Raw genomic sequence first — 144179 nt, forward strand, 5'->3', positions numbered from 1 at the left:
CAAAGGTACAAAAAGAGGCAAGAGGGGTGCAGAAAAAGGTAGGAGAGGTGCAGAAAGAGGCAAGACAAGTACAGAAAGAGGCAGGAGAGGTGCAGAAAGAAGGAAGAGAAGTGCAGAAAGAAGCAACAGGGGTGCTCAGAGAGTAGCAAAGGGTGCAGAAAGAGCAAGAGAAGTGCAGAAAGAAGCAACATAAGTACATAAAGAGGCAAGAGAGGTGCAGAAACAGGCAGGAAAAGTACAGAAAGAGGGAACAGGGATGCAGAAAGATGCAAGAGAGGTACAGAAAGAGGCAGCAGAGGTGTAGAAAGACACAAGAGAGGTGCAGAAACAAGCAAGAGAAGTGCAGAAAGAGGCAAGAGAACTGCTGATAGAAGCAACAGAGGTGCAGAAAGAATCTAGAGGCAAGTGAGGTGCATAACAAGGCAAGAGAGGTGCAGAAAATGACAACAGAACTGCAAAAAGAAGAATGCAAAAATGGGAAGAAGGGTGCAGAAAGGTACAAAAGAAGTGCAGAGAGAAGGGACAGAGGTGCAAAAAGAGGGAAGAGGGGTGCAGAAAGAGGCATGAGGGATGCAGAAAGAAGCAAAAGGTGAGTAGAAAGAAATATAAGAAGTGAAGAAAGAATGAACAGAGGTGCAGAAAGAGGCAAAAGGAGTTCAGAAAGAGGCAACAGGGGTACAGAAAGAGGGAAGAGGGGTGCAGAAAGAGGCAAGGGGTGTAGAAAGAAGCAAGAGAGCTGTAGAAAGAAACACAAGAAGTACAGACAGAAGAAACAGAGTTACAGTGAGAGGGATGAAAGGTGTAGAAAGAGGTAAAATGGGTACAGAAAGAGGCACAAGGGGTGCAGAAAGTTGCAAGAGAAGTGCAGAAAGAAGCAACAGAGGTACCTAAAGAGGGAAGAGGTGCAAGAGAAGTGCAGAAAGAAGTAAGAAAAGTGCAGAAAGGAACAACAGAGGTGCAGAATGAGGGAAGGGGGTTGAAAAAAGGCAACACAAGTGGAGAAAGAAGCAACAGAGATGCAGAAAGAGGAAAGAGGAGTGCATTAAGTTAGAAGAAGGGTGCAGAAAGAGGCACAAGAGGTGCAGAAAGAGGCATGAGGGGTGCAGAAAGAAGCAACAGAGGTACAGAACGAGGGAAGAGGGGTTGAGAGAAGGCAACATAAGTGTAGAAAGAAGCAACTGAGATGCAGAGAGAGGAAAGAGAAGGGAGAAAGAGGCAAGAGGGAAACAGAGAGAAAGAAACACAAGGGGTGCAGAAAGAGGTACAAGGGGTGCAGAAAAAGGCAAGAGAAGTGCAGAAAGAAGCAACAGAGGTGCAGAAAGAGGCAAGAGGAGTGCAGAAAGAGAGAGGAAGTGTGTAGAAAGAGGCACAAGGGGTGCAAAAAGAGGCACGAGGGGCACAGAAAGAAGTAAGATATGTGCATAACGAAGCAACAGAGGTGCAGAACGAGGGAAGAGGGGTTGAGAAAGAAGCAACAGAAATGCAGAAAGAAGCAACAGAGGTGATGAAAGAGGAAAGAGGGGTGCAGAAAGGGGCAAGAGAAGTGCAGAAAGAAGTAACTGATGCAGAAAGAAGGACGTGGGGTGGAGAAAGAGGTAAAAGGGAAGCAGAGAGAAGCAAGAGAGGTGAAGAAAAAAACAAAAGAAGTGCTGAAACAAGGAACAGGTGTGCAGAAAGAGGAAAGACAAGTGCAGAAAGAGAAGAGCGGTGCAGAAAGATGCACAAGGGGTACAGAAAGAGGCAAAAGAGGTGCAAAATGACACAAAAGTAGTGTAGAAAGATGCAACAGAGGTGCAGAATGAGGCAAGAGTGTGCAAAAAGAGGGAAGAGGGGAGCAGAAATAGGCCCGAGGGGTGCAGAAAGAAGCAACAGAGGTGCAGAAAGAGGGAAGAGCAGTTCAGAAAGAGGAGAGGGGTACAGAAAGAGACACGAGGTACAGAAAGAAGCATGAGAGGTACAGAAAGACGCAAGATAAGTGCAGAAAGAAACAACAGAGATGCAGAAAGAGGGAAGAGGAGTGGAGAAAGAAGTAAGAAAAGTGCAGAAAGAAGCAACAGAGGTGCAGAATGAGGGAAGGGTGTTGAAAAAGGCAACACAAGTGGAGAAAGAAGCAACAGAGATGCAGAAAGAGGAAAGAGGAGTGCAGAAAGAGAGAAGAAGGGTGCAGAAAGAGGCACAAGAGGTGCAGAAAGCGGCACGAGGGGTACAGAAAGAAGTAAGAAAAGTGCAGAAAGAAGCAACAGAGGTACAGAACGAGGGAAGAGGGGTTGAGAGAAGGCAACATAAGTGCAGAAAGAAGCAACTGAGATGCAGAGAGAGGAAAGAGGAGGGAGAAAGAGACAAGAGGGAAATAGAGAGAAATTACACAAGGGGAGCAGAAAGAGGTACAAGGGGTGCAGAAAAAGGCAAGAGAAGTGCAGAAAGAAGCAACAGAGGTGCAGAAAGAGGCAAGAGGAGTGCAGAAAGAGAGAGGAAGTGTGTAGAAAGAGGCACAAGGGGTGCAGAAAGAGGCACGAGTGGCACAGAAAGAAGTAAGATATATGCACAAAGAAGCAACAGAGGTGCAGAACGAGGGAAGAGGGGTTGAGAAAGAAGCAACAGAAATGCAGAAAGAAGCAACAGAGGTGATGAAAGAGGAAAGAGGGGTGCAGAAAGGGGCAAGAGAAGTGCAGAAAGAAGTAACTGATGCAGAAAGAGGGGTGGAGAAAGAGGTAAAAGGGAAGCAGAGAGAAGCAAGAGAGGTGAAGAAAGAAATGAAAGAAGTGCTGAAACAAGGAACAGGTGTGCAGAAAGAGGCAAGACAAGTGCAGCAAGAGAGAAGAGGGGTGCAGAAAGAGGCACAAGGGGTACAGAAAGAGGCAAAGGAGGTGCAAAATGACACAAAAGTAGTGTAGAAAGATGCAACAGAGGTGCAAAAAGAGGCAAGAATGTGCAAAAAGAGGGAAGAGGGGAGCAGAAATAGGCCCGAGGGGTGCAGAAAGAAGCAACTGAAATGCAGTGAGAGGAAAGAGGAGGGAGAAAGAGGCAAGAGGGAAACAGAGAGAAAGAAACACAAGGGGTGCAGAAAGAGGTACAAGGGGTGCAGAAAAAGGCAAGAGAAGTGCAGAAAGAAGCAACAGAGGTGCAGAAATAGGCAAGAGGAGTGCAGAAAGAGAGAGGAAGTGTGTAGAAAGAGGCACAAGGGGTGTAGAAAGAGGCATGAGGGGCACAGAAAGAAGTAAGATATGTGTACAAAGAAGCAACAGAGGTGCAGAACAAGGGAAGAGGGGTTGAGAAAGAAGCAACAGAAATGCAGAAAGAAGCAACAGAGGTGATGAAAGAGGAAAGAGGGGTGCAGAAAGGGGCAAGAGAAGTGCAGAAAGAAGTAACTGATGCAGAAAGAGGGAAGAGGAGTGCAGAAAGAGAGAAGAAGGGTGCAGAAAGAGGCACAAGAGGTGCAGAAAGCGGCACGAGGGGTACAGAAAGAAGTAAGAAAAGTGCAGAAAGAAGCAACAGAGGTACAGAACGAGGGAAGAGGGGTTGAGAGAAGGCAACATAAGTGCAGAAAGAAGCAACTGAGATGCAGAGAGAGGAAAGAGGAGGGAGAAAGAGACAAGAGGGAAATAGAGAGAAATTACACAAGGGGAGCAGAAAGAGGTACAAGGGGTGCAGAAAAAGGCAAGAGAAGTGCAGAAAGAAGCAACAGAGGTGCAGAAAGAGGCAAGAGGAGTGCAGAAAGAGAGAGGAAGTGTGTAGAAAGAGGCACAAGGGGTGCAGAAAGAGGCACGAGTGGCACAGAAAGAAGTAAGATATATGCACAAAGAAGCAACAGAGGTGCAGAACGAGGGAAGAGGGGTTGAGAAAGAAGCAACAGAAATGCAGAAAGAAGCAACAGAGGTGATGAAAGAGGAAAGAGGGGTGCAGAAAGGGGCAAGAGAAGTGCAGAAAGAAGTAACTGATGCAGAAAGAGGGGTGGAGAAAGAGGTAAAAGGGAAGCAGAGAGAAGCAAGAGAGGTGAAGAAAGAAATGAAAGAAGTGCTGAAACAAGGAACAGGTGTGCAGAAAGAGGCAAGACAAGTGCAGCAAGAGAGAAGAGGGGTGCAGAAAGAGGCACAAGGGGTACAGAAAGAGGCAAAGGAGGTGCAAAATGACACAAAAGTAGTGTAGAAAGATGCAACAGAGGTGCAAAAAGAGGCAAGAATGTGCAAAAAGAGGGAAGAGGGGAGCAGAAATAGGCCCGAGGGGTGCAGAAAGAAGCAACTGAAATGCAGTGAGAGGAAAGAGGAGGGAGAAAGAGGCAAGAGGGAAACAGAGAGAAAGAAACACAAGGGGTGCAGAAAGAGGTACAAGGGGTGCAGAAAAAGGCAAGAGAAGTGCAGAAAGAAGCAACAGAGGTGCAGAAATAGGCAAGAGGAGTGCAGAAAGAGAGAGGAAGTGTGTAGAAAGAGGCACAAGGGGTGTAGAAAGAGGCATGAGGGGCACAGAAAGAAGTAAGATATGTGTACAAAGAAGCAACAGAGGTGCAGAACAAGGGAAGAGGGGTTGAGAAAGAAGCAACAGAAATGCAGAAAGAAGCAACATAGGTGATGAAAGAGGAAAGAGGGGTGCAGAAAGGGGCAAGAGAAGTGCAGAAAGAAGTAACTGATGCAGAAAGAGGGAAGAGGAGTGCAGAAAGAGAGAAGAAGGGTGCAGAAAGAGGCACAAGAGGTGCAGAAAGCGGCACGAGGGGTACAGAAAGAAGTAAGAAAAGTGCAGAAAGAAGCAACAGAGGTACAGAACGAGGGAAGAGGGGTTGAGAGAAGGCAACATAAGTGCAGAAAGAAGCAACTGAGATGCAGAGAGAGGAAAGAGGAGGGAGAAAGAGACAAGAGGGAAATAGAGAGAAATTACACAAGGGGAGCAGAAAGAGGTACAAGGGGTGCAGAAAAAGGCAAGAGAAGTGCAGAAAGAAGCAACAGAGGTGCAGAAAGAGGCAAGAGGAGTGCAGAAAGAGAGAGGAAGTGTGTAGAAAGAGGCACAAGGGGTGCAGAAAGAGGCACGAGTGGCACAGAAAGAAGTAAGATATATGCACAAAGAAGCAACAGAGGTGCAGAACGAGGGAAGAGGGGTTGAGAAAGAAGCAACAGAAATGCAGAAAGAAGCAACAGAGGTGATGAAAGAGGAAAGAGGGGTGCAGAAAGGGGCAAGAGAAGTACAGAAAGAAGTAACTGATGCAGAAAGAGGGGTGGAGAAAGAGGTAAAGGGGAAGCAGAGAGAAGCAAGAGAGGTGAAGAAAGAAATGAAAGAAGTGCTGAAACAAGGAACAGGTGTGCAGAAAGAGGCAAGACAAGTGCAGCAAGAGAGAAGAGGGGTGCAGAAAGAGGCACAAGGGGTACAGAAAGAGGCAAAAGAGGTGCAAAATGACACAAAAGTAGTGTAGAAAGATGCAACAGAGGTGCAAAAAGAGGCAAGAATGTGCAAAAAGAGGGAAGAGGGGAGCAGAAATAGGCCCGAGGGGTGCAGAAAGAAGCAACTGAAATGCAGTGAGAGGAAAGAGGAGGGAGAAAGAAGCAAGAGGGAAACAGAGAGAAAGAAACACAAGGGGTGCAGAAAGAGGTACAAGGGGTGCAGAAAAAGGCAAGAGAAGTGCAGAAAGAAGCAACAGAGGTGCAGAAATAGGCAAGAGGAGTGCAGAAAGAGAGAGGAAGTGTGTAGAAAGAGGCACAAGGGGTGTAGAAAGAGGCATGAGGGGCACAGAAAGAAGTAAGATATGTGTACAAAGAAGCAACAGAGGTGCAGAACAAGGGAAGAGGGGTTGAGAAAGAAGCAACAGAAATGCAGAAAGAAGCAACAGAGGTGATGAAAGAGGAAAGAGGGGTGCAGAAAGGGGCAAGAGAAGTGCAGAAAGAAGTAACTGATGCAGAAAGAGGGAAGAGGGGTGGAGAAAGAGGTAAAAGGGAAGCAGAGAGAAGCAAGAGAGGTGAAGAAAGAAATGAAAGAAGTGCTGAAACAAGGAACAGGTGTGCAGAAAGAGGCAAGACAAGTGCAGAAAGAGAGAAGAGGGGTGCAGAAAGAGGTAGGAGAGGTGCACAAAGAGGCAAGGAAGGTAAAGGCAGAAGAGGTACAGAAAGAAGTAAGAGAAGTGCAGAAAGAGTCAAGTGAATTGCTGAAGGAGGCAACATAGGTGCAAAAAGAGGCAAGAGGGGAGCAGAAAAAGTTAGGAGAGGTGCATCAAGAGGCAATAGAGGTACTGAAAGAGGCAGGAGGTTTGCAGAAAGAAGGAAGAGAAGTGCAGAAAGAAGCAGCAGAGGTGATGAAAGAGGTGTGAAGGGTGCAGAAAGAGCAAGAGTAGTGCAGAAAAAAGCAACAGAGGTACAGAAAGAGGCAGGAGAGGCACAGACACAGGCAGGAAAGGTGCAGAAAGAGGGAACAGGAGTGCAGAAAGAGGCATGATAGGTACAGAAAGAGGGGTTAGGGATGTAGAAAGAAGAAAGAAAAGTGCAGAAGGAGGGAAGTGGGTGCAGAAATAAGCAAGAGCAGTGCAGAAAGAACCAACAGATGTGCAAAAAGAAGCAAGAGTGGTAACGAAAAAGGTGCAGAAAGAGGCAAGAGAGGTTCAGAAAGAGGCAGGAGGAGTGCAGAAAGAAGGAAGAGAAGTGCAGAAAGAAGCAACATAGGGGCTGAAAGAGGTGTGAAGGGTACAGAAAGAGCAAGAAAAGTACAGAAACAACCAACGGAGATAGAGAAAGATGCAACAGAGGTGCAGAAAATGCAAGAGAGCTGCAGAAACATGTAAGAGAAGTGCATACAGAAGCAACAGAGATGTAGTAGGGGGGATGTGGGGTGGAGAACAGGGCAATAGAGATACAGAAAGAAACAAGAGACGTATCGAAAGGAAAGAGGGGTGCAGAAAGAGGGAAGAGTGGTATGAAAGAGGCATGAGGGGTGCAGAAACAAGCAAGAGAAGTGCAGAAAGAAGCAACAGAGGTGCTTGAAGGGGCAGGAGGGGTGCAGAAAGAGGCAAGAGAAGTACAGAAAGAAGCAACAGAGGTGCTTAAATAGGCAAGAGATGTGTAGAAACAGGCAAGAAACGTACAGAAAGAGGGAACAGGGGTGCAAAAAGAGGTAAGAGGGATACAGAAATTTACAAGAGATGTGCAGATAGAGAGGTGGAGAAATAGGGAAGAGTGGTGCAGAAAGAGGCATGCAATTATTTGCAAGTGAGGTGCAGAAAGAAGCAAGAGCAGTTTAAAAAGAACCAACAGAGGTGCAAAAAGAGGCAAGAGGTGTACAGAAAGAGGTAGAAGAGATGCACAAATTTGCAAGACAGGTACATAAAGAGGCAGGAGGGGTGCAGAAAGAAGCAACTGAGGTGCTGAAAGAGGCACAAAGGTTGCAGAAAGAGGCAAGAGAGGAGCAGAAAGAAGCAACAGAGGTACTGAAAGAAGCAAGAGAGGTGCAGAAATAGGCAGAAAAGGTACAGGAAGAGGGAACAGGTGTGCAAAAAGAGGCACAAGAGGTGCAGAAAGAGGGCAGAGGTGTGCAGAAAGAGGCAAGAGGGGTACAGAAAGAAGCAAGTGAGGTGTAGAAAGAGGCAACAGAGGTGCAGAAAGACGCAAGAGAATTGCAGAAACAAGCAATAGAAGTGCAGAAAGAGGCAAGTGAATTGCTGAAAGAAGCAACAGTGGTGTAGAAAAAAGCAAGAGAAGTGCAGAAAGAGGCAAGTGAGGTGCAGAAAGAAGCAAGAGCAGTGCAGAAAGAACCAACAGAGATGCAAAATAGGCAAGAGTGGTGCATAAAGAGGTAGGAGAGGTGCACAAAGATGCAAGGAAGATAAAAAAGAGGCAGGAGGGGAACAGAAAGAAGGAAGAGATGTGCAGAAATTTGCACGAGAATTGCTGAAAGAAGCAACAGAGGTATAAAAAGAAGCAGGAGAAGTGCAGAAAAAGGCAAGTGAATTGCTGAAAGAAGCAACAGTGGTGTAGAAAAAAGCAAGAGAAGTGCAGAAAGAGGCAAGTGAGGTGCAGAAAGAAGCAAGAGCAGTGCAGAAAGAACCAACAGAGATGCAAAATAGGCAAGAGTGGTGCATAAAGAGGTAGGAGAGGTGCACAAAGATGCAAGGAAGATAAAAAAGAGGCAGGAGGGGAACAGAAAGAAGGAAGAGATGTGCAGAAATTTGCACGAGAATTGCTGAAAGAAGCAACAGAGGTATAAAAAGAAGCAGGAGAAGTGCATAAAGAGGCAAGTAAGGTGTATACAAAAGCAAGAGCATTGCAGAAAGAACCAACAAAGGTACAAAAAGAAGCAAGAGGGGTGCAGAAAAAGGTAGGAGAGGTGCAGAAAGAGGCAAGACAAGTACAGAAAGAGGCAGGAGAGGTGCAGAAAGAAGGAAGAGAAGTGCAGAAAGAAGCAACAGAGGTGCTCAGAGAGTAGCAAAGGGTGCAGAAAGAGCAAGAGAAGTGCAGAAAGAAGCAACATAAGTACATAAAGAGGCAAGAGAGGTGCAGAAACACGCAGGAAAAGTACCGAAAGAGGGAACAGGGATGCAGAAAGATGCAAGAGAGGTACAGAAAGGGGCAGCAGAGGTGTAGAAAGACACAAGAGAGGTGCAGAAACAAGCAAGAGAAGTGCAGAAAGAGGCAAGAGAACTGCTGATAGAAGCAACAGAGGTGCAGAAAGAATCTAGAGGCAAGTGAGGTGCATAACAAGACAAGAGAGGTGCAGAAAATGACAACAGAACTGCAAAAAGAAGAATGCAAAAATGGGAAGAAGGGTGCAGAAACGTACAAAAGAAGTGCAGAGAGAAGGGACAGAGGTGCAAAAAGAGGGAAGAGGGGTGCAGAAAGAGGCATGAGGGATGCAGAAAGAAGCAAAAGGTGAGTAGAAAGAAACATAAGAAGTGAAGAAAGAATGAACAGAGGTGCAGAAAGAGGCAAAAGGAGTTCAGAAAGAGGCAACAGGGGTACAGAAAGAGGGAAGAGGGGTGCAGAAAGAGGCAAGGGGTGTAGAAAGAAACAAGAGAGCTGTAGAAAGAAACACAAGAAGTACAGACAGAAGAAACAGAGTTACAGTGAGAGGGATGAAAGGTGCAGAAAGAGGTAAAATGGGTACAGAAAGAGGCACAAGGGGTGCAGAAAGTTGCAAGAGAAGTGCTGAAAGAAGCAACAGAGGTACCTAAAGAGGGAAGAGGTGCAAGAGAAGTGCAGAAAGAAGTAAGAAAAGTGCAGAAAGGAACAACAGAGGTGCAGAATGAGGGAAGGGGGTTGAAAAAAGGCAACCCAAGTGGAGAAAGAAGCAACAGAGATGCAGAAAGAGGAAAGAGGAGTGCAGAAAGAGAGAAGAAGGGTGCAGAAAGAGGCACAAGAGGTGCAGAAAGAGGCACGAGGGGTGCAGAAAGAAGCAACAGAGGTACAGAACGAGGGAAGAGGGGTTGAGAGAAGGCAACATAAGTGTAGAAAGAAGCAACTGAGACGCAGAAAGAGGAAAGAGAAGGGAGAAAGAGGCAAGAGGGAAACAGAGAGAAAGAAACACAAGGGGTGCAGAAAGAGGTACAAGGGGTGCAGAAAAAGGCAAGAGAAGTGCAGAAATAAGCAACAGAGGTGCAGAAAGAGGCAAGAGGAGTGCAGAAAGAGAGAGGAAGTGTGTAGAAAGAGGCACAAGGGGTGCAGAAAGAGGCACGAGGGGCACAGAAAGAAGTAAGATATGTGCACAAAGAAGCAACAGAGGTGCAGAACGAGGGAAGAGGGGTTGAGAAAGAAGCAACAGAAATGCAGAAAGAAGCAACAGAGGTGATGAAAGAGGAAAGAGGGGTGCAGAAAGGGGCAAGAGAAGTGCAGAAAGAAGTAACTAATGCAGAAAGAGGGAAGAGGGGTAGAGAAAGAGGTAAAAGGGAAGCAGAGAGAAGCAAGAGAAGTGAAGAAAAAAACAAAAGAAGTTCTGAAACAAGGAACAGGTGTGCAGAAAGAGGAAAGACAAGTGCAGAAAGAGAGAAGAGCGGTGCAGAAAGAGGCTCAAGGGGTACAGAAAGAGGCAAAAGAGGTGCAAAATGACCCAAAGTAGTGTAGAAAGATGCAACAGAGGTGCAGAAAGAGGCAAGAGTGTGCAAAAAGAGGGAAGAGGGGAGCAGAAATAGGCCCGAGGGGTGCAGAAAGAAGCAACAGAGGTGCAGAAAGAGGGAAGAGCAGTTCAGAAAGAGGAGAGGGGTACAGAAAGAGACACGAGGTACAGAAAGAAGCATGAGAGGTACAGAAAGACGCAAGATAAGTGCAGAAAGAAACAACAGAGATGCATAAAGAGGGAAGAGGAGTGGAGAAAGAAGTAAGAAAAGTGCAGAAAGAAGCAACAGAGGTGCAGAATGAGGGAAGGGTGTTGAAAAAAGGCAACACGAGTGGAGAAAGAAGCAACAGAGATGCAGAAAGAGGAAAGAGGAGTGCAGAAGAGAGAAGAAGGGTGCAGAAAGAGGCACAAGAGGTGCAAAAAGAGGCACGAGGGGTGCAGAAAGAAGTAAGAAAAGTGCAGAAAGAAGCAACAGAGGTACAGAACGAGGGAAGAGGGGTTGAGAGAAGGCAACATAAGTGCAGAAAGAAGCAACTGAGATGCAGAGAGGAAAGAGGAGGGAGAAAGAGACAAGAGGGAAAAAGAGAGAAATTACACAAGGGGAGCAGAAAGAGGTATAAGGGGTGCAGAAAAAGGCAAGAGAAGTGCAGAAAGAAGCAACAGAGGTGCAGAAAGAGGCAAGGGGAGTGCAGAAAGAGAGAGGAAGTGTGTAGAAAGAGGCACAAGGGGTACAGAAAGAGGCACGAGGGGCACAGAAAGAAGTAAGATATATGCACAAAGAAGCAACAGAGGTGCAGAACGAGGGAAGAGGGGTTGAGAAAGAAGCAACAGAAATGCAGAAAGAAGCAACAGAGGTGATGAAAGAGGAAAGAGGGGTGCAAAAAGGGGCAAGAGAAGTGCAGAAAGAAGTAACTGATGCAGAAAGAGGGGTGGAGAAAGAGGTAAAAGGGAAGCAGAGAGAAGCAAGAGAGGTGCAAAATGACACAAAAGTAGTGTAGAAAGATGCAACAGAGGTGCAGAAAGAGGCAAGAGTGTGCAAAAAGAGGGAAGAGGGGAGCAGAAATAGGCCCGAGGGGTGCAGAAAGAAGCAACTGAGATGCAGAGAGAGGAAAGAGGAGGGAGAAAGAGGCAAGAGGGAAACAGAGAGAAAGATACACAAGGGGTGCAGAAAGAGGTACAAGGGGTGCAGAAAAAGGCAAGAGAAGTGCAGAAAGAAGCAACAGAGGTGCAGAAATAGGCAAGAGGAGTGCAGAAAGAGAGAGGAAGTGTGTAGAAAGAGGCACAAGGGGTGTAGAAAGAGGCATGAGGGGCACAGAAAGAAGTAAGATATGTGCACAAAGAAGCAACAGAGGTGCAGAACAAGGGAAGAGGGGTTGAGAAAGAAGCAACAGAGGTGATGAAAGAGGAAAGAGGGGTGCAGAAAGGGGCAAGAGAAGTGCAGAAAGAAGTAACTGATGCAGAAAGAGGGAAGAGGGGTGGAGAAAGAGGTAAAAGGGAAGCAGAGAGAAGCAAGAGAGGTGAAGAAAGAAACAAAAGAAGTGCTGAAACAAGGAACATGTGTGCAGAAAGAGGCAAGACAAGTGCAAAAAGAGGGAAGAGGGGTGCAGAAAGAGGCACAAGGGGTACATAAAGAGGCAAAGGAGGTGCAAAATGACACAAAAGTAGTGCTGAAAGAGGCATGAGTGTGCAAAAAGAGGGAAGAGGGGAGCAGAAATAGGCCCGAGGGTTGCAGAAAGAAGCAACAGAGGTACAGAAAGAGGGAAGAGCAGTTCAGAAAGAAGAGAGGGGTACAGAAAGAGATCCGGGGTACAGAAAGAAGCATGAGAGGTACAGAAAGACGCAAGATAAGTGCAGAAAGAAACAACAAAGATGCAGAAAGAGGGAAGAGGAGTGGAGAAAGGGGCAAGAGAAGTGCAGAAGGAAGCAACAGACATGCAGAAAGGGGGAAGAGGCACGGAGAAAGAGGCAAGAGGGGTGCAGAAAGAAGCCAGAGAGGTGCAGAAAAAAACAAAAGAAGTGCAAAAAGAAGTAATAGAGGTGCAGAAAGAGGAAGGAGGGTTGCAGAAAGAGGGAAGAGAGGTTCAGAAAGAGGCAACAGAGGTGCAGAAAGAGGCAAAAGAGGTGCAGAAAGTAGAAGAGATATGCAGAAAGAAGCAAGAGAAGTAGAGAAAATGAAAGAAAGGTGCAGAAAGAAGCAACAGTTGCTTGCACACCATTTGTACCATTTTAACACCCTCATTTTGCAATAAGTAACAGGTGACCATTTTAGGTTTACAAAGGACTTTGTACCACACTGCAATACTTTTTTCTGCATTTTTGGTAATGTTTGAGCCGTTTGAGCTAGAAACAAGGCTTTTTTGTTCAAATCTGCAGATTAGGCAGCAGATGATGGATTATGTGGCTAATGTGGAAAATGTACAATTGTGCGAAAGTTTGTGCAGCCACACAGTCGCATAATTCCAGTGGCTCTGCTCATACCTCTGACTAGGTCCAGAAGTGCTCCTTAGTGATTCCTTCTTTTTTTGTCTCATTAAGTTCATAGTTTAGCTTCTATGGAAACTAGCAAGACTAAACCTGAGGTTACCACTCCACAACACAGACTACCATACCACATAATTGCTCTCCATAACACATAATCCCACTCTACATAATTACTAAAAACTAAATAACACATACTTTCCAGCCACATGATTTCACTGCACAACATACTACATTATTCCACTACACACAATGTACATCCACTCAACTCTATTACAACACCAATTGCTCTAACTCTTGCAAATGTGAGACCTATTAAATTACAAATGCTTCTTTAACTGATAGTCACGTTTGCAGAGTGGTGGAGAAAGAGGGCTGGGCCTCCAACCAACATTCAGGAATTCCGTTGCGTAGGATTTACAGGAGGTACCAGGAGGGCTTCTTGGCCCCCAAAGTCCCTCATGAGTAAAGTGGACTTCATCACCCAATCAATACTGTGCCAGGAGGTGTGTTTGCAGAGTGGTGGAAAAAGTTGGGGTGTGGCCTCTGAAGACCTCTTAGCAATCCCACTATGTGGGACTGAGTGGAGGTAACAGGAGGGATAGTTGGTGCCCAAGGACAGCCTTGGGGGCCAACTACTCCTCTTATTACCTCCAGTAAGTCAAACACAGCAGCATTGCTAAGTTCTTATAGAAGGCCACACCCCATTTCCCGACCACTCTGCAAACGTGCTCCCTGGCACGCTCTTGTATGGGGATTAAAGTTCACTTCGCTGCTGGGGGTCCTTAGGGGCCAACTAGCCTACCTGATACCTCCAGTTTGCCCCAGATAGTGGGATTGCCGATTGGTGGACACAGTCCACGCCCCCTTCCACCACTCTGCAAATGCGCCTCCTGGTTCGCTCTTGGTTGGGGGATCAAGTCCCCTTGCCTCCTGAGGGTCCCTGGGGGCCAACTAGCTCACCAGGTACCTCCAGTAAGCCCACAACGGCTGGATTCCTGAAAGTGGACCGAGGCCACACTCCTTTTTTACACCATTCTGCAAACGCACTGCCTGGCGCACTGCTGCTCAGGTGATGAAGTCCACTTGTGTCCTGAAGTCCTCAGAACACAAGAGGACCTCATCCCCCCACCAGCAGTGCACCAAGAGGCATGTTTGCAGAGTGGTGTAAAAAGGGTTGTGGCCTCAGACCACCTCTCAGCAATCCCACTGTGTGGGGCTTACTGGAGGTACCTAGTGGGCTAGTTGGCCCCCAGGTACCCTCAGGATTCAAGGGCACTTAATCCCCCAACTTAGAACATGCCATGAGCTGCATTTGCAGAGTGGTGCAGGGAGGGGGTGGGGCCTCTGGTGAGATGCCAGCTTTTCTTTTCTTTTTGCATTTTTTAGAATCTTTTAGTATTTTTTGGGCCCTGGGGACCCCATACCCCACACCCTGACATATTTTTTAAAACAGGAAGAGAGCCGCACGGACAACCTCCCAAGGCCATTTTCAGCCCCAGAGACCCCATCCCCCAGGGGCTTGGCCATTTATTTTTTACATTTATTGTTAGAAGAGGGACTGCATGACCACCCTTCCCTGGGCCTCTCTTGGCCCCAGGGACCCCATCACCCAGGCCCTGGCCAGTCTTTCCTTATTTTTAACATTTTGGAGTTGGGGCCCCCTTCCTGAGGCTGATTTTGGCTCCAGGGACCCCTTCCCCTGCCTTTTTTATTGATTTATTATTACAAAAGGGAAGGGGGCATGTGGCGCCCCTGCCGAGCCATTTCTGGCCCCGGGAACCCCATCCCTCGGGGCTTGCAATCACATTGGGGACCATGCGGGTCCCCCCAATGCCCCCACCATCCCAGCCAGCTCCCCGCCTCTTGTGGGAGCCGGCATTGCTTTTGGGCAAGGGAAGCTGCTAACATGCAGCTCCCCTTGCCCAAAAGCAATTATGCTTTGTTTCTTGGAAGCGAGAGCAGGTTTCCTGCTCTCACTTCGAAGAAGCAAAGCAGTGTTTGCTATGGCAGGGCGGGAGCCGTGCTTCTGCCCTGCCATAGCAAACAGCAATGTCCCGGGGATGGGCAACCCGGGACATTGCAGGAGCAGGCCTTGGGGGTGGCGGTTCCCAGGGACATCAAGGGCTCTAGGAGGGGGGGCACGCGGTCCCCCACCCAACATGTAAATAGCCCTGGGGAGGTGGTGGTCCCCGGGGCTGGGGGGCCACTACGGACCCCTTTATTTACATATTCAATGCCCCAGGGAGGTGGTAGTCCCCTGGGCAGTTTGGGGGGGCATTTGGCCCTCCCACATTTAAATCATGTAGCTCCGGGGAGGTGGTGGTCCCTGGGGCTCGGGGGGCCTGCGAGGCCCCCAACCCAAAATAATTTAAAGCCCCAAGGAGGTGGTGGTCCCCGAGGCTTGGGAGGCCCCGCTAGGGCACCATGCACAAAAGTGTAAATGACCTGGGGAGGGGAGGTTATATATTACCCACCCAGTCGCTCTGTTGCCACTGGGTAGTTATAGTGAGGATTGTGTTCCCATAGGAAATGTGTTTATTGTGTTACTAATAATTTTGGCACCGTTTGATGAATTTTCGGAAAACCTAAAAAAATTACACTTGTTTACCTAGTTTGTGCATAGAATGTTTTGGGGTGATCAGACAAACAGGGCTTGAGAAAAAAGTGGAAGTTCCAAAATGCAAAATCCCCATACATTTTCCATGGACTTCTTTATGCAACACTACTGCAAAAACTGCTGAATGGAATTACATCAAATTGGCAGAAGGCTAGATCCTGGTTCACAAATTCTACTTTTTGTGATTTGGTGTAAATACATTCAGTTGTTTGTAAGAAATTAGGGTTAAAAATATGTCAGTCACTGCAGACTGTCAATGCTGTAGAGCGAAGTGCAAATCTTGCATTGTTGATCATTGCTGGTGGTTGCTGTAGAGTGAAGAATTGGGTTCTCCGGAGATTCGCATTTGCAGAAAGATCTAGGTGTGAACAAGACCATTTGCGGTCATGAAGAGTCCAAACTTCAGGATTTCACATTCTTAAGTCAACAGAGTGCACTTTTAGGCCAGCCAAGGGTCCAGAACCTGGGGAGGCACATTGGGGATCTGGGACTCACTCTTGCAGAGGTGAGCAGAGCTCAGGCAGTTCCAGTTGCAGATCCAGTTTCAGGTCCAATCAGTAGGTCAGCAGAAGCAAGGAGGCATCTGGAGCTTGTTATATCCCTGTAGATAAGAACGGAAGGTCTGTGAGCTAACCCTTGGAGTCACTTTAGCTTGGGAAGAAGGGTGTAGGTCCAGTCTTCCTTCTCAGCAAGCATGGCAGCCTTGAAGCAGCAGCAGGGCAACAGGGAGACTTTCTTCTGTAGTATCCATTGGTCCTCGAGGTCCTTGGGACGTGTTTTTTCCTTACGGAGTATAGTGAATATATGCCGGTTCCTCCTTTCCTGGCATAATAATGTTGCCTTGGGCACACTACTCATTCTACAGGTTGAGCCCTGCTCACTGTGATTCTTTGTAAAGAGAATTTCACATGCACGCTGTGAAATAAGTGACACTTGATTAACCACTATTGTTAGTGTACTACATTTTCGTGACAATGGTTAGTGGAGCTTCCTGCATATTGCAGTAAGTCGTGATTTTCATCAGGGCTCTCTGTGAACTGTTTTTAGAATACTGCAGTTGGACAGAGGAAGTAAGAATTGCCACCAGTGACCTGCGATTCAGTGGGGTTATGGATGTTAAAAGTGGATGGATGACATTGAGTATACTTTTGGGATGATTTAAGGCTGCTGAAGTCTGCCAAAGCCTTAGTGCTTGACTCAGCCAGGGTAACAAGCCCATGTTTGGTTATTTCAGGTTAAAGTGGTCAAATCGACGTGAAAGTCTCTTGAATTATGATGGTGTCCTCCAAAGATATGGAAGATAGGTAACAAGATTATGGCTTTAATGTAAGTGAAATGTTTCTACCCATCCAAGTATTTTTAGAGAGATGTATACATGATTTTTTGTTTTTCCTTTCTAGTGGCCTTCAGTTCTGAGTCCTGATGAGACCTTCGAAATATTAAGGGTTCGTAACGCACTGACAAATCTCCAGTGTTGGTAGACGGAATTGAATGACAAACACAGTCACTCCTTTTGCCCCAATTAGCTTGGCAAGGTTGTGTTGAAAATCCATTAGGGAGGTATTCATATGTCATCAGATAGATGGAGACAAATAGCATTTCTTCTTGGGGAGCCACATTCTGAACTGTTCCATTTGTTTATCATAATGTATGTGGTGTTTTGTAATGTTTGTGACTGTAATTTGATTCGTTTTTTTTATGGGTGGGAGACATGTTCTGTAATGCATATTCGTGATTTGTTCATATTTTGTCTTCTAGGTACTGCAACGGTAAATATTGAAATCATTTTGCTATAGCTTATGTGTTGAAGACATAAATGGTGATCACTGCTATTAGGTACATTCGACACAAAAGAAAACAAAGGTGTGTAGTAGCAGAGGAAGTATTGCCAATTTGTGTGGTGTTTGCATTTCTAGTGGCCTAGTCTTACTGACTTATAAGCGCCCACATCCTATTATAGGTGATTAACTTTCTAAAAGTGGCATTTTCATAAATGAGAATTGAAATCCGACTTTACCATTTAAGAGGGTTTCAAATTACAATTCCTTTCTAGGAAAAATTAAATGTGCCAATTGCGTGTAACCAATTTCTCAATTTGTAAAGCAGAGCGCATAGCACTTTAGTAATGTTGAGCGGTTGTAAAGTCCACCGAATCCTAAAAGGCAAAAAAAAAACGGGTTCAGAGCACAAGAGCATTAAGGCAAAAAGTTTGGAGATGACCCTGCACAGATGGTCAAGTTCAACACCTTTGTTCCAAATAAAGCCTGAACGAATTGTGTGCTATTCACCAATCTTTAATTAAAGCAATGCAGTGGATGGAATTTGTATGCCTATTTATGTATTGCCTTCCCGGAGTAAGTGCATTTTTTCAAATATTATTCCTTTATTATAAATAGTTTCATGACAACAATGTCACTAAACTAGTTTTTTTTACAACGTTTAAAAACATAGCTACTCATTTTTCAAGTCACGTTTCACGTGGAATTGCTGATGTTCATTTTTTTTAATTCATGTGGTCTGTCTAATTTTAGCTGTTTCTTAAAATATTTTGGGGATCTAAAAACGCGTCTACTTTTCAAGATTTCTCCTTCGATTATTTTCGAACACCAACAATTTTGAGGAGTGGTCCATAGCCCATTCTTACTTATTCGTTAAGTTAATCTAGGAAGCTATGTAGAGTTTCTATTTTTTTGTAGAATACGACATAGGCTGACGTCCAATCCTGTAAACTGATCAGCAAGCCTTTTATCACAACGAACTCCCTCAATTGTCAAAATCAAAGTGCACAACTGCCTTTTAGTTTGATTAAATATGTAAATGCATGCAGGACAAACCAGGTAAACAAAACTCATTATTCAAAATATAGACAGCAGATACTCTGACCCAAAATGGTGGATGGTAAAGTTTGACGTAAAAAGACATCTGGCGCTGTGTGTGTTCTAAATTGCCATCTTGACAGTTGTGGACCGCTGCAAAGGATAATGAGGCACAATATTTTTGATTATGTCTTTCAAACACTGTATAAATTAACTGAATGCATCACAATCATGTTAAAATTAGTTATACTACATTCAACTGTCCTAAAAATAGAGCGATGGATGATGTGATTTTTTCTTATATAATATTAATTAAAACATTAATGAAATCGTGCGGTGAAGTTGACGAAATTTAAAATGAAGATTAGTGCTGACAATTTAAATGAGAGTAGAGTAGATCTCTAATAGTATTAAGCTGGCCTTTCCGACTTCTTCACATCTCTCCCTATGTCTCCTAATCCATGCTGTTTGTGCTCTGTTTCTCTTTGTCTCCTTTACATTGAAATGGTTCACATGCCATTTAATCCTTCCCACCATGTCTTAATCTACGTATGATCTTATCTTTATTTTGAAACCTATTGTGTACGGATTTTGAATAGGAAGTTTATATGTTTCGGAACATTTTCATGATCACTTTTTGTGCCATGGTGCAAGAGTACCTGAGTTACAGGCTGGATAGTTTTTGTACAGGAAGGCACACATTCTCAAGTCCATGTGAGGAGCTGCCATTCACTTTAGCAGGGGAGACAATTCAAGGTAGGTAGGTCCAATCTGCCTTCTTCAAACAACAGGGCAGGCTTTCTTCTGAATCTTCCCTAAGTCCTGAAATGTTCTGATGAGGGGGTCTAAAGGTGCCACTATCATCCCAAGTGCCAGCCTGTGGGTGGGGGATGCCCCCTTTGTCTAATATTTCACCTTTCTTCAGTTTGTCTCCAAACTGTCTAGGGTAACAAAGGGCAGGCAAGCCTAGATTCGAGCTGTGTTTGTCAATGGTAGGGCTGGCAGACCATAGAAATCAGGATTCAATGGGCATACAGCCCTTAGAAATCAGAGGGGAATGGGCAGGCTTAGAGCCTACACTTTGAAGCTTGGGAAGGCTGAACACAAACCCACCAGGACATCCTGCTCTTGAAAGGAAAATTATGCCCACACTCAAGCCCCTTTTGTCACTATGTCCAGAAGGAATACCTAAAACACCACAGGAGAGCCATTCAGAGCTGTGTAACCCTGGGCACTGGCCAAAAGCCACATTTGGTCTAGACAGAAAAATGTCAAGTTTCTAAAAGGGAAATTTTCAGAATTGTAGCTTACAATATGACTTTACCATTAAAGATGATTTTAAATTACAGTTCTTTTGATTGAAAGAAGCATGTCTTTGTCTGTAGGAAGCTGGCTCTGTATATACTATACCAATGGAAGGTATAGTCCAGTGGAGCCCCAAAGGTAGGCAGATGTAAAAGTAGATAATACCTTACTCTCTATTGGTAGTGTGGGTGACCAGTAAGGCTTTATCAGAGGGTAGTGTTAAGCATTTATAGGTACAAACTCAGGCCAGAAATGATGTCACACACTTAAAGACTGAACTCAAACCACACCAATTGTTTGTATAAAAATATTATTTAGTTATTTTACTTCTAGAACCATGCCAGGCCTGGTGCAGGTAAGTGAAATAGTACTTTGCAAGAATTATGTAGTGAATTACAGTTGAATGTATGTTCAAATGCAGTTGGTTGAGTTCAGGTAAGTCAACAGTTTAAAATTACTTTTCAGTTACTTTATAGACAACTGTACACGTTACTTCTTGGATGACTTATTATGTTACTTTTGCTAATCAGTCTGATATGCCTAGATATCACACTGAGACATTTCCTAGACAAGAGGTAAGTAATTCAATTTTTACACAAATGCAGTTTTTCAAGGTTTCATACAAACCAACTCCACACAAAAGAATTTCCAAAGAAAAGCTCTCAATGCAATCCTATGGGAGTAAATGAAGTTATCGGTTTTTCAGGTAAGTACTTGTTTGTGGGAGTTGAGTTTCTGTGGTTAGAACCAGGGTTCCCCCAGGGTCGAGGATGCACTCTCAAAGCACCCTCAGTGGCACTAGGGCGGCCGTGTGCAGAGTGCTGAAGCCCAATGTTGTCCAATGAGGGATAGGTGGCCTCTGGTTGGTGGCTGCTCACAAGCAGCAAGAGGACAACCAACTAATGGTTGACACTGCGCACTGTGCTGAGGGTAGCTGAGACCCTAAATAGGTAGTCACCTTAACATAAAGAATAATCAAACACAACGGTCCAAATCAAATGAACATATATTAATTCATATATGTACTGGATAGATACACAGGTTGTCAATCCGTTAATGTAAAATCACAATAATAATGTACAGTAATCAACTGCATGTATTTCTAACAAAGCATGAACATAATAAATAGTACATTTGTTTGATCACATGATGACATGATGGTAGGCCCAATGCATTTCGGGACATTGGTGTTCCTTCGTCAGGGGCAATCTGCAAACAAAAATGAACATAAGGATCATGGATATTACTAAAACCTAAGGTTTATATAACAAGATACTCAATGGTAAACATCACTGATCGTGTAAATAACAATAGAGAATCACCCATGATTGTCCTCAGAACAACGTGCCATTAAAAAACGGGCTAAGCAAAACTGTGTGAGATTCTATGTAAAGTGTAGAAGTTACGTCACCCAGTAGTGTAAGGGCACCATAGAAGTGAATGTGTAACGAAGGAAATGCTGCTAGAGGAAGGAAGTAGTGACAAAAAGAAATATAGGAATCTAGAACGCGTGGCGAGAGAGCCTCACCTAATGTACTATGTCAAAGAAACCTCGATGAGGAAGGGGTCGTATATACCGGACAAAGTTATCGGTTTTTCAGGTAAGGACTTGTTTGTGGGAGTTGAGTTTCTGTGGTTAGAACCAGGGTTCCCCCAGGGTCGAGGATGCACTCTCAAAGCACCCTCAGTGGCACTAGGGCGGCCGTGTGCAGAGTGCTGAAGCCCAATGTTGTCCAAAGGGGGATAGGTGGCCTCTGGTTGGTGGCTGCTCACAAGCAGGCCACAAGGTTGCGGGAGCAAAGCTCCTGGAGTTAGGCACAGGACAAAGGGGGATCCATTGTTGCACACAAAATGCACCCACAGCGGCACAGGGGCAGCCGGGTGCAGGGTGCTGGTTTGACATCTGGTGCCCAGTTGATTTCAATGGGGATTCTCTGGTTGAAACCAACACTGCAGGCTTGGGGACGAACATCTTCTCGAGGCAACTACCAGTTAGAGAGGTAAGTTGGCATGCCTGGGGATGCTGGGTCACTTTTTCATAATCAATGGGGAATGGATCACTTGTACCTGCAACCAGGGTCCAATGTGTTCTATCCATCAGTACTCAAAATTGGTACTTGGAGAACCCTCATTCACGTAGGCAGGTCGTGTGGCGGTTTATCTTGATTCTCCGCCTTTCTTTAAATACGTGACAGCATCATCATTGGGTCTCTTTTTTGTGCTTCCTCCACCTGGAGGGAACCACTGGATTTCACAGTAGTGATCAGAGATGTTGGGACACTGCCGGTTGGAAATCAATCCAAATGTGGGAAGACTCACGCACTCACATGTGTTCAAATGTTATCGGGTAATTCAATGATAGGTGCAGATCGGTATATTCTCCTGAGTAAGAGATAAGTGTAAAGAAAAATAAATCAATGCTTTCCTCCTATGAAAAGCATCTCCCGTCTGCACTCAGTTCAATAAAGTTTTAATAACTCAAATTGTAGTACAAAGAGCATTAAGAATGTTATTTTATATATTTTTGTCATAATTCATTTTATTGTGACGTTATTTCCACGTTTACAATTTTTGGAAAATGTAACAATTGTGCCCAATGCATTTCGGGCAACGCCCTTCATCACTGGCCCATTCCTCGATGGTAAATGCGGTTGCTATACAAAATTACTGTTTGTGTCACCATCGGCAGTTCATCCATAGCATCACCTAATTGGCGTCTTCAGAATTACAAGTTGGACCACCCAAGGCCATGGGACGTTGGATGCAAGGGTGTCTTTAGGGGTCGGGATTTTCTTACTGCCTCCTGGTGCGGTCTGGGGGTTCCTCCAGAAAGGGGCTGCAGGCGTCATTTGGAGACTTGTGGCAGGTCAAGGATCACCAGATCCCAGGTCAAGATTGCTGGGGAGACCTCCTTGTGGTATTGCGCCACTCGAACTACGTCCGTGACTGTCGGGTGCAGAGGAGTGCAGACTCATGGCTTTGGCCGGAGCCAGAGTCTGTGGGTGAGCAAATCTGTTGCTCACTGGAGACAAAGTCTTGATTTGGGAAGTCAGGGCAGGTCCTCTGGGTTCTTGGGAGATGTCGGCTGCAGGACACACAGAGATTACCCTGGAGCAGGTTGAGGGCTGGATAGGCCGGTAGGGCTGGGGACAAGGCAGTTGGTGTCCTCCTGTTCTACTTCAGCGTGGCTCTTCAGTCCTTCTTCTTCTTCTTTTTTCTTGTCTGAGGAGACAAGGCTTTGGGTTTGCCCTAAATTATAGATTTAGGGGCGTTACAGGTAGGTACAAGTCGGGATCAATGGGTCCCTTCCTTGGGGCAGGTTCACCCCCTAATATGCCACCCTCCAGTGAGAGGGCAGTATAAGCCTCAGTCTGGTTGGCTAGGTCTCCCAATCAAGCAAGATGGCAGGGGCTGAGAGGTGTGCTTCACCTCACCTCCCTTACCTGAGGGGTCCTGTTGGTAAAGGTGGGCACATCTCTCCTTCTAACTTGGTTTTTCTGTTGATTCTCCTACCCAAAGTGGGGGTCAGAACCGGTGAGGGCCAGTTGCTGGGAGCAGCAAATGGCTGGGGCATCTCACAAAGGCAACAAGCCTTTGAAGTTTTCCCTTCGTGGACCCTGCCCATCCTGGGGGAGGAGGCTTGGCATCTGGTCCCAGGATGTGCACTGTTTCAGGACCATGAGAGCAGCAGGCCCTTGACTCAGGAGTGAAGAAACATGCCTGGTGGTGGCAGCTGGTGAGCAGCCAGTCAGCAGTACACTAAAGTTAAGTTGTTTTTCAGGGGGCATCTCTATTTCTTCCTCTGAGTGCATTTTTATTAAATCCCACACTGGGTTAAATGTGCTAAAAAGTTTGATACCAAACTTCCCAGTTTTCAGTAAAGCCACAATTGTGCGGTGGAGTTTGTAATGACAGGGCAGTGGAGTGTTGGCATGGCACACAGGGTTGAGTGCCATGCCAACTCTTCACTTTTCTCGGCACCAACACATGCAGCCTGCAATGGCAGTTTGTGTGTGTAAAGATACAGAGCCTCTAAAGGTGGCACTGTAAGTGTTGCAGCCCTTAGAGGCCTTACCTGGTCATAGTGCCCTTGGTACCTAGGGTATCTTTTATAAGGGACTGACTTGTGGCCAGAGAGGTGTCAATTGGGTTTTGCATCAGTACAGTTTAGGGAAAGAACATAGGCACTGGGTACCTGGTTGGCAGGAACCCAGGGCACACTCAGTCAAAGTACATCAACAGTTTGGCAAAAAGTGGGGGGCAACCATGGGCACTTTCCTACACAGTTTGCGCCCAAACGGAAGTTTCAATTAATTATGTGTAATAAGGTAATCCAGTGTTAGCCTGTGGGAGAGATAGCCTTTCAAAAGTGAAAAGCGAATTTATGAGTTTTTTCTGTGTTAGAACTTACTTAAGAACATGTTTCCTACTTTTTTAAATTTAAAATATTCATTCCATAACAAATATCCATATAGATCACTTAAAAACATACTTGAGCACAAAACATGAAAATCATGCAAAGACAATACAGAGAGCAATAGCAATCAGTTAACAGTATACCACTACGCGAAAGATATGTAACAAAAACAGCAAGAAGGTACAGGAAACGGGCACCACAGAAAAAAGCGAGACATACTCAGGCCAAGATGTAGTACTGCTTACATGATAGTTTTGTCACTTTATATGCTCGATCAAGGGACCCCATATCTGGGTGCCCAATTTTTGTCTATTGGTTGTTTTAAGATAGTAGAGACTAAACTCAAGATTATAGATATTATAAAATGTAACTCTCCACATCTCAAAGGAAGGAGCCTCTTTCTGTAACCAGACTGATGCAATACATAGCCTTGCCAGTTGCCACTGCAGTGGCCATGAATATTAAATAGCGGAATGGATGCCCAGGTTGTCCCTGCATCAGGCTGTCCCCAACACCTAATAACATACTTTTTTGTTGTTATATGGATGCCTGCTCCAGTAATGTCAGACAGAAACCCCTCAATATGTCTCCTCAATTGTATTAGATAGATACACGCATAAAAGATATGCACAATATCTGAGTTCTCCATCCCACACCGGAAGCATTTCCCATCATTTGAACCATCCCATTTCAGCATCCTCTGAGGTGTATGATACAAACTAAATACTAGTGACTTAAAGTGCTGGGCTTTCAATTTGGCTGATACCAGAATTTTTTTGCCCGTGTCTATTGCTTGTTCCATATATTTCCACCCTAGCCGAATACTCCACTTGCAGTTTTGGGCATCCAAATCATCCTGCTGTGTATCCAACAGGGTACTGTATAATACACCTATCTTAGCTGCCCGTTTTACTGCCCCCACCAGAGGACTAGCTTTTATCCCTCAGACTTGCAAGTATTTAAAGAAATCAGTTTTTTCCAATCTAAATCTATTCAATAAGAATGAGAAAGAGGAGAGTCCTTCTTCATCAAACAAATCCCCAATTTGACTTATGCCCTAAGCCCTCCATCTTTCAATTCTCACGTCCCAAAAGACAGGGGGCAACATTGTCGTACAGTTCATAGGGGTATAGAAGCATATCCCCTTAATCTGTAGTATGCTCTGTACTGCCTTCCAAACCTTGTATGCTGCCATCACCACCTAAAATCAAGTTTTTTTATAATAACTTGGCTCCAAAATCCTGAATAAACAGTTCTTTGCCTCTGAGTCCAACAACAGCTGATATATTGATGGTCTTTCCACTTCTTTTCCCACTTCCTCTCCTGTTAACAAGATCCACATATTTTGGAGGAGATAAGTGTAGTAATAAAATGTGAAGTTAGGGACTACCCAGCCCCCCAGCTTGCGAGGTAACATCAGATAATCAAAGGCTCTACTGGGTTTGCCTTGCCCCCATAAGAACCTAGCACATAAAGATTGTAATTTTTGCAGCTGTGGTTGTGTCAATTCGAGTGGTACTGCTCTAAAATAGTGCATAGCTTTTGGTAAGACATTAATTTTAAGGATATTGCACTTCCCTACCAGTGAGATCCCGGCCAGCATACCTCCCCAGTTCACCTCCACTACTTCCTGTAAAATCATCCTGATTTTAGTACCCAAGTAAGTAGCTTCCCTATTTACCCCGGGCATCTCCTGGACAGTCCGCCTTTGTGCATATAATTTGTGTTTTACTGGGTTAAGCTTGTACCCTGATACCACCCCAAACACATGGACAAGTTGTTCTATCTCAGGAATGGCTGCCGCTGGATCTGAAGTAGGCCTGGGTGGTAAATTCTGTTCCGCTCGCGGAATTTGCAGAATTTGGGTAAGTTCGCGTTCCGCGGAGAACGCGGAATTGGCCAAAATTCTGCCCTCCGCGACTTTGCAGAATTTTTTGCTTGTTCATGTTCTCAAAAGTCAAAATGCGTGATCGCGAGATTTTTTCCCCCCCGAGCATGCAAACAGCGAACAGGAAAAAAGCATCGTGAACAAGCAATTCCGCGTGTTAGGGGAATTTCTGAGTGTTCGCGGACATTTTTAACGTTTCGCGGAGCTTTGCGTAGCGCGACTATGCAAATTCCGCCACCCCTAATCTGAAGTCACCAGCGCAATATCGTCCACATAAGCTAGTACTCGAGCCTGATATTCCTACAAACTGTCGAACTGATCTTATTGCTTTCTTCCAACATTGTTAGAAAGGTATTAATGTACAGGGCGAATAGCAGCGGAGAACATGGGCAACCCTGCCTTGTCCCCCTGGTTATGAAATGAAATGAAAGAGACACTTATATAGCACATGGCTACCCGGGGGCCTCCCAGCGCTGGGCTAGACTAGTAACCAGTGGCAGACATACTTAGGGAAACAATGGTGTTTTCAATTGCTTTCCGAAGGCAGGATGGCAAGGTTCCCTGCGTAGATAAAGTGGTAGTGCGTTTCAGAGTTTGGCTGCATTATGAGAGAAGAGCCGGCCACCGCTTCTGCCCCTCTTATTCTTTGAGACTTCAACCAAGTGAAGTTCATCCGAGCGCAGTTCCCTTTTAGCCTTATAGGGCCAGATCATGGTCGAGTTTATTGATGGCCCGTTCCCTTTCCGGTGACTTGTGGACAACACAGAGGGCCTTAAAGCTGATTCTTTCTTTCACTGGAAGCCAATGAAGGGAACAAAGGGCTGGTTTAGCTGAGAGGCGATTGGACATTCCTAGCAGCAGTCTGGCAGCGCAATTTTGGACCGATTGCAGTTTCGTAATTACTGTGATTGGGAACCCTAAGTGGAGTGCATTTCCATAGTCTATCCTTGAGAGTATCAATGATTGAACTAATATTTTTTGGGCTTGGGAAGGAAGAAGAGGAAGCACTTTACTGGCCATTCTGAGCAAGCCATAACAAGTTGCCACTGTCTTCCTTGCTTGCACCTTAAATGTCAAGTTCTGGTCTGGTTAGATTATTTGCCCATTATGCAAATCCTAGCAGTCGGAGACATATACATTGCTTGAATAGCCTTAACAAAGCCTGGGCCGACCCCATGTTATGCAAAACTGCTGATAACAAGCTCCAGGAGACATGGTCAAACGCCTTTTCGGCATCGAGAAGTATCAAACCCAACCTATTATGTTGTACACTAGCTAGATCTATCAAGGTCACTCCCTTATTTATATGGTTGACCTTGCCCCTGCCTGGAATGAAGCCATGTTGATGCATAGAAACCAAGGGCGTGATTACTCGCGCCCGTTGTGTTGCTAAGATTTTAGTATAAATTTTGCCATCACAGTTAAGGAGGGATATCGATCTATAGGACCCTGGCAAGGCCGGGTGCTTGTCTTATTTTTAGACACGACTATGTTAGCCTTGTCCCAGGATGGTGGAGCCTTCCCAAGCTGTGCATCTTGAAACGTAGCTTGCATGTCCGACTAAAGTTCCTGAAACAAAGCTCCATAGACCTCGAGCTGTAGTTTATCCAGTCCCGCTGCCTTTCCCATAGCTAACAAACCTATTGCCGCCTCGATCTTCACATCTAAGTCTTGAAAAAAGTCTTTAATAGCTTGATCATCTCATTTGCTCTGTATGTATAACTCTGTACAAACCGCATAAAATAACTCCAGAATCACCTCCGTTGTTTCCACTGTAGCGCCTATTCTTTGTGATGCTTCCTTAACTCATACCCTTTGTGCCAAACAGCGTCCTGTAGCTTCCCCATATTCATAGATCTCCTCTCTATATATCTTGTATTTGGTAGCAATTTCCTTGCTCCACACTAAATTAATCTTGGCTCCTCAACAGGCTATCCTGGTTTGAAATGACTTAACATCCCCACCAGTGGTAATCCCTTGGATGATCTTTTCCTCTGCTACTCTGAGATCACCCAGGAGCCCCTGCATGGTAATTTGGAGTTGTTTCTGTCTAAACAGTCTATAGCTAAATGTTTCAACTCTTAGTCCAGCCTTTAGAGCATCCCATAATATAGCCCTAGAGGTTGAACCTCTATTGATGTTAAAAAATTATACCACCCAGACTTTCATGTGGTTAAGAAAGGAGATGTCCAGTAGAAGCTTACTGTAAAAAAAAGGATCTTGCCAGAGTATTTTTGCTAATAGCGTTTGTATCCAACAACAGTGGACCATTGTCTGCTGTAGTCATCAGCCAGATGTAAATGTAAATGTGCAGATATTTATATAGCGCAAATCACCAACCGGTCTCTAAGCGCTTGCTTAGGGAACCCGTACTGGTATTCCCCTGTGAGATAACCCAGCAGGGCATTCACAAGGTGAAAGCCAGGCATCCCGCCGCGAGGGGCCATTGTGGAGATTAAGCAAGCTTTTGCCCACAGTCGCAGAGTGTGAACCCATGAATCGAGTATGCACTGGAGCAAGAATTATCGAGTCCATGGACAATTTATGGACTCAAGACCCAGCCAAGCCGGGAATTGAACCCTGGTCCCGGGCTGACCTCTGCTTCCAGGTCTGCCTACTCTAACCAGTGAGCCACACTTCTCCACAGATCTGCATCTTTGCCCCCGATGTGAGTGCTTTCGACATGAAGACATAGTCAAGCCGGACTAATTTATGGTGGGGGTATTAATAAAAAGTATATCCTGGGTCTGGATAGTTCAGGGTGTGCCACACATTTACTAATCCATGATCAACAACTAACTGCTACTGTGCTTTAAACACCTTAGGTTTTCGGCCCCCTTAATTGTTATAGTTTAGATCCAAATCCTGACAACCCAGGTGAATATTAAAGTCCCCACATAGTAATAAGGGAGTACACCATGATGCCAACTCAACATTCAACCCTTCTAATAGTGCTGCCTCATCAAACTTTGATCCATAGACTGTACGTATTATGACCTTAGCAGCTGCATCGATCCTTCCACAATACCCTACCTACCAAAGTTATCAGCCAGTATCCTCCCCATACCATGAATCTCCTGTCCATATGCGTATCCCTAGCACTGTCGTACTACCCCCTATACCTTGCTCCAGTGTATATGTCTCACCAATTAATTTTAAAACAACTAAAGTAGCCCAACTTGCTTTGCTATGTATTGATGTTTTTCCCCCAACACCACACCACTCCCCTACACCAACCCCATATACCCCTAACCCTGTGCCTGCCTTGTGCCCCCTCCAAAGAACCCACCACCCCTCCCCTCCCTTCTCGAAAGCAAGGCAATAGGACCCACGGTCCTTGCAATTGGAAGCTCCCTTGCTACCCGGTATGCCCCCCCTCTCCCTTAACCCATCCTGTCTACTGGAAAAGAAAAAAATATATTGACAAAGAACAACATCAAAGACAGACATATCAATTAAGATCCTCCTACATCAACCCCAAAGAGAAAATCAAAGGAACAATAGGTACACTGAAGCATTATTATTACGTATCAAGTCTAACAACCATATCTCGCATATCTAGCCGAAACATAAGCAGCTTAACACTCCTGAGGTGCCAAACACCCTGAGTATGGACTGCTCTTAGATCGAATTAAGATATTCCTTAGCTTGCACCTCTGATATGAAAAAGCGCTATTGTTCCTTATATACTATTTTTAGTGTAGCAGGATTCAAGAATAAGGCTTGCGCTCCCTTGCCTTGAAACGGTGTAATTAATTGGCGTAGCTGCCACCTTTTTGCCACTGTTTGATGGCAAAAATCAGGCTTGACCTAAAACTGAGTACCCTTCCCCGCCCTCTTCCTATCTGGCCGTGATTGATCATTTAAGGCCGGATGGTCAAGGAAATTATTCAAGCTTATCAAAATCACCCTAGGCTTAGTGGCAGATTGTCCCGCTTTTACTGGCGGCTGTTTAATTTGAAACCGATGTGCCCTTTGAATGGCCCAGTTCCACATTGAAAGTTCCGGAAAGGCCTCTGTAAACAGCTCTACTACAAATTTCCTAATATCCTGTCCCTCAATTCCCTCAAGGATACCAAGAATTCTCAAATTATTTTGTCGCAATTGGTTCTCTAGGTCAACAAACTTTAGTTGAGTGTCATGCGCGCGAATGGCTTCTGTGGCCAATTTCTGAGTAGCCATTTTATCCTCGAGGGTGGGTATGCGTGCTTCTGCTTCGTTCATCCTTACAGTAAATTCAGTACAGGATTTTGCGATCCACCTGACCATATTCTGGAGTTTCCGACAGGCAGTGTGTGTTTTCTGACTCTCCATCTGAGTCTCCACTCTGTGATCCAATATACTTTGATATATTGCCGCCAGTGAGACCTCTTCATCTGGTTTTCCTAATGAACCACCTGCCGCATGATTGGCAGAGTTTTCTCCTTCCTGTGACCTCTCAAGTGAAGAGGAGTAGTCCCAGAGCCGGGTATTTGCATCTTCTAATTGCAGTGCATTCTCCTCGGGTGTCTGTTTCTGACGCACCATCATTGGACCTATATTATCCTGCTCCAGATGTATACTGCTCAGCTCACTTCCACCACTGCCGATTGACCCATCTCAAGATTGTGCTCTAAGGCCTAACATGCCTTCAACATCCAATGTGTCAGAGGGGTCAGACATAGAAAAATCATTTTTCCCCAGAATCACTTTCCTTTCCCAGCAAATGCCATTACATGGTCCCTCTCCATCGAGATTCCATCTGTACGCACAGCATATTCTACAGACTTGGCTTGAACAACCATCCCGTCCCCCACATGTAGAGATACCACCACCTTGCTACCTTCGCCCCCTCTCATTAGATTTCGGCATAGATTTGGTCTTATTTATATTTGAATATTCCGGGGGATCCAGAGTATCCAACCCCAATTGAGCGCTTTCCAAGGGCATCTTGTGTACTACAGCGGGGTCAGGGTTTCCTAATAAATTTTCCAAGGATTTCCCAGCTCCCAACATTGAGTCCTGCATAGCTGTCGATTTTTTTTTGCTGGCCACCAAAAATAGGTTGGGGACTTTTTTTTTCTCTCCCTGCTCACTTCCATGCAAACTGTCCACATTCCCCACTGCTCCTTCCAGTGCCACGTGATGTGAGCCGAGCCCGACACCACCTCCTCTGGTGCTCATGGCTCCATCTGAGGCTGCCCGGGTGTTAGAAATGGGGGTCTCTAGTTGGCAAGGGCTTGCACCTTTGTCCAAGTAGGGACCCTTCTTCCTAGTCAGGATAAGGGAGTTACACTCCTAAAATAACCCCTGCTCACCCCCTTGGCAGCTTGGCACGAGCAGTCAGGCTTATCTTAGATGCAGTGTGTAAAGCATTTGCACATAACCAACAGTAATACAATGTAAGCACTACAAAAGGACACCACACCAGTTTAGAAAAATATCCAATATTTTTATATACTTAAGACAAGACCGAATACGATAAAAATCCACAATACAATACTTAAAAATCTTCAGTTATCCAAGTATCCTTGAAAAACAGTTCATTGATGTCGATACCTACGTCCGGAGCTATCACGGTGTCATGAACAAACAAATCCAAACAGTTCTGGCTGACCGCGGCGACGCGGGTCAGCTACATTGTCGGGAAGTCTCTCAAACAATACCTTTCAGAAATGCAGGTCGTCGATGACCTCTTGTTGTCCCACACATTGCAGGTCGATCTCCTCTCTGATGGAATCAGGAGCGCTTGCGTCGGCAGGCGTTGGGTGCTGCAGTGCGAAGTGCAGTGGTGCGGCGTGCGGTGCCCTCAGGTCGCGGTGTGAGCAGTGGCTCAGTGGCGGCGTCAGATGGCGTCGTCGGTGAGACAAGGGTCACGATGTGAGATGAGGGCGGTGCTCGTCACGCGCTGGCAGGTCATGGTGCAGCAGCGTCATTGTCGTTGCTGAAGTGCTGTCATCAGCTGGCGAACTGGAGTGGATGGCACCGGTGTCGGTAGGCCAAGGCTGCGGTGCGGGATGAGGGCGGTACATCGTGTAACTTTACGAGCAGTGCCCTCGAACCATGGTGCAAGCAGCGGCGTCAAGTCCGGCATGGAGCGCCGTCGTCGGGGATACGAAGGCGACGTAGTGAAGCAAGGTGGTGCGGAGTGCGGTGCCCACAAGTCCCTGTGTGAGCAGTGGCTCAGTGGTGGCATCAGCAAGCATCGTCGGTGGGACCAGGGTCGCGGTCCAGCGTTGTGGCGGTGCTCTCTGCGGTGCCAAAGCTTTGGTGTGAAGCAAGGCAATGCGGAGTGCGGTGCCCACCGGTTGCGCTGCAAGCAGCAGCTCGGTGGCAGCGTCGACAGGCATCGTCGGTGAGACCAAGGTTGCGGTGCGGTGTTGCGGCAGTGCCCTCTTCGGTGCCTTCAAGTCACGGAGTTGGCAGCGGCGTCGTAGACGGCGTCGTGCTTGAAGTCTTTGCTGTTCCTGAGACTTCTTGAACAGGGGGCAAGCTCTACCTCTAACCCTTGGAGATACTCAGCACAAGTATAGAAAGTTCAGTCCAAGGCAGAAGCAGCAGCTGAAGGCCAACCCAACTAAGCAATAACACAGCAAAGGGGCAGTACTCCTCCTGGCAGTTCTGTCACACTCTTCTGCTTGGCAGGTTCCTTGATTCCAGCGAGTTCTGAAGTTCTGGGGTTTAGGTCACCCTTTTATCATCAATTTATCTTTGTTCTCTGAAGGCAGAGAGGCCTTTGCCTAGTCCAAACCAGTTCTGGTCAGTCCTGGAGCACTTTGTTTGACAAGACTCCTTCTTTCCTTTCACAGTGTAGGCCAGGGACATCAGACGCACCATAGGAGGTGGAGCCAGCATTGTGGAGGGAAGGCACAGCCCTATTCAGGTCCCAGGTGCAACTCCTCCCAACCATCTACATGTAGATGTTGCTATTCAGCCCTGTGCTGACTCACCCTGTCTCCTGGAATTCCCCAGCCCCTGTCACTCAAACTCCAGACAAGGAATACAAAACCTAGCAGAGGCAGGTTTGGATGGTTAGAGAAGAAAATATATACTTTCTAAAAGTGGCATTTTCAAACAAAGAATGTTAAAACCAACTTCACTAAAAAATGCAATTTATAGTTCGGAGTTCAGGCATACTATATTCGACTTTCTACCATGTTCCCTGGGTCAGTTAGATTATAGGATGTAATAATCAAACTGCCCATTCTAGCCTATGGGGAACAGGTAGCCTTGCAATAGTGAAAAATGAAGTAGGCTGTAATTCACTATCAGGACATGCCACACACACCAGGGCATGTTCTACCTTTCACATACAATGCACCCTGCCCTTGGGGGTACCTTGGGCCTACCAGAGGGGCGACTCACATGTAGGAAAGGGAAGGTTTCGGGACTGGCAAGTATGTGCACTTGCCAAGTCAACATGGCAGTCCCAGGCTGCGCACAGGCTCTGTAATGGAAGGCCAGAGTTACACTTTACTGGCTGTTTGCGTGGGTGGCACAATCCAGTGCTGCAGCCCACCAACAGCAATTGATTTATAGGCCCTGGAACTCGCAGTGCAGTTTACTAGGGACTGACACATAAATCAAATAGGCCAATCATGGAAAACACCAATCCATAACACATTTTATACAGGAGCACTTGCACTTTCCCACTGGACAGCAGTGAGGAAAGTGCGCAGAATCATTACACCAGCAAAAACAGAGTCAAAAACGGGAGGTCAGAAAGCAAAAAGTCAGGGAAAACACACCAAAGATGCCAAGTCTAACACAGGGTCTTCTCTCCTCTAGCTGACTAGGGCGGCATATTGGAAGAGGTGTGGCCAAGGACCAAGGGAAGACACACCTCGCACAGAGTTTCTGCTTTGATCTCAGCACTGAAAATCGACCATTGCCGAGGGGGGGGAGGCGGGGGGTGGACCAGGAGCTCACTGCTTACACGTCCAACACGGCGTTCGCCATCCTGCCCAGCTCGTTTCCTACTTTTAAATCCCTTGCACCCTTAGCTGTTAGCCATTAGGTCCTACCTTAGGGATGACTTATAAGTATCAATTTTGGAAGGTTTAGGCCTGGCAAATGGATTATTTTGTCAGGACCTCTCTGAACTGGAACACAAACAACCTGTAACTGGTTTCAGCCTACTTGGGCCTCATCATCTGATGCAGCTTGGTTCCTGTGGCACAGTGAGTATGGGACACAGAATTTGTGTGTTTGATACACCAGCTAGCAGCCAATGCAGCGTAGGAAATATCTTCACATCAGCAGAGGAATGCCTGACAAATTGAAGTACATGTAGCTGTCTTGTTTTAATACAGGGCTCACTTAAGCTTACAGTGGGATAAATTGTCACCACAGCATTGCCATTTATTCATGATAAGAGATTAAACCATAAGACTGCAAGGTGACGCATGACACAAATAAAGGAAGTAGCAAGACAGAAGGACAGAAAGTTAAAAGTTGATGCTCAGGTATCCCTTAACTAAATATCTGATAATTTAAGTTAGATATTTGCATCTGCACTGGTACAGCATTGCTAATCAAATCCACTTTTGGCATATCACAGACATCTAAGTCCTCAGGAAGCAGGACTATTAAGTAGAAGAAATGTTAGGAACTACCATCAAGAGTAAATAAGAAACAGAAGTTCAAATCTACATATTGAAAGGCTTACAAACCAGGTAAATCACCCTAAGCACAATTGCCTCTGAATAACATGTTTACTAAAGCTGGGCTGGTTAAAGTTGATAGAAAAAGGAAAAACAAAGATTTTCACCTTTGGCTTCAAATGCACCTGCCTTCATGCACAACTGGGAAAAAGTATTGTTTTCTGGAGAGGTGCAGTGGGAGAGTTGTGGCGCAGCTGAATCCAGAGCACAGGGCTTATGGTTTGATCCCCGGCGCCGGCAGCAGCTCAGCTCAGTATCATATGACTCTGGTCAATAGCTCACTTAATCTCCCTAACAGCCCCCAATGCCTAGATACTCTTAGGGGTGATACGTTTATGCTTTAAAAATGTGGATTAATTAATTCATTCTCCAAATCAAATAACAGATCCTGCACAGAGAAAGACCAACAAAATTATATATGAAGGCCTCTATTTTTCACCAACTGATTTCAGAAGCATGAACTCAAGACATCTATACAAGTTAAATGAGTGGTTTAAAACTCCACTGCTCTGATTGTACTGAGAAACAGTTTTAAAGTGCTACTTTAGTGGGTAGCACTGTGACTGCTGCAGCCCACGTGAAGATTTACAGGCCTTGCGTACATGTAGTACGAGAGATATCACAAGTGGTATACCACTGATTAGCATGGAAAAATTGCACAGGGTCCTAAAAGCCAACACAAACGAGTTCAGCAAAGGAAGGCAATTATCTGGGGTGACCCTGCAGAGAGGGCCAGGTTCAACATGTACACATGTGTGCATACATGTGCATGCTGAGTGATGAAGACTGCTACCTGGCTCCGTCTGGCATCTGCACACAGGTAGCACACTGGCAGATGGCATCCAGAATAAATTGCCTATGATAAACTAAGGCCTAAAAAATTAGATTAGAGACCATAAAGAAATCTGCCTCTTCTTTTTGCCTGAAGTGCAAAATCTTTACTTTTTAGAAGGCATTTATTTACATTTGGGTACAGCATATCTAAATCATAACTTTTAATTAGCATGCAGTAGGAATACATTTGGTTTGTCCTTTCCAATAATTTATTTGATCCCAAACACACACTGAGTTAGTTCTAATCTTTAACCCTTTGTTTACGTACTTTTAAACTGATGTATTTCCCAGGCATAGTGTTAATGGAATGCAAGATTCATTTACCCTGTTGGGCTAAATTAATTACTCTACTAGTCCTCCGGCAGGTTGCACCGTGTAGTAGTAAATAACTTTATTCCATTACATAAAATAACCATAACAGTGCTCATAAAAATACAATAAAACAATACTGCATAAAACACAATAAAACCGACAGCACCTAAAAGTTGTTGTTTATCAAACATAGGCAGTTAATGCGAATTACAGATAATATGTGTATCCTATTTGTAGTGATCACACAATACCCTAGCTCTGTTGAGCATTATTATACAATAAAAATGATTATGTTCATACCAACCCAACTACTACCCTGGATAAAGAAATCTGAATGGGCTTTCTTAAAAAGCTGTAGTTATTAAGTGGAAATCATACAAATATACATCAAGAAAAAAGAGACATCCCTTAGTCACGTCTGGGCAGCATGGGGTTACCTTGACTTGCTAGGTCATTAGATGAAAAAGTGTTCTGATACAAAAACAAAATTACATGAAAGCCCAAACGAGGTATCATTACCAGACTCTTTGACTTGAAATACACATTTAGACAATTTTCAATAACATACTTGTACTAATGCTATCTCTAGGAGATGACGTAGGCAACAACCATATTTCTAATCATCTAATGCAGGAAATTGAATAAATATACTCCAATTGGTAGATTCCATATAATGAAACCCTTCGCTAGGGTGTGGTGTGTTTCTGCAGAAAAGGAAGATACATATAGGATTATAAAAGGAGAGGAAAAAAAACTTTTGAGTTAAGACAGAGTAGGGAGATCAACCAGCAAATTTGCAGGTAATGCAAGAGAAGGTACTTCTGAGCCTATTGCATTATTATGTCATAGATTACCCACTAAGGAGATATGTTGTTAATGATGGGCTGTCAATTTGAGGCTCTATGTTCTTAGAGACCAAGCACACTTTAAAAATCCAGAGATCGCAAAGACTATTGGTTTATATGTCGCATGGCTAAGAATGTGAAAGGGTTCTAGCCAACAGGCTATGCCTAAGTATCAGCAGATTGGAACAATCCACTTATGGCGCGGTGCAATATACAAAGGGCAGAAGAATATGAAGTGAATCACAGTTTCCTGAACCGCTGGGCAGAAAGTGCATTCCCCTGCCACATCTTCTTTCTTTGACCATATAGCAGTCAGCACATTTAAGAGAAGTGAACCAATCCTCAAATGAGTGATTCTGTCCATGAAGGGTTGATATTGGGGTTAACACTTGAATGTTAAAAATGTTTCAATCACACCCTCAGGCCGGGAGTCATGCCAGACTTCAGCCAGCCTATGCTTCCAATAGAGAGACTTAATATGGGTGGCTACATTTCTAGGCAGATTTTCTGGATTTCCCCATACTTCTGATGGATGTGAGGTAAAGCAGAGTTTCTAAACCATCTTAAGCTAGGGCGTAGAACAGTTCTTGTTGAGCGCAACAAGCTTCTTGATGGTAATTCTGTAGGAAATCAGTTTGGGTTGTCCATAAACGAATCCAATACTTTAAGATTCTGAGTATGACAAAATGGCCCACCCTCTGGATGTTCCAGTCCCATCTTAATGGGATCATAAGTGTACCACAAGGGAAGTTCAAGAGTGATCTTAAAGAAACTATTTTTTGCTGTTAGTAGAGGGCTCATGTCACTATAGCTCCATAGTTCCGTACCGTATAAGGTCCAACCCTTATACGGTACTATACACCTCTAAACACCGGGGACAATGCCCTACTTGATGTTGATGTGTATATCTTCAGAGTGACTGAAGATCTGTGATAGAACAGGGATTTGCTTTTCTCTAGCTGTGTCTTCTAAGATAGTTTGTCTGAATATCTAACACCTAGGAGGTCAAAACACCTGACTTGTTTAATCAGTTTCATATCAAACTCCATTTTGTTTTTAAAAGTACGATGGGGATTCAAAGTCATGAACTTGGTCTTGCTTGCATTACTTCAAGATTACTGTTTACACAGAACTGTGTTTTCCCACGGACAGTTGTCCCATGTTGAGAGATTAGTTTTTACAGAGAGAAGAAAAGGGAAGGGATGGAATCTATAAAGTAATTAACTGACGATCTTTATCAAATGCGGACAGGATTGTTTCAGAGTAAACAAATGGAGAGTAGATAGACCTCTGGCTCTGGTCATCACAGGGTAATTTTATGTTTAAAGGTGGATGGGAGAAAACAGAGCTGCTTGCCACATCTTGCTCCGACAGAGGGATTTTTTGTCATTTTGAAAGTTTCCACAATTCGACGGTGGAGCATTGATATGGAATCTCTGGGTTGATTCGAATTCTCTATGCCTATTGTTTTAACGGTTGCCGGAAAAACACATTTTTTAAGGACAAGGAGCAACAGAAGAGGAATTAGGTAAACCAGCTTGATGCTGAATCCATGATTGGAGTATAATGGATTCACTCTGGACTTGTATGCCTGGTCTTGAGTTGGACTGTGTCACAAGATCTAGTGCCCTTAGCTCTCCACCTCCTTCTTATTGCCATAAGACGTTGAACTTTCTGGGGACAATGAGGTAAGCGCCAAGCTGTGGGTGTTTTAGGAGTAATACTACAGGCAATTACCCTACAAGTGAAGGAATGCCTCCGATGCTTGGGGAGTGCAGTCAGAAGAGTGTGCTTTGAGGAAAGTGGAGTGACAAGGCAGAAAGACCCCAGGGATGAAGACTTTGAAAGGGCAAACAGAAGAGAATTTTCGTAAGGCTCACTTCTGCTAGGAGGAGGGAGCAGAATTCCAAGTGTCCGTGAAAAGCAAAGGAAACAACCAAAGAGAGAATCAGAAATATTTTACTCACTATTCAGACCTACAAAAATATTCATACTTGCTGGATTTTGCCACTAGAAACAAAATAGCACCAATCTGAGTGAGCCCTGAGCTAGTCACATACCTGATAGTCAAATGGAATTAGTGGTACTTGGTTCCAATTTTGAAATACGGGTTCCAGTTAATAGGAAGGAAAATCATGGCAGTTAAAACTGAGGCCCAAAAACTCATGATTGTTCTGGGACCCGCCAACCTAAATTTCTTACAGCCTCTAACAGGTATTGAGTCTAAAAAGGCATACATTTTCTAGCCACAGGTAAGTAAATATATATTTTTCTATGACCAGCACTGTAAAAAATGGGATTTCTGGTTGGCTGAGGTATGAACCCAGGCCGTTCAGGAACCACCACTCTAGTCAGGGTAAGCTAGATACACACTAAAAGATAACCTGTTGTTGCAAAATAAATATTTCAGTTGGAGATTGTTTGATAAAGATTTAATACAAGTGGCACAGCAATGCATCCGCCACAATGCTGACTGCAACTTCAACTGCAGAACATCCAGTATTCCATAATCAACATTATTTGGAATACAGAATGCTGCACAAAAGTAAACATAGCACATGCAAATAATAAAATGTTAGAATGCAACACATCTCCCTCATCAAACAAAATAAAACAAAAAAAATATTTACTATACAGAACTTAAAATGACAGTACTTTTCTAACAATATCAGCATATTTTGCAGGTGTTTCATGAGCTGCTTGTTCTTTTGACCCGGTGCACCGGTGATCACCATCATTACCATCTTGATCAATTTCCAGTCCTGTGCCCTCAAACCTCACTATGAAATCTCCTTTGTTCTCATTTTCATCCATGCTAACATCCTTGCTAACATCTATGCTAACATTGTGATCAACATCTGGATTAGGTCATTTGGCAATCTTTCTTGCATTCCACACCTTGCCATCCTGGGTGATAACACAATTGGAAAAACTTTTTGAACCTTCATGACCTTCCCAAATTTGAAAACACCTTTGTTGATGAAACTTGGCTTCAGCACTCTCACCCAGTCTCCAACTGCAATTTCGTTTGATTTAGTCTTCCTTTTTTTATCATACCAATCCTTGGTCCTGCTCTGCGTCCACTTAGCTCTTTCTGCTATGTCATTAACATAGCACTCCACTTCTACACCTACCCACCTTTCCTTGAACCAGCAAGGGCACGGACTGAATGAAGAATTGTACCTTTCAAAAACTTGAAATGACTAATCTCAATACTTGTGTGCAAAGTTATGCGGTGCAACTACAATCTTTCCCATAACGTGTTTTTCCAATCCACGCCTTAACCATGTGCTTCCACAACATACTCCTGAAGCACACGGTTAAACCTTTCCACTTGACCATTTTAATGATGTTTGTATAGCGCAGTAGTCACATGTTAAGTGTTATAGGGCCTCATGTAGGTAGCTAAATACCGGTCGGTAATGGCCGAAATTCGGTAAATATCCCGTTACCGACCGGTATTTAGGCATTTGAGATGTAGGAGTCCAAAAAGAAGGATTCAGTAAACATGAATCGGTAAATACCGATTCATCTTTACCAAATTCTAAATTACCGATTCTAAATTACCGAATTCATATTTACCGATTCGGTAAATATGAAATGGTAAAATGACACAAGAGATGTAGGTAAGGTGGAAATTACCGAATTCCATGAAATTCGGTATATAAGAGTCGGTAATTAACACTGAGTGTAAGCAGGTGGTAATCAGCCACAGTGCATAAATGCAATCCCAAAATGCAACAGCGTGGACACCATGGCCGCTCTGTATGTGATTGCAAGGCGCCTAGGTCTACAGGCAGCAGGTCTGAGGATTTGGAGACGGGAGGAACGCATTTACAGACAGCGCATCACACTCTTTCAAATGACTGAGGCTGAAATACATGAAAGGTACAGGCTACACCCCCAAACCATCATGGACCTGATAAGGGACCTGAACCCACTCCTGGACCATCCAACAGCAAGGGCGCATGCCATACCACCACATGTGCAGGTGCTCTGTAGCCTACATCTACTTGCATCTGGCAGTTACCAGGGGGTGATAGCTGCGGTAGGCGGAGTATCCCAGAGTTGCCTGTCCCGTCTCTTCAGGAAGTTCCTGGATGCCATGATGCAGAGAATGCAACACTACATCAGCTTCCCAAACACACAGGCTGAACTGCAGAAAACAAAGACCGACTTCTACCAGATGGCACAGTTCCCGCATGTCATAGGCTGTATTGATGGCACACACATTCCAATCTGCCCACCAGCAGCCACTGAGCACATCTACAGGAACAGAAAGTCCACCCACTCAATAAATGTGCAGGTAATCTGCGATGCTGCCAACATAATCACCGATATCGTAGCTAAGTTCCCTGGGAGCACCCACGACTCATTCATCTTCCAGAACAGTGGGATCTACACACGACTGGTTGCCGGCGACTTTGGAGAAGGATACCTGCTAGGTAAATAACTGTGACACTCCCTACTACTAATCGCAAATGAATGTGTTTTGAGGCATGTGACTAATGGTACTCTCTTACTCACCTAGGCGACAGTGCATCTGCTGTGCGGTCATTCATCCTCACTCCCTACCTACACCCATCAACCCTGAGTGAGAGACGATATAATGTGGCACACAAATCAACACCCAACGTGGTGGAGCGCACGTTTGGACTATTGAAAAGCAGGTTCCACTGCCTCCACAAAACTGGAGGCGCACGCCAGTACACACCCATCATCTGCTGCAAGATCATTGCCACTTGTGCAATGCTGCACAACCTTGCCACGAAGAGAGGTACAGAGGTGGAAATAACAGATTTTGAGGACAATGATGATGAGTCTGCACAGCCAGAGGCCAACGCAGCAGGAGTGGCAACAGCAACAGATGGGAGAGAGAGACGGGCAGAGATCACATGCAACTATTCCTAAGTAAGTAAGGGGACACAGCCAGTAGTTGGATGCCATGACGTAGTTTAATCATGCGACACTACGCCACAACACAAAGGAAAAACTGTCCTATCAATTTTGTGCAATCAATAGTTGTAAGTCAAGGGTTACTTCACCCAATTGTCTCCTGCAATTGTGTGCAGCATCAGTGTCTGCGCCCACGCACTACAGTGCGGGATGCCAGTGATTGGCTGTCCTCACTGGCTGTGGGACCAGTGGCAGCCCCATGCCGTCTGCTGCTCCTCCGTGTGTCTGGGACAGGGGGGGTAATGCTGCTCCTACTGGTGGTTTCTTCGCTGTCCCCAGCATCCACAGCACCAGTTGTGGCAGACTGGCTTGTGACCAGCACCTCAAGTGCACTGGTGACCCTCACCATCCCCCTTGACACGTCATTGCTGCAGTGCGCAAGCCCCTCCTGCATTGCCACGGAGCGCCTGCAGAGCAGCGAAGTGGCAGTTGCCAGCCGGTTCACTGCCCTTGTGTGATGATCTTTTTTCTGCCGTTCCCGGCGCCGTGCTGCTCTGTCCTCATCAATCTTTTTGCACAGCAGCATGACGGACTGGGACATGTCCCGCATGCCCACAGCCATCTCCCTCATGCCCTCAGCCATTGCGCTTATGCCCCTGTCAATGTTCCCCATTTTGTCGTTAAGGCCCTTCATTTGGCGCTGTACTGACAAGATTGCCTTGCCTTGTAGGTGCTGTATCTTGACCATGGTGGCCTCCAGCCCTGAGAAAACTCCAGGGCTCTCATCCTGTGGAGGTGGACTTTGCACCCGAGCCCTGCGGCGACGTCTGGCACCTGTGTGTGCTCCCTCAGAGCGGAGGGCACACTGGCATGGCTACCATCCAGTGGGACAGTGGATGTTTCCGCCCCCCTCGAGTCTTCAGATGAGGACTCCGAGACATTTAACCTGGAAGCAGCACGCCTCCTCGACCTGAGCAATGCAGGTAGTGTTGATGACGGTGACTCCAGCAGGAGTGGCGATGCTGGCTGGGGTGGCGATGCTGGCTGTGGTGGTGAGGCTGGCTGTGGTGGTGAGGCTGGCTGTGGTGGTGAGGCAGGCTGTGGTGCTGATCTCTGCCCAGAACTTGTGGTGGCCTTCTCTGAGCTGTCCTTCCGGGGTGCCCTCTCTCCCTTCTCATGTGCAGTCCTGCGCAAAGTATCATCTGTGGACAGAAATGCAACATCAGCTCAGTGTACCTGAAGCCCTGCATTGCTATCATCACAATACATTTCTAAAACACTCTCTCATTGTCCTCTGCCTGCTTTTCGCTAATGTGTGTAACATGCCTTGTTGTTCTGTGCTATTCTTCTCTTGTTTGGGGTTTCAGAGACTACATCTCCCATAATGCATTGCTAGTATGCACTAACACCTGTACTGGAGTGGGATTCTCATTGCCCAATTGGGGAGTTGGGATAGGTGTAGGGGGGGCCACATTGCTGTGCATGCGTCTTACCTTGTTTGGTGGTGGCTCTGGCAGAGCTGTCTGCATCCCCAATCCCCACAACACTCTCGGGCTCAATTGTTGACTCCACGAGCTCCTCAAGCTCTGTCAGGGCATGTGCCCTGTTCCATCCCCCTCCTGTCCGGCTGGCCCCTTTCTTGAGTTCCCCCATCTTCCTCTTCGTGACGATACGGATGTCGTACCACCGCTTCTTCAGCACCTCTATGTACCGGGGGGTCACTCCTATTGCATTCACCTGCGCCTGGATTCCCAGCCAGATTTTCCTTTTCTCGGACTCAGCCACTTGCAGGGACTGCTTTCAGAACAGCTTCTGGTGATGCTTTACCACCTCCTCCACTAGTACCTGCAGTTCCTTTGGGCTGAATTTTTGTTTTCTCCTCCTTTCCCCTCCATCTCTCTCTGTCTCCTGGCTGGACATTGTGTCAGTTTGTTGTTCACAATCAGGCACTGGCTCTTTTGCTCTGCTCTGCACTACCAGCCTCTCCAGAGTCTGATGATTGTGTGCACCTGCCTGGGTGTGGCCACTTCCTGGTTGGGTGGGGTTGGCCTTGCACAGGATTGGCTGATTCCTCAAGTGATGTATATTTGAATTACTGATTCGGTAAAATCCGATTCGGTATTTACCAAATCGGTAAATACCACTTCCGAATCGGTAAATACCACTTTGGTATTTACCGATTCGGTAAATACCGCTTCATGAATCCGGCCGGTATTGTGGATTCGGTATTCATTTACCGAATTTTACCGAATCGGTAATTTTTACCGAATGTTTACCTACATACTATTTACCGATTCATGAATACCGATTCGGTAAAATTCGGTATTTATGAATCGGTAAATATTATTTATCTACATATGGCCCATAATGTTTAAGAACAGGATCTATTTCCTTAAAAGTAAGTTGGATACCATTGTCGGTTTCAAGTGTAAAAGGACAATCTTCTCGAGCAAAAACTTCCTTGAGGAACTCCATGACTGCACTTGTGGTGGCCTGTAATACAAATTTGACTTCTGGTAATTTTGAATTATAGTCAACTAATACTAATACAAACCGTACATTTGCTTGCAGAAAATGTAAAATACCCGAAATATCGAAAGCCACTCTTTGTCACGGCAATTCTGGCCATTCTGCATTTTTTAAAGGGGGCGTAGTTAATCTTAACATCTTTTTACTGGAAGCACACGTCACACTCCCTTACTGTCCAATCTATCACTCTGTTTATGCCCGGCCACCAAAAATGAACGAGCACAAACCAGTTTCATAGCAGACATACCAGGATGTCCCTTATGCACTAACCTAAGAATGGTATCTTGCATCCCTATGGGAGGAGCACATTTTCTAACTTTGAACAACAGATCACCTTTTTCTTCCAATTCCTCCACCACATTGCACATAGACAACATCTCAGGCTTGCTTTCCCTCGTTTTGGGCCACACTGCCACAAAACGTCTCTTAGTCACTTGCCGCAGCTCATCTGTATTCTTACATTCCTTCCAAAATTCCTCAGAAACCCCTCCATATTCCCCAGTCATGATGTCTTTAATGTTGGCAGTCATTTCACACTCTCCTCCCATTTTCACATCAATTTGCTGACAGGATAGCCGTGACAAGAATTGTGTAGTTACGTTTCTCCTCCCAGGGACATATTCAGTACTGAAAGAGTATTCCTGAAGTCTCGAGGCGAGTCTGGCATTCTGTGCCATGGAATTCCAACTACCCACAGGAGATAAAATGCTCACAAACAGCTTGTGGTCTGTTCTCAACATGAAGTTACTGCCTTAAACATATTTCCTGGAATGCTCAACTGCCCACACACAAACAAGCAATTCCCTATCAATTACTGTATATCTGGGAGTGAGAAGCATATGAAACATTCCATTCTTCTCTGCCACATCTCTGGGATAAAACACCATCGACTCCGTACAATCTTGCATCATCAGTGATTACACATTCATTTTTCATGAAGTACGGTTTCAATGTGGGCGCCTTCCCTATATCCAGTTTTATCAGATCCGATCTCTCATAAGCAGCAGGGCTCCTAAAGGCTCGATTTTGGTTGAAACATTTTCTATAAACTCGCTATAGTTTTCACACATGCCAGTGAATGATTGTAACTGCTCCCTGTTAGTTGGAGCAGGGGCATTTACAATAGCTTCCACATTAATTATCTTGGTCACCACTTCTTCACCTGATAGGGTATAGCCCAGGTGCTCCACAGAACCTTTAAACATTTTGCATTTGTGCTCTCTGAGAGTTAACACATGTTTTTCCAACCTTTTACATACTGCAATCATGTGCTGTAGATGTTCCCTTTCATTTCTCGAAAATATTAAAATGTCATCTTGGAAGCATTTCACATACTGATCAATGTCTCTGAATATGTGAAACATCGCCTTCTGGGAAACGGGGGACACTGAAGCTAGACCGAACAGCATCTAGGTGAACTGATTCAACCCTTGAGGAGTAAGGAACACCGTAAGGTGTCTAGATTTCTCAGCCAAATCGATCTGGTGACAAGAAGACCTGAGATACAGTGCTGAGAAAATATTGCACCTTCCAACATTGACACTACCTTGTTAATGTTGGGCAAAGGATGGCAATCAATTTTCCAATTTCCATTTAATGCACTCAAATCTACACACAACCCCAATTTTTTATCAGTTCTGCACGCTAAAACGATGGGACAAACCCATTCTGCAGATTCAATTGCCTCAATAATACCATAACTTACCAAGTTGTTGAGTCAACCTCTCAATTTTACCATCACACTAATAGGGGCACTTTGCAATTTCTGCTTCACTAGTAGAACACTGCCTTTCAACTTGATTTTGTGCACAAAATTACGTAATTTTCCTAAACATTCAGAAAATACCTTCTTAAAACATTGCTTCACCAGTGTCTAACCACTACTTTCATCAATGGACAGCACCTGCTCTTTATTCATCCCATCGCATTATAAAACAGGATCATTATCCTGTGGATTCAATATTATGCCCAACTTCCACTGATCCCTCCAACCTAGGGACCGATTTCGATGTCGGTCCAGAAACTCTTCTGACTGACTCAGTTTCGGAATAGGTTCTGACGGACTCAGGTTAGGCAAGTCTGACCAACCGATTACGATGTTTCCGGACACCATTCAGTCGCACTCCCATTGACTTCAATGGGAGCCTGTGTTCCGAATGAGAACACAGGCTTCCATTAAAAAAGGGGGTGGTTGTGGAAAACGCTGCACCCTGTTTCGGGCATCCCACGGTGCCTGCCGCACTGCGCATGGTTTCAAAGGGGGGTCCCTTGGATACCCCCACAGACCCCAACCAGGGTCCTCAGAATGAAGGGGGGCCTGCGACGTCCCCCCAAATTCTGTTTCCGACAGCAGGTTCGTGACAGGCAGGCTGACTCGGAACGGCTTTCAGAATCTGACATCGTAATCGCTCAGTTGGAAACGGTGTCCATAGACTCTGACCGACTCGGGGTCTCCGAGTGCCGATCGGGACTGATTCGGACAGCCAGAACGGTTAACTTCTATCATGACCGTTCGGTCAGAAAGGTTTCGGAGTCAGTCAGAAACATAGGTTCCGAAATGGTTTAGGACAATACAAATGCCATTCAGAGCCTTTCCGACCGACATCATAATCGACCCCTTAATATGGTTACACCTTTCACAGCCACATACAATTTGACTTCATCACTTTTACCTTTAAGTTCAAATTTCATACATATAAAACAGTGCAAGTCAAAAGTGGAACTGTCAAATCTCTCAGCCACAATGTCTGAAGATTGCAACTGCTCCAGACTAAACACATTGTCACATTTTTCTTGAAAATATTTACGAATACACAGAATCTGGCATAAGTTATATATCTATACCTGATACCAATACCACAAACTTGGGTGAAGTCACCATGGAATCTGTTTCACACTCTTGAATAGATACCAAAATACTTTTACTGTTTCCACATACTTTTCCACATTCACATCCAGACTTGATAACTTCTGACATGACAGTACATGATATTTTACCACGTGCCTGACTGCTATTCTTCCTTGTGTCCTTGGAGATATGTGCAAAATTACCTCTAGAACCACACATAACACATTTCTTGTTATTGGCAGGACAACCTGTGTAGGAAGCAATGTGTGTACAGCTTTCACATCTGTAACAAACATCCAAATTATCTGACCTGTCCCATCTCCTTCCATCCCCATACCATTCGTTCGTGTCCCACTGGCATTTGTCAACCAATTATCTGGGTGATATATATCCATACATTTTGGTACCTCAGGACATTTCACTGCACAAACATCCACACCATTCCTCTCATGTAGGCTAGCACTATTCACAGTGGACATCTACTTCTCTGATTGCTCTAATGCTTTCGCAGTAGAAATTGCCTCTTGTAATTTCGATCCCCCATGACCCACAGTTGCTCTTGCATCTTTTTTTTCTTTACATAACCAATAGTCTAGTCTCTAATCATTTCATTGGACCTGGGACCAAAGTTGCAATGCATGGATAATCCTCTAAGCGCAGTCAAAAAATCATTGCAAGATTCGCCTTCCCTCTGCACCCTGGTGTAGAATTTAAATCTTTTAAGCACAACACTTGTGGTAGGATTAAATCTCAATTGCATCTTCAGAAGTGCCTCTTTGTACACATCCATTTCACCTTGATCCCTAGGAGGCATAGCATGGGTTAGTGTCACAAAGATTGCTTGGCCCTCTGATCCTAGACAACACAAATATACTCTTTTTCAGCTCTACTCCCATATGTTCACCATCTATGGCCCTCGTATAAGTAAGGAATTCTTCCTTCCATCTTTTCAACAGAATGAGAGGTGAACCCTTGTTTTGTCACAACTTAGCTGGAGGGTCGAACTGTATGGTATTTTCGTCCAGCACAAAGGAAAACTGCTGTCCATAGGAACCGCAATTACCAGGAGCACATTCTAATTTGCTCATGTGCAAAGCCTCACAACTCCTCTTTCTGAATGGAGTATGAAGGATTGCATAATTTTATAGATACATTTTTTTAATTTGTTCTTTGCCTAGAAAAATAGTCCTCTATAGCTAATTTGATTTGCAAGTGGTGGGATTTAAGGGCCTCTCTAAATTGGGCTAGCTCTACTGATTTATAGGCTCTTGTCCACCTCCGCTCTGACTGTTTACAGTAGAGATGGTAGTCTGCCAATGCCAGAGTGTACCAAGGAGCTGAGGCCTTGGTAATGTGTTTCTTTTTTTTTGAACTCTGGGGCTAATGTGTCACTGATCTTGGTGATGCACTACTTAAAACACTGTGTATATTCAGAAGTGTTTCCTGATAAAACGGGAATGGAAGCTAATGCACTTTAAGTCAAATTGGGATTAGCTATCATCTTGTTTCATTTCCGAGTCTTTAATGGAATGGATATTAGGGAGGTAGGGGAGGAACTAGCTCTTTGTGATTTAATGCTAAATGGAATCAGCATATGATCTAACTGGGCATGAGTAATGGCGGTTATGACTGACTGGGTTGGGAAATTAGAGCATACCCCATCCAGGATATGTCCTTCACGGTGTGCAGGGAGTAGCACCAACTGTTGGAGTCTGAGGGTATCAAAAGTGTCTAAGAGGTTAATTTTCACACTCAAGATGGAGGTTAAAATCTCCCAGAAGGGTAAAGTTAGAGTACTGAAGAATTAGTGGACCTAATGTATCCCCTCGGGATTTTAAAAAGTCAAAACTGGGGCTGAGGGACGATATATCAGTCCTCCTGCAAAGGAGAGAGATCTATTGAGCTTAAAAGAGAAACATAGGCTTTCGGCCCCTTTCAAATAAAGAAGGCCAAAGTTTATACATTGGATTAACTCACTACCCGCGTCTTTATTCTATCTTGTCTGCAGATGGTGTATCCTGGGGGAGACCCTGGGCAATATCTGGGTTGCACCATTCTTTAAGCCAAGAGAAAATCGAGCTGAAAATCAGTAATCAGGTCATGTATTTCTAGGGCATAATTACATAAGGAATGGGGATTGATGAGCCCCCCCTTAGAAGATTAAATGATGTACCGTTGTTAGGAGGATTTGGTGGTTCAATAAAGGTCCTAAGCTCTGTTCTACAATTGGGTCAGTAAGCCAAAAGCAGCTCACAGTACACTGCTCACAACAATCTGTGAAATTACCTTTGAATGTGGTAGAATACAACGTGAGCAACCAGCCTGCCGCTGTCAATTAATAGCCCCCAAGTGTAGTCTCTATACACGCTCTAGAATGTGTTGATGTAATTGCATCCACATTGCGATAGACTACACTGACCCAAAATGGCGGGTGATCAAGTAACAACCAATTGACATACACTGTAGAGCATAGGACAATACTCCTAGGATGTCAATACACAGCCTGAACTCTCCATCGTCACAGCCAGAGACTTCCACAGAACTCTCATCTTCATATCACAGCCAGACGATGATAGAAGAAGGACGATGAGGTAGCGATGCTCAGTTAGATGTTTCTTTATGAAATCCAATGTACCTCAGTGGCACATTATTCCTTTTAGAGAGATTTAGCATGCAAAAAGTGGCACACACAAACACCCACTCCTCCTAAGTGCTATAGAGGTACAGCCCTTGCAGCTAACACCACACAGCTTCAGTAAATCCAATAAATCCAGGAAATCCGAAATTCAACTTCATGCATAGCAATGGCTGCTTCATTTTCCAGTATTGCTCGTCCAAGAAGATCGTGACTACATGGACCACTAGTTTCACTATCTTGAGAACTTTCATTACTAATTTCAGCTGTAATAGTCTTTTTCTGTTCAACTTCATCATTCAAAATTTTTAAATATATAGCAAAAATTGTACATGCAACGCTACTTTTACATGTATTACAACAATCTTCGTAACAGTCAAAGTCTCCAAATAATTCTCTTTTCCTACACCATGAATTAAACAGTTGCAGAAGTGCTAAATAGTAAAATTCTCCCTTATCTAAACTTTCACAAGTAACTTTCTTGTGGTTTATGAGATTACTCTTTCCATGTTTTACTAAACAACCATGACATCCAACTACTGCATATATTCTTTCTTTTACATTCTCTTTAACATTTCAAGCTGTAATGTTGAAGTACTTCATACAGACATAGTTGTTCCAGATGTTGACTCCTTTTCGGTTAGTACGTGTCCAACATATTAGTTTTAAGATTGTCTGTACTGTCTGCTTCATTTACTGCTAATTCTTTAATTTCTTCAAATCATTTCAAGACTCCTTTTTGTTTGCAGGCAAGACCTAAACTTACCCAAATGATTCCTCGTGACTTTGAATTTAAACTTGAAGAGCACAATCAGTCTGAACATCCATACAATCTAATTTCTCGGTGGGAAAGCATATTCAAAGTAAAGCTGTACAATTCTTTACTAAGGCTTTTCTCTTGTGTAATTTCTTCCCATAGTTCTTTCATCTCTATTTTTTCTGATTTTGTTATGTACGATGTAACGTAACATGGAACAGCAATTGAGTTTTCTACAACATATTGAATGTCCATGTTCACATTCCACATTTTTAAAATGACTGGATTGTAATCATTGATATACTTTGACACTTCTCTTCTTTTTAACTTGTAGTTATTCTTTTGAGATTTCTGAGTTATTGTGTGCCTTACAAATAAAATAATTTACTCTTCCTTTACAAATGACTGGACAGGAGAAACCAAACTGACATCTGGTGTAAAATGTTCCTTTAAAGTTGTAGATTCTTCTGCAATACTTTCAACAACTGTGACTTTGTAAATGTAAAACTTGCTATCTCAAGCTTCTATCTCCTTCTTCTCTTGGTATCTCAAATGTCCCATACTATTCAATGAAAGACAATACTGTTTCATCAGTATCATTTCCAAATTTAGGTTCATCCTTGATCCATAGTAGCATATGTATATGAGGTGCACCTCTTGCTTGATACTCCTTTCTCCAAAAGAAATCGGTAACCTCTCCAAGAGCTGTATTATGTTTATTGCAGATAAAAGACATTATAGGTCGAACCCTATCATTACAATATCTGCACACATTTACAGGATCCAATGAACACAGTTCACCACGAGACTTTATTTCAACATTTTTTATATTGGAATTCGCTTCTCTTAGAAAGTCAAGCATTTCTTCCCATGCATACTCTGCACAGCTAAGTGAGACAAACCATGTTCTTGTACCTACGTTCCGTAACATACACTTGAGTTCTTCATGACGACAATACCAATACTCATTTGTTCCACGTTGATATGCCATCAAATCGATTTAAGTGTCCATCTAAATCTTCATCTCTTTCTTGAAGTTTCTCCACAAATTCTTTCACAGAAACAACTTATTGATGAACTTTAGTTTTAAATATGTGGTTCACTGCATATGACAAAGAAGACAGATCACTTTCAAACAAAAAGGTGAAATATGTATAAAATGCACTGTCGAAATCTAGGATCTTCAGAATATAATGTGAAATTTTAAGTGGTCAAATAGAGAAAGTGTCCTTTGCATTCAAAAGAAGTAATAGGAAGCAGCATTGAGTTATTTGAAATGAAAAAAGCACAGGGAACTCCAATAAGTGTATGGGAGAAAACCTTGGAAGGTCATTATTTTCCACACCTGTTTCCTACAGGAGAAGGTGGACGGTATAATGATCCACCTGTACCGATTGCAGCTTCAGAATATCGATCAACAAGATGCATCTCCTAAACTTATTACCTGTTCACCCACATTTACAGTTTTGTAATAAATATTGTTCTCTATAAGATATAAGGTAGCCTTTTCAACTTTATTAACGCCCACAAAATCTTTCCATATTTTCCGACTTTTTGTTACTACAACATTTGCTAGAATGACTACTGCCTAAGTTTCCTCTTTCACTGAAGCAATAGTTTCAAACTTTTTCTTAAAATCCAAACGTAAGTACACCACACTTCCTTCAAACCTCTTTGCAAGTCTGTTGGCGACAGTTTACATGTTTTAGGCTCCATCCGAATTATAGTTTGAAAAGAAGTAACACATTGAATTAGAACAGACTCATATGTATTCAATTCTGCCAGTTCCTCCAGTATAGCTACTAATTCTAAGTTATTATGTACTGCTCTAAAAGGCATTTTGTTCTCTTCTAATTTGTTATAACAATATTTACATATACGTTGATTACTACCTAACTCAAATTGACCTTCCACCAATAAGTAAATTGTAAATTCTACCCACTTACCATTGTTCTCCTTTTCACTTTTTAAATACAAATCAACATTCCTACTTTGACTTTTATAATCTGTACGTCGACAACAAACACAAACATAGTCTCGTATTTCACACCACGCTACATTAAACTTTCCAATTTCTTCTTCAAACTGATCCGTGCTAATCACTTTCCCATCTCCTCCAACATCTGTAATTGTCAAACTTTCACGTTCTATGAACTGCCCCTCTGAACCAAAATATTGCATTTCAATATCATCACACTTTTTTTGAACAACTAACAAAGAAGCATATAAAAGACTTGTACTCAGTTCACTTAAAAATAATGCAGAACTTTTTACATGGTACACTTTCCTCACAAACTTTTGCATTTCTGAATAACATACTGCTAACATTCTCAACTGATAAAAAACACTGTTACAAACTTTTCTTCAAAGACAAGCCAGGGAATGCCCATACTTCTCAGTATATTTTCTTACATGACATAGATCTAGTCCTTGTAACAACTTAACGTTCTGTTCAATACTTTCTCTTCAAAATCACAATGAATAACTTCTGTTTTAAATTGAAAGCACTATCCACTATACTTTCAATACGCTGTTTCTCTTTCAATTCAAAAACATTCCTTTTATATTTGAAGCATTCTTTCATTGAATTCTGAATCACTCTATTTTGAAAAAGTCTCTGAAGATTTTCATGAAACTCCTTTTGTCTCCGAGTAACAGATACTATTTATTTATCATCTTTCCTTTTCCTGGTATTTGAAATTGAACTCTGCTTCACCTTACTTGAAAAATTCCTATTTTTCCTCTTGTGTGATCCTTTTTTCATCTTGTACTTAACAAAGTTTTTCTGTACTACTCCCATTTTTCCCAAATACAAACTTTTGCCTTTTGCACAAATATATACTTTTCTACTCTTTTCTTTTTTTTTTCTTCTTCTTGGCATTTCCAAATTTTAATCCAAACAAAATAATTTTCTGAAAAAAAAATAGATTCAATTCTTTTTCACATTTGTTCACTATGTTAAAATTATAACATACAATTACAAAACTTCCCCTAAAGACTTCCACACCCAGTGCTGCAACGCGATTAAACACGACAGAGCAGCACTAACATGACAAGTAGTGCCATAGAACATACAGCAAGTATTTATTTAATTATTTACAAACACCTTTACAATTTATATGTAACTGCACTACCTTGTACTTTTCACCTCTCCGCCGCACCCCACCACCCCACACCACTCTCTCTGCAACCCACCACAGACAACTTTATAGATAGTATTTTTTTTTTATTTTAATCTATGTACTTAAGATGAAATTTTCAACCAAAAAGCACACACAAAAATTACCATTATTAGCCTACAATTTTATCTACAACTTTCCAAACATAACACTGCCCCCCCTGGTTTTAAGTGCGGGGGGTGTCTGTGGGTGTCTGAGCAACAGCACTTTATTTTAGGTGGCCTCGAAACAGGTCTTTATGGGGGTCTACTTTCGGGCCTCTTAAACCTCATCCCTTTTTTTTCCTTCTTTATTGCACTGCAGTGAGACTGTGAGAGCATGCACATTACATACTACTTAGAAGTGCAGACATCATGCCAGGTGACTCACATTGTAGGAGAAGGGAAATCCTTTAAAAAGACACTTTTTCTCTCAGAATTTCCCTTCTCTTTTTGCAACGCAGGAGCAACATCATCGTGGGGTAATTAGCAAACACACCATCAGGCGCGCATCGCCCATTGCCCTGGACTCTCTCAAACAGCTTCCCGAGCGCACACACACAGCCGCACCCAAGTACTTCACAGGTTTTCAAAAGATCATTTTATGGTAAAGAAGACTCTGTTCTTTTTCACCCCTTTTTACAGCCCCTACATCCCCACTCTGCCTATTGCTGAAAAAATTAGGCAACCCACGAAATTTCGCTCTGGTTGAGCCTCTTGAAACGACCACAAGCAAGCAACTCCAGCACAAACCTGCTCTGACCTTACACATTCTCTTGTTTTAGGGCTACGAAAACACACGCTTTGCCTGCCTCACTTAGTTCTCACACCCCCTCTTTAATATGAACATAAATGTTTTCCACTTACTTTTATATTCCTATACTGTACTTCACATGGAAATATAGAAATCAAGGTTCTCACCACCCCAAATTACCTCTCTGGTATACTTTCTCAAATGTAAGAAATACAGATATTCAGTATCTGTCAGTCACGGCCACTTTTAAACAGTGTTCCTATATACAACTCAACAAAACGTTATGTTTCTAAATTAACGTCTTACACTTAAAGGCTCTGTTACATTTCTTCGCTATATCTACCTTTCTTTAAAACACCACCAGAGAAGGATGGTGAAGTATGCTCCACAAAGAGCAACTCAAAGCTTTGTTATTCTTTATAAAATAATCTGCCTGTCAATGCTTTTCGCAAACCTTTTTGACCCCTTAACAGGCTGGATGGATGAGTATAATAGGTCCTATTTAGGATCGGGGGCGGACGATGCCCGAAAATAAGAACGTATAGTTGAATAAAAGGCGAGTAGATGAATGGCCAGATGCATCAATGCATATATACATAGATGGATGTATCAATGTATGAACGGAAGGATAAATGAATACAGGGACCAGTACTTACGATAGACTGGTGGACTGATAGATGCTTAGGATTGGTTATGGGACAGATGTATCTATGGATATATAGGCGTATGGCTGCATGAATGACACAGTGCTTACAATAGGCGAGTGCGCTCATAGATGCTTAAGATAAGTGCAGGAACAGATGTATGTATGTATATAAGTAGGAATGTATGCATCAATTAAAAGATGGTTGGATAGCGCAGTGCTTAGGATAGATGAATGCTGGGCTTTAATTGGGCCGGGTCTGAGGACCAGCACTTATTTTCAAGGAGCCTCCAAAACGGTCTCTATCAGGCTCTATTTTCAGCCCTCGCAAACATAGTCAATTTTATTTTCGGCCCTCGCAAACATAGTCATTTTTTTTTTTATTGCACTGCAGTGAGAGCATGCACATCGATGTACGCATGATTATTTTGATTACTACTGAGAACTGGAGATTTCACGCTACGTTACCCATGTTGTAGAAGGAAGGGAAATCCTTTAAATAATGTTTTTTTCCAAACGTAGGATAATTGAAGAGGATTTTCTAAAGCACACAATGATACTCATCTTGATTTAGACCACGGCCCAATTTGCATAGCCCACACCCCTTTAAGAGCTTTGCCCCCCCTTTTTACGGCACCCCCACTTTCTGAAACGCTCATAAGCAAAGCGTATTAAAACATGCAAATTTGCGAGTAAAACATATACCATACCATAGGGCACTTTATAAGTGCTCCCACTGGTACTACATCACCTTTATTAGCTTGACATCTGCACGTTACTATATTCTGTGTTTTTGTCAGAGACATACCCACCTCCCCCACACCCACAACCACCCACGCCCTTCCTGAACCGTACAAAATAAAAGAGAAACCCCCACCATTCCTAGTAGCGCCACTATATCCATACACAGGCTTAATTTTAACAGGTGTGTGCCGGAACACTTATCAACAAAAAGTATTCAAACATGCAAATTCGTGGGAAAAACATAAACAATACCATAGCACGGTTAATAAATGGGCCCAGTGAAACTACATTACCTTTATTAACAACACATGGCCACGTTACAAATGTCCGTCTTATAATCAGCAACATACACACATCCCCCACCCCTACACATACCATGCTTAACCTTACGAAATCGAACAACGAGCCCCTGCACTCCCATTACCGCCACTATAGCCATAGATAGACTTAATGTCAACAGGTGTCTGCCGGAACGCTCATCAGCAAAAGCTATTAAAACTTACAATTTTGCAACTCAAACATACACTATTGCATAAGACGGTTTATAAATAGTCACAGTACCACTACACCACCTCAACACCCGCCTTTGCTTAACTTTACGCAATAAAAGAAAGAGCCCAAGCAAATGTAAAAGCGCCACTGTAGCCATACACAGCCTTCACTTCAACAGGTGTCTCCTGGAAAGCTCATCAGCAAACCGTATTAAAACATGCAAATTTGCGGGTAAAACATATACCATGCCATAGGGCGCTTTATAAGTGCTCCCAGTAGTACTACATCACCTTTAGTAGCTCCACATCTCCATGTTACTATATTCTGTATTTCAAACAGCAACATGACTACTTCCCCCACACCCACAACCACCCACGCCCTTCCTGAACCGTACAAAATAAAAGAGAAACCCCCACCATTCCTAGTAGCGCCACTATACCCATACACAGGCTTAATTTTAACATGTGTCTACCGGAACACTTATCAGCAAAAACTATTCAAACATACAAATTGGCGGGTAAAACATAAACCATCCCATAGCACTGTTAATAAATGGGCCCAGTGAAACTACATTACCTTTAGTAACTACACATGCCCATGTTACAAATATCCATCTTATAATCAGCAACATACACACCTCCCCCACCCCCACCCATCCGTTGCTTAACCTAGCGAAATCAAACAACGAGCCCCAGCACTCCCGTTACCGCCACTATAGCCATACATAGACTTAATGTGAACAGGTGTCTGCCGGAACGCACATCAGCAAAAGCTATTAAAACCTGCAATTTTGCAACCCACACATAAACCATACCATAAGATGGTTAATAAATAGTCACAGTACCACTACACCACCTCAACATCCGCCCTTGCTTAACTTTGCGCAATAATAGAAAGAGCCCCACAAACGTAGAAGCACCACTATAGCCATACAGAGGCTAAATTTCAACAGCTCATCAGCAAAACATATTAAAACATGCAAATTTGCGGGTAAAACAAATGCCATGCCCTATGGCACTTTATAAGTGCTCCCAGTGGTACTACATCACCTTTAGTACCTCCACATCTCCACATTACTATATTCTGTGTTTCAAACAGCAACATAACTACCTCCCCACCCCCACCCCCACCCTTGCTTAACAGTACAAAATCACTTAGACACCCCCATTCCTAGTATTGTCACTATACCCATATACAACGTTAATTTTAACAAGTGTCTGCTGGAACACTTATCAGCAAAAAGTATTCAAACATGCAAATTGGCGGGTAAAACATAAACTATCCCATAGCACGGTTTATAAATGGGTCGAACTACACCACCTTTACTAGCTAGACATCTATATCTTACGAAAGTCGCTTAAACACTCTGTAGAGTGTATAGCAGGGCATGGGGATAGTAAACAAAGTTCTAATTCCCAGACTTTTGTCATACAGTCCCTTTACTGAATCTATATTAAAGATATTAAATGGAATGAATAAATTGATGAGTGTCTCAAAAGGGATAGTGAAGCTCACCATCAGTAAAACACGAACCACTTCAAAACCTACATATATCCGCCAAAGCAACACAGTCTGCCAAATAGTATCACTTATAATCACATGTAGTTCTCTAATGTCAACAAAGTCATACAGAAAATATACCGCACATTTACATTTTTTCTCTCTCACACATTTATAAAACATCTCTTCTAAAGAAGCACTCCCAACTACTTCTATTCCATAAGAACAGACAATAATTAATACGTATACTACCATATATTTTAGTATATCTACCTTTTTATTATTCACCAGTCAGAAACTACAAAAAAAATTAACTATACCCAAATGCAAACCAGAAACCAGATTCTTATTATATCTCAACTTAGGATCACATGATTCAAACTATGCGTACATATAAAAGGAACGTATCACTTTTCCTATCTCCATCTCCTCTCCATGTAATCTCCAAACACTGTATACGGCCCCACTGTACAACAACCTACCCTGACTTACATTCAAACTTACCTCTCAGTGTCAAAAATAAGACCACAACCTGCCCACATAACATTTCTGCATTTTGTTTTATCGTTTTTAACTTAATAACACATAGGTCTCCTACCACCATCCCCCCCACCCGACTATTTCCACAAAAGTATCAGTTGCAAACGTGCAACATTTTCTTTATCTTCCCAAATACATTACAAACTCAAATTAACGCTGTACCTCATTTTCAAAACAATACAGTCCTATAAAGATGACAAACTAGACTTCTTCTCTGTGAAAAATTCCTAAACATATATAAAATACTTATATAACAACAGCTCAAATTGTATGCATATTTCATAACCAATATCAAACACCACACTTTACTAACACTATATTACTTTGAAATAAAAATTACTTTCAAAATTAAAAACATCACCTCAAATACTTAATCAATACTATAAAACACATAACACACCTTGTTCATTTCTAACTCACCTTTGTAGTTCTTATCTAGATTTCAAATGACGCACGCATACAATTCTCTTTTTCTCACATAGTACATGTAAAGCTCCGACTTCATCAAGAATGAAACCAGGAATGGCACAATTCCTCTGTCGCTCCACACATAAATACATGTAAAGAACAAATCAGAATACTTCCTTCCTTCAACGACATTCCAAAACTTACCTCCATTGGTTAATTTTGAATTTTCCTTCCGGAAAGCTACTTATTATTTCGTGCCACATACAGGTCACAAGTTCAACCTATTTTATCACCACACTTTCTGGAACCTTCTACGACACCTGCAGGTTAAAAGTTGATCTTTTTTTTTTTAACCTAACGATATACTTTTGCAACATTTTATCGAACATTCAACGGCACGTGGACGTTAAAAGTTCACAATAGGGGTCAGTAGTTCATCAGCTTTATTCCCAACTCCAGCAGCACCTCACCTTACGCCCCCAGCGCCATCAGACCCGTAGGAGTTGGTGCTTTTCACTTTCCAAATACCAAATTCATTTCATACACACAAATGTACCTTCACACTCCCAATACAACACCCCCTAAGCACCATACACAAGTTACAATGTTCGAAACAAAAGTTCCTCCAAGTAGCTATAACTACATGCTGACACTATTGCACAGATGTGGCACAGCGGCCAGAGCACATGACTTCACAGCATATGACACACAGTTTGGGCTCACGCTTTCATCTCTGAGTCTGGCAGCAGCTCAGTTTAGCAGCATGAGACTCTCCACACTACCTCACATATATTCCATACCCCAGAACTTTCAGACCAGTACGGGTCAGTAGTTTGTCCTAGTAGTTATAAACACATGCTGACACTACTTCCACAGCTGTACTGCAGCGGCCACGGCACATGACTTCACAGCATAAGACACACAATTTAGACTCACGCTCTAATCCCCGAGTCCAGCACCACCTCACCTTAGCAGCATTACAATCTAGGCAATACCTCACTTAATTTTCGTAGCCTAGTACTTTCACACCGGTAGGTATGATTAGTTCACTTCGCACCCCCTCTATAGCACACCCTAAACACCCCACAGAGGTTACAGTGCTCCTACCCTCCTATTTCCCACTTTTTTCACCCTTTTTTCCCCTTACTCGCTTCAACGGAATAACAAAATGGCGGCCAACACTTCCTCCTACCATGAGACTCCAGACAATACCTCACATATTTTCCGTACCCAGGACTTTCACAACACTACGGGTCAGTAGTTCATCCTAGTAGGTATAAATAGGCCTGGGAGAAAATTTGACATTTTCGCGTTCCGCGGAGACCGCGAAAATGTCAAAATTTCCGCTTTCCGCAGCTTGGCGATAATTTGTTTCTTGCTCGCGCTGTAAAATAATACATTCTCGCGCTGAATCCCTGCGTTTGCCGACAAGTTTTCTTGATCCGGTCGCGTTCTCCATGAGATGTTGGATTGTTTTTAGCCATTTGCGCTGTCTCGCGACAGTTCGCGCCCGCAGTGACGTCATGCGTCGCGCGATCAGGTCTTTCTTCTCGCGATCATGCACCGCGAGACAACTCAAAACAAGATGGCCGCGCCCGCGAGCAACCACATGGGTAAGTTGGCGACCCGCAACCATGCCGAAAATCTCGCGAACATGCCGGAAAAAAAATTCCGCATCTTCGTGATATTTCCGCTTGTTTGCGATAATTTTAAACATTTTCGCGATAATTTGCGAAAGTGGATTTCGCAAATCCCGCCCACCCCTAGGTATAAACACATGCTGGCATTACTTCCACTGCTCACAAGAACCTCGAACTTCTCTGAGACACTTGCGCAAGACTACCAAAAGTGTCTCTCACAGGTTACCTCACAGCTGACAGGTGTGCTGAGGAGACGCTGCTGCCACTGCGGAAGTTACAGTTGAAGTGCGATGAGCGCTTGTCACTCACGTGCACTTGTCTTCCCTTAGATTTGGCAAACTAGTCCGCTCACCTTTCTTCTTCCACAAGTCAGCAGCCATCTTGGAATTCTCGCGATGCTGAGCCTGAAGAGTCTTAAGAATTACCTTGTCTAGCAATCTTCGCCATTTATACAACTTTCTCCATCTAGCATAACAGCTTAACCTACGGTATTTAACCCCTTTTTTCTTATTTTTGGAGATTGTCACTGAAAAGAATCATGGGTTCCTGACAGTACTCCCTCCCAAAAAGAGATCCCCTCCTTTGAGTATGTTTGGGTATTCCTCATAGAACCTTTTAACTAATCTTGGTGTGTGAACATTTGAACTGGGCTCCCATGACCTTTCTTCTTGCCCGAATCCCTTCCAATCAATTAGATAAAACAATCCACCTTTTTTAAATTTTGAGTCTAAGCTCTGATTGATCTCAAATTCTTCTTCTGAATTCACTTGAATTGGGGGTGGGAAGGGGCTCAACCTGACATCTGGAGGGTTTTGTTTTAGTAATGACACATGAAACACGGAGTGAATCCTAAAATGGGAAGGTAATAGAATTTTAACCGCCACTGGGTTCACCATCTGATCCACTATGAAGGGGCCTACAAACCTTGATTGGAATGTTCTGTTCCCATTTAATTTTAAATGGTGAGTGGATAACAGAACTTTATCTCCTTTTTGAAAAATTGGAATCTCTTTTCTTTTCTTGTCGGCCTGAATTTTGTAAGTTTCTTTAGCTTTTTCTAAATTTCCCTTGGCTGCTAAAAAGGACTTCTGTAACTCCTGTGCTAACTCTTCTGCCGCTGGAACTGACTCACTCTCTTTTCCTAGAAAAACATTTGGATGCCTCCCATGAGTCAAGTAAAAAGGTGTGAGCCCTGTTGAACCATGAATGGAGTTATTATATGGAAATTCTGCTGTCCAAACCAATTCGGACCACTCTAGTTCCTGATCTAATAGATACAACCCTAGGTACTGTTCCAATTCTTGGTTGCCCCTCTCTCTCTGCTCATCTGTTTCTGGGTGGTAGCTGGTGGAATATCGGGAGTCTATTCCCAATCATTTTGTAAATTCTTTCCAAAAATGAGCAACAAACTGTGAATCTCTATCGGATATTAAATCTTTTGGAATTCCATGGGCTCCTACAATGTGTTGAGTAAACAACTGTGCTACCAGTGGAGCGCTGGGAATACTTTTCAGGGTTATGAAATGTGCCATCTTGGAAAAGGTGTCAACAAAGACTAGGATGGTATTATTGCCTCGACTGGGGGGAGATCCACTATTAAGTGCATTGTGACGGTATGCCATGGATAGGATGCTGTGGGCAACGGCATTGATAACCCTAGTGGAGCTGATCTATTAGGTTTCCCTTTAACACACCTCTCACAGGTGGAAACATATTGTCGTATCTGAGCCTCCATATTAGGCCACCAAAAGGTTCTCTTGAACAATTCCTTAGACTTATGCATCCCCTTATGACCAGCAAACGTGTCATTATGGTAAGCATGTAGGATCTTTTCCTGAACTTCTTTAGTTGGAACGAAAAGAAGCTCTTGATGGCATGGCAATCCGTCCTTAATTTCTCTCCCTGAGACTTTTTTGACCATGTTGACATTTCTTCTGTAGTGATGTTCTTCTTAATCTCAGCTTTTAAATCATTGTATTGGATCACCAAGTGTCAGCTTTTCCATTTGCCATCCCAGGACAATACGTGATCACAAAGTCATAGTCCGCAAAATACAGTGACCATCTTAACTGACGAGCAGTTAAGGTTCGTGCTGATTTTAAGAACTGCAGGTTTGTATTATCTGTGAACACTGTAATTCTGCGACGTGCTCCCATCAGATAATGCCTCCATTCTCGAAAAGCTTCTTTAACCGCCAACAGTTCATTATCTGCAATTAAGTAGTTGATTTCTGTAGGGGAAAGTTTTCTCGAATAAAATGCCACTTGGTGTGGTTGGCCCATATTTTTGTGCCGCTTGGATATGATTCCTCCAATAGCCGAGTCTAAGGCATCTGCTTCGACAAAATAGGGCTCTTTAGGGATGGCATGCAACAAGATTGGTGTGGTAACAAAAGACTGCATCAAGAATTGGAAGGCCGAATCTACTCCTGGTGTCCAATCAAATTTGACCCCTTTCTTTAACAAACGTGTTATGGGACTGACAGTGAATGAAAAATTCGAGATGAACATATTATAAAAGTTTGCGAACCCCAAAAAACTTTGGCTTTCTTTTACACTTCTTGGGTATGGCCACTCGAGAACTGCTCTCACCTTGGCTGGATCCATACTGACTCCTTCCGCAGATAATATGAATCCTAGAAATTCAACTTGATTTACATGAAAAGCGCACTTTTCTAGCTTGACGTAAAGGTTGTTTTCTAACATCCTTTGTAAGATGGTCCGCACATGAGACACGTGTTCGTCTTGGTTATTTGAAAAAATCTAAATATCGTCGATGTAGACGACGGCAAATCTGTCCAAGAATTTGCATAGCACGTCATTGACAAAATGCTAAAATGCTGCTGGGTCATGGCATAACCCATATGGCATCACCTGTTATTCGAACAGTCCATAGCGAGTTCGAAATGCTGTTTTCCACTCATCACCAGGCGCCACTTGGACAAGGTGATATGCACCTCTGAGATCCAGTTTCACATAAATGTATGCCCCTTTCACATGATCTACCATCTCAGATACTAAGCGCAAGGGGGTAGCGATTCTTCACGGTAACTTGATTGATAGCTCTGTAGTCTATGCAAGGATGAAGTTCGGCACTCTTCTTGTAGATACAAATACAGGGGTGACGAGACTGGGATTTTGATGGGTGTACAAATTTATTGGCTAAGTACTGATCTAGGTATTCTTTTACGTGTGTGTTATTTGACTCTGTCAGGACATATACTCAACTGCAGGGCAGGGTCGCTCCAGGCTCCTACTCAATGCGACAATCGTACGGCCTGTTTGGGGGCAATTTTTCTGCTTCTTTCTTGTCAAAGACTTTAGCCAAGTCTCAATATTTACTAGGAATTTCCTCCATTTTGGTAGTACAGATGCTGATTGGGACTGATGCCAGACAACTTATTTAAGATTTTTCAGAGCACTTGGGGTTTTCGTGAAAACAATAGTCTATGCAGTATGTGGAATTCATCATAACGGTTCTTTGACTCCAATTTATTTTGGGTTTGTGCTCGGTGAGCCAAGGTAGCCCCAGGATGAATTGGAATTGGGGTGCGTCAATTAAACTGCAGGTAATTTGTTCTCCATGACCATTCAATCCCATGAGGAGCAGTCACTCAGTTTCATGCGTAATGGGGCCTGATGAAAAGTTAGTCCCATCTACTGCTCTGAATGCTTCTAAAATATTTTTCTTTACAAATCGGATTCCCATTCTTTTGGCATGATTTAAGTCACAAAAGTTGACTGTGGCACCTGAATCTATCATAACCGAAACCACAGTGATTATTGTGTCTTGAAACTGGATCGTGAATGACAAAATTAAATGTGGAGCTGAGGACAGCAGGGTATTTGCCACTCGTTGCATCATTGGAGTTGATTTGTCTTTAGCTTCCATCAGAGCAACTCTTTCTACTGATGGAGCCTGCCTTTTACCTGTGGTCCACTCTTTAGCTTTTTTTGGACATTCTTTGACAAAATGTCTTGACACTCCACAATACAGGCAGAATTGGTTTATTCTTCTCTTTCTCTTCCTTAGAAAGAGGACCACAAATTGCTCCTATCTGCATAGCTTCTTCTGTCTGGACATTGTTGGAAGCCTTATGGATGTCACTCTTGATCCTGACAAACCTGGGAGGAAGTGGTCGGAAGTCCTTTCCAACCTAAGTTCATTTTGACGGTGGTCAATCTGCAATTCCAGATCAATTAGTTCTGAAATTTCCAAGGGTCAGCTAAGAACTTGTGCGCATCCTTCAATTCCTCCTTCAATCCACGATAAAAAATTGCTGCTCTTTTTTGATCTGGCCAATTTGTCTCTACTATTAGCTTGTTGAATTGGGATATGTAGGCCACAATGTCTCGGTTTCCCTGTTGAAGATCCAGAAAATCGTTATCCGTTGCTTGAGTGGCTGTGCAACGATCAAATATTCTCAAAAATTCTGTCTTAAATTCCTGAAAGTGGTACAGCACTGGGTCATTCCTGTTGACTATGGGCATTGACCAAGCTGCCTCGACAATATGAATGCCACCCTAGATTGGTCCTCAGAAAAAATAACTGGACTTCACAAAATATGTAGGGATTACTGAGTGAGGATGATTTGGGCTTTATGTGGGTCACCTCCAAAACGCTCTGGGTGGGTCAAGGGAATAATTGGGTAAACTGCATATATGACCAGGGTAGATAACCCTGTGAGTTGGGAAACACTGGGAATGTTCGCAGCTCCCCCTGATTGTGACCCTGCTGAAGCTACTAACTCCTCCATCCTTTGTTTTATCTGTAATGACTCCTGACTAGGCCTGGGCAAAAATTTCGTTCCGTTCGCGGAAATTGCGATAATTTGACATTTTTGCGTTCCGCGGAGAGCGCGAAAATGTCAAAAATTCCGGTTTCCGCAGCTTGGCGATAATTTGTTTCTTGCTCGCGCTGTAAAATGATACATTCTCGCGCGCGCGCGATCGCCTTACCTGAATCCCTGCGTTCGCCGACAAGTTTTCTTGATCCGGTCGCGTTCTCCATGAGATGTTGTATTGTTTTTAGCCATTTGCGCTGTCTCGCGACAGTTCGCGCCCGCAGTGACGTCATGCGTCGCGCGATCACGTCTTTCTTCTCGCGATCATGCACCGCGAGAACAACTCAAAACAAGATGGCCGCGCCCGCAAGCAACCACATGGGTAAGTTGGCGACCCGCAACCATGCAGAAAATCTCGCGAACATGCCGGAAAAAAACTTCCGCATCTTCGCGATATTTCTGCTTGTTTGCGATAATTTTAAACATTCTCGCGATAATTTGCGAAGGTTAATTCCGCAAATTCCGCCCACCCCTACTCCTGACTAGACCTGCGCAACTCTTCTCTCAAGACTTTATTTTCTTCTGCTGTATCATTTAGTTGCTTTTGCATGCTCTCTAGTATGGTTGTTAAGGTTTTAAAATCTATGCCCTCTGCCATTTCTTTTTGGGTGGAAGTCTAGTTCCCAATTTGCGTGGGCACTTCAATCTGTCAGGATACCTCGGTTTGACTTCCTCAGGAGCAGAAGATTTTTCTCAAATTCCCTTTGTCAGTGCCCTTGACCGATATGGGGATAAAAAGAGAGACTCCTCCCCTCCTGGTGCTTCTTGGTTTTCCCTCCTACACGTATCTTGGGTATGGATGAAGGGGCACCTGTATCAGATTAACACAACAAGTATTAGGACACACTTTCTACTACCTTTTTCCCAAGTACTCTTACTCATCAGTTCAGTAGTCCTGTTTTACCTGTTTACTCTTGGAGTAATGCTTCTCTCTGGTGAACTGTTAGAATGTAAATGAATTATCGGAGTAATAAAGTCTTTTGCAGATGGTTAACTCTCTTTAAGTTCTTTTACGCCATAAGAATTCATTCTCTGTAGATGAGTTTCGCTTAATCACTGTTAAATTGTCATTTCATACGGTGTCCCATTCTATTCTGTGGCAACATCTGGAGGAGGTTGGAATTGTGGGTTCTGCCCTAGATAGGCTCTCTTCTCTTCTTGAAGGGAGGACGTTCCAGGTGACAGCCCCCCCTTTCATGTCAGGTATTCATACCATCAAACAAGGCGCGCCACAGGGCTCTTCCTTGAGCACGTTGTTGTTTAACTTGTACATCTACCCCCTTGCCAAGGTAGCCTGAAACAGAGGTCTGACTATGGTCTCCTATGCCGAAGACACACAGTTGGTAGTGGCACTCTCAGACAACTCCACGCGGGACGCTCCCAAGTTCCGGAGTGATCTTGCGGCCGTCGCCGAGTGGATGACTGCCAACTGTCTCAGGCTTAACGCCAGCAAGTCTGAGGTGTTGTTGGTGAGGAGAGACCATGGGCTGTGGAGTGAGCACTGGTGGCCCGAAAAACCTTGGCAACGCCCCCCAAGCAGGAGGTAAAGAATCTGGGGGTGTGGGTGCACTTGTCCCTCAGCTTCCAAGTTCAAACTAAAAAGGTGGCAGGGACTTGTTTTGGGCTACTGTGGGTGCTCAGACCTTTGCTGGGTTTTTTCGATACGTCTACATAGCAAGTCATCGTTCAGGCCTCGATTCTGTCAAGACAAAGCAGAAATTCTAAGACTACAGAGGGTCCAAAATGCGGCTGCCAGAACCCTTCTTGGTCTCCGTAGAGCCTGTCCTGTGACAGATGCCATTCGCTGATTCCACTGGTTGGCAGTGGCCAGGCGGATTGAGTTCAAGGCTCTCTGCACAGCCTTCAAGGTTTTGAAATATGCCACCCCAGGAATCTTGGCCAACTTGCTGCTGCCATATGAACCCACATGCCAATTCTGTTTCTTTGGGCAACACCTGGTTGTGGTCCCTCGGGTAAGGAGGGTGTACGCTGGGGGACGTTCTTTCCATACCATGGCGGCAATACTCTGTAACTCGTTGCCTGTACAGATCCATAGCCTGAGCAACTATCTAGAATTCAGGAAGAAAATTAAAATACACCTCTTTCCACTGCCATACGCCTGTTTTCTCTCAGCCTCATTCGTTTTTCTGCTGTCAGCGCCAGGAGGCCTCTCTGCTGGGGCAGCTGTCGCGCTTTATAAAATGTTATTACAACAAACAAATGATGGACGGAATGCTGACAATGCAGACATTCTCCCCCAGTCAAGAGATCTGGGTTAAATCCATCGTTCTTTTGCCCACTACACCACCCCAGTTTAGACATGGCCATATGCAAATCAGTCTTGACCCTGTGCCTCATGGGAACAGTCCAGCCCGAACTGCCAAGCCATGTCTTCCCTGGACCGGAATCAAGCATCCTAGGACCGGTTTCTGGCTATCAGCCGTCATCAGCCAGGATAGCTTGACTCCAGTGGCGTAGTGAGCACGGGTCCCACGTCTGGGAATACCCATCCCACTTAGGGCGAAAAGCGTTACAACAAACAAATGATGGACGGAATGCTGACAATGCAGACATTCTCCCCCAGTCAAGAGATCTGGGTTAAATCCATCGTTCTTTTGCCCACTACACCACCCCAGTTTAGACATGGCCATATGCAAATCAGTCTTGACCCTGTGCCTCATGGGAACAGTCCAGCCCGAACTGCCAAGCCATGTCTTCCCTGGACCGGAATCAAGCATCCTAGGACCGGTTTCTGGCTATCAGCCGTCATCAGCCAGGATAGCTTGACTCCAGTGGCGTAGTGAGCACGGGTCCCACGTCTGGGAATACCCATCCCACTTAGGGCGAAAAGCGTTACAACAAACAAATGATGGACGGAATGCTGACAATGCAGACATTCTCCCCCAGTCAAGAGATCTGGGTTAAATCCATCGTTCTTTTGCCCACTACACCACCCCAGTTTAGACATGGCCATATGCAAATCAGTCTTGACCCTGTGCCTCATGGGAACAGTCCAGCCCGAACTGCCAAGCCATGTCTTCCCTGGACCGGAATCAAGCATCCTAGGACCGGTTTCTGGCTATCAGCCGTCATCAGCCAGGATAGCTTGACTCCAGTGGCGTAGTGAGCACGGGTCCCACGTCTGGGAATACCCATCCCACTTAGGGCGAAAAGCGTTACAACAAACAAATGATGGACGGAATGCTGACAATGCAGACATTCTCCCCCAGTCAAGAGATCTGGGTTAAATCCATCGTTCTTTTGCCCACTACACCACCCCAGTTTAGACATGGCCATATGCAAATCAGTCTTGACCCTGTGCCTCATGGGAACAGTCCAGCCCGAACTGCCAAGCCATGTCTTCCCTGGACCGGAATCAAGCATCCTAGGACCGGTTTCTGGCTATCAGCCGTCATCAGCCAGGATAGCTTGACTCCAGTGGCGTAGTGAGCACGGGTCCCACGTCTGGGAATACCCATCCCACTTAGGGCGAAAAGCGTTACAACAAACAAATGATGGACGGAATGCTGACAATGCAGACATTCTCCCCCAGTCAAGAGATCTGGGTTAAATCCATCGTTCTTTTGCCCACTACACCACCCCAGTTTAGACATGGCCATATGCAAATCAGTCTTGACCCTGTGCCTCATGGGAACAGTCCAGCCCGAACTGCCAAGCCATGTCTTCCCTGGACCGGAATCAAGCATCCTAGGACCGGTTTCTGGCTATCAGCCGTCATCAGCCAGGATAGCTTGACTCCAGTGGCGTAGTGAGCACGGGTCCCACGTCTGGGAATACCCATCCCACTTAGGGCGAAAAGCGTTACAACAAACAAATGATGGACGGAATGCTGACAATGCAGACATTCTCCCCCAGTCAAGAGATCTGGGTTAAATCCATCGTTCTTTTGCCCACTACACCACCCCAGTTTAGACATGGCCATATGCAAATCAGTCTTGACCCTGTGCCTCATGGGAACAGTCCAGCCCGAACTGCCAAGCCATGTCTTCCCTGGACCGGAATCAAGCATCCTAGGACCGGTTTCTGGCTATCAGCCGTCATCAGCCAGGATAGCTTGACTCCAGTGGCGTAGTGAGCACGGGTCCCACGTCTGGGAATACCCATCCCACTTAGGGCGAAAAGCGTTACAACAAACAAATGATGGACGGAATGCTGACAATGCAGACATTCTCCCCCAGTTATAAAATGTTATAACATAACATGTTGCTAGATAAATATATGTATATATATATATATATATGCACATATATATATATATATTCAGTGAAAAAACCATAGGTTTCACACACGTTATAGTTAGGATTTAGCATTTAAAAAACCTTGCAAATTCAGTGAAAAAACCATAGGTTTCACACACGTTATAGTTAGCGGACATTTCACTCATAAAAAACCATTGAAATTCCCCCGTTATAGTTGGTTAAGCTAACTATAACTCGCGCACCCGCAATCCACTGCTGATGACGTAACATATTACATCACTCATGACATGGTCAGTGACATCACTCATGACATCACTGATGACATCTCAAATGACATCACTGATGACATCATCCAGTGAATGTGTGTTTTTCTGAAAATTAAATATGTTTTATATATGTATATCTCAAGGTCGATGGAAGAATAAATGGGTATATAAGTGTCTAAAAGAATGATTTGTTTTTTAAAAATTGATTGTGTAACTGACTGATTAAGTGTATCTTAGTGAATACATGGCTTAATGAGTAATGTTTAAATATGTAATTTTCTGTATCAGTCTCTCACTTTGTGTATAAGTGTCTGCATGGGTTGGTGAGTAGCTATATGGGTGTTTATATTGGATTTTAGGTTGTTTTTTGAGTATCAGTCTGAGTGTCTGCATGGTTCGGTGGGGGGTTTAACGTAGTGCATAGGTGCATGAATGATTGTCTGTCTGGTTGTATGTTTTGAAGACAGCATGTGTGCATGACTGTATGGTTTGATGAGTGTGTGTATGGGTGTGTTAGTGAGTGAATGACTGTCTCAATAGTGTCCTTATGAGTTACTTAATATGTTTTAAAGAAGTATATTTGACTATTGTTGTATATAAGTGAGTATATGTGAGAGTGAGAGATTGAAATAGTTCCTGTATGAATAAGTATGTGTTTTTATTAGTGATTATTTAAAAGAGTAAGTATGTGTAAGTTTCTGTAGAAGTACGTGTTGAGGTGTGTGTATAACTGAATATGCAAGTAAATGGATGTTTGATTCTTTATTAGCATGAGTGACTATGTGTGTGAGTAACTCTATGGATGAGTGGCAATGTGTAACAGGATGTATAGGTGTATGAGTACATATGATGAGTGAGTACATGTATGAGTGACTGTACAGGACTGTTGGTGAATGAGTGGATGTGTATGTGGATCTAAGAATTACTGAATTGGTTATTGTAACTGGTATTGGTATGTCCATTGTTTTGAAAATTGTAGTCTCTATTTTTGAATGTGTGTATCAAAGGTTATATTAGGGTGAGAGGAGGTCTACCACTCTGTCACAAGGATGATGTCATCAGTGATGTCATTTGAGATGTCATCAGTGATGTCATGAGTGATGTCACTGACCATGTCATGAGTGATGTAATATGTTACGTCATCAGCAGTGGATTGCGGGTGCGCGAGTTATAGTTAGCTTAACTAACTATAACGGGGGAATTTCAATGGTTTTTTATGAGTGAAATGTCCGCTAACTATAACGTGTGTGAAACCTATGGTTTTTTCACTGAATTTGCAAGGTTTTTTAAATGCTAAATCCTAACTATAACGTGTGTGAAACCTATGGATTTTTCAGTGAATTTGCAAGGTTTTTTAAATGCTAATTCCTAACTATAACGTGTGTGAAACCTATGGTTTTTTCAGTAAATTTGCAAGGTTTTTTAAATGCTAATTCCTAACTATAACGTGTGTGAAACCCATGGTTTTTTCAGTGAATTTGTATGTTTTTTTAAATGCTAATTCTTACCTATAACATGTGTGATTCCCATGGTTTTTTCATTGATTTTGTATGTTTTTTTTATTATAAATTCTTATATTTCTTTTTGCGTATAGTTACGCAATTTGCGTAGCCGTGCGTACCGCGTATGGGGCGCGTAAGCGTGTACGCTACATGCGTACGTTACGTGGAAGTGTTGGGGAGTGACTGTTATGCGCATGCGCGCGAGCGCGTGTCTTTTTTACGCGCATGCATACTTTTACCGTAAGCGCTCCGTAAGCGCTCCGTAAGCGTAACGTAAGCGTAACGTACGCGCACGGTGAGTCATGTGATCATGAAACAAACCTTTTGATTGGTTCAAAGTAGTGTCAGTTCTAGAACTCTCCTACACCACACCCATTCCCTTCATTTCTGCTTGTGATCCCTTAGGAGAAGGAGCTGACTTGTCTTTGTGATACGATGGCAGACCAGCACTCTTCTGCTGAGAGTGAGGCTAGCAGCACCACCATCAGGCAGAGAAAGAGGAAACAGAAGAGCTCTTTTATATGGGAGTATTTTAGTTTTCCTGAGGGTGAGAAAAAAGTCAATGCTGCTTTGGTGACTTGCAAGCTGTGCCAGCATGTACTTTCGAGAGGAAATCCCAACAAGAAGTATTTCTTCGGGAATCACACTATGTTGAGACACCTTGAGGATGTACATCCTAGGACACATGCACGACATACTAGAGGCAACCCTTCAGTAAGTCGAGCAAGCACATCCACAGCAGCTCAGCCGAGTCCTTCTTCGGAAGCTCAGCAGAGCCCTTCATCTGTGGGGGCAGATTCACCTTTTTCTGATCCTGTGGAAACGAACCATCGGTTTGCGAGGGTTACTATGCGGTGTTCATTTTGCCATGGTCTAATTGTTCATAGGGAGACCAGTCTTCCCCTCATTAACAACAAAATAGACCAGCACATTTGTCCTACCAGCTAATGTTCCCATTCTTCCTTTCCTCTGTCCCTGCATGAACACAACGGCCAACCTTACCTCTCAACTTTTTTTTATTTTTTCTTTAAAACTTTTTTTTTTTATTTTTACCGTACGCGTACGGTAAGCGTAATTTTTTTTTTTTTTTTTTTTAAAAACACTAAAAATCAATTACCACATCTCAAGATCCTTGAGGAATTAATAACTAAATACTAAAAATCTGTTTGAGGAGAAGTGGTAGAAAGGAACCATCTAATTTCTGACTTACCTGACCCACCCAACAATTTAATTTTTAATTAAAATTTTATTGAAATTACTTGAAAAAATGGTTGGTTTTTTTCAAAAATTTTCTTTCACAATCTGAAAAAAAAGAAAAAAGTATTAATATTTAATAAATCATTATATAACACAGTACACGTATTTACATATTTTCCCCAAAAATTTTTTTGCCTTTTTTTTGCTGTTTTCAGAATATATTGCATTTCACTATAAATCGTGAAAGCAATTGCATTCATCACTTAACAGCGGGAAAAAAAAAATAACAATCTCAAAGATTGTTTTAAAAAAGCCCAGAATCTCTTTTTACTTAAACATAACATTATAGAAATGCATAAAATTCTAAAAAAATATCATCTAATAACAATAACTATTTCTTTAAAATACCGTCTGACAATTTTGTTACAGAAGCATAATCTCAAAAATAATATATCTCAAATAACCCCACAATACATCTGGTTACATTTCCTTTAGGCCAAATAGTAATTTTAAAATTCCTTTTTGATTAAATTTCCAATGGTAATCTAATAAAATTCCAAAATTTAAATTGTACAGATGTTACCGATTCTCTCTAACATTTTGGTTTCCGAAAGATTAATTAACAATTAAATAAGTCCACAATACTATTGATTACCTTTCCTTATGGCCAAATAGTAATTTTAAAAATCTTTTTTGAATAAATTTCCAATGGTAATCCAATAAAATTCCAAAATTTAAATTGTACAGATGTTACCGATTTTCTCTAAATTTTTGGTTTCCGAAAGATTCATTAGGAATTAAATAAGTCCACATTACAATTGGTTACCATTCCATTAGGCCAAATGGTAATTTGAAAAATCTTTTTTTTTAAAAAATCCAATGCTAATCCAATAAAATGGTAACATTGTTTTGTACAGATCTTGCCAAGTCTCTCTAAAATTTAGGTTTCAGGAAGATTAGATAGGAATTTGCTAAATCAAAAGGCAAACGTTGCTTGAAAATCAATTGGGAATCATTACACAGTGTCCAGCCTTTTTCACATTTAAGATAAACTGTGTAATGTCCAGAAGTAACAGTAGGTCCTTCATGGAAAATTATTGCAACTGTTACAAAAGTTTTTCCTGAAATTGATAATTGCTGTCCTGTAAAGTAGCCAATTTTGAACCATCAGCTTTACATCGTTGCATCATTAAAATTACATACTGTCCGTATTCCTTTAAAATTAACGTTGAAAACATGTCAGATTTACACTCACCGCATTCCATGCTATGATTAGTATCTTTAACTAATTTAGCAAAAGTGACTGTTTTACTGTCTGGCAATGTTAAATAAATAAACCTTTCAGAATCAACATTAGAGCCACATGTATTGTAACAGTTTTCACAACTATGTTCCCATTTATAAGAGACACCAAACATATTTTCAATTGGCACCCCTTCTTCTTCCACTACCTGAAGAAAATACATCAAGAATTCCTGTGCGTCTTGCTGTACATTTTGAGAAAACTGTGTACATCCTGAACATACATCTAAAAGTTTTCTAATTTCAGTAGCACTTTCTATTTGAGTTTTATCATTACTCAGCTTTTGAAAAAGGAGACTCAACTCAGAACAGAATCTTTTTGTCTGATTTACTATTATCTGCTCTTGCAAACTTTCCAGATAAAATGCAACATTTAGCACTACATTAGCATAGCAGTTGACACCAGAGCTATTTTCAAAATGACAACCTACAACCGCTTCAACATTTTCCTTTTTCTTTTTGCTTGCAATTTCTTCACTCCTCTTTTTTTTCCTCCTCTCTACATCCTCATTACAGATATTCTCAATTCTCCTTTTTCGAGAAACTACACGTTTCTCCAACACAGGATACTGACCTAAATGAGGAGCATAGGTTCTTCTTAATCTATTATACTCCTTTACACAGTTTGTATCAGCACTAACTTTTGAATCATCAAAGTCTATCATGAATAAACCAGATAATGTTTTCACTCGTGACAAAGCTACATAAGCCATACCTTCTTTGAACACAGTTGAACCAATGTTTACAAATGCACAATCTACAGTCAATCCTTGAGACTTGTGAATAGTTACAGCATATGCTAGAGAAAACGGAAACTGTTTCCTTTCTACATATAAGTCTTTCACAAGCATGAAATGAACTGTACAACGACAAATGTCTATAACTTCTTCTATCTGATCAAATTTTATTTTTAAACATTCAATTCCATCTTTTTTCTGATAATTAATAAAACCCACAACTCTTCCCATAGCTCCATTAACTAAACCTTTTTCAACATCCAAATTTCTCCTTAAAAATACTCTACAGTTCATGCAAACATATAGATTTTTTTCTAATCCAGCAGTTTTGGAAATGTTCGTCTCTAGTGAATCCAATTTATTTTTCAGTTTGCCTGTTAATGTGATTGTAATTCTTCCATCCTGAATTTTGTCCACTGCTTCCAATTTCCTGATATCTTCCTTTTCCAATTTCAAAAGCTCCTCATTGAATAATGAGCATTCACGTAGAGTTGGCATTAAGCAGATGACACTTTTCTTTTCTGCAATGTTCTTGTATATCTTCTCTGCAACTATTTCTTCCTTTGGAAATAAATTATGTAGCAACCGACTCTGTAATGCTTTTGTGCCAGCTTCTGTGAGTAGTCCAATTCTGATATCTTTCAGAATACTTCCATATTCTTCATCGTTTGCTTGCCTCATATTAGTAGTAAGTTCCTTGTACTCAAAGAAGGACCAAATATTTGCATTACCAATGCTTCCCAATGACTTCTTTGTGTCTTCATGTGTCACAGTATTAAACACTGGTTGTCCTTTAACTGGAGTAAGCTGTAGAAGATCCCCAAAAACTATGACATGTTTTCCACCAAATACCACGTCATAGTCTGTCCTTAGAATTTGCTGCATTCTTAAATGCACAAAGGCAAGCATTAAGTTTGATACCATGCTCACCTCATCAATAATGAGAACTTGCATCTTCTTCAATACTCTTGAAACTTCCAAGCATGCTTCTCCAGTTAGCTTGTGGTATTGTATTTTGTTCTCATGCTCCACTGGTAACATTAGCAAACGATGTAAGGTGATTCCTTTTATGTTATATGCTGCTAACCCAGTTGGAGCAGTAACCACACAAGACAAAGTTGAATCCGTTTTTTGCTGTAGGTAGCTTCTGATGACTTTTATTAAGAAACTTTTTCCAGTTCCAGCTTGTCCACTTACATACATCCTGATTGGATGAAATGATGTGCATGAGCACTCTTTTTTTTCATGTAGTAATCCGTGATCAATTTTGTTTCTGATCTCTTCATAAATTTGTTGCTGCTCTTCATTCAGTTGTCTTTCCAAATTTGGTAAGTCTATAAATTCTTCTTGAGCTTGATTCATAGCCGTTTCCACTTCATTCATGGCTATTGCAGCTTCATTTTCAATGATTGGTTGTCCTAGGGGATCTTGACTGAGTGTTCCTGAACTTTGGCTGTCTAGAGAACTGTCTCTAGCTACTTCAGCTGCAATTGTAGTTTCCTGTTCAATTTCTTCATTTAACATTTGCACATAATTTGTGAATGTACTGCATTGTATGCTGTCTTTGCAAGCATTAAATGAATCTTCATAGCTTTGAAATTCTCCCAGTAGTTCATCCTCTGTACGCCATGGTTTAAACAGCTGTAAAAGAGCCAAGTAGTAAAATTCCTTTTTGTCAGTAGTGTCGCAACTCAGCTTCCTGTGATTTATCAAACTTCCTTTTGTTTGCTTCACCAAACATCCTTCCTCACCAATGACTTTATATTTTCCATTGTTGATGTCTTCTGTGGCTTTCCGTGAATAAATGTAGTTCTGCAGCACTTCATAGAGACACATGTTCTCTAGATGATGACTTCTCTTGGGATAATATGTGTCCAACATGTTTGATTTCAAAATATCTGTACTTTCTGGGTCATTCTCGGCCAAATATTCAATTTCTCCAACAGATTTCAGTACCCGATTTCTCATTGCTGCAAGGCCTAAACATGCCCAAATTATTCTTCTTGATTTCGAGTAGAGACTTGCAGAAGATAACCTATCTGAACATTCGTAGGATCCAATTTCTCGATGCGATAACATCTTTAAACTGAAACTGTACAGCTTCTTACTGACAGTCTTCTCGTGAGAAATCTCTTCCCACATTTCTTTCAATTCAGTTTTTTCTGATTTAGTAATGTAAGACGTTACATATCGAGCAACAGCAATGGAATTGTCAGCTACATACAGTATATCCATGTTAGCATTCCACATGGATAAAATGACTGGGTTGTAGTCATTTATATTTTTTGATTCTTCGTTTCTTTTAAGGTTGTAGGTATTCTTAGGTGATTTTCTTGTAATAGTATGTCTCACAGATGACATAAAACTGTTTACTCTTCCATTTGAAAGAACAGGTCTAGGAAATCCAAATCGACATTTAGTGTAGTATTTATCTTTGCTCTTGTATTTCCGTCGACAGTATTTTCCACACCGATGACTTTGGAAACATAAAACTTGCTCCTTTAACGTTTTCTCTTCTGTGCTTTTTGGTATAGCACATGTTGCATATTCTTCAATGAAAGATAACACTGCTTCATCAGTATCTGTTCCAAACTTTGGGGCATCCTTGATCCACAACAGCATATGAATATGAGGAGCACCTCTTGCCTGGTACTCTTTTCTCCAAAAGAAATCCTCTACTTCTCCAAGAGGTGGATTTTTTTTATTGCAGATGAAGGACATCATAGCCTCAAATCTATGATTGAAATATCTGCAAACATTAACCGGATCCAATGAGCACAGTTCTCCTGCTGTCTTGTATTCGATGTTTTTAATGTTTGAATTTGCCTCTCGTAGAAAATCCAGTAAATCATCCCAAGCGTACTCAGCACAGCTTAGAGTAAGGAACCATGTTGGTGTTCCTAAATTCCGTAACATGCATTTTAATTCACCATGGCGTCGGTACCAATATTCATTTGTCCCACGCTGACAAGCCATCAGATTGATCAGTTGTGATTCCAAATGATCATCTCGGTGCTGCACTTTCTCCATAAAATCCTTAGCAGACACATTTTGTAAATGTACTCCACTTTTTAAAATGTGATTTACTGCATATGATAATGCAGACAAGTCGCTTTCAAATAAAAGATGGAACAAATAAGGAATACTTTGTCGAAATCTGGGATCTTCTGCATATAGTCTTGTAGTTCGATACTCAGAAGCTGGAATCTGTTCTGGACGTTCATCGTATCGTCCTCCTTTTCCTGTAGGAAACAGCTGGGGAAAACATCGAGCTTCCAAGCTCTCCTCCCATACACTCACGGGAGTTCCTTTTGCTTTCTTCATCTGAAACAGATCAATATTGTCTCCCATAACTTCTTTTGAATGAAGAGGATGTATGCTAAAATGTTCATAAATTTCTTCTTCCTTTGACTTGTCCACTTTTTCAATTTGTCCAGTTGGTGTTTCTGTGTCTTATTGTAAATCTTCTTCTTCTTCTTCTATATAAATTGATTCATACCATTTGTTATTCCTTTTCAAATACAAATTTGCTCTTTGTACTTTCCGTACATCTACCAGCTCCTGCCAAATCTTCTTATTCTTTGTAGGAACACCATTAACCAGAATAACTAATGGTTCAGTTTCCAAAGTATCCGCATCAATAGTTTCCATATTTTTTTTCAAATCCAAGGGCAAATACACCACTCTACCTTTTAAACCTCTCAGTAAATCTGAAGGAGGTAATTTACCAGTTTTGGGCTCCATACGTACTATGGTCTGGAATGGATGAACACATTGAATAAGTATAGACTCATATGTATTTAATTCAGAAAGTTCGGCAGGAATAACATCCAATTCTAAATTATTATGTACAGCTCTGGTCGGCATTCTATTTTCCTCTAACTTGTTGTAACAGTATTTACAAATACGCTGATCTTCACCCAATTCAAAACAATTTTCAAGAAATATATATGTGGCAAAATCCTTCCACTTATAATTATCTTCATTTTCACTTTTTCTGTAGAGATCAACATTCCTGGTTTGTTTTCTATAATGAGTTCTGCGGCAACAAATACAAGTAATATTTGGTCTTTCATTAGAGATTATTGCAAATTTTGTTATGTGATCATTAAATGTCTTACTTACAGAGGGTTCTACATTCTCTTCCACTTCTTCCTCATTTACTGTGTCCTTTTCTGCACTGTCTTGTTCAGGACCAAAGTAACAAAACTGAATTTCATCAGTAACCTTCTCTACATCTGATACCGATCCACGGAACAGAGCCCTATTCAATTCATCTAACTTTATTGCTGGACTTTTAGCAAAATACAACCGTCTCACAAACTTTCTCATTTCAGTATGATGAACAGCCAGCATCCTAAAATGATGAAAAACACTTTTACACACTTTTCTAGATAGACAAGCCAGAGAATGACCCTGCAAACCAGTATTCTCTCTCACTCTGCATGGATCTAGACTTTGAAGCACCTTAATCTTCTGTTTAACACTTTTTTTACTATATTCTCTTAGAAACTCACGAAATTTATCAATAGATTCCTGACGCACAGTGCAAATACTACTACAATTCCAAGTGTACACTGGGGCTTTAGGACGTCTCCCCATAGCCTCATCCGCCATCACTTGTACCTCATCTCTTGGAACCATTTTCTCCTTCTCCATTATACAACCATTTTTCACTTCATAAGCACGACCTCTGGTGTCAACTGCATGCAGCAAACTATTACTTTGAAAATAACTCTCTTCATTAAAAAAAGGTTCACTACTTGAACTATGCATCCATTCCACTAAAAACACTTTACAAAAGTTTGTTCTTTTCACTACTCTTTTCCTTTTGCTTTGTGATTTCAGTACATTAACCATTTTATCTAATGTACGCATCCTATTCAAAATTAAAATGAATAGTTTCCTTTTTAATTCTAATGCCTTTGCTGCAATGGCTTCAATTTCTTTTTTTCTCTTATAAAATTTAGCCTTTTGCTTATATTTCTTCACATCCTTTATCAAATTGGACATAACTCTTCTCTGAAACATTTTTCTACGTATCTCTTTACACGCTGTTTTTCTTTTTAAGTTAATCTTTATTGTTTCTGAAGGTATATTTGCATTAACTAAATGCTCATTTTTTTCCTGTTGTTTTCTATTTAAAACATTCTTTCCAGTACAGACATTTTGTACATTTTTCCTTTTTTTGAAGATGTTCTTTAAAAAATCTTTTGTCTGCTTACCAGAAGACTTGTTCTTTTTCCCAACATGAGCATCTCCAACTAACTTAGGTCCTCCAGTTGTCTTCAAATATCGTTTTTTTTGTGGTTTTTCCTTAGTCTGGATTTTGTAGGCATCTTAAATTTTGTTCACTGCTCTTCAGCAATACCTGAAAAAAACTAAAAAAAAATTCCTTTATTTTATTTAAATATATTACTACATTTTTTATGATCTTTTCAAATCTTAAAATACTATGTACCCCTTTCCTACAAGTGAAAATCACAATAACACCTTCACAAATTAAATATCTAAAAACAATTCCTGTGTGCACACAGAGTCATGGTTTGAAATTAGGCAGAAAACGAAATTTCTTTGCCAATTGGAAAGCACACTTACTACTCTTTTTTTGACAAGTGATAAGTACTTTTACAGTCTGATACATTTTGAATCCACTTTTCAGATTCTGAAAAAAGCACATGTCCAAACAGCTTTTTCAGACCAGAAACATGTGTAACCTGGGTGACTGACTACACTCCAGCAAGGGCAACCAGCCTTAGTGATGCTGAATGTATTTGCATTACTGACTGGAACCTCAAACCCCACTCAGTTGTGAATACTATGCATGATTCCACAGGATAAGCAGCTGGGTGTGTGCTAAGAGTCTGCTTCTGCAGAAAAAAATAGCTCCCCATTTCCATCTAATGCAAATGTAAAATTACCAGAGCAATACGCAATAAATCTCTGTCTGTAATTCCTCTTTGCACACAGAGTTATGGTTTGAAATTAGGCAGAAAACGAAATTTCTTTGCAAATTTGAAAGCACACTTACTACTCTTTTTTTTGGCAAGTGATAAGTACTTTTACAGTCTGACACATTTTGAATCCACTTTTCAGATTCTTAAAAAAACACATGTCCAAACAGCTTTTTCAGACCAGAAACATGTGTAACCTGGGTGACTGACTACACTCCAGCAAGGGCAACCAGCCTTAGTGATGCTGAATGTATTTGCATTACTGACTGGAACCTCAAACCCCACTCGTTTGTGAATACTATGCATGATTCCACAGGATAAGCAGCTGGGTGTGTGCTAAGAGTCTGCTTCTGCAGAAAAATAGCTCCCCCTTTCCATCTAATGCAAATGTAAAATTACCAGAGAAATACGCAATAAATCTCTGTCTGTAATTCTTCTTTGCACACAGAGTCATGGTTTGAAATTAGGCAGAAAACGAAATTTCTTTGCCAATTTGAAAGCACACTTACTACTCTTTTTTTTGGCAAGTGATAAGTACTTTTACAGTCTGACACATTTTGAATCCACTTTTCAGATTCTTAAAAAAACACATGTCCAAACAGCTTTTTCAGACCAGAAACATGTGTAACCTGGGTGACTGACTACACTCCAGCAAGGGCAACCAGCCTTAGTGATGCTGAATGTATTTGCATTACTGACTGGAACCTCAAACCCCACTCGGTTGTGAATACTATGCATGATTCCACAGGATAAGCAGCTGGGTGTGTGCTAAGAGTCTGCTTCTGCAGAAAAATAGCTCCCCCTTTCCTACTAATGCAACTGTAAAATTACCAGAGTAATACGCAATAAATCTCTGTCTATAATTCCTCTTTGCACACAGAGTCATGGTTTCATATTAGTCAGAAATAGGCCTGGGCGGTAAATTCCGTTCCGTTCGCGGAATTTGCGGAATTTGGGTAATTTCGCGTTCCGCGGAGAACGCGAAATTTCCCGAAAATCTGCGTTCCGCGACTTCGCGAAATTTTTTGCTTGTTCGCGTTCTCAATATGCGTGTTCGCGAGATATTTCACCCCGAGCACGCAAACAGCGATCGCGAACAGGAAAAAAGTATCGCGAACAAGCAATTCCGCGTGTTCGCGGAATTTCCGCGTGTTCGCGGAGATTTTTTACCGTTTCGCGGAGATTTGCGTAACGCGATTACGCAAATTCCGCCCACCCCTAGTCAGAAAACGAAATTTCTTTGCCAATTTGAAACCACACTTACTACTCTTTTTTTTGCAAGTGATAAGTACTTTTACAGTCTGACACATTTCTAATCCACTTTTCAGATTCTTAAAAAAGCACATGTCCAAACAGCTTTTTCAGACCAGAAACATGTGTAACCTGGGTGACTGACTACACTCCAGCAAGGGCAACCAGCCTTAGTGATGCTGAATGTATTTGCATTACTGACTGCAACCTCAAACCCCACTCGGTTGTAAATACTATGCATGATTCCACAGGATAAGCAGCTGGGTGTGTGCTAAGAGTCTGCTTCTGCAGAAAAAATAGCTCCCCCTTTCCTACTAATGCAACTGTAAAATTACTAGAGTAATACGCAATAAATCTCTCTCTATAATTCCTCTTTGCACACAGAGTCATGGTTTCATATTAGTCAAAAAACGAAATTTCTTTGCCAATTTGAAAGCACACTTACTACTCTTTTTTTTTGCAAGTGATAAGTACTTTTACAGTCTGACACATTTCTAATCCACTTTTCAGATTCTTAAAAAAGCACATGTCCAAACAGCTTTTTCAGACCAGAAACATGTGTAACCTGGGTGACTGACTACACTCCAGCAAGGGCAACCAGCCTTAGTGATGCTGAATGTATTTGCATTACTGACTGCAACCTCAAACCCCACTCGGTTGTAAATACTATGCATGATTCCACAGGATAAGCAGCTGGGTGTGTGCTAAGAGTCTGCTTCTGCAGAAAGAATAGCTCCCCCTTTCCTACTAATGCAACTGTAAAATTACCAGAGTAATACGCAATAAATCTCTGTCTATAATTCCTCTTTGCACACAGAGTCATGGTTTCATATTAGTCAGAAAACGAAATTTCTTTGCCAATTTGAAAGCACACTTACTACTCTTTTTTTTGCAAGTGATAAGTACTTTTACAGTCTGACACATTTCTAATCCACTTTTCAGATTCTTAAAAAAGCACATGTCCAAACAGCTTTTTCAGACCAGAAACATGTGAAACCTGGGTGACTGACTACACTCCAGCAAGGGCAACCAGCCTTAGTGATGCTGAATGTATTTGCATTACTGACTGCAACCTCAAACCCCACTCGGTTGTGAATACTGTGCATGATTCCACAGGATAAGCAGCTGGGTGTGTGCTAAGAGTCTGCTTCTGCAGAAAAAAATAGCTCCCCCTTTCCATCTAATGCAAATGTAAAATTACCAGAGCAATACGCAATAAATCTCTGTCTGTATTTCTTCTTTGCACACAGAGTCATGTTTTGAAATTAGGCAGAAAACGAAATTTATTTGCCAATTTGAAAGCACACTTTCTACTCTTTTTTTTGGCAAGTGATAAGTACTTTTACAGTCTGACACATTTTGAATCCACTTTTCAGAGATTCTTAAAAAAACACATGTCCAAACAGCTTTTTCAGACCAGAAACATGTGTAACCTGGGTGACTGACTACACTCCAGCAAGGGCAACCAGCCTTAGTGATGCTGAATGTATTTGCATTACTGACTGGAACCTCAAACCCCACTCGGTTCTGAATACTATGCATGATTCCACAGGATAAGCAGCTGGGTGTGTGCTAAGAGTCTGCTTCTGCAGAAAAATAGCTCCCCCTTTCCTACTAATGCAACTGTAAAATTACCAGAGTAATACGCAATAAATCTCTGTCTATAAGTCCTCTTTGCACACAGAGTCATGGTTTCATATTAGTCAGAAAACGAAATTTCTTTGCCAATTTGAAAGCACACTTACTACTCTTTTTTTTTGCAAGTGATAAGTACTTTTACAGTCTGACACATTTCTAATCCACTTTTCAGATTCTTAAAAAAGCACATGTCCAAACAGCTTTTTCAGACCTGAAACATGTGTAACCTGGGTGACTGACTACACTCCAGCAAGGGCAACCAGCCTTAGTGATGCTGAATGTATTTGCATTACTGACTGCAACCTCAAACCCCACTCGGTTGTAAATACTATGCATGATTCCACAGGATAAGCAGCTGGGTGTGTGCTAAGAGTCTGCTTCTGCAGAAAAAATAGCTCCCCCTTTCCTACTAATGCAACTGTAAAATTACTAGAGTAATACGCAATAAATCTCTGTCTATAATTCCTCTTTGCACACAGAGTCATGGTTTCATATTAGTCAGAAAACGAAATTTCTTTGCCAATTTGAAAGCACACTTACTACTCTTTTTTTTTGCAAGTGATAAGTACTTTTACAGTCTGACACATTTCTAATCCACTTTTCAGATTCTTAAAAAAGCACATGTCCAAACAGCTTTTTCAGACCAGAAACATGTGAAACCTGGGTGACTGACTACACTCCAGCAAGGGCAACCACCCTTAGTGATGCTGAATGTATTTGCATTACTGACTGCAACCTCAAACCCCACTCGGTTGTGAATACTATGCATGATTCCACAGGATAAGCAGCTGGGTGTGTGCTAAGAGTCTGCTTCTGCAGAAAAAAATAGCTCCCCCTTTCCATCTAATGCAAATGTAAAATTACCAGAGCAATACGCAATAAATCTCTGTCTGTAATTCCTCTTTGCACACAGAGTTATGGTTTGAAATTAGGCAGAAAACGAAATTTCTTTGCAAATTTGAAAGCACACTTACTACTCTTTTTTTTGGCAAGTGATAAGTACTTTTACAGTCTGACACATTTTGAATCCACTTTTCAGATTCTTAAAAAAGCACATGTCCAAACAGCTTTTTGAGACCAGCAACATGTGTAACCTGGGTGACTGTCTACACTCCAGCAAGGGCAACCAGCCTTAGTCATGCTGAATGTATTTGCATTACTGACTGCAACCTCAAACCCCACTCGGTTGTGAATACTGTGCATGATTCCACAGGATAAGCAGCTGGGTGTGTGCTAAGAGTCTGCTTCTGCAGAAAAAAATAGCTCCCCCTTTCCATCTAATGCAAATGTAAAATTACCAGAGCAATACGCAATAAATCTCTGTCTGTATTTCTTCTTTGCACACAGAGTCATGTTTTGAAATTAGGCAGAAGTCTGACACATTTCTAATCCACTTTTCAGATTCTTAAAAAAGCACATGTCCAAACAGCTTTTTCAGACCTGAAACATGTGTAACCTGGGTGACTGACTACACTCCAGCAAGGGCAACCAGCCTTAGTGATGCTGAATGTATTTGCATTACTGACTGCAACCTCAAACCCCACTCGGTTGTAAATACTATGCATGATTCCACAGGATAAGCAGCTGGGTGTGTGCTAAGAGTCTGCTTCTGCAGAAAAAATAGCTCCCCCTTTCCTACTAATGCAACTGTAAAATTACTAGAGTAATACGCAATAAATCTCTGTATATAATTCCTCTTTGCACACAGAGTCATGGTTTCATATTAGTCAGAAAACGACATTTCTTTGCCAATTTGAAAGCACACTTACTACTCTTTTTTTTTGCAAGTGATAAGTACTTTTACAGTCTGACACATTTCTAATCCACTTTTCAGATTCTTAAAAAAGCACATGTCCAAACAGCTTTTTCAGACCAGAAATATGTGAAACCTGGGTGACTGACTACACTCCAGCAAGGGCAACCACCCTTAGTGATGCTGAATGTATTTGCATTACTGACTGCAACCTCAAACCCCACTCGGTTGTGAATACTATGCATGATTCCACAGGATAAGCAGCTGGGTGTGTGCTAAGAGTCTGCTTCTGCAGAAAAAAATAGCTCCCCCTTTCCATCTAATGCAAATGTAAAATTACCAGAGCAATACGCAATAAATCTCTGTCTGTAATTCCTCTTTGCACACAGAGTTATGGTTTGAAATTAGGCAGAAAACGAAATTTCTTTGCAAATTTGAAAGCACACTTACTACTCTTTTTTTTGGCAAGTGATAAGTACTTTTACAGTCTGACACATTTTGAATCCACTTTTCAGATTCTTAAAAAAGCACATGTCCAAACAGCTTTTTGAGACCAGCAACATGTGTAACCTGGGTGACTGACTACACTCCAGCAAGGGCAACCAGCCTTAGTCATGCTGAATGTATTTGCATTACTGACTGCAACCTCAAACCCCACTCGGTTGTGAATACTGTGCATGATTCCACAGGATAAGCAGCTGGGTGTGTGCTAAGAGTCTGCTTCTGCAGAAAAAAATAGCTCCCCCTTTCCATCTAATGCAAATGTAAAATTACCAGAGCAATACGCAATAAATCTCTGTCTGTATTTCTTCTTTGCACACAGAGTCATGTTTTGAAATTAGGCAGAAGTCTGACACATTTCTAATCCACTTTTCAGATTCTTAAAAAAGCACATGTACAAACAGCTTTTTCAGACCTGAAACATGTGTAACCTGGGTGACTGACTACACTCCAGCAAGGGCAACCAGCCTTAGTGATGCTGAATGTATTTGCATTACTGACTGCAACCTCAAACCCCACTCGGTTGTAAATACTATGCATGATTCCACAGGATAAGCAGCTGGGTGTGTGCTAAGAGTCTGCTTCTGCAGAAAAAATAGCTCCCCCTTTCCTACTAATGCAACTGTAAAATTACTAGAGTAATACGCAATAAATCTCTGTATATAATTCCTCTTTGCACACAGAGTCATGGTTTCATATTAGTCAGAAAACGAAATTTCTTTGCCAATTTGAAAGCACACTTACTACTCTTTTTTTTGCAAGTGATAAGTACTTTTACAGTCTGACACATTTCTAATCCACTTTTCAGATTCTTAAAAAAGCACATGTCCAAACAGCTTTTTCAGACCAGAAACATGTGAAACCTGGGTGACTGACTACACTCCAGCAAGGGCAACCAGCCTTAGTGATGCTGAATGTATTTGCATTACTGACTGCAACCTCAAACCCCACTCGGTTGTGAATACTATGCATGATTCCACAGGATAAGCAGCTGGGTGTGTGCTAAGAGTCTGCTTCTGCAGAAAAATAGCTCCCCCTTTCCTACTAATGCAACTGTAAAATTACCAGAGCAATACGCAATAAATCTCTGTCTATAATTCCTCTTTGCACACAGAGTCATGGTTTCATATTAGTCAGAAAACGAAATTTCTTTGCCAATTTGAAAGAACACTTACTACTCTTTTTTTTTGCAAGTGATAAGTACTTTTACAGTCTGACACATTTCTAATCCACTTTTCAGATTCTTAAAAAAGCACATGTCCAAACACCTTTTTCAGACCAGAAACATGTGTAACCTGGGTGACTGACTACACTCCAGCAAGGGCAACCAGCCTTAGTGATGCTGAATGTATTTGCATTACTGACTGGAACCTCAAACCCTAAAAGTATTCCTCATTTATAACAATACACCTTATTTTATGGTGAAAACATAGTCCATATTATTTTACATGTTCCTCACATTTAAATTTCTCCCAAAACACAAAACGATAAACACAACTTCAACAAAAGGAATTCCAGTTCTATTATTCATTTCTTAATTTACCATATACATCCCCTCTCAAACTCATAACTCACCTTTAAAATTAGTTAGTTGTGAAAGATATGTGGCACTCAAACAGCAGATTATCAGAGCCAGGATCTCTGTTCTGTACACCTCTCTCCTCTCAGCAGAACCAGATAATGGCAATGTTTCCCTCTCTTTTTCCACACATATACATGTTAATTTCAAATCTCAGTGCTTCCCCCTTTTTTTCAAATGTAATCACACATTTCTATTGGTTGAAAACCAACCCTTTTCCAAAAGTACCCTTCCCCCAACTTGACTTCAGCCTAGTACCCTTCCCCCAACTTGACTTCTGCCTGCTACCATAGCAACAGCTCTTGAAACACTGCTGTGTAGAGTTAGGTCAGAAGTTCACCACACAATGTTTCATTTCCAAAGAGCAGGAGTGCTTGACTTTTCAAACCTAACAGCAAATCCATAGTACTGTTCTTTGGTAACACATGTTTCTGTACCAATACAAAACATGCTTCTATAAATTTACACATACAGCCTAGTTTTTAGTGTAGAATGGTATGAAACAGCAAATCAGTTCTTTAAAAAAAAAAAAAATATGTATGCCTCCATTTCCAAACTGTCTTTCATTTTTTTCCCCATTCTACTGAAAGACACCTCCTGAGTGCATCCAGTTCTCCTTTTAAGATGTTCACAGTGTGGATTGTAGGGCACAGCTATGTCTTCTGGAGTGAAAAGTATGCAGAGAAAACAGGTATGGTGAGAGACCTTGCTTTGCCAAATGTAGACATTAAATGGATTGGTCAGAGAGGGTTAAAGTGGCACCAATTGATGCCATTGGTGAAATCCTTCATGCAAATCCAACACCCTGACCTCATAATAGTGCACTGTGGTGGCAATGACCTAGGCACTTTGACTGGGGTAGGTCTGGAAATGCTTATGAAGGAGACCTTTGCACAACTGTTTTCACTTTTCCCTAAAACTGCCTTTGCATATTCTAACATATGCCAAAGGCAAAAATGGAACTGGTCCAATCATTTTTGTCCGCAGATTGACAAAGCAAGAAAGCACGTCAACAAATCTGTTTCTGCTTTCCTCCGAGACTATGGTATGGGTTCCATTTACCACAACAACTTGCGTTACGACATGCAAGACATTTATAGAGGAGATGGTGTACACTTCACTGATGAAGGGAACAGAGTCTTCCTCTTGAACCTTAGACTCTGCATCGGTACTTACTTGTAGGTACCACTAAAAAATCAAATCACTTCATAAACACAACGGCTCTTTTTAGAGCCCCCTAATATCTAAACACTTAAATCTGAATTTTGTCTCTTTTTTTATTTATTTTTTCTACCGTACGCCTACGGTAAGCTTACCGTAAGCTTACCGTACGCGTACCCCACGATTTTTTTTTAAAATTAATAAATGGTTTTTTTGTACTTTTCTGTACTTCTTTGACCCCCTTTTAAATGTTAGGGGGTCTGTAACTCTCTTCCTTGCCCCCTTTTCAAGTTATCACCCTTTTTTTTTCAGTGTGAAACACACAAAATGGCGGCCGCCGCTTCCTGGTTTCCACCGATTCGAATGTTTACTAAAATCTAACAGCCAATCAGAATCGCGCTCGCGCACGTCACCGTACGCGTACGGTAAGCGCACCGTAAGCGCACGGTAAGCGCACCGTAAGCTGCCACAGATATATATATTGATTTAAATGCTATCTTCTCAGGAACTACTGAACAGATTTACACCAGACCTACAAAAGGCACTTCCTTGACCTGAGGACTACCTCGCTGCCAAATTTCAAGTAACTCTGTTCAGCCGTTCGGGCTGTAGCTGTGTCTAAAGGCCCTATGGAAAAATGCATGGGAAAAACGCGTTTTGGGACCCCCCTTTTTTCTCAGCCCCCGCTTGACGAATCCCCCCGAGACTTTCAGTGTAGGAGCGGAGCGCCCCACCTATTTTGAAAATTTCGCGAGGATTCGTCGACCGGCGCCAAAGTTATTCCAAATAGAATGTTGCGGATTTCCTATGGAAACAAGGTCCTAACTATAACTACCTACTGGCGACCGCCTGTAGGTAATATATATATATATATATATATATATATATATATATATATATATATATATATATATATATATATTATCTACTGGCGGTCGCCAGTAGATAGTTATAGTTAGGACCCTGTTTCCATAGGAAATCCGCAACATTCTATTTGGAATAACTTTGGCGCCGGTCGATGAATCCTCGCGAAATTTTCAAAATAGGTGGGGCGCTACGCTCCGCTCCTACCCTGAAAGTCTCGGGGGGATTCGTCAAGCAGGGGCTGAGAAAAAAGGGGGGTCCCAAAATGCGTTTTTCCCATGCATTTTTCCATAGGACCTTTAGACACAGCTACAGCCCGAACGGCTGAACAGAGTTACTTGAAATTTGGCAGAGAGGTAGTCCTCAGGTCAAGGAAGTGCCTTTTGTAGGTCTGGTGTAAATCTGTTCAGCAGTATCTGAGAAAATAGCATTTAAATCAATATATATATGTGGGCGGAGCCTAACCACACATCTCATCCTGAGATCTGATTGGCTGTCAGCACTTCATCCAAGAAGTGTTGGCAGCCATCTTGGGACCAATATACATGATAGCACCTCATTAAAAAGCATTGCAGTTAATAGAAGATTTTAAGACTTTAGTTACATTATAAATCATTTGTTGATGGTACCATACTCATTTTAGGAATTGTGGTATGTTCTAAGGTGATTTCACCATGTGAAAAAGCCTTCTGCTGGGATATCATGATTGAGAGAAAAATATTTTCTCATGCTTTTACCACAGAGGTTTGGAAGGTGATCTATAAGCTAAACTGAGAGCTTATTTTCTGTAAATTCACATTATCTTTCTCAGTCATGTGAGAATGAAGTCTGACATTCTCAGTAAAACATGTACATCCAACAAGGGCAGAGACTGTCAGTTGATTCCTTTGTGTTCTACTGCAGCTTTCCAGAGTGTTCCAAAGAACTACTAGAGCGCTAACCGTCCTACTTATGATAAATGTATGGCACACCTGAAGCCATCTTGCTTGGATTAAAGTGGTAACTCTTAAAACATTTAATTTAAAAAGGAACAAAATGAGGTGGTTCATTTTTCCATAAAAAGTATGATTAGTGCTGCATAAAGAAAAAATAGGGCACATTTTGAGTGACTTCTCAAATCCTGGCATGCAGACTGAAACATGCACTTTCAATACCAGCAGCAGTTTTCCCTGGTGAGCAGTAGCTTTACTACAGTGATCTAATGAGCAAAAAGAGTGCTAACATTCTGATTTTATGGCAAATGTGTGACACATTTGAATGCCTTCTTGATGGAATCAAAGTAAAAAACTGAAAGTATTTCCTACTGAGGAGACTGCAGTAAATGAGGAAATTAGGAAACTTCATAACAAATAAGTCTCCCAAGATGGCCACCAGAGACAAAAGAGCCCAAATGTAGCCCAAATATCACCCAGCTGTAGCCCAAGTATAGCCCAATGACAGAATGTCCAAGAATGTTCTTAAAAACAACTAGAGCACTTACTGTCTTCATTATGACAAAAGTATGGCACACCTGAAGCCATCTTGATTGGAATAAACTGGTAACACTTAAAACATTTAATTTAAAAAGGAACACAATGAGGGGGTTCATTTTGCCATAGAAATTATGATTAATGCTGAAGAAAGAAAATGAGGGCACATTTTGAGTGACTTCTCAAATCCTCTTCTATTTCATTAAAAAATTCTGACATGCAGACTGAAACATGCACTTTTAATACCAGGAGCAGACTTCCATGGTGAGCAGTAGTTTTACTACAGTGATCTAATGAGCAACTAGAGTGCTAACATTCAGAATTCATGGCAAATGTGTGACATATCTGAATACCTTCATGATGGAATCAAAGTAAAAAACTGAAAGCATTTCCGACTGAGGAGACTGCAGTACATGAGGAAATTAGGAAACTTCATAACAAATAAATCTCCCAAGATGGCCACCGGAGACAAAAGAGCCCAAATGTAGCCCAAAATCACCCAGATATAGCCCAAATATAGCCCAATGACAGAAGTGTGCAAAACACTTATTATTTTGTGTTTTTGCAGTGTTATATAGTGCAGACTTGTCAGGTATTGGAGTGCTTTACATGAGCATTGGTTACATCACACAAGAACAAATTCATTTTGGTTGTAGACATGGGGAGACTAAGTGATTTGACCAGAATCACAGAATGTCGAGCTGAAGCAGAAACTTCAACCTGGTTCCCCAGTTGCAAAGTCTGCAGTTCTGGAAGTAACACCACATCCTCTCCCCTAAGTGCAACATTTAATCAAGTTGTCAACTAGATAAAAAAACATAAAGATAACAAATAATTTAAAAGTGCTTTGTCGCTATTTGAAAACTCAGAAAATATGTCCTTATTTTAGTCTTTTAGAGCACTAACCATAATTTTGATGCCAATAAGACCCTCTCATATATGTAATTTCTAAAGGAATGCTCTAGGTATTACAGTTTTGATTACATCAAGATGATGTCAGGCGCTCCACACTTTTGTAATAAATATTGAATGTTAGCAATCTAGTTGTTCATTAGGATACTGTTGAGAGGCAGAGGCCAGGGGCACGGACTCTGAAAATTGAAGGCAGGTAGGAGGGTGCAAAGGCAACAATTTAACCACACTGAGCAGGCAGGAAGGGCCGTGGAAGCACAACAGACTATGGAGGGCAGTGGAAAGGGGGGCAGGGGCAACAAACCAACAATACAGGACTTGCAAGAGAGGCTGTTGGAGGGAAGATCTATTACGGGTCAAGGAAGCTAGGGGCGGTCCCCAGAGCCCCGGGAGCCACCACAGAACTGAGCAGGAGAGTGAGTCAGGGACAAAAGGGGCACCTTAATTTGAGCCGGGGTGCCTAGGAACGCTTGCTCCAAAAATGAAGAAAACAGACATATGAGACATGGAATTGGAGGCAGAATACAATGGCAGTTTAATGAGAAGATGCAACTTCAAAGAAACCGCAGAATAGAGACCTAAAGTACAAAATACAGAATCCAGATAATCATACAGCTGTCATGATATTCTCTGTATCTCAATTAATGGACTGACAGAGAGAGAGAGAAAACACATCTATAAATGCATCATGAGAAACAAGTTACACCAAGGAAAATGTTACCTAGGGACACTCACATTTACTCTTAGAGCAAGCATTCCTGCAATTACAATACAACATCTTTTAAATGCAAAAGTAAAGAGAACAATGGTTAAACATAACATGACATTTCATATAGGTAAAATAGAATAAGATACTTCAAGCAAAGCCGAGCAAGACATTTTAAGCAAAGGAAGACAAGAGCTCCCAGTTCTTGGGGAAAACCTGCACAGCCTGTTAACCTACATACAGACGGCGAGGTTGTCCGTCGATATCTGTGAGTGCTCCCTTTTTATATCATTTTGTGGGCTCCTTTGCACGCTACATCTACCTACGTATGCTACCCAAAAGCTTCGTCTCCAGATTTTACCAGACATTTCGTCATTTACCCACTTAATGCTGACAATGGACTGGGTGAAAAGGTCAGTCTCTCAGGCCAATCGCTTATCGTAAGTTCCATAGAGCAAGCAGAAAATAATGGGTATTGTACAGGAATTCAATATATTCATGTATAAAATCTCCTCAGTTCTCCTAACTTGACGCTCTGCGGTTGCCACTTCCTTAAAAGCGGGAAACCTGCCCAGGAAGCAAGTACCAGTCCAGGATGCAGCCTACTGTATGTCGACAGCTTCAGGGGGATGTTGAACTTTGATACCGAGCACGGAGCACTCGGGTAGGGTGGGGGCTACTAGTTTGGAGCAGAAGGTCTCGCAGACCTGCCTTCAGACTGCTATACACTAAAATTGCAGAGCTATGGTCAATTTAACAAAGAGGCCTACATATTGAACAGAAGGGCCTACACAGGGGTTTTATGCTGGCTGAGTGGTAAGGATGTCTCAGGATAATTATATAGCAACACAGGACCCGCTGGTCAATTTAATACGGCCTACAAATGCGGCTGGCAGGGCAAGGACAAGGGTCTCATACTTCAGGTGTGGACAGAACGGGCCAGGGGCCCCCTGTGATACAAAATCTACCCTCCTTCAAGGCTGTGGCAATGTAATAGACCATTGTGGGCAGAAGGAAGAGGCAATGGTAGTACAACCATACATGCCAACAGACCCGATTCAGCCAGGAAACGTCCAATGTTTTTAAGCTCAAATGGGCTTTATTTGATCTGTCTCCTGTCTACAATATCCTCTTTTTCAATGTAACTCAAAGGGGAAAATCAATACCCCAGTTTTTTTTCAAAATCTCCCTCTTACCAAGTTCAAAATGTTCGCAAGTATGGTACATTGGATCATGGAAGGAAATGGGATAGGGACATGGACTTGGATAACAGAGGACAGGAGAGACATGGAGAGGTGCACCAAACTGACCCTGCAGGGCAGGCATCAGGGTTTGCAGCAGCACAATACACCACACAGGGCATGCAGGACGGGAGTGCAGCACAACAATCCATAGAAAGCAAGAGGGAGGGGACAGGACCATGCACATGGACAACAGAGAACAGAGGGGCAAGAGGCAATGGTAGCTAGCTGACCATAATGGACAGACAGGAGAGAAGGCTGCAGCATAACAGACCATAAAGGGCAGGAGGGACGGATCAGGGGCATTACAATGGAACAGACAAGCCAGGAGGGAGGGAGTAGGGGTCTGCACATGTAAACAGAGGGCTGGGGGCAAGGGGGCAGGGCAGGAGCAGCAAGATGGCCATGGAGGTCAGGCAGGATGGGCACTAGAAGCAAGACACAACATGAAGAGCAACAGTGAGACTGTGATGGCATACACACAGACCATGGAGGGAAGGTGGGAGGGGGTCAGGGGCAGCTAACTGACCACACAGGGAAGGTGGGAGGGGCCATGGCAGCACAGAAGACCATGCATGGCAAGTGGGAGGGTTAGTGGCAGCACAATGGCTATGATGGGCAAGAAGGAGGGTGCAGGGGCATGCACAAAGGACGATGGAGGATAGAAGGGAGGGTCAGGACCTGTGCACAGACAAGAAAGTTCAGGGGAAGGGGCCTCACAACAGACCACACGGGGCAGGCAGGAGGAGCAGTTGCAGCACAACAGACCAGGGAGGGCAGAAGGGTGTGGCAGTACAATGGACCATGTAGGACAGGAGGAAGAGGATAGAGGCATGGCATGTGGACAGGCAGGGTGGAGGTGGCAGGGACAGGTTACAGTCATCTGACAATGCTAGGCAGGTGGGAGGGGAGTGGCAGCTCAACAGAACACTCAGAGTAGATAGGAGTGGCAGGTCCATGGGACATGGTGGGCAAAAAGGATGGAGCAGGGGCATGCACAAAGACATCGGAGGGCAGGGGGAAGGAGAATAGGGGCAGCATACTAAGCACAGAGTTTAAGCAGGAGGTCAATGATGGGGCATAGAATTGGGCAATGGAGGGCAGGAGGAGTGGACTGGTACATCATACTAAATTGAGGGCAGTGGCAGCACATCAGACCATGCATGGCAGGAGGGAGGAGGCTAGTCCATGGATTCACACAACAGAGGATAGGGAGGAGGGGGATGGGGCAGCAAGCTAACTGTTCAGAGAAGGCGGGTATTAGAAACTTTATTGTTTTTAAAACATTTTGTCTGTGCAAACTACTTAAAATATGAACAAGTATGCAGCATAATCTCACTTTTATTCAGGAAGAAGAAGACGTTAGTGACTGTGACTCCGGGCTCACTTGGCAAAAACACCCCCTGACCCTCCACCCCCTATCGCAAAATGTAATGCCCGTGAAAAGGGTAGGTGAACACAGTGTTATATAGAACATAGTCCTGAGAGCACGATTGAAAATGAAAACTAGATCTAGTGTATGGTATAAACTATGCACCAAAAAGTGTGATATAAGATGAACCAGGCGTGAAATATAATATGCAATACATTGTGCGCAATGACAGATTCATTGGAGAGCGCGAGATAGCACAGGCACTAGCGTGTGCTATGCGATATGCGCCTTGGAGTGTAATATGCACAGGGCAGTGTTGTGTAACCTAACTAGTCTCTAAAGTTGTAATATAAAATATGTGCTGGGGAGTGTAACGTTGCTTATGCACTGTGACAAAGATATGGATCCCAAATTGTAATATGTATGGCATAGCACTGTGCGTTATAACATAGGCATCGAGGAAGGCACGTTAGATGGGGCAATATAACCCGTGCGAAGACAAGTGTGGCATGACATTTTCACGGGGTGGTGTTACAGTGCACATGGGCTAGAGAGTGTCATAGCATATGCACTAGCTAGTGGAATACAATACAGAGGTGTGTGGCACTCGGCAGGCAATGGTGGGTGTAACACAGCATTGGGCTCTGTCAGGAGCGCGCTGTGACTCGCAAGTGATGTTCGTCCCCTTTCCAGAGAGTAAAATAAAAAGTATTACACATCCGGCAGTGGATGTGTGTTTTATTAACTGTGAGGGGGGTTTCTTGCATAGTTTTTGTCGAATTTTTGTCGAATCCCCTTTGAATGGCTTGGTGTGCATGTGTATTAAATGTGCCCGTCAATAGCTACCCATGTTTGTATAAATAAACGACAAGGGTGTCTACCGGGATTAGGCACGGTAGAGCATCAGACATGTCAGAGCTTCACTAGTGGTGTAAATACATTCCACGTGGATTAATTGCATGCATAGTCGCCTTTTAATGAATATCACGCAAATCGTCATGGTGATAGGTACGTACGGTTTGTCCAGCATGTCCTAGGTGTGTCTATAAATATATATTTTTTTAAAAACAGTAGCCGGCCCTGGGGATTGGGGTCAAAAAAATATAATTAGGAGACAGGCCCTGGGGGATGGGGTCATCAGGGCCAATAAATTAGAATAAGAAGGGGAACCACACAGCCCCCCTTCTTAAAAAAATAAAATAAATAAAAGACTGGCATCGTGCCGGAGGCCATGCCCCCTCCATGCAGCACTCTGCAAACGCGCCCCCAACAGGCATCTCCAGTATGCGCCAGGGAGCTGCGCTGCAGACAGGTGTTCTGAGGCCAAGCCCCTTTTTACACCTCTCTGCAACGCAGCTCTGTGGCGCTTACTGGAGGTACCTAGTGGTCTAGTGTGACCCTAGGGACCCTTAGGATTCAAGGGGACTTAATCTCTCAACTTAGAACAGCCACAGGGCGCGTTTACACAGTGGTGAAGGGAGGGGACGGGGCCTGAGGTGACGTGTGCAAACACGCACCATGGCACGTTTTAAATTGGGGATATAATTTCCCTTCAATACTGAGGGCCCCTGGGGGCTAACTAGCCCACCAAGTGCTTCCAGTAAGCGCCACTGAGCTGCATTGCAGAGAGGTGGTCCAGGCCGTGCCACTTTTTACACCTCTCTGCAACGCAGCTCTGTGGCACTTACTGGAGGTACCTAGTGGGCTAGTTGGACCCTAGGGACCCTCAGGACTCAAATGAACTTAATCTCCCAACTAAAAACGGACACAGGGCGTGTTTACACAATGGTGAAAGGAGGGGACGGGGCCTGAGTTAACGTGTGCAAAAACGCCCTGTGGCCTGTTTTAAGAGGTAGTTTTAATCCCCATGCCCTATTATATACTAGGGGCTTATAGAGGAGGTAAGGCTAATCACAGGGGGACCCCAACGCATAATGTTCCCTAGTGTATGTAGGTGTTTTCACTGTATTCTAAGTGTCTTTTAACATAGCACTGGCTCTAGGACTGGTTAGTCAGACTCAGTTACCACCAGTATCCGTCTGAAAAAGTTGAGGGTACAGGATGATTTTGCAACAAGGCTTCTTTCTGCTCTTCTTTTTGTTCTTTCTGCACGTTATCCTTCTTCCTGCACTTATCTTCGTATTTGAGGACTTCTGTTGCTTCTTTCTGCACTTCTTTTGTTTCTTTCTGTGCATTTTTTCTTCTTTCTTCACATGTCCTATCTCTGTAGGCATAGTTAGAAATTAGCATTTAAAAAACCTTTGAAATTAACAGAAAAAACCATAGGTTTCAGGCACGTTATAGTTAGGAATTAGCATTTAAAAAACCTCAAATTCACTGAAAAAACCATAGGTTTCAGGGGTGTTATAGTTAGCTGGACTTTTCACTTGTACAAAACCATTGAAATTCCCCCGTTATAGTTAGTTCAGCTAACTATAACTCGCGCGCCCGCAATGCACTGCTGATGACGTCACATATTACATCACTCATGACATGGTCAGTGACATCACTCATGACATCACTGATGACATCTCAAATGACATCACTGATGACATCACTGATGACATCATCCTTGTGATAGAGTGGCAGACCTCCTCTCACCCTAATATAACCTTTGATACACACATTCAAAAATAGAGACTAAAATTTTCAAAACAATGGACATACCAATACCAGTTACAACAACCTCTTCAGTAATTCTAAGATCCACATACACATCCACTCATTCACCAACAGTCCAATACAGTCACTCATACATGTACTCACTCATCATATGTACTCATACACCTATACATCCTGTTACACAATGCCACTCATCCATAGTTACTCACACACATAGTCACTCATGCTAATAAAGAATCAAACATACATTTACTTGCATATACAGTTATACACACACCACCACACTTACTTCTACGGAAACTTACACATACTTAGTCTTTTAAACAATCACTTATAGAAACACATACTTATTCATACAGGAACTCTTTCAATCTCTCACTCTCACATATACTCACATATATACACCAATAGTCACATATACTAGTTTAAAACATATGTAGTTACTCATAAAGACACTATTGAGACAGTCATTCACTCACTAACACACCCATACACACACTCATCCACCCATACAGTCCTGCACACATACTGTGTTCAACACATACAAACAGTGAGTCACTCATTCATGCACCTATGCACTACGTAATACCCCCACCGAACCATGCAGACACTCAGACTGATACTCAAAAAACCAACTAATAACCTATATAGACACCCATGTAGCTACTCACCAATCCATGCAGCCACTTATACACAAAGTGAGAGACTGATACAGATATTTACATATTTAAACATTACTCACTAAGCCATGTATTCACTATGATACACTTAATCAGTCAGTTACACAATCAATTTTTCAAAAACAAATCATCCATTTAGACACTTATATACCCATTTATTCTTCCATCGACCGCAATCCACAATGTGTAATTTAAGATGTCAACATTGATGTCATGAGTGATGTCACTGACCATGTCATGAGTGATGTAATATGTGACGTCATCAGCAGTTTATTGTGGGCACGCAAGTTATAGTTACCTGATCTAACTATAAAGTGGAATTTCATTGGTTTTTTACGAGTGAAATGTACAGCTAAATATAACATGTGTGAACCTATGGTTTTTTAAGTGAATATATATATATATATATATATATATATATATATATATATATATATTCACTGAAAAAAACATAGGTTTCAGGCACGTTATAGTTAGGAATTAGCATTTAAAAAACCTTAGAAATTCAGTGAAAAAACCACAGGTTTCAGGGGCGTTATAGTTAGCTGGACTTTTCACTCGTACAAAACCATTGAAATACCCCCGTTATAGTTAGTTCAGCTAACTATAACTCGTGTGCCCGCAATGCACTGCTGATGACGTCACATATTACATCACTCATGACATAGTCAGTGACATCACTCATGACATCACTGATGACATCTCAAATGACATCACTGATGACATCATCCTTGTGATAGAACACTAGGGAACACTATGCATTGGGGTCCCCCTGTGATCAGCATGACCTCCTCTGTAAGCCAATAGCATATAATTGGGCAGGGTATTAAAACTACCTCTTAAAACGCGCCACAGGGTGTGTTTGCACACGTCACCTCAGGCCCCGTCCCCTCACTTCCTCACTGAGTAAACACGCCCTGTGGCCGTGTTACATTCGGAGATTAAGTCCCCTTGAATCCTGAGGGTCCCTAGGGTCCAACTAGACCACTAGGTACCTCCAGTAAGTGCCAGAGATCTGCATTGCAGAGTGATGTAAAAAGGGGCACGGCCTAGACCACCTCTCTGCAACGCAGCGCAGTGGCGCTTACTGGAAGCATCTGGTGGGCTAGTTGGCCCCGCGGGTTCCTCAGGATTGAAGGGGAATTATTTCCCCAACTTAAAACGCGCCATAGGGCGTGTTTGCACACGTCACCTCAGGCCCCGTCCCCTTCTTTCCCCACTGTGTAAACATGCCCTGTGGCTGTTTTTTAAGTTGGGAGATTAAGTGCCCATGAATCCTGAGGATCCCTAGGGGTAAAATAGCCCACTAGGTACATCTAGTAAGCGCCATAGCAGAGACGTGTAAAAAGGGGCACGGACTGTACCACCTCTCTGCAACGCAGAGCAGTGGCGCTTACTGGAAGCACCTGGTGGGCTAGTTGGCCCCCAGGGACCCTCAGGATTGAAAGGGAATTATTTCCCCAACTTAAAACGCGCCACAGGGCGTGTTTGCCCACGTCACCTCAGGCCCCGTCCCCTCACTTCACCACTGTGTAAACGCGCCCTTTGGCCATTCTAAGTTGAGAGATTAAGTCCCCTTGAATCCTAAGGGTCCGTAGGGTCAAACTAGCCCACTAGGTACCTCCAGTAAGCGCCACAGAGCTGCGTTGCATAGAGGTGTAAAAAGGGGCGTGGCCTCAGAACACCTGTCTGCAACGCAGCTCCCTGGTGCATACTGGAGATACCTGTTGGGCTAGTTGGCCCTCAGGGACCCCCAGTATTGAAGAGGAATTAATTCCCCAACTTACAACTGGCAGGGGGGGTGTTTGCAGAGTGCTGCAAGGAGGGGGCGTGGCCTCTGGCACGACGCCGGTCTTTTTTTTTTTTTTTTTTCTTAAGACGGTGGCCCCCCTTCTTTTTCTAATTTACTGGCCCTGGGGACCCCATCCCCCAGGGCCGGCACTGCACCCTAATTTTCTTTTGTTGAAAAAAATTAATTTGGCCCTCCCAAGGCCATAATCGGTGCCGGGGACCCCAACCCCCTGGTCATGGCCTTTTTTTACAATTCTTTAGGAGGGGGCTGCGTTGGCCCCCTCCTCAGGCCACTTATGGCCCCGGGGACACCATCCCCCGGGGCCGGCCTTTGTTTTTTATTATTTGTAAAAAATATATATTTATAGAAACACCTAGGACATGCTGGACAAACCGTATGTACCTATCACCATGACGATTTGCGTGATATTCATTAAAAGGCGACTATGCATAGAATGAATCCACATGGAATGTATTTACACTGCTAGTGAAGCTCTGACGTGTCTGACGCCCTACCGTGCCTAATCCCGGTGCCCCCGCCGGTGGGTACTCTCCAAGTGGACACCCTTGTCATTTATTTATACAACCATGGGTAGCTATTGACGGGCACATTTCATATACACGCACACCAAGCCATTCAAAGGGGATTCGACAAAAATTCAACCAAACTATGCAAGAAACCCCCCTCACGGTTAATAAAACACACATCCACCGCCGGATGTGTAATACTTTTTATTTTACTCTCTGGAAAGGAGACGAACCTCACTTTAGAGTCACAATGTATTGCATATTATATTTTACTCCCCGGTTCATCTTATATCACACTTTTTGGTGCATAGTTTATACCATATACTATATCTAGTTTTCATTTTCAATCGTGCTCTGAGGGCTATGTTCTATATAACACTGCGTCCACCTACCCTTTTCACGGGCATTACATTTTACGATGGGGGTGGAGGGTCAGGGGTTGTTTCTGCCAAGTGAGCCCGGAGTCACAGTCACAAACGTCCTCTTCTTCCTGAATAAAAGTGAGATTATGCTGCATACTTGTTCATATTTTAAGTAGTTCGCACATTTTAAAAACAATAAAGTTCCTAATACCCACCTTCTCTGAACAGTTAGCTTGCTTCCCCATCCACCTCCTCCCTATCCTCTGTTGTCTGAATCCATGGACTAGCTTCCTCCCTCCTGCCATGCATGGTCTGATGTGCTGCCACTGCCCTCCATTTAGCATGATGTACCAGTCCACTCCTCCTGCCCTCCATTGCCCAATTCTATGGCCCATCATTGACCTCCTGCTTAGCCTCTGTGCTTAGCTTGCTGCCCCTATTCTCCTTCCCCCTGCTCCATCCTTTTTGCCCACCATGTTCCATGGACCTGCCACTCCTATCTACTCTGAGTGTTCTGTTGAGCTGCCACTTCCCTCCCACCTGCCTAGCATTGTCAGATGACTGTAACCTGTCCCTGCCACCTCCACCCTGCCTGTCCACATGCCATGCCCCTATCCCCTTCATCCTGTCCTCCATGGTCCATTTTACTGCCACACCCTTCTGCCCTCCCTGGTCTGTTGTGTTGCAACTGCTCCTCCTGCCTGCCCCGCACGGTCTGTTGTGAGGCCCCTTCCCCTGAACTCTCTTGTCTGTGCCCAGGTCCTGACCCTCCCTTCTATCCTCCATGGTCCTTTGTGCATGCCCCTGCACCTCCTTCTTGCCCATTATAGCCATTGTGCTGCCACTAACCCTCCATCTTGCCATGCATGGTCTTCTGTGCTGCCATGGCCCCTCCCACCTTCCCTGTGTGGTCAGCTAGCTGCCCCTGACCCCCTCCCACCTTCCCTCCATGGTCTGTGTGTATGCCATCATAGTCTCATTGTTGCTTTCCATGGTGTGTCTTGTTTCTAGTGCCCATCCTGCCTGACCTCCATGGTCATCTTGCTGCTCCTTCCCTTCCCCCTTGCCCCCAGCCCTCTGTTTCCATGTGCAGACACCTATTCCCTCCCTCCTGACTTGTCTGTTCCATTGTAATGCCCCTGATCCGTACCTCCTGCCCTTTATGGTCTGTTATGCTGCAGCTTTCTCTCCTGTCTGTCCATTATGGTCAGCTAGCTACCATTGCCTCTTTCCCCTCTGTTCTCTGTTGTCCATGTGCATGGTCCTGTCCTCTCCCTATTGATTTCTATGGATTGTTGTGCTGCACTCCCGACCCGCATGCGCTGTGTGGTGTATTGTGCTGCTGCAAACCCTGATGCCTGCCCTGTAGGGTCAGTTTGGTGCACCTCTCCATGTCCCTCCTGTCCTCTGTTATCCGAGTCCATGTCCCTACCCCAATTCCTCCTGCCTACCGTGATCCAATGTACCATACTTGCGAACATTTCGAACTTGGTAAGAGGGAGATTTTGAAAAAAACAGCGGTATTGATTTTCCCCTTTGAGTTACATTGAAAAAGAGGAGATTGTAGACAGGAGACAGATCAAATAAAGCCCATTTGAGCTTAAAAACATTGGGCGTTTCCTGGCTGAAACAGGTCTGTTGGCATGTATGGTTGTACTACCACTGCCTCTTCCTTCTGCCCACAATGGTCTATTATATTGCCACAGCCTCTCTTGCCAGTCCTGTATTGTTGGTTTGTTGCCCCTGCCCCCCTTTCCACTGCCCTCCATAGTCTGTTGTGCTGCCACTGCCCTACCTGCCTGCCCAGTGTGGTCAAATTGTTGCCTCTGCACTCTCCTACCTGCCTTCAACTTTCAGAGTCCGTGCCCCTGGCCTCTGCCTCTCAACAGTATCCCAATGAACAACTAGATTGCTAACATTCTATATTTATTACAAAAGTGTGGAACGCCTGACGTCATCTTGATGTAATCAAAACTGTAATACCTAGAGTATTTCCTTTAGAAATTACATATATGAGAGGGTCTTATTTGCATCAAAATTATGGTTAGTCCTTCATCCAAGCAATGTTGGCAGCCATCTTGGGACCAATATACATGATAGCACCTCATTAAAAAGCATTGCAGTTAATAGAAGATTTTAAGACTTTAGTTACATTATAAATCATTTGTTGATGGTACCATACTCATTTTAGGAATTGTGGTATGTTCTAAGGTGATTTTACCATGTGAAAAAGCCTTCTGCTGGGATATCATGAATCATGTTTGAGAGAAAACTATTTTCTCATGCTTTTCCCACAGAGGGTTGGAAGGTAATTTATAAGCTAAACTGAGAGCATATTTTCTGTAAATAGAGACTGTCAGTTGATTCCTTTGTGTTCTACTGCAGCTTCCGAGAGTGTTCCAAAGAACAACTAGAGCGCTAACAGTCCTACTTATGATAATCGTATGGCACACCTGAAGCCATCTTGATTGGAATAAAGTGGTAACTCTTAAAACATTTAATTTAAAAAGGAACAAAATGAGGGGGTTCATTTTGCCATAGAAAGTATGATTAGTGCTGCAGAAAGAAAGATTAGGGCACATTTTGAATGACTTCTCGAATCCTCTTCTATTTCATAAAAAAATTCTGACATGCAGACTGAAACATGCACTTTCAATACCAGCAGCAGACTTCCCTGGTGAGCTGTAGCTTTACTACAGAGATCTAATGAGCAACTAGGGTGCTAACATTCTGAATATATGGCAAATGTGTGACACATCTGAATGTCTTCTTGATGGAATCAAAGCAAAAAAATGAAAGTATTCCTACTTAGGAGACTGTAGCAAATGAGGAAATTAGGAAACTTCATAACAAATAAGTCTCCCAAGATGGCCTACAGAGACAAAAGAGCCCAAACATAGCACAAATATCACCCAGATGTAGCCCAAGTATAGCCCAATGACAGAATGTCCCAGAGTGTTCTAAAGAAGAACTAGAGCGCTAACAGTCTTACTTATGACAAAAGTAGGGCACACCTGAAGCCATCTTGATTGGAATAAAGTGGTAACACTTAAAACATTTAATTTGCAAAGGAACAAAATGAGGGGGTTCCTTTTGCCATAGAAATTATGATTAGTGCTGCAGAAAGAAAAATTAGTGCACATTTCGACTTCTCAAATCCTCTTCTATTTAACTAAAAAAGTCTGACATACAGACTGAAACATGCACTTTGAATACCAGCAGCAGACTTCCCTAGTGAGCAGTAGCTTCACTACAGTGATCTAATGAGCAACTAGAGTGCTACCATTCAGAATTTATGGCAAATGTGTGACACATCTGAATGCATTCTTGATGGAACCAAAGTAAACAAGCAATGAAAATGCAATAGGTCTCGCCATTGCTTAAGTTAAAGCAATTCTGTTTGTAATTAGGTGGCTTTTTAACTTTGCTTGCATTAGTGTTTTTCAAACTTTCATGTACATAGCATGCATATGTATGCATATATGTATATGTATGCATGCATTTATATTTGTATTTATATAGATATGCAGATTATATATATGTTTATATATGTATGTATTACCTACTGGCGGTCGCCAGTAGGTAGTTATAGTTAGGACCCCTTTTCCATAGGAAATCCGCAACATTCTATTTTGAATAACTTTGGTGCCGGTCGACGAATCCTCGCGAATTTCTCAAAATAGGTGGGGCGCTACGCTCCGCTCCTACCCTGAAAGTCTCGGGGGGATTCGTTAAGCGGGGGCTGAGATAAAAGGGGGGTCCCAAAACGCGTTTTTCCCATGCATTTTTCCATAGGACCTTTAGACAGGGCTACAGCCCGAACGGCTGAACAGAATTACTAGAAATTTGGCAGAGAGGTAGTCCCTAGGTCAAGGAAGTGCCTTTTGTAGGTTTGGTGTAAATCTGTTCAGTAGGTCCTGAGAAAATAGCATTTAAATCAATATATATATCTGAGCCAGCTTACGGTACGCTTACCGTAAGCTTACCGTACGCGTACGGTGGCGTGCGCGAGCGCGATTCTGATTGGCTGTTAGATTTTAGTATACATTCGAATCGGCCGAAACCAGGAAGCGGCGGCCGCCATTTTGTGTGTTTCACTCAGAAAAAAAAGAGTGAAAACAAGAAAAGGGGGCAAGGAGGAGAGTTACAGACCCCCTTACATTTGTGAGGGGGTCAAAGAAGGACAGAAAAGTACAAAGAAAACATTTATTGATTTTAAAAAAAATCACGGGGTACGCGTACGGTAAGCTTACGGTAAGCGTACGGAAGAAAAAAAAAATTAAAAAAGAAATGAAATGCAGATTTAAGAGTTTAGATATTAGGGGGCTCTAAAAAGAGCCGTTGTGTTTATGAAGTGATTTTTTAAGTGGTACCTACAAGTAAGTACCGATGCAGAGTCTAAGGTTCAAGAGGAAGACTCTGTTCCCTTCATCATTGAAGTGCACACCCTCTCCTCTAAAAATGTCTTGCATGTCATAACGCAAGTTGTTGTGGTAAATGGCACCCATACCATAGTCACGGAGGAAAGCAGAAACAGATTTGTTGACGTGCTTTCTTGCTTTGTCAATTTGCGGACAGAAATGATTGGACCAGTTCCATTTTTGCCTTTGGCATATGTTGGAAAACACAAAGGCAGTTTTAGGGAAAAGTGAAAACAGTTGTGCAAAGGTGTCCTTCATAAGCATTTCCAGACCTACCCCAGTCAAAGTGCCTAGGTCATTGCCACCACAGTGCACTATTATGAGGTCAGGGTGTTGGATTTGCATGAAGGATTTCACCAATGGCATCAATTGGTGCCACTTTAACCCTCTCTGACCAATCCATTTAATGTCTACATTTGGCAAAGCAAGGTCTCTCACCATACCTGTTTTCTCTGCAAACTTTTCACTCCAGAAGACATAGCTGTGCCCTACAATCCACACTGTGAACATCTTCAAAGGAGAACTGGATGCACTCAGGAGGTGTCTTTCAGTAGAATGGCAATATGAAAAGAAAGACAGTTTGGAAATGGAGGCATACATATTTTTTTCAAAACAAAAAGAACTGATTGGCTGTTTCATACCATTCTAGAATAAAAACTAGGCTGTATGTGTAAATTAATAGAAGCATGTTTTGTATTGGTGCAAAAAAATGTGTTACCAAAGAACAGTACTATGGATTTGCTGTTAGGTTTGAAAAGTCAAGCACTCTTGATCTGTGGAATTGAAACATTGTGTGGCGAACTTCTGACCTAACTCCACACAGCAGTGTTCCATGAGCTGTTGCTATGGTAGCAGGCAGAAGTCAAGTTGGGGGAAGGGTACTAGGCAGAAGTCAAGTTGGGGGCAGGGTACTTTTGGAAAAGGGTTGGTTTTCAACCAATAGAAATGTGTGATTACATTTGAAAAAAAGGGGGAAGCACTGAGATTTGAAACTTACATGTATATGTGTGGAAAAATAGAGGGAAAGTTTGCCATTATCTGGTTCTGCTGAGAGGTGTAGAGAACAGAGATCCTGGCTCTGATAATCTGCTGTTTGAGTGCCACATTTCTTTCACAACTAACTAATTTTAAAGGTGAGTTTAGAGTTTGAGAGGGGATGTATATGGTAAATTAAGAAATGAATAATAGAATTGGAATTCCTTTTGTAGAAGTTGTGTTTATTATTTTCTGTTTTGGGAGAAATTTAAATGTGAGGAACATGTAAAATAATATGGACAATTTTTTCATGATAAATTAAGGTGTACTGGTAAAAATAAGGAATACTTTAAGGGTTTGAGGTTGCAGTCAGTAATGCAAATACATTCAGCATCACTAAGGCTGGTTGCCCTTGCTGGAGTGTAGGCAGTCACCGAGGATACACATGGTGGTGGTCTGAAAAAGCAGTTTGGACATGGGCTTTTTAAAAAAATCTAAAAAGTGGATTCATAATGTGTCAGTCTGTAAAAGTGATTTTCACCTGCCAAAAAAAAAGAGCAGTAAGTGTGCATTTAAATTGGCAAAGAAATTTCGTTTTGTGACTAATGTGAAAACATGACTCTGTGTGCAAATAGGAATTACAGGCAGAGATTTATTGTGTTTTGCTCTGGTGATTTCACAGTTGCATTAGTAGGAAAAAGGGGGAGCGATTTTTTGGGGGAAGAAGCAGACTCTTAGCACACACCCAGCTCCTTTCCATGTATAATCATGCACAGTATTTAGAAGCGAGTGGGGTTTTCAGGTTTCAGTCTGTAATGCAAATACATTCAGCATCACTAAGGCTGGTTGCCCTTGCTGGAGTGTAGGCAGTCACCGAGGATACACATGGTGGTGGTCTGAAAAAGCAGTCTGGACATGGGCTTTTTAAAAAAAATCTAAAAAGTGGATTCATAATGTGTCAGTCTGTAAAAGTGATTTTCACTTGCCAAAAAAAAAGAGCAGTAAGTGTGCATTCAAATTGGCAAAGAAATTTCGTTTTGGGACTAATGTGAAAACATGACTCTGTGTGGAAATAGGAATTACAGGCAGAGATTTATTGCGTTTTGCTCTGGTGATTTCACAGTTGCATTAGTAGGAAAAAGGGGGAGCTATTTTTTGGGGGAAGAAGCAGACTCTTAGCACACACCCAGCTCCTTTCCATGTATAATCATGCACAGTATTTAGAAGTGAGTGGGGTTTTCAGGTTTCAGTCTGTAATGCAAATACATTCAGCATCACTAAGGCTGGTTGCCCTTGCTGGAGTGTAGGCAGTCACCGAGGATACACATGGTGGTGGTCTGAAAAAGCAGTCTGGACATGGGCTTTTTAAAAAAAATCTGAAAAGTGGTTTCATAATGTGTCAGTCTGTAAAAGTGATTTTCACTTGCCAAAAAAAAGAGCAGTAAGTGTGCTTTCAAATTGGCAAAGAAATTTCATTTTGGGACTAATGTGAAAACATGACTCTGTGTGGAAATAGGAATTACAGGCAGAGATTTATTGCGTTTTGCTCTGGTGATTTCACAGTTGCATTAGTAGGAAAAAGGGGGAGCGATTTTTTGGGGGAAGAAGCAGACTCTTAGCACACACCCAGCTCCTTTCCATGTATAATCATGCACAGTATTTAGAAGCGAGTGGGGTTTTCAGGTTTCAGTCTGTAATGCAAATACATTCAGCATCACTAAGGCTGGTTGCCCTTGCTGGAGTGTAGGCAGTCACCGAGGATACACATGGAGGTGGTCTGAAAAAGCAGTCTGGACATGGGCTTTTTTTAAAAAATCTGAAAAGTGGTTTCATAATGTGTCAGTCTGTAAAAGTGATTTTCACTTGCCAAAAAAAAAGAGCAGTAAGTGTGCATTCAAATTGGCAAAGAAATTTCGTTTTGGGACTAATGTGAAAACATGACTCTGTGTGCAAATAGGATTTACAGGCAGAGATTTATTGCGTTTTGTTCTGGTGATTTCACAGTTGCATTAGTAGGAAAAAGGGGGAGTGATTTTTTGGGGGAAGAAGCAGACTCTTAGCACACACCCAGCTCCTTTCCATGTATAATCATGCACAGTATTTACAAGCGAGTGGGGTTTTCAGGTTTCAGTCTGTAATGCAAATACATTCAGCATCACTAAGGCTGGTTGCCCTTGCTGGAGTGTAGGCAGTCACCGAGGATACACATGGTGGTGGTCTGAAAAAGCAGTCTGGACATGGGCTTTTTTAAAAAAATCTGAAAAGTGGTTTCATAATGTGTCAGTCTGTAAAAGTGATTTTCACTTGCCAATAAAAAAGAGCAGTAAGTGTGCATTCAAATTGGCAAAGAAATTTCGTTTTGGGACTAATGTGAAAACATGACTCTGTGTGCAAATAGGATTTACAGGCAGAGATTTATTGCGTTTTGTTCTGGTGATTTCACAGTTGCATTAGTAGGAAAAAGGGGGAGCGATTTTTTGGGGGAAGAAGCAGACTCTTAGCACACACCCAGCTCCTTTCCATGTATAATCATGCACAGTATTTAGAAGCGAGTGGGGTTTTCAGGTTTCAGTCTGTAATGCAAATACATTCAGCATCACTAAGGCTGGTTGCCCTTGCTGGAGTGTAGGCAGTCACCGAGGATACACATGGTGGTGGTCTGAAAAAGCAGTCTGGACATGGGCTTTTTTAAAAAAATCTAAAAAGTGGATTCATAATGTGTCAGTCTGTAAAAGTGATTTTCACTTGCCAAAAAAAAAGAGCAGTAAGTGTGCATTCAAATTGGCAAAGAAATTTCGTTTTGGGACTAATGTGAAAACATGACTCTGTGTGGAAATAGGAATTACAGGCAGAGATTTATTGCGTTTTGCTCTGGTGATTTCACAGTTGCATTAGTAGGAAAAAGGGGGAGCGATTTTTTGGGGGAAGAAGCAGACTCTTAGCAGACACCCAGCTCCTTTCCATGTATAATCATGCACAGTATTTACAAGCGAGTGGGGTTTTCAGGTTTCAGTCTGTAATGCAAATACATTCAGCATCACTAAGGCTGGTTGTCCTTGCTGGAGTGTAGGCAGTCACCGAGGATACACATGGTGGTGGTCTGAAAAAGCAGTCTGGACATGGGCTTTTTTAAAAAAATCTGAAAAGTGGTTTCATAATGTGTCAGTCTGTAAAATTGATTTTCACTTGCCAAAAAAAAAGAGCAGTAAGTGTGCATTCAAATTGGCAAAGAAATTTCGTTTTGGGACTAATGTGAAAACATGACTCTGTGTGGAAATAGGAATTACAGGCAGAGATTTATTGCGTTTTGCTCTGGTGATTTCACAGTTGCATTAGTAGGAAAAAGGGGGAGCGATTTTTTGGGGGAAGAAGCAGACTCTTAGCACACACCCAGCTCCTTTCCATGTATAATCATGCACAGTATTTAGAAGCGAGTGGGGTTTTCAGGTTTCAGTCTGTAATGCAAATACATTCAGCATCACTAAGGCTGGTTGCCCTTGCTGGAGTGTAGGCAGTCACCGAGGATACACATGGTGGTGGTCTGAAAAAGCAGTCTGGACATGGGCTTTTTTAAAAAAATCTGAAAAGTGGTTTCATAATGTGTCAGTCTGTAAAAGTGATTTTCACTTGCCAAAAAAAAGAGCAGTAAGTGTGCTTTCAAATTGGCAAAGAAATTTCGTTTTGGGACTAATGTGAAAACATGACTCTGTGTGGAAATAGGAATTACAGGCAGAGATTTATTGCGTTTTGCTCTGGTGATTTCACAGTTGCATTAGTAGGAAAAAGGGGGAGCGATTTTTTGGGGGAAGAAGCAGACTCTTAGCACACACCCAGCTCCTTTCCATGTATAATCATGCACAGTATTTACAAGCGAGTGGGGTTTTCAGGTTTCAGTCTGTAATGCAAATACATTCAGCATCACTAAGGCTGGTTTCCCTTGCTGGAGTGTAGGTAGTCACCGAGGATACACATGGTGGTGGTCTGAAAAAGCAGTCTGGACATGGGCTTTTTTAAAAAACTGAAAAGTGGTTTCATAATGTGTCAGTCTGTAAAAGTGATTTTAACTTGCCAAAAAAAAAGAGCAGTAAGTGTGCATTCAAATTGGCAAAGAAATTACGTTTTGTGACTATTGTGAAAAGAAATGAAGTAATATATTTAAATAAAATAAAGGATTTTTTTTTAATGTTTTTTTCAAGTATTGCTGAAGAGCAGTGGACAAAATTTAAGATGCCTACAAAATCCAGAGTTCAAAAAACGCACAAAAATAACCTATATTTGAAGACAACTAGAGGACCAAAGTTAGTAGAAGATGCTCATGTTGGGAAAAAGAAAAAATCTTCTGGTAAGCAAAAAAAACAATTTCTAAAAAATATATTCAAAAGAATGAAAAATGTACAAAATGTCTGTACTCGAAAGGATGTTTTGAACAAAAAAGGAGAGGAAAAAATTGACAATTTAGTTAATGCAAATATACCTTCAGCAACTGAAAAGATTTATATAAATAGAAAAACAGCGTTTAAAGAGATACGTAGAAAAATGTTTCAGAGAAGAGTTATGTTTAATTTGATGAAGGATGTGAAGAAATATAAGAAAAAGACAAAGTTTTATAAAAGAAAAAAAGAAATAGAAGCCATTGCAGCAAAGGCATTAGAATTAAAAAGGAAACTATTCATTTTAATTTTGAATAGGATGCGTACATTAGACAAAATGGTTAATGTACTGAAATCACATAGCAAAAGGAAAAGAGTAGTGAACAGAACAAACTTTTGTAAAGTGTTTTTAGGAAAGTGGATGCATAGTTCAAGTAGTGAACTTTTTTTAATGAAGAGAGCTATTTTCAAAGTAATAGTTTGCTGCATGCAGTTGACACCAGAGGTCGTTCTTACGAAGTAAAAAATGGTTGCATAATGGAGAAGGAGATAATGGTTCCAAGAGATGAGGTACAAGTGATGGCAGATGAGGCTATGGGGAGACGTCCTAAAGCCCCAGTGTAAACTTGGAATTGTAGTAGTATTTGCACTGTGCGTCAGGAATCTATTGACAAATTTCGAGAGTTTCTAAGAGAATATAGTAAAAAAAGTATAAAACAGAAGATTAAGGTGCTTCAAAGTCTGGATCCATGCAGAGTGAGAGAGAATACTGGTTTGCAGGGTCATTCTCTGGCTTGTCTATCTAGAAAAGTGTGCAATAGTGTTTTCCATCATTTTAGGATGCTGGCTGTTCATCATACTGAAATGAGAAAGTTTGTGAGACGGTTGTATTTTGCCAAAAGTCCAGCAATAAAGTTAAATGAATTGAATAGGGCTCTGTTCCGAGGAACGGTATCAGATGTAGAGAAGGTTGTGTATGAAATTCAGTTTTGTTACTTTGGTCCTGAACAAAACAGTGCAGAGAAGGACACAGTAAATGAGGAAGAAGTGGAAGAGAATGTAGAACCCTCTGTAAGTAACACATTTAATGATCATATAACAAAATTTGCAATAGTCTCTAATGAAAGACCAAATTTTACTTGTATTTGTTGCCGCAGAACTCATTATAGAAAACAAACTAGGAATGTTGATCTCTACAGAAAGAGTGAAAATGAAGATAATTATAAGTGGAAGGATTTTGCCACATATATATTTCTAGAAAGTTGTTTTGATTTGGGTGAAGATCAGCGTATTTGTAAATACTGTTACAACAAGTTAGAGGAAAATAGAATGCCGACCAGAGCTGTACATAATAATTTAGAATTGGATGCTATTCCTGCTGAACTTTCTGAATTAAATACATATGAGTCTATACTCATTCAATGTGTTCATCCGTTCCAGACCATAGTACGTATGGAGCCCAAAACTGGTAAATTACCTCCTTCTGATTTACTGAGAGGTTTAAAAGGAAGAGTGGTGTATTTGCCCTTGGATTTGAAAAAAAATATGGAAACTATTGATGCGGATACTTTGGAAACTGAACCATTAATTATTCTGGTTAATGGTGTACCTACAAAGAATAAGAAGATTTGGCAGGAGCTGGTAGATGTGCGGAAAGTACAAAGAGCAAATTTGTATTTGAAAAGGAATAACAAATGGTATGAATCAATTTATATAGAAGAAGAAGAAGAAGAAGATTTACAAGAAGACACAGAAACACCAACTGGACAAATTGAAAAAGTGGACAAGTCAAAGGAAGAAGAAATTTATGAACATTTTAGCATACATCCTCTTCATTCAAAAGAAGTTATGGGAGATAATATTGATCTCTTTCAGATGAAGAAAGCAAAAGGAACTCCCGTGAGTGTATGGGAGGAGAGCTTGGAAGCTCGATGTTTTCCCCAGCTGTTTCCTAAAGGAAAAGGAGGACGATACGATGAACGTCCAGAACAGATTCCAGCTTCTGAGTATCGGACTACAAGACTATATGCTGAAGATCCCAGATTTCGACAAAGTATTCCTTATTTGTTCCATCTTTTATTTGAAAGCGACTTGTCTGCACTGTCTTATGCAGTAAATCACATTTTAAAAAGTGGAGTACATTTACAAAATGTGTCTGCTAAGGATTTTATGGAGAAAGTGCAGCACCGAGATGATCATTTGGAAACACAACTGATCAATCTGATGGCTTGTCAGCGTGGGACAAATGAATATTGGTACCGACGCCATGGTGAACTAAAATGCATGTTACGGAATTTAGGAACACCAACATGGTTTGTTACCCTAAGCTGTGCGGAGTACGCTTGGGATGATTTACTGGATTTTCTACGAGAGGCAAATTCAAACATTCAAAACATTGAATACAAGACAGCAGGAGAACTGTGCTCATTGGATCCGGTTAATGTTTGCAGATATTTCAATCATAGATTTGAGGCTATGATGTCCTTCATCTGCAATAAAAAAAATCCACCTCTTGGAGAAGTAGTAGATTTCTTTTGGAGAAAAGAGTACCAGGCAAGAGGTGCTCCTCATATTCATATGCTGTTGTGGATCAAGTGTGGTAAATAAAATAAATATTACCGGACTGAATTTCATGCGGAATCTTAAATTAAAGTAAAATAGCTCAAAATAACGAGAGGCAGAATCCGTGGTATAAGAGGTTTCTAATGGGCTTTATTCCATTCAAAATGGCCGACTCGAGTCGCGGCCCTCAGGTTCCGTCACCACGAAGGTTCAGGAAGTGAAGTACAATAATTTATTAACAGACATGTATTTTTATAATAAGTACATTACAATGAAACGAATGTAGAAGGCGTAACATTTGATAAGAAAAATGACGTGACAGTGACATAATCGAAACTAGGCGTAATAAGGAATAAAAGAAACATGATTGGTTAGAATTATCAGACATAGGTGGATCTATAAGATAATACTTGGCATAGATGCGCGCGCGGCAGCATGACGTGTAATTGACGTGCAACTAGGGGGTGAAGGGGACTTGACATTTAGCTCTACATGTGGAGACGAGAAGTCTGGGGTCAAGTCATCCTAATCCCAAATCATATCTAACATCCTATGTTTAAAGAACTATGTTATCCACAAGGAAGAGACTCTCGGACAGAATCTATTCTATACTGACTGTGTGCGTGTACAAGCGTCTAAGTGTCTATATGAGATGCGAGGGGCAGAAAACTTTCCATGGCAACAGGGCTATGAATCACTTGCAGGAGGACGGAAAGGCTGAGTCCTTTGCTTGTGAGCTAAAGGAAATGTTTACCTAAATCACTGGACAGGAATGCATCGGCTGAAGAGCAAAATAGATAATTCGAAGGTGAAATACAACTTCTTGGCAGACAGGCGAAAACTAGCCGAGGCAGGCACCGTTAGCTGCACAGGGAGTAGGACAAAGTTCATGGATACAGATGCGAGCTCAAGCTGAAGCTGTCAGAGACAGAGAGCAGGGAAAGGCTTTGAGGACAGAATCGGGCCTACTCGCCTGAACTGTAAAGATGAAGTAACTTAGCCATATAAAGTCGGTGGCCTTTTATACTTAGGAATGGAATATCCAGCCCATTGATGGCGGATCTGACAGAGAACATGTTGACGGTAGACACACATATGTTTGCGTCTTAGAAACTGGAACTGGAGGGAACATACATGTACTTGTAACATGCATATAGAACCGTTGGGGTCCAAGATAGGGGACATAACTGATCAGGAAAATCCACATTTCCACATTCCCTCCTTGTCCCCTTCTTGCCCTTCACGAGACATCAATCTTCATCATTCCATTGATTTGCTCATGGAGCATCATTTCTTCTTCTTTCTTCTTCCGGGATCTTGAGCGAAAACCTTGATGTGGGATACACGATGTGGCACACAGACCACAAATCGCTGGTCCACATTGTAGGCATAGACAACAACTGAAGAGCATAAGAAGGCCAATACCTAGGAAGGATAGAACTCTCCATCCCCAGGCTGATATCACACTCCAAAACCACCCGGACCACGTCCAAGTGCCTGGATTCTCGTGTATCTGGCTTACAATCTTATGAAGGCGTGTTATAGCTTTATATACAGATGGCGAATTTTCTGGTATGAATATGCAGCAGCTGGATCCGATGACCCTGCAAGCTCCGCCCCTATCGGCCAGGATGACGTCAAGGACAAGACGATTCTGGAGAACAACAATTCTCATCACTGATTGTTCCTCTGTCAGATTGCCTAGGGCGGCTATAGTCTCGTTTACTACAGCTTCAAGAGTCTTGGTGAGTCTGCGTATCAGCTTACTATTTGATATAGTACCTATATAGGGAAAGATACCTTTATTGAAATCTACATACTTGTCCCATGATGTCTCAGTATAATCGACAACTGGGAGATCTCTTTGCTCTCTATTGTGTACTAAATGAATATTTCGATAATAATCAGGGGGAGCTAGGAAAACAGGTGGCAAAAGGAATGCTATGTAACAGGTACCATCCCAATCTAGAGGCAGACGCATATATGCAGTCTGACCACATATGAAGTAGGAATGGCGAGAAGCTCTAAATGAAGATTTACCTTGATCACTATATTCTACTGTAGTAACGCATTGGCTATGGCCCATGTGTTTGGAACCAACTTTTCTAACACATAATTCACCCTTAACTGGAAATACTGACATAGTGGGCAGAATTAGTTCAACTTCGGATTTGACATTCAAAATCATAAGATTAGGTGTAAAATTACCTAATTTATACACTTCATTTTCTAGATCAGTTCCTGTTCTACTGAGGTGACCCTCCTTATTAGGGTGACAGACTTTGAATAAAACTAGATTCAGATTTCCCCATATCCAATGTTGTTGATAAACTGCTGTGTCTGGGTCTATGGAATTTAATAAACTAAACCATGCTCCACAGGAGCCATTGTGTGTGAACGGATGTGGAAAGAAAGGCAGAACTCCTTTGTTATTCTGATAGGGAGGGAGTCGGCCACACACCCAACAATTGGTCGCATTACTAGTCTGATGGGAATGATGTAACATACTAATAAATGTGTTATTGCGCAGCGCAAGTCTATAGGATAATTCATGTGGCGGTAGGTCACTAAAAGAATATTCATCAGTTATATTGAAAACACGTTTAGAAACAGGATAATACATATGCAACAATATACTTGCAGTAACTATTAAAAAACTTAATAAAAACAAAATTAATAATGTCACAATACAGTGGTTACGCAGTAATTTACAATAAGCATGTCGTTTCATTATGATTCTGGACTCTACATGATTCAGACCTAAGGGGTACATGTCGGGACAGATTCAACCGCTTCACCTTGGAGAGGACTTAAACAATCAAATCGTCCGACAGTTTAGATCTGGACCTGAGTTTCTGTTTATAGAGTTCGGTGCTACTGGCCTCAGCCAAAGGTAGCTTTGAGTCTATGGGGGAAGACACACGGGCAGTACTGTCTGTGTCAGGAGGAAGTCCATGAAATTTTTTTACGTGACTGGAATGAATCCACCCTTTTCGTCCCTCGATCTTCACGGCTGTTCTTGTGGTCAACAGGACCAACTTGGGTGCTTTCCACCTGGGCTCCAATTGACTCTTCCTGTCGAAATTTCTCACAAAGACAAGATTACCCGGAACAACGTCATGGGGTTTCGCCTCAGTGTTGTCGGGAAAGGCTGCAGCTACCTGTGAACGAGAAGATTGTAGTGCAGACATCAAGGAAGCCAGGTAATCTGTCAGCATATTACAGTCAACATCAGTTATTTTACGTGGTATAGGCGTCCCCCACATATTCGGCGGTCTACCAAAGATCACCTCATACGGGGATAGCCCTGTTCTAGAGTGTGCTACCATTCTCATGTAAAAGAGTGCAACTGGTAATGCTACTATCCAGTCGACACCTTTCTCTCTACATATTTTGGACAGTCTGATTTTCAGTGTCTGGTTATGTCTTTCTACGAGACCTGCTGCTTCGGGGTGTCGGACACAGTGGAATTTCCACTGATATCCCAACAGGAGTGAGACATGTTTCATTAATTCGGATGAAAAAGGCTGACCGTTATCTGAATATACAACACGTGGTAAACCGTACCGTGGGAAGAATTCTCGAACTAGCTGCTTGGCAGTAGTCGAGGCAGTGTAATCTGATACGGGATACGCCTCTGTCCAACGGGAGAGAGCGCAGACAACTACGAGGACATATTTGAATCCTCGACAACGTTCCATCTGAATATAATCCATCTGGAGGACTTCAAAAGGATGGTCAGGAGGCTGAAATCCACCCTGCTCTACGGGAACACTCTTTCCTGGATTAAACTGACAACATATCATACAGGTACGAACTTTTTGTTTAGCTACTGCTCGTAAATGTTTGTTGAACCAAATGTGCTGAATGCTGTCTAGCATAGCCTTCTCTCCTAAATGTGCTGGACTGTGAACTGTAGCTATAATGGCTTGAACCATGGAATCGGGGAGAAACCATACAGATTTCTCCTTCGTCATCCATCCTTGATCTGTCTGGATCCCTCCTAGTTCAGTCCATTTCTTTATTTCTTCTGCTGTGGCATGTGTCTGTATGTCAATTACGTCAAGTGTGGGATCCTTAATTGTCATACACTGTGTTGGTGTCTGAACTATTGGCTTTGTCATGTCTAATGTGCGATTCTGAGCAGTCTGTTTAGCTGTTCTGTCAGCTAAATCATTGCCTTGAGAAATGGTATCAGTAACCTTCGTGTGTGCTTTACATTTCATAATCGATATAGCAGTGGGTAGATGTATTGCGTCTAACAAGGCATGAATGAGGGGTCCGTGCTGAATGTGGGCACCATGGGACGTTAAATAACCTCTCTCTCGCCACAGCACACCGAAGTCGTGTACAACTCCGAATGCATAACGTGAGTCAGTGTATACATTAACTCTCTTATTTGTGGCTTGAATACAGGCTTGCGTTAGAGCAATAAGTTCTGCTGCTTGGGCTGACAGAATATCTATACAATGTGTCTCAATAACTTCAGTGTCTGTTGTGACTGCATACGCGGCCACTAAATCTCCTGTACTTGCTCTCATGCATGATCCGTCTACATACAACGTCAGGTCTGGATCTAACAATGGAACGTCTGTCAAGTCTTGTCTAGGTTTCGTCTTTATTTCAATGATTTCAACACAATCATGAGCTAGTGGGTCTGTTCCAATTATAGGTAATAGTGTAGCAGGATTCAATGTATTACACCGTCGGATCTCTATGTGTGGTTGAAACAATGTCAGTTCATAACCGGTAAGTCTTGCTATAGTCAAGTGTTGTGTTTGTGTTCGGTTCACAAGAACCTCTACTGCATGTGGTACTTGAACTGTCAATGGGTGTCCCAATACTATGGCATCGCTTTGTCTGATTGCTAAAGCTGTCGCTGCCACTGATTTCAGGCATGCAGGCAAAGCCTGAGCTACGGGATCTAATGTACTGGAAAAATAAGCACATGGCTTGCGTGATCCTGCTTGATCCTGAGTGAGTACTGACAAGGCAGTACCTTCGCGTTCTGTAACAAAGAGTGTAAAAGGTTTGCTATAACATGGTGTTGCTAAAACAGGTGCTTGGCATAAAGCTTCCTTTAGGCTTTCAAAAGCTTGTGTATGTTCCTGAGTCCAAGGGAGAACAGTCGATGTGGCTGCCTCCTGTGTGGTTAACTGAATGAGTGGTTTTGCTAGAAATGCGTACTGAGGGATCCACTGCCTACAATATGAAGTGAGGCCTATGAAAGCCCGCACCTCCTTCTGTGTCTGGGGTATTGACATGTTAGCAATTAACTGGATACGATCTGGTGTAAGCTGCCTTCCCTCCTTGGACAGCGAGTGACCAAGATAAATAACTCGCTGAACACAGAATTGCAGCTTAGAAGGGGACACCTTGTGCCCCTTGTCGGCTAGGAAATGTAAAACTGTCAGAGAAGCTTTTTCACATTCTGGCTCGCTTCTCGCGGTGATCAGCAGATCATCGACATATTGAAGCAGTGCAGTATTGACTGGCATGTGTATACTGTCAAGTTCTCGTTTCAGTGCTTGGCTGTAGATGCTGGGGCTTTCTGTAAATCCTTGGGGAGCGCGTGAGAATTTAAAGCTGCGCCCATTTAAACTGAATCCGAACAAGTATTGGCTTTCCGGATCTATTGGGACGCTGAAAAAGGCATTCTTGAGATCTATTACAGTAAAGAATGTTGCTTCGGAATCAATTGCTGTCAACAATGATGATATATCAGGGACCACAGGGAATTGTGGTACAATACACTTGTTTAGTTCACGCAAATCAATAACCAATCTGTATACTGGCGGAGCAGTAGGATCAGTTCGTTTAAGAATCGGAATTATCGGTGAATTACATACATTGGAGTCTGTTTCTACAACTACTCCCTGGGCAATTAGTTCATCAATGATTTTCAACAAAGCCACTACAGCATCATGCGGTAACTTGTATTGTCGCATTCGTGGTAGTACCACTCCTGCTTTCAATGTAACTCGATAGGGTGTAATGTTCATGCAGCCAACATCCGTAGGGCCTTGTGCCCATAGATGTGCTGGTAAAATCTGTAGTCGGGGATCCATGTCTCTAGACACATAGTGACCTTTAAAATCACGCAAAAACAACCTTACTCCTTCCGGAGAACAACATATTATGGCTCCTAGTGCTTTCAGAGTTTTAATTCCTAACAAATTTTCTGGGCATGATTTAGTAAGCAATAAATCTGTAATTCGTGTCAAAGGTCCTATCGTAAGTGGTAGAGGCTGTGATACTTCATTAACAATAGGTTTTCCTGAAAAACCAAGGGAAACATTTTGAGAGCCTGAGAGGGGTGCCCCTGGAACTTCACTACGTTTTATGGTTGTTCGACTTGCCCCTGTATCGAGTAAGAATTTTCTATCTTGACCTAATAATTCACTATGTACATAAGGTCCTTCTTGATCTACCGGAATCTCGATAAGCGGTAAGTCAACTTCCCTCTCTAGGCTGGTTCATGTGTAACGCTGATACTCAGGGTATTCATACTGTGCAGTCTGATACATTTGTTGTGTTGTGGTTTGTGTGGCAGTAGCAGGCAATGGTGGTGCAGCTGGCACAAACTGTATGGGTTGCTGTGAGGCTGGCATAGACTGTTGCTGAACTGGCACGGACTGTCCATGCTGCATAGCTCCTTTTTCATCCTGATCTTGTCTAACTAATCGTGGTCTCTCTTTTGCAATACCTATAGCTATATTTCGTTTCAGGACTTGACAATCATGTACATAATGGCCTAGTTGTTTACAGTAATTGCAGGTTCCTTTTACAGGAACTGCAGAATCACCAGAATGTGTCACACCCTTTTTGTGACCATCTGCTGGTACTGTCTGAGAAACTAGCATTTTCATTTTTGTATCCTTCATGCGTCTATGCTCGTGTTCTTGCTCATCCCTAATTCTATTGTGATGATACTGTAACATTTGTAGCATTTGCGACGGAGTGTTACTTTGCCAGGTACTCTCGAATTTCAATATTCTATTCTTCACTGGAGGCAATGCATTTTCCACTAATTTTGTTACAAATAAATGTGGATATGAGTCACTACTTGCTTTTATACCACTATTTATACCAAAACATTTTTCAAATCGAGCATAATAATCGCTTGTGTCTTCATCTTGCTTTTGTTTACAGGCTGTGATTGCACCCCAATCTTCCTTTTTTGTAGTTAATAAACGTGGCAGTACCTGTACTAGTAAACCTGGTAATAGTTTAACTTTATCTCCGAGCCCTGAACCTGCGGCTCGGCCCCTTTCTTCCTCTGCTAATGCTGTCCAGTCTATCTTTTGGTCTCCCACTTCCCACTCTTTTTCTTTCAGTTTTTCATATATGCCAGCAGGTAAAAGCACTTTTAAAATCGTCATAATATCAGGAAAGGTGTACTCTCCCATCAGTAACATGTCTTTAATTTCTCGGTGGAAACCCGCTGGGTCTTTGTCATGACTAGGTACTACTTTCTTCATTTCTAATAATTCCATTTTCGATATGGGTGTGTAAACGAATACACGGTGAAACTCATTGTCTTCGCCTTTTATTGGGTGCACTTCCCGTAAAGGATTTTGTCTATCCATGTAGTACGGTGCTCTTTCTCTGGGGGGCAGGGAGAGAGAATCTGGATTTACAAAAAAGACGTACTGCTTACGTGACACTAATATCTCTTTAATTAGCTTATTACTAGAACCTCTCCATCTGTTTGTGAGTAGTTCCGTTAATATATCAGGTAAAGGACCAGGGTCAGCATGTTGGCTCTTATATAATATGAGGAGTTGCTGAATCATATAGATTCCAGCTAAACGTTGTTCATCTGTACTGAGGTTGAGAAACGTGTGTGCTACGGTCTCATCACCGTATTTTTCAGGACTAACAATCCAGTGAACGGCTGATCTGGCTAATTCTTGCTCATCCATGGAATCGAGGAGGTGATAACCCCTTCGTTCTCGTAGTATTTTATCTGCGGCTTGAAACGAATGTTCAGGAGATTTCAGATTTATTACAGGCGTCGGATACGTTCTGCTATTATTTGGACATACAGAGTGTATTGGATCAGAAAAACATCTAGTATTTTCACAAGATCTTCCTCTGCCTACATAGGCTATGGTCTCTGACTGTCTTGCAGAGTCCCCTGATTCGGACACTTCATCTTGCTCAAACTCGTCTGTTCCCAATCTCTCTTCATGAATACGCTCTATTTCTTTACGTATTTTTCGGCACATGGCTATTATACAATTTTGCTTATCGTGTCTCCCTTCTGATATATTCTGACTCCATCTTGTAAGAGTAAGCATTGCATTCCGGTCTACCCCCGGACGATCTTGATTCCTGATCACACAGTTTATGAGGAAACGTAACAGTTCCCCTTGTATCTCTACTTTCTGGAATTCCATAGCTCTGTTAATACATCCTGGATCTCGTCCTGTTTGAACAAAATGATATATGTTATCTAGATGCGTAGCCATCCCTGGTAACCTTGCTAAATACTCTGCGGCTCGTCTGATACGTAATGATGCCAGGACCATTTCGTCCTCTTTACCAACCACCGGGTCATATCTACAATTTACAAGAAGTTCCTTAAGCGTACGTTCATTTACGAACTTAGGTGTACGTGAATGTGCTGACTCTTGAAAAACAAGTTTATTTATTCTAGGTGGTGTAAAAATACTGCTAGCACCTCCCGTGGCCCCATCTGGGGCGTCGGGTGTGAAAGGGTTCGTCGAACGTGATACAGCAACTATGGGCGTCGATACCCCTGTAGAGTCGACTGCGGAGACAGATGCGGAAACAGATGTGCTTGCCGAAGCTTGCGTCGGGACTTGCTGTTGCACGGGGACAGATACCTGATCCTGACGTTGAACCCCTCCGCCAGACGTTCTATGTGGTATGGCGTTAGCATACTCGGGGGCTGCATCGTCTAGATATGAGGAAAGAAAAACATCTTCTGCGGTTCTGGGATGCCCCTTTGGATGTACCTTAATTGGAAATAATGGGGGTGGCAAGTCTTTTGGCACCTCCGTAACAGCCTTAGGTAGTCCTTCGGCTAGAAGGGGATACATACCATTCATAAGAGCATTTCTTTGTCTATTTACTTGTTCTGATTTCACTCGGATACCTTCCTCAATTAATAGATTTTCTTGAACTTTATTTGAACTTTCTTTACTCCTCTCTTCTTGTCTACGTGCTTTTTCTGTTCGTCTATGAGATTCTTTACGCCATAACTCAACAGCGTCTTTCTGTGACTGTCTGACCTTTCTTTTCCATAACTCTTCCTCCACTTTCATGATGCACTCTGCATCCCAGGTTCCCGCTATGGGCCACCTTTGACTTTCCGGTAATCCTTTGGTATAATCTACCCATAGATCAAGAAACAATATGGCATCTAAGCCATGTTTATGGTACATGAAATGTCCTGGAGTGTCTCTAGGAGGAATAGGAACTGCTTCTTCAAGCACCCCTTTTCTGGTAGTAATCTGTCTTAACTTCGAGAAGAGCGGCATATTGACAACTGACCTGATACTTACTCTTGAACTTGCTTAATACGAGAAACACAATAATGAACAGTGAACAATGAACAGTCATTCATACCACAATATGCAAGACATTTTCTGAATACTTTAAACATTAAACATTAAACATTATAACAATGATCGACAATGATGACAGTCTGCCTGACTAATCACCACGCTGAATTCTTGACAATAACTGAATACTTCGGAATACTTGATATACTGCTAAACAGTACATATATACTGCTAAACAGTGCAGACCGGATTTGTGTACCCAAATCCGTCTTGACCGGCACAAACTATGTGCGCGTCAACACGCCTCCCCGGCGATGGTACTCACCGAGTAGCTCCTTGAAACGGAAGGCCTCAGAGAATGGACAGGACTCGATAACTGCGGACATCGGACCCTCTGGACGTCGGAATTTCGGAAAACCTGGTGGGCCTCTGTATACCTCGGATCTTGCTCTCTCAGCTAGGCTCTGGTCGGGATACTTCGCACTTCTCACCGCCTCGTCTGGGTTGATCGCAGCCTCAGTCGCCCCCGCTTGACCGGAGGGAGCTTACAGGAAATCCTGCTGGTACGCGTTTATGGTCCGTCCAGCTGTGGCAGGAGACCGGGCCTGCAACGCACCGCCGGCGCGTGAGATGAGAAAGTGTCCCTATTCGGGCGCCATTATGTGGTAAATAAAATAAATATTACCGGACTGAATTTCATGCGGAATCTTAAATTAAAGTAAAATAGCTCAAAATAACGAGAGGCAGAATCCGTGGTATAAGAGGTTTCTAATGGGCTTTATTCCATTCAAAATGGCCGACTCGAGTCGCGGCCCTCAGGTTCCGTCACCACGAAGGTTCAGGAAGTGAAGTACAATAATTTATTAACAGACATGTATTTTTATAATAAGTACATTACAATGAAACGAATGTAGAAGGCGTAACATTTGATAAGAAAAATGACGTGACAGTGACATAATCGAAACTAGGCGTAATAAGGAATAAAAGAAACATGATTGGTTAGAATTATCAGACATAGGTGGATCTATAAGATAATACTTGGCATAGATGCGCGCGCGGCAGCATGACGTGTAATTGACGTGCAACTAGGGGGTGAAGGGGACTTGACATTTAGCTCTACATGTGGAGACGAGAAGTCTGGGGTCAAGTCATCCTAATCCCAAATCATATCTAACATCCTATGTTTAAAGAACTATGTTATCCACAAGGAAGAGACTCTCGGACAGAATCTATTCTATACTGACTGTGTGCGTGTACAAGCGTCTAAGTGTCTATATGAGATGCGAGGGGCAGAAAACTTTCCATGGCAACAGGGCTATGAATCACTTGCAGGAGGACGGAAAGGCTGAGTCCTTTGCTTGTGAGCTAAAGGAAATGTTTACCTAAATCACTGGACAGGAATGCATCGGCTGAAGAGCAAAATAGATAATTCGAAGGTGAAATACAACTTCTTGGCAGACAGGCGAAAACTAGCCGAGGCAGGCACCGTTAGCTGCACAGGGAGTAGGACAAAGTTCATGGATACAGATGCGAGCTCAAGCTGAAGCTGTCAGAGACAGAGAGCAGGGAAAGGCTTTGAGGACAGAATCGGGCCTACTCGCCTGAACTGTAAAGATGAAGTAACTTAGCCATATAAAGTCGGTGGCCTTTTATACTTAGGAATGGAATATCCAGCCCATTGATGGCGGATCTGACAGAGAACATGTTGACGGTAGACACACATATGTTTGCGTCTTAGAAACTGGAACTGGAGGGAACATACATGTACTTGTAACATGCATATAGAACCGTTGGGGTCCAAGATAGGGGACATAACTGATCAGGAAAATCCACATTTCCACACAAGGATGCCCCAAAGTTTGGAACAGATACTGATGAAGCAGTGTTATCTTTCATTGAAGAATATGCAACATGTGCTATACCAAAAAGCACAGAAGAGAAAAAGTTAAAGGAGCAAGTTTTACGTTTCCAAAGTCCTCGGTGTGGAAAATACTGTCGACGGAAATACAAGAGCAAAGATAAATACTACACTAAGTGTCGATTTGGATTTCCTAGACCTGTTCTTTCAAATGGAAGAGTCAACAGTTTTATGTCAGCTGTGATACATACTATCACAAGGAAATCACCTAAGAATACCTACAACCTAAAAAGAAAAGAAGAATCCAAAAATATAAATGACTACAACCCAGTCATTTTATCCATGTGGAACGCTAACATGGATATACAGTATGTAGCTGACAATTCCATTGCTGTTGCTCGATATGTAACGTCTTACATTACGAAATCAGAAAAAACAGAATTGAAGGAAATGTGGGAAGAGATTTCTCACGAGAAGACTGTCAGTAAGAAGCTGTACAGTTTCAGTTTGAAGATGTTATCGCATCGAGAAATTGGATCCTACGAATGTTCAGATAGGTTATCTTCTGCAAGTCTCTACTCGAAGTCAAGAAGAATAATTTGGGCAAGTTTAGGCCTTGCAGCAATGAGAAATCGGGTACTGAAATATGTTGGAGAAATTGAATATTTGGCCGAGAATGACCCAGAAAGTACAGATATTTTGAAATCAAACATGTTGGACACATATTATCCCAAGAGAAGTCAACATCTGGAGAACATGTGTCTCTATGAAGTGCTGCAGAACTACATTTATTCACGGAAAGCCGCAGAAGACATCAACAATGGAAAATATAAAGTCGTTGGTGAGGAAGGATGTTTGGTGAAGCAAACAAAAGGAAGTTTGATAAATCACAGGAAGCTGAGTTGCGACACTACTGACAAGAAGGAATTTTACTACTTGGCTCTTTTACAGTTGTTTAAACCATGGCGTACAGAGGATGAACTACTGGGAGAATTTCAAAGCTATGAAGATTCTTTTAATGCTTGCAAAGACAGCATACAATGCAGTACATTCTCAAGTTATCTGCAAATGTTAAATGAAGAAATTGAACAGGAAACTACAATTGCAGCAGAAATAGCTAGAGACAGTTCTCAGGACAGCCAAAGTTCAGGAACACTCAGTCAAGATCCCCTAGGACAACCAATCATTGAAAATGAAGCATCAATAGCCATGAATGAAGTGGAAACGGCTATGAATCAAGCTCAAGAAGAATTTATAGACTTAGAAAATTTGGAAAGACAACTGAATCAAGAGCAGCAACAAATTTATGAAGAGATCAGAAACAAAATTGAACACGGATTTCTACATGAAACAAAAGAGTGCTCATGCACATCATTTCATCCAATCAGGATGTATGTAAGCGGACAAGCTGGAACTGGAAAAAGTTTCCTTATAAAAGTCATCAGAAGCTACCTACAGCAAAAAACAGATTCTACTTTGTCTTGTGTGGTTACTGCTCCAACTGGGTTAGCAGCATATAACATAAAAGGAATCACTTTACATCGTTTGCTAATGTTACCAGTGGAGCATGAGAACAAAATACAATACAACAAGCTAACTGGAGAAGCATCCTTGGAAGTTTCAAGAGTATTGAAGAAGATGCAAGTTCTCATTATTGATGAGGTGAGCATGGTATCAAACTTAATGCTTGCCTTTGTGCATTTAAGAATGCAGCAAATTTTGAAGACAGACTATGACATGTTATTTGGTGGAAAACACGTCATAGTTTTTGGAGATCTTTTGCAACTTACTCCAGTTAAAGGACAACCAGTGTTTAGTACTGTCACACATGAAGACACGAAGAAGTCATTGGGAAGCATCGGAAATACAAATATTTGGTCCTCCTTTGAGTACAAGGAACTTACTACTAATATGAGGCAAGCAAGCGATGAAGAATATGGAAGTATTCTGAAAGATATCAGAATTGGACTACTCACAGAAGTTGGCAAAAAAGCATTACAGAGTCGGCTGCTACATAATTTATTTCCAAAGGAAGAAATAGTTGCAGAGAAAATATACAAGAACATTGCAGAAAACAAAGGTGTCATCTGCTTAATGCCAACTCTACGTGAATGCTCAATATTTATTGAGGAGCTTTTGAAATTGGAAAAGGAAGAGATCAGGAAATTGGAAGCAGTGGACAAAATTGAGGATGGAAGAATTACTGTCAGAGTAACAGGCAAACTGAAAAATAAATTGGACTCACTAGAGAAGAACATCTCCAAAACAGCTGGATTAGAAAAAAATCTATATGTTTGCATGAACTGTAGAGTATTTTTAAGAAGAAATTTGGATGTTGAAAAAGGTTTAGTTAATGGAGCTATGGGAAGAGTTGTGGGTTTTATTAATTATCAGAAAAAAGATGGAATTGAATGTTTAAAAATTTAATTTGATCAGATAGAAGAAGTTAAAGATATTTGTCGTTGTACAGTTCGTTTCATGCTTGTGAAAGACTTATATGTACGTAGGAAGCAGTTTCCGTTTTCTCTAGCATATGCTGTAACTATTCACAAGTCTCAAGGATTGACTGTAGATTGTGCATTTGTGAACATTGGTTCAACTGTGTTCAAAGAAGGTATGGCATATGTTGCTTTGTCACGAGTGAAAACATTATCAGGTTTATTCATGATAGACTTTGATGATTCAAAAGTTAGTGCTGATACAAACTGTGTAAAGGAGTATAATAGATTAAGAAGAAGCTATGCTCCTCATTTAGGTCAGTATCCTGTGTTGGAGAAACGTGTAGTTTCTCGTAAAAGAAAAAATGAGAATATCTGTAATGAAGATGTAGAGAAGAGGAAAAAAAAGAGGAGTGATGTAATTGCAAGCAAAAAGAAAAAGGAAAATGAAGAACAGGTTGTAGGATGTCATTTTGAAAATAGCTCTGGTGTCAACTGCTACGCAAATGTAGTGCTGAATGATGCATTTTATCTGGAAAGTTTGCAAGAGCAGATAATAGTAAATCAGGGAAAAAGATTCTGTTCTGAGCTGAGTCTCCTTTTTCAAAAGCTGAGTAAAGATAAAACTCAAATAGAAAGTGCTACTGAAATTAGAAAACTTTTAGATATATGTTCAGGACGAACACAGTTTTCTCAAAATGTACAGCAAGATGCACAGGAATTCTTGATGTATTTTCTTCAGGTACTGGAAGAAGAAGGGGTTCCCATTGAAAATGTATTTGGTCTCTCTTATAAATGGGAACATAGTTGTGAAAACTGTTATAATATATGTGGCTCTAATGTTGATAATGAAAGGTTTATTTATTTAACATTGCCAGAGAGTAAAACAGTCACTTTTGCAAAATTAGTTAAAGATGCTAATCATAGCATGAAATGCGGTGAGTGTAAATCTGACATGTTTTCAACATTAATTTTAAAGGAATACGGACAGTATGTAATTTTAATGATGCAACGATGTAGAGCTGATGGTTCAAAATTGGATACTTTAATAAAGAAGTTTACAGGACAGCAATTATCAATTTCAGGAAAAACTTTTGTAACTGTTGCAATAATTTTCCATGATGGACCTACTGTTACTTCTGGACATTACACAGTTTATCTTAAATGTGAAAAAGGCTGGACACTGTGTAATGATTCACAATTGATTTTCAAACAACGTTTGCCTTTTGATTTAGCAAATTCCTATCTAATCTTCCTGAAACCTAAATTTTAGAGAGACTTGGCAAGATCTGGACAAAATAATTTTACCATTTTACTGGATTACCATTGGAATTTTCTAAAAAAAAGATTTTTTAAATTATCATTTGGCCTAATGGAAAGATAACCAATTGTAATGTGGACTTTTTTAATTTTTAATGAAACTTACAAAAACCAATAATTTAGAGATAATCGGTAACATCTGCACAATTTAAATTTTGGAATGTTATTGGAGTGCCATTGGAAATTTTTTCAAAAATGATTTTAAAAATTACTATTTGGCCATGCGGAAAAGTAACCAATTCTATTGTGGACTTATTAAATTATTAAAAAAAAATTCTTGAACCAAAATGTTACAGAGAATCGGTGAGATCTGGACAAATTAAACTTTAGAATTTTATTGGATTACCGTTGGAAATTTAATCCCAAAAAAATTTTAAAATTACTATTTGGCCTAAAGGAAATGGAATCAGATGTATTGTGGAGTTATTTGAGATATAATATTGTGATTATACTTCTGAAACAAAAATATCAGACGGTATTTTAAAGAAATAAGTATTGTTTTTTGATGATATTTTTTTAGAATATTATGCATTTCTGTAATGTTAAGTTTAAGTGAGAAGAGATTCTGGGCTTTTTTAATACAATCTTTGAGATTGTTATTTTTTTTTTGCCCGCTGTTAAATGATGAATGCAATTGCTTTCACAATTTAAAGTGAAATGCAATATATTCTGAAAACAGCAAAAATAAGGCAAAAATATTTTTTGGTAAATATGTAAATACGAGTAGTGTATTTTAAAATGTTTAAAAAATATTAATACTTTTTTCTTTTTTTTCAGATTGATATAGAAAATTTTCGAAAACTAGAACCATTTTTAAAGCAATTTTTAAAAAAAAAAACAAATGAATAAATATTTTTTTGAGTGGGTATGGTAAGTCAATAATAATAATTGTAGTGTTTCAAAGTCCTTGTAATGTGATTATTGATTTTTAGTATTTTTAAAAAAAAAAAAAAAAAATTACGCGCACCGTACGCGTACGGTAAAAAAAAAAAAAAAAGTTTTAAAAAACATCTATAAAAAAAAGATGAAAGATAAGGTTGGCTCTTAAAAGAGCCGTTGTGTTCATGCAGGGAGAGAGGAAAGAAAGAATGGGAAAATTAGTCTCTGTGACAAGTGTGCTGATCTATTTTGAGGTTCACTAGGGAAACACTGGTCTCCCTATGACAAATTAGATCATGACAAGAGGCACATCGAATATCAACCCTCAGAAATCGAGGGTTAATTTCCAGAGGGCCAGCAAAAGGAGATGCTCCCCCCACAGATGAAGGGCTCACCTGACCTGCAGAAGAAGGAGTCAGCCCTGCAGATGATGGTCCAGGCTGAGCTGCTGTGGATGTGCTTGGTTGACTTTCTGAAGGGTTACCTCCAAAAAGTCGAGCATGTGTCCTTCTGTGTACATCCCTGAGGTGCCTCATCATGGTATGATTCCCAAAGGAATACTTCCTGTCAGGATTACCTCTTGAAAGTACACGCTTACACAGCTTACAAGTTACTAAGGGTGCATTTACCTTTTGCTGGCCTTCAGGAAAAGTAAAAAAATCCCATACATAAGAAGTCTTTTGTTTCCTCGCTCTCTGCCTCAAGGTAGTGCTGCTAGTGCTAGCCTCACTCTCAGAAGAGCTCTGCTGTTCTGCCATCGTATCACAAAGACAACCCAGCTCCTTCTCCTAAGGGATCACAAGCAGAAATGAGGGGAATGGGTGTGGTGTAGGAGAGTTCTAGAACTGAAAGTAGTTTCATCCAATCAAAAGTTGTGTTTCATGATCACATGACCTACCGCACGCTTACGGTACGCTTACGGTGCGCTTACGGCAAAAGTGCGCATGCGCGTAAAAAAGACACGCGCTTGCGCGCATGTGCATAACAGTCACTACCCGACACTTCCGCGTAACATGCGCGTGTAGCGTACACGCGTACGCGTCCCACGCGGAGTACGCGCGGCTACGCAAATTGCGTAACTATACGCAAACAGCGTAGAAAAATTACGGGCGTTGCGTAAACCGTACGCTTACCGTAAGCTTACGGTACGCGTACTAAAAAAAAAAGGAAAAAATGTACTGGAAAAATTTATAACATGTTTATTTTATGAAATATATTTAAAAAAACATATTAAAGAATTTTAAAAATTAAACCATAGTCTTTATAAAAGGTTAGAACATTAAATTAAAAATATGTTAAAAAAATAGAAGAAAAAAAAAAAATACCATTTAAAAAACCTTGCAAATTCACTGAAAAAACCATGGGTTTCACACACGTTATAGTTAGGAATTAGCATTTAAAAAACCTTGCTAATTCAATGAAAAAACCATAGGTTTCACACACGTTATAGTTAGGAATTAGCATTTAAAAAACCTTAGAAATTCAATGAAAAAACCAAAGGTTTCACACACGTTATAGTTAGCTGGACATTTTACTCGTAAAAAACCATTGAAATTCCCCCGTTATAGTTAGTTAAGCTAACTATAACTCGCGCGCCCGCAATGCACTGCTGATGACGTCACATATTACATCACTCATGACATGGTCAGTGACATCACTCATGACATCACTGATGACATCTCAAATGACATCACTGATGACATCATCCTTGTGATAGAGTGGCAGACCTCCTCTCACCCTAATATAACCTTTGATACACACATTCATAAATAGAGACTAAACTTTTCAAAACAATGGACATACCAATACCAGTTACAACAACCTCTTCAGTAATTCTAAGATCCACATACACATCCACTCATTCACCAACAGTCCTATACAGTCACTCATACATGTACTCACTCATCATATGTACTCATACACCTATACATCCTGTTACACAATGTCACTCATCCGTAGAGTTACTCACACACATAGTCACTCATGCTAATAAAGAATCAAACATCCATTTACTTGCATATACAGTTATACACACACCACCACACTTACTTCTACAAAAACTTACACATACTTAGTCTTTTAAACAATCACTTATAGAAACACATACTTATTCATACAGGAACTCTTTCAATCTCTCACTCTCACATATACTCACTTATATACACCAATAGTCACATATACTAGTTTAAAACATATGTAGTTACTCATAAAAACACTGTAGAGACAGTCATTCACTCACTAACACACCCATACACACACTCATCCACCCATGCAGTCCTGCACACATACTATCTTCAACACATACAAACAGTGAGTCACTCATTCATGCACCTATGCACTACGTAATACCCCCCATCGAACCATACAGACATCAGACACTTATACTGATACCCAAAAAACCAACTAATAACCTATATAAACACTCATGTAGCTGCTCACCAACCCATGCAGCCACTTATACACAAAGTGAAAGACTGATACAGATATATACATATTTAAACATTACTCACTAAGCCATGTATTCACTATGATACACCTAATCAGTCAGTTACACAATCAATTTTTCAAAAACAAATCATCCATTTAGACACTTATATACCCATTTATTCTTCCATCGACCTTGAGATATACATATATAAAACATATTTAATTTTCAGAAAAACACACATTCACGGGATGATGTCATCAGTGATGTCATCAGTGATGTCATTTGAGATGTCATCAGTGATGTCATGAGTGATGTCACTGACCATGTCATGAGTGATGTAATATGTGACGTCATCAGCAGTGCATTGCGGGCGCGCGAGTTATAGTTAGCTTAACTAACTATAACGGGGGAATTTCAATGGTTTTTTACGAGTAAAATGTACAGCTAACTATAACGTGTGTGAAACCTTTGGTTTTTTCATTGAATATATATATAGACATACATATATATAAATGCATATGCATATATATGCATAGATATATGTGCATATGTGTGCGTGTAGAGAGAGGTAGTGAGAGGTGTAGAGGTAGAGGTGTAGAGGTAGAGAGGTAGAGGTAGAGAGGTACAGAGTAGTAGAGAGAGGTGGAGAGCTAGAGAGTGAGTAATAGAGAGTAGAGAGTGAGTAGTAGAGAGTAGTAGAGAGAGTAGCAGAGAGTGAGTAGTAGAGAGTAGTAGAGCGAGTAGTAGAGAGTGAGTAGTAGAGAGTGAGTACCAGAGTGAGTAATAGTGAGTAGTAGAGAGTAGTAGAGAGTTGTAGAGAGTGAGTAGTAGAGAGTGAGTAGTAGAGAGTGAGTAGTAGAGAGTAGTAGAGAGTTAGTAGCAGAGAGAGAGTAGTAGAGAGTAGTAGAGAGTGAGTAGTAGAGAGTGAGTAGTAGAGAGTAGTGGAGTAGTAGAGAGTAGTAGAGTGAGTAGTAGAGAGTGAGTAGTAGTGTAGTAGAGAGTGAGTGGTAGAGAGTAGTAGAGTGAGTAGTAGAGAGTAGTAGAGAGTGAATAGAAGAGAGTAGTAGTAGAGAGTAGTAGAGAGAGAGTAGTAGAGAGTAGTAGAGAGTGAGAAGTAGAAAGTAGTAACAAGTGAGTAGTAGAGAGAAGTAGAGAGTGGGTTGTAGAAAGAGAGTAGTAGAGAGTAGTAGAGTAGTAGAGAGTGAGTAGAGGGGAGAGTAGTAGAGAGTGAGTAGTAGAGAGTGAGTAGTGAAGAGTAGTAGAGAGTGAGTAGTGGAGAGTACTAGAGAGTGAGTAGTAGAGAGTGAGTAGTAGAGTGTGAGTAGTAGAGAGTAGTAGAGTAGTACAAAGTAGTAGATTGAGTAGTAGATAGTGAGGAGTAGAGTAGTACAGAGTGAGTGTAAGAGAGTAGTAGAGTGAGTAGTAGAGAGTAGTAGAGAGTGAATAGTAGAGAGTAGTAGTAGAGAGTAGTAGAGAGAGGGTAGTAGAGAGTAGTAGAAAGTGAGTAGTAGAGAGTAGTACTGAGTGAGTAGTAGAGAGTAGAAGAGAGTGAGTAGTAGAGTGAGTAGTAAAGAGTAGTAGAGTAGTAGAGCGTAGTAGAGTGAGTAGTACAGATTGAGTAGTAGAGTAGTAGAGAGTAGTAGAGTGTGTAGTAGAGAGTAGTAGAGAGTGAATAATAGAGAGTAGTAGTAGAGAGTAGTAGAGAGAGAGTAGTAGAGAGTAGTAGAGAGTGAGTAGTAGCGAGTGAGTAGTAGAGAGTAGTAGAGAGTGAGTAGTAGAGAGTGAGTAGTAGAGAGCAGTAGAGTAGTAGAGAGTGAGTAGCAGAGAGAGAGTATTAGAGAGTAGTAGAGAGTGATTAGTAGAGAGCAGTAGAGAGAGAGTAGGAGAGAGAAGTAGAGAGTGAGTAGTAGAGAGTGAGTAGTAGAGTGAGTAGTAGAGTGAGTAGTAGAGAGTGAGTAGTAGAGAGTAGTTGAGAGTGAGTAGTAGAGAGTAGTAGCGAGTAGTAGAGAGTGAGTAGTAGAGAGTAGTAGAGAGTGAGTAGTAGAGAGAGAGTAGTAGAGAATGAGTAGTAAAGAGTAGTAGAGAGTGAGTAATAGAGAGAGAGTAAAGAGAGTAGTAGAGTAGTAGAGAGTGAGTAGTAGAGAATGAGTAGTAGAGAGAAGTGGAGTAGTAGAGAGTGAGTAGTAGAGAGCAAGTAGTGGAAAGTGTGTAGTAGAGAGTGAGTAGTAGAGAGTGTGTAGTAGAGAGTGAGTAGTAGAGAGTGAGTAGTAGAGTGAGTAGTAGAGAGTGAGTAGTAGTGTAGTAGAGACTGAGTGGTAGAGAGTAGTAGAGTGAGTAGTAGAGAGTAGTAGAGAGTGAATAGAAGAGAGTAGTAGTAGAGAGTAGTAGAGAGAGAGTAGTAGAGAGTAGTAGAGAGTGAGAAGGTGAGAGTAGTAGCGAGTGAGTAGTAGAGAGAAGTAGAGAGTGAGTTGTAGAGAGAGAGTAGTAGAGAGTAGTAGAGTAGTAGAGAGTGAGTAGTGGAGAGAGTAGTAGAGAGTGAGTAGTAGAGAGTGAGTAGTGAAAAGTAGTAGAGAGTGAGTAGTAGAGAGTACTAGTGAGGGAGTAGTAGAGAGTGAGTAGTAGAGTGTGAGTAGTAGAGAGTAGTAGAGTAGTAGAAAGTAGTAGAGTGAGTAGTAGATAGTGAGGAGTAGAGTAGTACAGAGTAAGTGGAAGAGAGTAGTAGAGTGAGTAGTAGAGAGTAGTAGAGAGTGAATAGTAGAGAGTAGTAGGAGAGGGTAGTAGAGAGAGAGTAGTAGAGAGTAGTATAAAGTGAGTAGTAGAGAGTAGTAGCAAGTGAGTAGTAGAGTGAGTAGTAGAGAGTGAGAAGTAGAGAGTAGTAGAAAGTGAGTAGTAGAGAGTAGTAGCAAGTGAGTAGTAGAGTGAGTAGTAGAGAGTAAGTAGTAGAGAGTAGTAGAGTAGTAGAGAGTAGTAGAGTGAGTAGTAGAGATTGAGTAGTGGAGTAGTAGAGAGTAGTAGAGTGTGTAGTAGAGAGTAGTAGAGAGTGAATAATAGAGAGTAGTAGTAGAGAGTAGTAGAGAGAGAGTAGTAGAGAGTAGTAGAGAGTGAGTAGTAGAGAGTAGTAGCGAGTGAGTAGTAGAGAGTGAGTAGTAGAGAGCAGTAGAGTAGTAGAGAGTGAGTAGCAGAGAGAGAGTATTAGAGAGTAGTAGAGAGTGATTAGTAGAGAGCAGTAGAGAGAGAGTAGGAGAGAGAAGTAGAGAGTGAGTAGTAGAGAGTGAGTAGTAGAGTGAGTAGTAGAGTGAGTAGTAGAGAGTGAGTAGTAGAGAGTAGTTGAGAGTGAGTAGTAGAGAGTAGTAGCGAGTAGTAGAGAGTGAGTAGTAGAGAGTAGTAGAGAGTGAGTAGTAGAGAGAGAGTAGTAGAGAATGAGTAGTAAAGAGTAGTAGAGAGTGAGTAATAGAGAGAGAGTAAAGAGAGTAGTAGAGTAGTAGAGAGTGAGTAGTAGAGAATGAGTAGTAGAGAGAAGTGGAGTAGTAGAGAGTGAGTAGTAGAGAGCAAGTAGTGGAAAGTGTGTAGTAGAGAGTGAGTAGTAGAGAGTGTGTAGTAGAGAGTGAGTAGTAGAGAGTGAGTAGTAGAGTGAGTAGTAGAGAGTGAGTAGTAGTGTAGTAGAGACTGAGTGGTAGAGAGTAGTAGAGTGAGTAGTAGAGAGTAGTAGAGAGTGAATAGAAGAGAGTAGTAGTAGAGAGTAGTAGAGAGAGAGTAGTAGAGAGTAGTAGAGAGTGAGAAGGTGAGAGTAGTAGCGAGTGAGTAGTAGAGAGAAGTAGAGAGTGAGTTGTAGAGAGAGAGTAGTAGAGAGTAGTAGAGTAGTAGAGAGTGAGTAGTGGAGAGAGTAGTAGAGAGTGAGTAGTAGAGAGTGAGTAGTGAAAAGTAGTAGAGAGTGAGTAGTAGAGAGTACTAGTGAGGGAGTAGTAGAGAGTGAGTAGTAGAGTGTGAGAAGTAGAGAGTAGTAGAGTAGTAGAAAGTAGTAGAGTGAGTAGTAGATAGTGAGGAGTAGAGTAGTACAGAGTAAGTGGAAGAGAGTAGTAGAGTGAGTAGTAGAGAGTAGTAGAGAGTGAATAGTAGAGAGTAGTAGGAGAGGGTAGTAGAGAGAGAGTAGTAGAGAGTAGTAGAAAGTGAGTAGTAGAGAGTAGTAGCAAGTGAGTAGTAGAGTGAGTAGTAGAGAGTGAGAAGTAGAGAGTAGTAGAAAGTGAGTAGTAGAGAGTAGTAGCAAGTGAGTAGTAGAGTGAGTAGTAGAGAGTAAGTAGTAGAGAGTAGTAGAGTAGTAGAGAGTAGTAGAGTGAGTAGTAGAGATTGAGTAGTAGAGTAGTAGAGCATAGTAGAGTGTGTAGTAGAGAGTAGTAGAGAGTGAATAGTAGAGAGTAGTAGTAGAGAGTAGTAGAGAGTGAGTAGTAGAGAGTAATAGCGAGTGAGTAGTAGAGAGTAGTAGAGAGTGAGTAGTAGAGAGTGAGTAGTAGAGAGTAGTAGAGTAGCAGAGAGTGAGTAGTAGAGTGTGAGTAGTAGAGAGTAGCAGAGAAGTAGAAAGTAGTAGAGTGAGTAGTAGATAGTGAGGAGTAGAGTAGTACAGAGTGAGTGGAAGAGAGTAGTAGAGTGAGTAGTAGAGAGTATTAGAGAGTGAATAGTAGAGAGTAGTAGGGAGTGAGTAGTAGAGAGTAGTAGCGAGTGAGTAGTAGAGTGAGTAGTGGAGAGTGAGTAGTAGAGAGTAGTAGAGAGTGAGTAGTAGAGAGCAGTAGAGAGAGAGTAGGAGAGAGAAGTAGAGAGTGAGTAGTAGAGAGTGAGTAGTAGAGTGAGTAGTAGAGTGAGTAGTAGAGAGTGAGTAGTAGAGAGTAGTTGAGAGTGAGTAGTAGAGAGTAGTAGCGAGTAGTAGAGAGTGAGTAGTAGAGAGTAGTAGAGAGTGAGTAGTAGAGAGAGAGTAGTAGAGAATGAGTAGTAAAGAGTAGTAGAGAGTGAGTAATAGAGAGAGAGTAAAGAGAGTAGTAGAGTAGTAGAGAGTGAGTAGTAGAGAATGAGTAGTAGAGAGAAGTGGAGTAGTAGAGAGTGAGTAGTAGAGAGCAAGTAGTGGAAAGTGTGTAGTAGAGAGTGAGTAGTAGAGAGTGTGTAGTAGAGAGTGAGTAGTAGAGAGTGAGTAGTAGAGTGAGTAGTAGAGACTGAGTAGTAGTGTAGTAGAGACTGAGTGGTAGAGAGTAGTAGAGTGAGTAGTAGAGAGTAGTAGAGAGTGAATAGAAGAGAGTAGTAGTAGAGAGTAGTAGAGAGAGAGTAGTAGAGAGTAGTAGAGAGTGAGAAGGTGAGAGTAGTAGCGAGTGAGTAGTAGAGAGAAGTAGAGAGTGAGTTGTAGAGAGAGAGTAGTAGAGAGTAGTAGAGTAGTAGAGAGTGAGTAGTGGAGAGAGTAGTAGAGAGTGAGTAGTAGAGAGTGAGTAGTGAAAAGTAGTAGAGAGTGAGTAGTAGAGAGTACTAGTGAGGGAGTAGTAGAGAGTGAGTAGTAGAGTGTGAGTAGTAGAGAGTAGTAGAGTAGTAGAAAGTAGTAGAGTGAGTAGTAGATAGTGAGGAGTAGAGTAGTACAGAGTAAGTGGAAGAGAGTAGTAGAGTGAGTAGTAGAGAGTAGTAGAGAGTGAATAGTAGAGAGTAGTAGGAGAGGGTAGTAGAGAGAGAGTAGTAGAGAGTAGTAGAAAGTGAGTAGTAGAGAGTAGTAGCAAGTGAGTAGTAGAGTGAGTAGTAGAGAGTGAGAAGTAGAGAGTAGTAGAAAGTGAGTAGTAGAGAGTAGTAGCAAGTGAGTAGTAGAGTGAGTAGTAGAGAGTAAGTAGTAGAGAGTAGTAGAGTAGTAGAGAGTAGTAGAGTGAGTAGTAGAGATTGAGTAGTAGAGTAGTAGAGCATAGTAGAGTGTGTAGTAGAGAGTAGTAGAGAGTGAATAGTAGAGAGTAGTAGTAGAGAGTAGTAGAGAGTGAGTAGTAGAGAGTAATAGCGAGTGAGTAGTAGAGAGTAGTAGAGAGTGAGTAGTAGAGAGTGAGTAGTAGAGAGTAGTAGAGTAGCAGAGAGTGAGTAGTAGATTGTGAGTAGTAGAGAGTAGCAGAGAAGTAGAAAGTAGTAGAGTGAGTAGTAGATATTGAGGAGTAGAGTAGTACAGAGTGAGTGGAAGAGAGTAGTAGAGTGAGTAGTAGAGAGTATTAGAGAGTGAATAGTAGAGAGTAGTAGGGAGTGAGTAGTAGAGAGTAGTAGCGAGTGAGTAGTAGAGTGAGTAGTGGAGAGTGAGTAGTAGAGAGTAGTAGAGAGTGAGTAGTAGAGAGTAGTAGAGAGTGAGTAGTAGAGAGTAAGTAGTAGAGAGTAGTAGAGTAGTAGAGAGTAGTAGAGAGTGAATAGAAGAGAGTAGTAGTAGAGAGTAGTAGAGAGAGAGTAGTAGAGAGTAGTAAAGAGTGAGAAGTAGAAAGTAGTAGCAAGTGAGTAGTAGAGAGAAGTAGAGAGTGAGTTGTAGAGAGAGAGTAGTAGAGAGTAGTAGAGTAGTAGAGAGTGAGTAGTGGAGAGAGTAGTAGAGAGTGAGTAGTAGAGAGTGAGTAGTGAAGAGTAGTAGAGAGTGAGTAGTAGAGAGTACTAGAGAGTGAGTAGTAGAGAGTGAGTAGTAGAGTGTGAGTAGTAGAGAGTAGTAGAGTAGTAGAAAGTAGTAGAGTGAGTAGTAGATAGTGAGGAGTAGAGTAGTACAGAGTGAGTGTAAGAGAGTAGTAGAGTGAGTAGTAGAGAGTAGTAGAGAGTGAATAGTAGAGAGTAGTAGTAGAGAGTAGTAGAGAGAGAGTAGTAGAGAGTAGTAGAAAGTGAGTAGTAGAGAGTAGTAGCGAGTGAGTAGTAGAGAGTAGAAGAGAGTGAGTAGTAGAGAGTGAGTAGTAGAGAGTAGTACAGTAGTAGAGCGTAGTAGAGTGAGTAGTACAGATTGAGTAGTAGAGTAGTAGAGAGTAGTAGAGTGTGTAGTAGGGAGTAGTAGAGAGTGAATAGTAGAGAGTAGTAGTAGAGAGTAGTAGAGAGAGTGTAGTAGAGAGTAGTAGAGAGTGAGTAGTAGAGAGTAGTAGCGAGTGAGTAGTAGAGAGTAGTAGAGAGTGAGTAGTAGAGAGTGAGTAGTAGAGAGTAGTAGAGTAGTAGAGAGTGAGTAGCAGAGAGAGAGTATTAGAGAGTAGTAGAGAGTGATTAGTAGAGAGCAGTAGAGAGAGAGTAGGAGAGAGTAGTAGAGAGTGAGTAGTAGAGAGTGAGTAGTAGAGTGAGTAGTAGAGTGAGTAGTAAAGAGTGAGTAGTAGAGAGTAGTAGAGAGTAGTAGAGAGTGAGTAGTAGAGAGTAGTAGAGAGTGAGTAGTAGAGAGAGAGTAGTAGAGAAAGAGTAGTAGAGAGTAGCAGAGAAGTAGAAAGTAGTAGAGTGAGTAGTAGATAGTGAGGAGTAGAGTAGTACAGAGTGAGTGGAAGAGAGTAGTAGAGTGAGTAGTAGAGAGTATTAGAGAGTGAATAGTAGAGAGTAGTAGGGAGTGAGTAGTAGAGAGTAGTAGCGAGTGAGTAGTAGAGTGAGTAGTGGAGAGTGAGTAGTAGAGAGTAGTAGAGAGTGAGTAGTAGAGAGCAGTAGAGAGAGAGTAGGAGAGAGAAGTAGAGAGTGAGTAGTAGAGAGTGAGTAGTAGAGTGAGTAGTAGAGTGAGTAGTAGAGAGTGAGTAGTAGAGAGTAGTTGAGAGTGAGTAGTAGAGAGTAGTAGCGAGTAGTAGAGAGTGAGTAGTAGAGAGTAGTAGAGAGTGAGTAGTAGAGAGAGAGTAGTAGAGAATGAGTAGTAAAGAGTAGTAGAGAGTGAGTAATAGAGAGAGAGTAAAGAGAGTAGTAGAGTAGTAGAGAGTGAGTAGTAGAGAATGAGTAGTAGAGAGAAGTGGAGTAGTAGAGAGTGAGTAGTAGAGAGCAAGTAGTGGAAAGTGTGTAGTAGAGAGTGAGTAGTAGAGAGTGTGTAGTAGAGAGTGAGTAGTAGAGAGTGAGTAGTAGAGTGAGTAGTAGAGAGTGAGTAGTAGTGTAGTAGAGACTGAGTGGTAGAGAGTAGTAGAGTGAGTAGTAGAGAGTAGTAGAGAGTGAATAGAAGAGAGTAGTAGTAGAGAGTAGTAGAGAGAGAGTAGTAGAGAGTAGTAGAGAGTGAGAAGGTGAGAGTAGTAGCGAGTGAGTAGTAGAGAGAAGTAGAGAGTGAGTTGTAGAGAGAGAGTAGTAGAGAGTAGTAGAGTAGTAGAGAGTGAGTAGTGGAGAGAGTAGTAGAGAGTGAGTAGTAGAGAGTGAGTAGTGAAAAGTAGTAGAGAGTGAGTAGTAGAGAGTACTAGTGAGGGAGTAGTAGAGAGTGAGTAGTAGAGTGTGAGTAGTAGAGAGTAGTAGAGTAGTAGAAAGTAGTAGAGTGAGTAGTAGATAGTGAGGAGTAGAGTAGTACAGAGTAAGTGGAAGAGAGTAGTAGAGTGAGTAGTAGAGAGTAGTAGAGAGTGAATAGTAGAGAGTAGTAGGAGAGGGTAGTAGAGAGAGAGTAGTAGAGAGTAGTAGAAAGTGAGTAGTAGAGAGTAGTAGCAAGTGAGTAGTAGAGTGAGTAGTAGAGAGTGAGAAGTAGAGAGTAGTAGAAAGTGAGTAGTAGAGAGTAGTAGCAAGTGAGTAGTAGAGTGAGTAGTAGAGAGTAAGTAGTAGAGAGTAGTAGAGTAGTAGAGAGTAGTAGAGTGAGTAGTAGAGATTGAGTAGTAGAGTAGTAGAGCATAGTAGAGTGTGTAGTAGAGAGTAGTAGAGAGTGAATAGTAGAGAGTAGTAGTAGAGAGTAGTAGAGAGTGAGTAGTAGAGAGTAATAGCGAGTGAGTAGTAGAGAGTAGTAGAGAGTGAGTAGTAGAGAGTGAGTAGTAGAGAGTAGTAGAGTAGCAGAGAGTGAGTAGTAGAGTGTGAGTAGTAGAGAGTAGCAGAGAAGTAGAAAGTAGTAGAGTGAGTAGAAGATATTGAGGAGTAGAGTAGTACAGAGTGAGTGGAAGAGAGTAGTAGAGTGAGTAGTAGAGAGTATTAGAGAGTGAATAGTAGAGAGTAGTAGGGAGTGAGTAGTAGAGAGTAGTAGCGAGTGAGTAGTAGAGTGAGTAGTGGAGAGTGAGTAGTAGAGAGTAGTAGAGAGTGAGTAGTAGAGAGTAGTAGAGAGTGAGTAGTAGAGAGTAAGTAGTAGAGAGTAGTAGAGTAGTAGAGAGTAGTAGAGAGTGAATAGAAGAGAGTAGTAGTAGAGAGTAGTAGAGAGAGAGTAGTAGAGAGTAGTAAAGAGTGAGAAGTAGAAAGTAGTAGCAAGTGAGTAGTAGAGAGAAGTAGAGAGTGAGTTGTAGAGAGATTAGTAGAGAGTAGTAGAGTAGTAGAGAGTGAGTAGTGGAGAGAGTAGTAGAGAGTGAGTAGTAGAGAGTGAGTAGTGAAGAGTAGTAGAGAGTGAGTAGTAGAGAGTACTAGAGAGTGAGTAGTAGAGAGTGAGTAGTAGAGTGTGAGTAGTAGAGAGTAGTAGAGTAGTAGAAAGTAGTAGAGTGAGTAGTAGATAGTGAGGAGTAGAGTAGTACAGAGTGAGTGTAAGAGAGTAGTAGAGTGAGTAGTAGAGAGTAGTAGAGAGTGAATAGTAGAGAGTAGTAGTAGAGAGTAGTAGAGAGAGAGTAGTAGAGAGTAGTAGAAAGTGAGTAGTAGAGAGTAGTAGCGAGTGAGTAGTAGAGAGTAGAAGAGAGTGAGTAGTAGAGAGTGAGTAGTAGAGAGTAGTACAGTAGTAGAGCGTAGTAGAGTGAGTAGTACAGATTGAGTAGTAGAGTAGTAGAGAGTAGTAGAGTGTGTAGTAGGGAGTAGTAGAGAGTGAATAGTAGAGAGTAGTAGTAGAGAGTAGTAGAGAGAGTGTAGTAGAGAGTAGTAGAGAGTGAGTAGTAGAGAGTAGTAGCGAGTGAGTAGTAGAGAGTAGTAGAGAGTGAGTAGTAGAGAGTGAGTAGTAGAGAGTAGTAGAGTAGTAGAGAGTGAGTAGCAGAGAGAGAGTATTAGAGAGTAGTAGAGAGTGATTAGTAGAGAGCAGTAGAGAGAGAGTAGGAGAGAGTAGTAGAGAGTGAGTAGTAGAGAGTGAGTAGTAGAGTGAGTAGTAGAGTGAGTAGTAAAGAGTGAGTAGTAGAGAGTAGTAGAGAGTAGTAGAGAGTGAGTAGTAGAGAGTAGTAGAGAGTGAGTAGTAGAGAGAGAGTAGTAGAGAAAGAGTAGTAGAGAGTGAGTAATAGAGAGAGAGTAGAAGAGAGTAGTAGAGTAGTAGAGAGTGAGTAGTAGAGAATGAGTAGTAGAGAGAAGTGGAGTAGCAGAGAGTGAGTAGTAGAGTGAGTAGTAGAGAGTAGTAGAGAGTGAGTAGTTGAGTGAGTACTAGAGAGTAGTAGAGAGCGACTAGTAGAGAGCAAGTAGTAGAAAGTGTGTAGTAGAGAGTGAGTAGTAGAGAGTGTGTAGTAGAGAGTGAGTAGTAGAGAGTGAGTAGTAGAGTGAGTAGTAGAGAGTGAGTAGTAGTGTAGTAGATACTGAGTGGTAGAGAGTAATAGAGTGAGTAGTAGAGAGTAGTAGAGAGTGAATAGAAGAGAGTAGTAGTAGAGAGTAGTAGAGAGAGAGTAGTAGAGAGTGAGAAGTAGAGAGTAGTAGCGAGTGAGTAGTAGAGAGAAGTAGAGAGTGAGTTGTAGAGAGAGAGTAGTAGAGAGTAGTAGAGTTGTAGAGAGTGAGTAGTGGAGAGAGTAGTAGAGAGTGAGTAGTAGAGAGTGAGTAGTAGAGAGTAGTAGAGAGAGAGTAGTAGAGAGTGAGTAGTAGAGAGTGAGTAGTGAAGAGTAGTAGAGAGTGAGCAGTAGAGAGTACTAGTGAGGGAGTAGTAGAGAGTGAGTAGTAGAGTGTGAGTAGTAGAGCGTAGTAGAGTAGTAGAAAGTAGTAGAGTGAGTAGTAGATAGTGAGTAGTAGAGAGTAGTAGAGTAGTAGAGAGTAGTAGAGTGAGTAGTAGAGATTGAGTAGTGGAGTAGTAGAGAGTAGTAGAGTGTGTAGTAGAGAGTAGTAGAGAGTGAATAGTAGAGAGTAGTAGTAGAGAGTAGTAGAAAGAGAGTAGTAGAGAGTAGTAGAGAGTGAGTAGTAGAGAGTAGTAGCGAGTGAGTACTAGAGAGTAGTAGAGAGTGAGTAGTAGAGAGTAGTAGCGAGTGAGTAGTAGAGTGAGTAGTGGAGAGTGAGTAGTAGAGAGTAGTAGAGAGTGAGTAGTAGAGAGTAGTAGAGTAGTAGAGAGTAGTAGAGTGAGTAGTAGAGATTGAGTAGTGGAGTAGTAGAGAGTAGTAGAGTGTGTAGTAGAGAGTAGTAGAGAGTGAATAGTAGAGAGTAGTAGTAGAGAGTAGTAGAAAGAGAGTAGTAGAGAGTAGTAGAGAGTGAGTAGTAGAGAGTAGTAGCGAGTGAGTACTAGAGAGTAGTAGAGAGTGAGTAGTAGAGAGTGAGTAGTAGAGAGTGAGTAGTGAAGAGTAGTAGAGAGTGAGCAGTAGAGAGTACTAGTGAGGGAGTAGTAGAGAGTGAGTAGTAGAGTGTGAGTGGTAGAGCGTAGTAGAGTAGTAGAAAGTAGTAGAGTGAGTAGTAGATAGTGAGGAGTAGAGTAGTACAGAGTGAGTGGAAGAGAGTAGTAGAGAGTAGTAGAGAGTGAATAGTAGAGAGTAGTAGTAGAGAGTAGTAGAGAGAGAGTAGTAGAGAGTAGTAGAAAGTGATTAGTAGAGAGTAGTAGCAAGTGAGTAGTAGAGTGAGTAGTAGAGAGTAGTAGAAAGTGAGTAGTAGAGAGTAGTAGCAAGTGAGTAGTAGATTGAGTAGTAGAGAGTGAGTAGTAGAGAGTAGTAGAGTAGTAGAGAGTAGTAGAGCGAGTAGTAGAGATTGAGTAGTAGAGTAGTAGAGCATAGTAGAGTGTGTAGTAGAGAGTAGTAGAGAGTGAATAGTCGAGAGTAGTAGTTGAGAGTAGTAGAGAGTGAGTAGTAGAGAGTAATAGCGAGTGAGTAGTAGAGAGTAGTAGAGAGTGAGTAGTAGAGAGTAGTAGAGTAGTAGAGAGTGAGTAGTAGAGTGTGAGTAGTAGAGAGTAGCTGAGAAGTAGAAATTAGTAGAGTGAGTAGTAGATAGTGAGGAGTAGAGTAGTACAGAGTGAGTGGAAGAGAGTAGTAGAGTGAGTAGTAGAGAGTATTAGAGAGTGAATAGTAGAGAGTAGTAGAGAGTGAGTAGTAGACAGAGAGTAGTAGAGACTAGTAGAAAGTGAGTAGTAGAGAGTAGTAGCGAGTGAGTAGTAGAGTGAGTAGTGGAGAGTGAGTAGTAGAGAGTAGTAGAGAGTGAGTAGTAGAGAGTAGTAGAGAGTGAGTAGTAGAGAGTGAGTAGTAGAGAGTAGTAGAGTAGTAGAGAGTAGTAGAGTGAGTAGTAGAGATTGAGTAGTGGAGTAGTAGAGAGTAGTAGAGTGTGTAGTAGAGAGTAGTAGAGAGTGAATAGTAGAGAGTAGTAGTAGAGAGTAGTAGAAAGAGAGTAGTAGAGAGTAGTAGAGAGTGGGTAGTAGAGAGTAGTAGCGAGTGAGTACTAGAGAGTAGTAGAGAGTGAGTAGTAGAGAGTGAGTAGTAGAGAGTGAGTAGCAGAGAAAGAGTATTAGAGAGTAGTAGAGAGTGATTAGTAGAGAGCAGTAGAGAGAGAGTAGGAGAGAGTAGTAGAGAGTGAGTAGTAGAGTGAGTAGTAGAGGGAGTAGTGGCGAGTGAGTAGCAGAGAGTAGTTGAGAGTGAATTGTATAAAGTAGTAGATAGTAGTAGAGAGTAGTAGTGAGTGAGTAGTAGAGAGTAGTAGAGAGTGAGTAGAAGAGAGTAGTAGAGTAGTAGAGAGTGAGTAGTAGAGAATGAGTAGTAGAGAGAAGTGGAGTAGTAGAGAGTGAGAAGTAGCGAGTAGTAGAGAGTGAGTAGTAGAGTGAGTAGTAGAGAGTAGTAGAGAGTGAGTAGTAGAGTGATTACTAAAGAGTAGTAGAGAGCGAGTAGTAGAGACCAAGTAATAGAAAGTGTGTAGTAGAGAGTGAGTAGTAGAGAGTGTGTAGTAGAGAGTGAGTAGTAGAGAGTAAGTAGTAAAGAAAGTAGTAGAGAGTGAGAAGTAGAGAGAGTAAGAGAGAGCAGTAGAGAGTGAGTAGTATAGAATAGTTGAGGGCGAGTAGTAGAGAGCAAG

Source organism: Triturus cristatus, chromosome 6, assembly GCF_964204655.1.
Source record: "Triturus cristatus chromosome 6, aTriCri1.1, whole genome shotgun sequence".
NCBI lineage: Eukaryota > Metazoa > Chordata > Amphibia > Caudata > Salamandridae > Triturus > Triturus cristatus.